The following is a 144,179-nucleotide window of genomic DNA, read 5'->3' as shown; positions in this document are numbered from 1 at the left end:
ATATTAGGAAGAAAAAAATAAAACTATGTTCACAGATGACATGAATATATATGCAGAAAATCCAAAAGAATTGACAAAAATATTTCTAGAACATTATAATAGGTGCTTAAAGCAAGGATGCAGGATATAAGGTTAATAAATTATTTAATATATGTCAATTGCCTTCCTATATTACAGCAATAAACAATGGTATTTCAAATTAAAAACACAACAGTATTTACATGATTCCCTTCCCCTGCCAAAGAAATACTTAGGTTAAAATCCAAGAAAGTATGTACAAAATGTATATGAGAGAAACTACAAATTTTGATGAAAAAAATAAATAAACAGAGTTATTCCATATTCATGGATTTGAAGACAATATTTTTTATGTTGTCAGTTACCCTCAAATTCATTTACTGATTTAATGTAATTCTAATAAAATTACTTGAAAGTTATTTTGTGGATATTGAAAAACTCATTCTAAAGTTTATATAGATAAAAAAATACCCAGAATAGTCAACACATTATTGAAGAAGAACAAAGTCAGAAGACTGACATTACTCAACATCTAGATTTACTGTATAGCTTCAGTGATCAAGGTAGTGTGTATTAGTGAAAGAATAGACAAAAAGATTAGTGGAATGGAATAGTGAGCCCATAAATAGACCCACACAAATATAGTCAACTGCTCTATGACATAAGACTAAAGGAAACCCAATGGAGAAAGAATAGTCTTTTTCATAAATTGTGCCAAAACAACTCAATATCCACATATTCATATTCAAAATATGAATGCGACATAAATTATATACTTTTCATGAAAATTAACCCAAAATTGATACTATACTTCAATTTAAGTGTAAAACTATAAAACTTTAGAAGATAACATATGAAGAACATAATGGAAAAAAATCTATTTAACCTTGTTCTGACAATGAGCTTTTAAAAACAACTCAGAAGTGCAATCCATGAAAGAAAAAGTTGCTAAGTTGGACTTCGTTAAAAAGAAAAACTTCTGCTCTGTGAAAGACACTGTTAAGAGGTTTAAAAGATAAGCCACAACTGGGAGAAAATATCTACAAAATACATATTTGATGAAGTACTTTTATCCAAAATATATGAAGAATTGTTAAAACTCCACAATAATAAAACAAAGGACCCATTAAAAAGCAGGCAGAAATCTGAACAGACACTTCACTAAAGAAAATGTACAGATAATAAATATGTCACCATCATATGTCATTAATGAATTGTAAAATAAAACAACAGTGAGATACCACTAGGAACCTATTAGAATAGCTAAAACCCAGAACACTGCAGGACCTGTTGCTTGTGAGGATGTGAAGCAACAGGAATTTGTGTTCATTGCTGGTGGGAATGCAAAAAAATGTACAAACTTAGGAAGACTATTTGAACAGTTTCTTATAGAATGAAACATAATTTTACCATACAAGCCAGAAATCAGTCTCCTAGGTATTTACTCAAATGAACTGAAGACATATCCACACAAAATCCTGCTAATATTTATAGCAACTATATTTATAATTACCAACCATTGGAAATAATCAAGGTTTTCTTTAATAGACGAATGGATAAACAAAGTGTAGTACATCCATACAGTGGAAATAAAAAGAAACAAGCTATCAAGTCACAAAATACACAGAGGAACCTTAAAATACATATTGCTAAGTGAAAAATATCAGTCTAAAAAGTCGATATATTATACAATTCCAAATATGTGGCATTATGAGAAAGGCAAAACTACTGAGAAAGTAAAAATATCAGTGATTTCCATGGGTTTAATGGCAAAGGAAAGGATAGTGGAACATGGGATTTTTCTCTTTTTTAGTGAAACTATTCTGTATGATACTGTAATGGTGCACAATACTGCAATGGTGCACATATGGCATTAAGCATTTGACAAAAACATATAAATGTAGAACACAAAGGATGAATCATAATGTAAATTAAAGACTTTAACTAATATTGGCATACCTCGGAGATATTGCAGGTTCAGTTCCAGACCACAACAATAAAGCAAAATCACAGTAAAGTAAGTCACATATTTTTTTTTTTTTGGTTTCCCAGTGCATATATGAGTTATATTTACATTATACTCTAGTCCATTAAGCATGAAATAGCATTATGCCTAAAAAAACATTGTACATACCTTAGTTAACAGTTACTTTATTGCTAAAATATGCTGACTATCATCTGAGGCTTCATGGAGTAGTAGTAACATCAAAGATAACTGTTCACAGATCACTATAACAAATATAATAAAAATAATAATGCTTGAAATACTACAAAAATTATCAAAATACAACACAAAGTGAGCAAGTGCTGTTGGAAAAATGGCACTGATAGAATTGTTTGTCACAGGGTTGCCACAAATTTTCAATTTGTAAAAGATGTATTATCGGGGACTTCCCTGGTGGCCCAGTGGTAAAGAATCTGCCTTCCAATGCAAGGGACGTGAGTTTGATCCCTGATCGAGAAAATAAGATCCCACATGCCCCAGGGCAACTAAGCCCGTGTGCCACAACTACTGAACTCTTGTGCCTCAACTAGAGAGCCTGCGTGCCACAAAAACTACAGAGGCCATGCACTCTGGAGCCTGCAGGCCACAACTAGAGAGAGAAAACTCACAGGCCACAACTAGAGGCGTGGTACTAGTAGCAATTGTAGTAAATGTATGACACCAAAGAAATATGTTAATAATAGAGGAAATCTTGGATGGGGACAAGGGAATATATGAAAACTCTTTACTCTCTGTTCAATACTTTGGTATACATAAAACTGCTCTAAGAATTTTACTAATTAAAAAAAAATTGTTTTACTATACTGATGTCTATAATTGTAATATAAAAACAGAAATAGTAAAATGTGACTTGTGAACATTGTGTTTGCTGTCACTGTCATTCATTAAACACTAAGTTGTTGCAAAAAAACCCTATAACTTGAAACTCAACTATTATGAGTTATCACTGTTCTTAAAATACTAAACTAATTTACTGTGATTTTTATTTATTTCTCAATTTCCCAGGCACTTTACTAAATTAGCTTTAATTGGTCGCAATGAGGGAGAGAATGAGATACAATTACCTTTAACTTTATTTCAAAATGAAAGGTTAAAAAATAAAAATATTCAAAATTTATAAGCAGAATATACCATAAAAAACAGTGATGTTGAATTTCCATGCAGGCTAATTGAAGAGAAAAGTAAAATATTTATAGAATTATATTTATAATTCAAGCCCATGATATTTCATTAGTTTTATTTTCTTTTTAGTTTTCCTTATTCTGAATTCAGTAATAATATCAATTTCCCTGGTAAATAATTAAGGAGTATTATAACTCTATTTTGTGTTTGTTGGAGGAATATTTTATTGAACAACAATAAAATCTAAATGTCAAAAAGTGAGGGGCAGAAGAGGTAGTTGCAATGGCAAACATAGTAGGGTCTAATGGTAGAGAGCAAAGATTCTTGAAGAATCTATCTGAGGCCATATGATTCAAGAGAATTTAGAATCAGCAGAAAAAACAAAGGGATAAAAAAAATGAGGCATAACTTATTGAAGCATACACTGGCAGAAACAAACACTATTTAAAAGTATATAACAAATTCGTTAACAATAAGACAAAATGGCTTTACTAAAAATATATATATATTTATATTTGTCAAAACTTTTATCTATATTACTACAGCCATAATTGCATCTAAGTCAGTGATTTTATTGCATATTTGCCTCTTTAAAATTTATATATTTAAATATAACAGAAGTAAGAATACAAGAAGAATAAAAACATATATTTTCTAGTGTGTATTCTAATTGTTCTGTGACAAAGGACTTTAGTTTGTTTTAATCTTAAAATTTTCACCTTTACTTTTATTTTCTTTGACATTTTATATAAAATGGAGCCCTAGTATCTCAAATCAAGTTATGTTCATCAACTAAAATGAGATTATGCCTCACTGAAAGGAACATGATTGAAATAATATGACAAGGGCAGCCAAATATGACACATCAGTTTCAAAATATTAAATGCCTTTGTGGATGAAGACAAAAATAAAATATCTGTTTTCAAGGCCTTGGAGAAAATAAATTTAAAACTTCACAATCAAAGACAAGAATTCCATTAGATTTTACTAATTATAACATTTGTAAGTAAATAATCGTATAATTTCTCTCAAATATATAAAACATATAAAAAATAAAAAGTGATCCTCATTAAAATACATTTAATCTAAGTTCCATATTTAGGTAAAATATTAGAAGAATATTTGAAGAAAATAACTAACTATAAAACAAATTAATCCGAAACACAATGTTTTAAATATGCTGAGATAAAACTACTCATACACCTGACTTGTTTTTCTGAACATCACCTGTTTCTAACCTTATTTTGATATGTGCTTTATGAATTGCATGCTAAAGTTAATACTTTGTAAGAATTACACAAAAAATGGAAGGAAAATATTTTAAAATATTGACATCATAAAGTTTTAATTACTTGAGGAACTAAAGTTTTGAAAGGGTTCTAATTATTAGATTTTGTTTTGAGATATATATATATATATATATATATATATATATCTGTATATTTTCCATATATATTCTATAACATCATCCCAGAATTTAGCCTCTTTTTCTTCACCCCCTCTCTGCTTTAAAAACTCTGCATATTCCAAAAACATTAGAATGTGAGCAGAGATTGAAAATGTAGTTAATTTGAACAATCCCATAACATTTCACACAAAGAATCCCTGAGAAGTTGACCTGCCCATGTTTATAGAGCTAGCCAAAACAATTGTTCATTCCAACATCTATTGTTTAAAATGTTAACTCATAGTTGTATATGATCCTTCCATTATAAGAAGAAGTAATCAGGATTTAAGATATATAAACTAACATACAGGATCTAAGTTATAGAAACTAACATACTGATATTTTTGTTAAATATGTGGGCCATCACATAGTCTTCAGAGGATTATATGCAGTGTAATTCTGTATTATTAATGCACAAAGATTATATTTTCACTATGTACACATATGTAATAATACTAAGTATGCCAACTTTGAAAGGTTTTCTGACGTGTATATAGCAGATACTCAATAAACGTAGCTTTGATAATGATAATTTTATGTATACATATATACATACACACATATAAGAGTCAAGATACAATCTAAATAAATAATCTGGCACCTCTGACTCTTTATGCTTCAGTAATTTTTAGAAATATAAGGAAAGGGATAAATTCAATAGCACACATATTGTTACGTCCTGATTAAGAAGCCATAAAGGTAACGTGAAACAGAAGACAATGCACTTTTGTAATAGTCCGAAGTGGGTACAGCTATATTCTTATGCTGTGCTGAATAAAATGGAAGACAGAGCCATTAAATCTATATTGTAATGATGTTTTTATTTTATCTTTTGTAGAAGATTACTATAATATATTCAGCCAGCTGACTTTTCAGAAATTCCCTCTATAACAATAATAGTAAATATGATACTACAGTTTTATAGAGTATTTGTCTTCTAAGATGCTCTGTGTTTATGTGTACATTGCCTCATTCATTCTAACAATGTTCCTGTGAAGAAAGTGAGGTCAAGCATTATCTCCCTCCCTTGTTGTACATGTAAAGGCAGCAAAGTGAAGCTAAATAACTTACAGGGTTATTTACAAAGCTGAAGTTAAAATCTAGGCCTACTGACTTTCAGTATTTTTACTTTTTAAATAATTATTCACCCTATTCCAAGGTGCCCACTAATAGGTTTCTATACCTTTCAAATAAAGACACAGGATAAGGAAGCCCAATTAAATTAAAATTAAAAATAAAATAAAATTTCAAATAATATTTATTTAGTATGAAACTGTATGCTATGCAATATCTGGAACATACTTATACATAAAATATATTTGTTGTTTAAAATTCCTATATTTTATTATGGAAATCCTATTTGTAACTAGAATCAAAATGTGAAAAACAAATACATGATGGAATTGGTGACAAGTAAAGTACAGATAAACTAGTCTATATCTAAATTTAAAATGTTTGTTTTGCAAAGATACTATCAAAAAAGTGAAAAAAGTAATGCACAGAAAGGGAGAAAATATTTGCAAATCACATATCTGATAGAGAAATTTTATCCATAATATATAAAGAACTCTTACAACTTAATTATATAAAGACATATAATGAAAATTAAAATATAGTGTTTAATTACTTTAAAAGTGATTTGAATAGTTTTGTTTCTTTAAAGAAGATATTTGAATGGATAAGTAGCATGTAAAAAGATGTTCAAATCATTAGTCATTAAGGTAATTACAATGTAAAGATACATGGAATACCACTTCACACCTACAACGATAGCTATAATTTTAAAAGACAGACAATAACAAGTGATGGGAAGGTTTGCAGAAGTTAAAACACTCATTGCTGGTTGGATTGTAAGATGCTACAGCACTTTTTTTTTTTTTTTTTTAATTAATTTATCCATTTATTTTTGTTTTTGACTGTGTTGGGTCTTCGTTTCTGTGCGAGGGCTTTCTCCAGTTGCGGCAAGTGGGGGCCACTCTTCATCGCGGTGCGCGGGCCTCTCACTATCGTGGCCTCTCTTGTTGCGGAGCACAGGCTCCAGACGCGCAGGCTCAGTAGCTGTGGCTCACGGGCCCAGTTGCTCCGTGGCATGTGGGATCTTCCCAGACCAGGGCTCGAACCCGTGTCCCCTGCATTGGCAGGCAGATTCTCAACCACTGCGCCACCAGGGAAGCCCACTACAGCACTGTTTAAATGGCTTGACAATTCCTCAAATGTTAACCATAGAGTTATCATATGACCCATAAATTAAAGTCCCTTTTTTCTTTCTTTTTTCTATTTTTTAAATTTAATTTTATTTATTTTTTTACACAGCAGGTGCTTATTAGTCATCCATTTTATACACATCAGTGTATACAAGTCAATCCCAATCTCCCAATTCATCACACCACCAGCACCACCCACCACCGCTTTCCCCTCTTGGTGTCCATAGGTTTTTTCTCTACTTCTGTGTCTCAATTTCTGCTCTGCAAACTGGTTCATCTGTACCATTTTCTAGGTTCCACATATATGTGTTAATATATGATATTTGTTTTTCTCTTTCTGACTTACTTCACTCTGTATGACAGTCTCTAGATCCATCCACGTCGCTACAAATGACCCAATTTCATTCCTTTTTATGGCTTAGTAATATGCCATTGCATATATGTACCACAACTTCTTTCTCATTCATCTGTCGATGGGCATTTAGGTTGCTTCCATGACCTGGCTATTGTAAATAGTGCTGCAATGAACAATGGGGTGCATGTGTCTTTTTGAATTATGGTTTTCTCTGGGTATATGCCCAGTAGTGGGATTGCTGGATCATATGGCAATTCTATTTTTAGTTTTTTAAGGAACCTTCATACTGTTCTCCATAGTGGCTGTATCAATTTACATTCTCACCAACAGTGCAAGAAGGTTCCCTTTTCTCCAGACGCTCTCCAGCATTTGTTGTTTGTAGATTTTCTGATGATGCCCATTCTAACTGATGTGAGGTGATACCTCACTGTAGTTTTGATTTACATTTCTCTAATAATTAGTGATGTGGAGCAGCTTTTCATGTGCTTCTTGGCCATCTGTATGCCTTCTTTGGAGAAATGTCTCTTTAGCCCTTCTGCCCATTTTTGGATTGAGTTTTTTGTTTTTTTAATATTGAGCTGCATGAGCTGCTTATATATTTTAGAGATTAATCCTTTGTCCAATGATTCATTTGCAAATATTTTATCCCATTCTGAGGGTTGTCCTCTGGTCTTGTTTATGGTTTCCTTTGCTGTGCAAAAGCTTTTAAGTTTCATTAGGTCTCATTTGTTTATTTTTGTTTTTATTTCCATTTCTCTAGGACATGGGTCAAAAAGGATCTTGCTGTGATTTATGACAAAGAGTGTTCTTCCTGTGTTTTCCTCTAAGAGATTTATAGTGCTCAGTCTTACATGTAGGTCTCTAATACATTTTGAGTCTATTTTTGTGTATGGTGTTAGGGAGTGTTCTAATTTCATTCTTTTACATGTAGCTGTCCAGTTTTCCCAGCACCACTTATTGAAGAGACTGTCTTTTCTCCATTGTTTATCCTTGCCACCTTTGTCATAGATTAGTTGACCGTAAGTGGGTGGGTTTATCTCTGGCCTTTCTCTCCTGTTCCATTGATCCAAATTTCTGTTTTTGTGCCAGTACCATATTGTCTAGATTACTGTAGCTTTGTAGTATAGACTGAAGTCAGGGAGTCTGATTCCTCCAGCTCCGTTTTTTACCCTCAAGACTGCTTTGGTTATTCGGGGTCTTCTATGTCTCCATAAAAATTTTAAGATTTTTGTTCTAGTTCTATAAAAAATTTCTTTGGTAATTTGATAGGGATTGCATTCAATCTGTAGATTGCTCTGGGTAGTATAGTCATTTTCACAATATTGATTCTTCCAGTCCAAGAACATGGTATATCTCTCCATCTGTTGGTATCATTTTAATTTCTTTCATCAGTGTCTTATAGTTTTCTGCATACAGGTCTTTTTTCTCCTTAGGTAGGTTTATTCCTAGGTATTTTATTCTTTTTGTTGCAGTGGTAAATGGGAGTGTTTCCTTAATTTCTCTTTCAGAGTTTTCATCACTAATATATAGCAATGAAAGAGATTTCTGTGCATTAATTTTGTATCCTGCAACTTTACCAAATTCATTGATGAGGTCTAGTAGTTTTCTGGTGGAGTCTTTAGAATTCTCTATGTATACTATCATGTCATCTGCAAACAGTGACAGTTTTACTTCTTCTTTTCCAATTTGTATTCTTTTTATTTCTTTTTCTTCTCTGATTGTCATGGCTAGGACTTCCAATGCTATGTTGAATAATAGTGGTGAGAGTAGACATCCTTGTCTCCTTCCTGATCTTAGCGGAAATGCTTTAAGTTTTTCACCATTGAGAATGATGTTTGTTGTGAGTTTGCCATATATGGCCTTTATTATGTTGAAGTAGGTTCCCTCTATGCCCACTTTCTGGAGAGTTTTTATCATAAATCAGTGTTGAATTTTGTCAAAAGCTTTTTCTGCATCTATTGAGATGATCATATGGTTTTTATTCTTCAGTTTTTAATATGGTGTATCACATTGATTGATTTGCATATATTGAAGAATCCTTGCATCCCTGGGATAAATCCCACTTGATCATGCTGTATGATCCTTTTAATGTGTTGTTGGATTCTCTTTGCTAGTATTTTGTTGAGGATTTTTGCATCTATATTCATCAGTGATATTGGTCTGTAATTTTCTCTTTTTTGTAGTATCTTTGTCTGGTTTTGGTATCAGGATGATGTTGACCTCATAGAATGAGTTTGGGAGTTTTCCTTCCTCTGCAAATTTTTGGAAGAGTTTGAGAAGGATGGGTGTTAGCTCTTCTTTAAATGTTTGATAGAATTTACCTGTAAAGCCATCTGGTCCTGGACTTCTGTTTGTTGGAAGATTTTTAATCACAGTTTCAATTTCAGTGCTTGTGATTGGTCTGTTCATATTTTCTATTTCTTCCTGGTTCAGTCTTGGAAGATTATACCTTTTTAAGAATTTGTCCATTTCTTCCAGGTTGTCCATTTTATTGACATGGAGTTGCTTGTAGTAGTCTCTTAGGATGCTTTGTATTTCTGCAGTGTCCATCGTAACTTCTCCTTTTTCATTTCTAATTTTACTGATTTGAGTCCTCTCCCTCTTTTTCTTGATGAGTCTGGCTAATGGTTTATCAATTCTGTTTATCTTCTCAAAGAACCAGATTTTAGTTTTACTGATCTTTGCTATTGTTTTCTTTGTTTCTATTTCATTTATTTCTGCTCTGATCTTTATGATTTATTTCCTTCTACTAACTTTGGGTTTTGTTTGTTCTTCTACCTCTAGTTCCTTTAGGTGCAAGGTTAGATTGTTTATTTGATATTTTTCTTGTTTTTTAAGGTAGGATTGTATTGCAATAAACTTCCCTCTTAGAACTGCTTTTGCTGCATCCCATAAGTTTTGGATTGTCGTGTTTTCATTGTCATTTGTCTCTAGGTATTTTTTGATTTTCTCTTTGATTTCTTCAGTGATCTCTTTGTTATTAAGTAACGTGTTGATTAGCCTCCATGTGTTTGTGTTTCTTACGTTTTTTTCCCTGTAATTGATTTCTAATCCATAGCATTGTGTTCAGAAGAGATGCTTGATATGATTTCAATTTTCTTAAATTTACTGAGGCTTGATTTGTGATCCAAGATGTGATCTATCCTGGAGAATGTTCTGTGCACACTTGAGAAGAAAGTGTAATCTGCTGTTTTTGGATAGAATGTCCTATAAAGATCAATTAAATTTATCTGGTCTATTGTGTCATTTAAAACTCGTGTTTCCTTATTAATTTTCTGTTTGGATGATCTCTCCATTGGTGTAAGTGAGGTGTTACATCCCCCACTATTGTGTTACTGTCGATTTCTTCTTTTATAGCTGTTAGCAGTTGCCTTTTGTATTGAGGTGCCCCTATGTTGGGTGCATATATATTTATAATTGTTATATCTTCTTGGATTGATCCTTTGATCATTATCTAGCGTCCTTCCTTATCTCCTGTAATGTTCTTTAGTTTAAAGTCTATTTTATATGATATGAGTATTGCTTCTCCAGCTTTCTTTTGATTTTCATTTGCACGGAATATCTTTTTCCATCCCCTCACTTTCAGTCTGTATGTGTCATAGGTCTGAAGTGGGTGTCTTGTAGACAGCATACATATGGGTCTTGCTTTTGTATCCATTCAGCAAGCCTGGGTCTTTTATTTGGAGCATTTAATCCATTCATGTTTAGGGTAATTATCAATATGTATGTTCCTATTACCATTTTCTTAATTGTTTTGGGTTTGTTTTTGTAGGTCCTTTTCTTCTCTTGTATTTCCCACTTAGAGAAGTTCCTTTAGCATTTGTTGTAGAGCTGGTTTGGTGGTGCTGAATTCTCTTAGCTTTTGCTTGTCTGTAAAGCTTTTGATTCTCCATCGAATCTGAATGAGATCCTTGCTGGGTAGAGTAATCTTGGTTGTAGGTTCTTCCCTTTCATCACTTTAAGTATATCATGCTATCCCCTTCTGGCTTGTATAGTTTCTGTTGAGAAATCATCTGTTAACCTTATGGAAGTTCCCTTGTATGTTATTTGTCATTTATTCCTTGCTGCTTTCAATAATTTTTCCTTGTCTTTAATTTTTGCCAATTTGATTACTATGTGTCTCGGCATGTTTGTCCTTGGGTTTATCCTGTATGGCACTCTCTACAGTTCCTGGACTTGGGTGGCTATTTCCTTTCCTATGTTAGGGAAGTTTTCGACTATAATCTCTTCAAATATTTTCTTGGGTCCTTTTTCTCTCTCTTCTCCTTCTGGGACCCCTATAATGTGAATGTTGTTGCATTTAATGTTGTCCCAGAGGTCTCTTAGGCTGTCATCATTTCTTTTTTTTTTTTCTTTATTCTGTTCTGCAGCAGTGAATTCAACCATTCTGTCTTCCAGGTCACTTATCCGTTCTTCTGCCTCAGTTATTCTGCTATTGATTCCTTCTAGTGTAGTTTTCATTTCAGTTATTGTATTGTTCATCTCTGTTTGTTTTTTCTTTAATTCTTCTAGGTCTTTGTTAAACATTTCTTGCATCTTTTTGATCTTCGCCTCCATTCTTTTTCTGAGGTCCTGGATCATCTTCACTATCATTATTCTGAATTCTTTTTCTGGAAGATTGCCTATCTCCACTTCATTTAGTTGTTTTTCTGGGGTTTTATCTTGTTCCTTCATCTGGTACATAGCCCTCTGTCTTTTCATCTTGTCCATCTTTCTGTGACTGTGGTTTTTGTTCCACAGGAACAAATTGTAGTTCATCTTGCTTCTGATGTCTGCCCTCTGGTGGATGAGCTCCAGTCCCTTTTACATACTCAAGAAAAATGAAAATATATGCCCACCAAAATACTTTTACTTGTATGTCCAAGGAAACATTATTCAGAATAGCCAAGGGACTTCCCTGGTGGTCCAGTGTTTAAGATTTCACTTTCCAATGCAGGGGGTTTGGGTTCGATCCCTGTTCGGGGAGGTAAGGTCTCACATGTCTCACAGCCCAACCACCAAAACATAAATAAACAAGCATTAGTGTAACAAATTCAATAAAGACTTAAAAAAAATAGCTGAAAGTTGGATGGATGTATAAACACAATGTGGTGTATCCACACAATAACATATCATTTGGCAGTAAAAAAATAACTATATACTGATACATGTTACAAGATGGATGAATGAAAAACATGGTAAGTAAAATAAGCCAGTCTCAAACAACTCCATGTTATAAAAGAATCCATTTACATGAAATGTCAAAAACAGGCAAATATACACAGGCAAAAACAAGATGAGTAATACACTAGGACTAGAGCATGAGCAGGTGGGAGAAGGGGAATGATTCTCAATGGGCATTTTTTTTTCTTGAGTGATCAAAATGTACCAAACTTAGACTGTAATGATGGTTTCACAACTCTTTGGATATACCAAAACCATTGAATAATACATTAGAAATAGGTGAATTTTATAGAAAGTGAATTGTAATTGAATAAAGATATAAAAATTAAATAAAAATAGCCAAATGTTTTTAAACAAAGAATGCACAGGATATCTCTTCTCTAATTTTGGTAAGAATTTAGGTGTAATAAATATTGGCCCTTGGTATAATAAATAAGCATTTAGACGGAAGTATATGAAGATCTGTATTGAAAATACAAGTTTTGCAGAGTGAATGGAGAAGATGGAGGAAGAGTAAGACGCGGAGATCACCTCCCTCCCCACAGATACATCAGAAATACATCTACACGTGGAACTGCTCCTATAGAACACCCACTGAATGCTGGCAGAAGAGGTCAGACCTCCCAAAAGGCAAGAAACTCACCACGTACCTGGGTAGGGCAAAAGAAAAAAGAAACAACAGAGAAAAAAGAACAGGGATGGGACCTGCACAAGTGGGAGCAAGCTGTGAAGGAGGAAAGGTTTCCTCACACTAGGAAGCCCCTTTGCAGGCAAGACTGTGGGTGGCAGAGGGGGGAAGCTTCAGAGCCATGGAGGAGAGCACAGCCACAGAGGTGTGGAGGGCAAAGCGGAGAGATTCCCGAACAGAGGATCGGTGCCAACCAACACGCACCAGCCTGAGAGGCTTGTCTGCTCACCCGCCAGGGTGGGCGGGGGATGGGAGCTGAGGCTCAGGCTTCAGTCGGATCCCAGGGATAGGACTGGGGTTGGCCGCGTGAACAAGCGTGAAGGAGTTAGCACACCACAGCTAGCCGGGAGGGAGTCCGGGAAAAGGTCTGGAGCTGCCAAACAGACAAGAGACTTTTTTGTGCCTCATTGTTTCCTGGTACGCAAGGAGAGGGGATTCAGAGCACCACCTAAACGAGCTCCAGAGACGGGCATGAAACACTAAGGCTGCTGCTGCCGCCACCAAGAAGCCTGTGTGCAAGCACAGGTCACTATCCACACTGCCCCTCCCGGGAGCATGTGCAGCCCGCTACTGCCAGGGTCCCGTGATCCAGGGACAACTTCTCCCGGAGAACGCACGGTGCTCCACAGGCTGCTGCAATGTCACGCTGGCCTCTGCCGCCGCAGGCTCACCCCACATCTGCACCCCTCCCTCCCCCCAGCCTGAGTGAGCCAGAGTCCCCGAAGAAGCTGCTCCTTTAACCCTGTCCTGTGTGAGTAAAGAACAGACGCCCTCACAAGACCCACACACAGAGGCGGGTCCAAATGCAAAGCTGAAACCCAGTAGCCATGCGAACAAAGAAGAGAAAGGGAAATTTCTCCCAGCAGCCTCAGAAGAAGCAGATTAAAGCTCCACGAACAACTTGAGGTACCTGCATCTGTGGAATACCTGAATAGACAACGAAATATCCCAAATTGATGAGATGGACTTTGGGAGTGGGGTATATTATTTTTCCCCTTTTCCTTATTTTGTGAGTGTGTATGTGTATGCTTCTGTGTGAGATTTTGTCTGTATAGCTTTGCTTTCACCATTTGTCCTAGGGTTCTGTTTATCCGTTTTGTTTTCGTTTTGTTTTTTTACTTAAAAAAATTTTTTTTCTTAATAATTATTTTTTATTTTAATAACTTTATTTTATTTTATCCTACTTTATTTTATTTTATCCTCTTTCTTTTTCTCTTTCTATTTTTTCTCCCTTTTATTCTGAGCTGTGTGGATGAAAGACACTTGGTGCTCCAGCCAGGCATCAGGGCCGTGCCTCTGAGGTGGGAGAGCCAACTTCAGGACACTGGTCCACAAGAGACCTCCTAGCTCCACGTAATACCAAACAATGAAAATCTCCCAGAGATCTCCATCTCAACACCAAGACCCAGCTTCACTCAACGAACAGCAAGCTATAGTGCTGGACACCCTATGCCAAACAACAAGCAAGGCAGGAACACAGACCATTCCATTAGCAGAGAGGCTGCTTAAAATCACAGTAAGGCCACAGACACCCCAAAACACACCACCAGACGTGGACCTGCCCATCAGAAAGACAAGATGCAGCATCATCCACCAGAACACAGGCACTAGTCCCCTCCACTGGGAAGCCTACACAACCCACTGAACCAACTTAGCCACGGGGGACAGATACCAAAAACAACAGGAATTACGAACCTGCAGCTTGCGAAAATGAGACCCCAAATACAGTAAGATAAGCAAAATGAGAAGACAAAAAAACACACAGCAGATGAAGGAGCAAGGTAAAAACACACCAGACCTAACAAATGAAGAGGAAATAGGCAGTCTACATGAAAAAGAATTCAGAATAATGATAGTAAAGATGATCCAAAATCTTGTAAATAGAATAGACAAAATGCAAGAAAAATTTAACAAGGACCTAGAAGAACTAAAGAGGAACCAAGCAATGATGAAAAACACAATAAATGAAATTAAAAATACTCTAGATGGGATCAATAGCAGAAAAACTGAGGCAGAAGAACGGATAAGTGACCTGGAAGATAAAATAGTGGACATAACTACTGCAGAGCAAAATAAAGAAAAAAGAATGAAAAGAACTGAGGACAGTCTCAGAGACCTCTGGGACAACATTAAAGGCACCAACATTTGAATTATAGGGGTCCCAGAAGAAGAAGACAAAAAGAAAGGGACTGAGAAAATATTTGAAGAGATTATAGTTGAAAACTTCCTTAATATGGGAAAGGAAATAGTTGATCAAGTCCTGGAAGCACAGAGAGTCCCATACAGGATAAATCCAAGGAGAAACACGCCAAGACACATATTAATCAAACTAGCAAAAATTAAATATAAAGAAAACATATTAAAAGCAGCAAGGGAAAAACAACAAATAAGACACAAGGGAATCCCCATAAGGTTAACAGCTGATCTTTCAGCAGAAACTCTGCAAGCCATAAGGGAGTGGCAGGATATACTTAAAGTGATGAAGGAGAAAAACCTACAACCAAGATTACTCTACCCAGCAAGGATCTCATTCAGATTTGATGGAGAAATTAAAACATTTACAGACAAGCAAAAGCTGAGAGAGTTCAGTACCACCAAAACAGCTTTACAACAAATGCTAAAGGAACTTCTCTAGGCAAGAAACACAAGAGAAGGAAAACACCTACAATAACAAACCCAAAACATTTAAGAAAATGGGAATAGGAACATACATATCGATAATTACCTTAAATGTAAATGGATTAAATGCTCCCACTAAAAGACAGAGACGGGCTGAATGGATACCAAAACAAGACCCATATATAGGCTGTCTACAAGAGACCCACTTTAGATCTAGGGACACATAGAGACTGAAAGTGAGGGGATGGAAAAAGATATTCCATGCAAATGGAAATCAAAAGAAAGCTGGAGTAGCAATTATCATATCAGACAAAATAGATTTAAAATAAAGACTATTACAAGAGACAAAGAAGAACACTGCATAATGATCAAGGGATCAATCCAAGAAGAAGATATAACAATTGTAAATATTTATGCACCCAACATAGGAGCACCTCAATACATAAGGCAAATACTAACAGCCATAAAAGGGGAAATCGAGAGTAAAGCAATCATAGTAGGGGACTTTAACACACCACTTTCACCAATGGACAGATCATGCAAAATGAAAATAAATAAGGAAACACAAGCTGTAAATGATACATTAAACAGGATGGACTTAATTGATATTTATAGGACATTCCACACAAAAACAACAGAATACAAATTTTTCTCAAGTGCTCATGGAACTTTCTCCAGGATAGATCATATCTTGGGTCACAAATCAAGCCTTGGTAAATTTAAGAAAATTGAAATTGTATCAAGTATCTTTTCCGACCACAATGCTATGACACTAGATATCAATTACAGGAAAAGATCTGTAAAAGATACAAACACATGGAGGCTACACAATACACTACTTAATAATGAAGTGATCACTGAAGAAATCAAAGGGGAAATCAAAAAATACCTAGAAACAAATGACAATGAAGACATGACCACCCAAAACGTATGGGATGCAGCAAAAACAGTTCTATGAGGGAAGTTTATAGCTATACAAGCCTACCTCAAGAAACAGGAAACATCTCGAATAAACAACCTAACCTTGCACCTAAAGCAATTAGAGAAAGAAGAACAAAAAACACCCAAAGTTAGCAGAAGGAAAGAAATCATAAAGATCAGATCAGAAATAAATGAAAAAGAAATGAAGGAAACAATAGCAAAGATCAATAAAACTTAAAGCTTGTTCTTTGAGTAGATAAACAAAATTGATAAACCATTAGCCAGACTCATCACGAAAAAAAGGGAGAAATCTCAAATCAATAGAATTAGAAATGAAAAAGGAGAAGTAACCACTGACACTGCAGAAATACAAACGATCATGAGAGATTACTACAAGCAACTCTATGCCAATAAAATGGACAACCTGGAATAAATGGACAAATTCTTAGTAATGCACAATCTGCCTAGACTGAAGCAGGAAGAAATAGAAAATATGAACAGACCTATCACAAGCATTGAAATTGAAACTGTGATTAAAAATCTTCCAACAACAAAAGCCCAGGACCAGATGGCTTCACAGGCGAATTCTATCGAACATTTAGAGAAGAGCTAACACCTATCCTTCTCAAACTCTTCCAAAATATTGCAGAGGGAGGAACACTCCCAAACTCATTCTATGAGGCCACCATCACCCTGATACCAAAACCAGACAAAGATGTCACAAAGAAAGAAAACTACAGGTCAGTATCACTAATGAACATAGATGCAAAAATCCTCAACAAAATACTAGCAAACAGAATCCAACAACACATTAAAAGGATCATACATCATGATCAAGTGAGGTTTATTCCAGGAATGCAAGGGTTCTTCAATATATGCAAATCAATCAACGTGATACACCATATTAACTAATTGAAGGAGAAAAACCATATGATCATCTCAATAGATGCAGAGAAAGCTTTCGACAAAATTCAACACCCATTTATGATAAAAGCCCTGCAGAAAGTAGGCATAGAGGGAACTTTCCTCAACATAATAAAGGCCATATATGACAAACTCACAGCCAACATTGTTCTCAATGGTGAAAAACTGAAACCATTTCCACTAAGATCAGGAAAAAGACAAGGTTGCCAACTCTCACCACTGTTATTCAACATAGTTTTAGAAGTGTTAGCCACAGCAATCAGAGAAGAAAAAGAAATAAAAGGAATCCAAATCGGAAAAGAAGAAGTAAAGCTGTCACTGTTTGCAGGTGACATGATACTATACATAGAGAATCCTAAAGATGCTACCAGAAAACTACTAGAGCTAATCAATGAATTTGGTAAAATAGCAGGATACAAAATTAATGCAGAGAAATCTCTTGCATTCCTATACACTAATATGAAAAATGTGAAAGTGAAATTAAGAACACTCTCCCATTTACCATTGCAACAAAAACAATAAAATATCTAGGAATAAACCTACCTAAGGAGACAAAACACCTGTATGCAGAAAATTATAAGACACTGATGAAAGAAATTAAATATGATACAAATAGATGGAGAGATATACCATGTTCTTCGATTGGAAGAATCAACATTGTGAAAATGACTCTACTACCCAAAGCAATCTACACATTCAATGCAATCCCTATTAAACTACCACTGGCATTTTTCACAGAACTAGAACAAAAAATTTCACAATTTGTATGGAAACACAAAAGACCCCAAATAGCCAAAGCAATCTTGAGAATGAATAATGGAGCTGGAGGAATCAGGCTCCCTGACTTCAGACTATACTACAAAGCTACAGTAATCAAGACAGTATGGTACTGGCACAAAAACAGAAATATAGATCAATGGAACAGGATAGAAAGCCCAGAGATAAACCCACATACACCTTATCTTTGATAAAGGAGACAAGAATATACAATGGAGAAAAGACAGCCTATTCAATAAGTGGTACTGGGAAAACTGTACAGCTACATGTAAAAGAATTAAATTAGAACACTTCCTAACATGATACACAAAACTAAACTCAAAATGGATTAAAGACCTAAATGTAAGGTCAGACACTATCAAACTCTTAGAGGATAACATAGGAAGAACACTCTATGACATAAATCACAGCAAGATCCTTTTTGACCCACCTCCTAGAGAAATGGAAATAAAAACAAACAAACAAAAAAAAAACAAATGGGACCTTATGAAACTTAAAAGCTTTTGTGAAGCAAAGGAAACCATAAACAAGACCAAAAGACAACCCTCAGAATGGGAGAAAATATTTGCAAATGAAGCAACTGACAAGAATTAATCTCCAAAATTTACAAGCAGCTCATGCAGCTCAATAACAAAAAAAATCAAACAACCGAATCCAAAAATGGGCAGAAGACCTAAATAGACATTTCTCCAAAGAAGATATACAGATTGCCAACAGACACATGAAAGAATGCTCAACATCATTAATCATTAGAGAAATGCAAATCAAAACTACAATGAGATATCATCTCATACCAGTCAGAATGGTCATCATCAAAAAATCTAGAAACAATAAATGCTGGAGAGGGTGTGGAGAAAAGGGAACACTCTTGCACTGTTGGTGGGAATGTAAATTGATACAGCCACTATTGAGAACAGTATGGAGGTTCCTTAAAAAACTAAAAATAGAACTACCATACGACCCAGCAATCCCACTACTGGGCATATACCATGAGAAAACTATAATTCAAAAAGAGTCATGTACCAAAATGTTCATTGCAGGTCTATTTACAATAGCCAGGACATGGAAGCAACCTAAGTGTCCATCATCAGATGAATGGATAAAGAAGATGTGGCCCATACGTACAATGGAATATTACTCCGCCACAAAAAGAAACGTATTGGAGTTATTTGTAGTGAGGTGGATGGAGTTAGAGTCTGTCATATGAGTGAAGTAAGTCAGAAGGAGAAAAACAAATTCTGTATGCTAACACATATATATGGAATCTAAGGAAAAAAAAAAATGTCATGAAGAACCTAGTGGCAAGATGGGAATAAAGACACAGACCTACTAGAGAATGGACTTGAGGATATTGGGAGGGGGAAGGTAAGATGTGACAAAGTGAGAGAGTGGCATGGACATATATACACTACCAAACGTAAAATAGATAGCTAGTGGGAAGCAGCCACATAGCACAGGGAGATAAGCTCGGTGCTTTGTGACCACCTAGAGGGGTGGGATAGGGAGGGTGCTAGAGAGGAAGATGCAAGAGGGAAGAGATATGGGAACATATGTATATGTATAACTGATTCACTTTGTTATAAAGCAGAAACTAACACAGCATTGTAAAGCAATTATACTCCAATAAAGATGTTTAAAAAAAAATAATAAGTTTTGCTTCAGGGAATTTTCTGGAATTTTGAAAAATATTTTCAATTCTCAACTGATTTGATTAGGCAGATGTAGAACCCACGGATACAGAACACTGGATGTATCTTGAATTGAGTCTTCCAAGAAGGTATGTTGAAGTCCTGACCCTGGTACCTGCAAATATGACCTTCTTTAGAAGCATTGAGCCATTAGTTAAGATGAGATCATACCAGATTAGTGTGGACCCTAAATTAAATATAACTTGTACAATGTACAACTATATATGTGTATATAATAAATACATATATATATGATTAGATTTAGATAGCATCATTTTCACTATGTGTGTGTGTGTGTAATGTCTATCTAAATGTTCTTTTTTTCAGTGGATACATTTATTTCAATATATTGGTGATTGGTAACTAGTATAATAGCTTTAGACTATTTTTAACAAATGGCTTTACAATTTTTAATAATTTATCCTCCTATTACATGTTTTCTAAATATATTTCTCACAAAGAGGGACTAGAGAAACTAGGCAGAAAGAGAGATGCAAATCTCTAGGTATCATGTTAAAACCAGTCATAAACATACTGTGAACCACAGTTAAGTTATACACCAGGTCAGCTTCAAAACTGATTATCAAACTGTGTAAGGATAACTGAAACCAGTAACAGAGTAAACACTATATTAAGATAATAGGGTGCTGACAGGGCAGATGCCTTCCAACTGAATCATTTTTCCATTCCTGTGAATTTTTGAAATGGAGAATTAAGCATTGTCTACCTCAGGGTTACTCAGTCAGAATGTATTTCTGCAGATGAGCTTGCTGATATGACACAGAAATGCACAGTGATAAGTCTTATAGTCCCAGTGCTTGCAGGCATGAGTCCTGCACATTGAGCACGCTGGGTCAATGCTACACCCTCAGTTTGGTCTAGACAACAACAGATAGAAAACACCATGTAGCTGTAGGACAGTACTTGATGGGAAAATAAGCAAAGCATCATACTGTGGCGTTTTATGACACAATTGAGAAATAAATCCCTTAGGGGGCCTATGGAAAAATTCATAAATATGTAAAACAGTTAAGTCTTTGGAAAGTATATTATTTGGCAGGATTAGATTTAGAAATGGGGCAGGCTATAGCTTTCTTATATATAAGAGCTTTGTGACTGAAAACAAGAATTTTGAGATAAATAGCACACACATAATGGCAAATGGTACATCAGAAGATATAATCTATGAATCAGCATTTAGCCAGTATATACTTCCAGCACTGATTAGTATAAGTTCATCCAAGTCAGACAATTAAGAATTTGTATTTTCTTCAATTAAACTATAAATGCATTGAAATTCCTACTTATTCACGTATGGTTATTCATTTGGAGGATATTTTATGTTGAATTTTTAATCCTAGGCTAACTTCCTTCATCTTCTAGTACACAAAGACTATCCTTGCCCTAGCCCATGATACAAGTTTTCCAAGAGAAGGCAGACAATTCCAGCTTTAATTCAAACAAAATATATATCAGATGATTATTTATTCTACTGCTTCAAATCTTATTAAATATTCCAAAGTGAAATGCAAATGATTTTAAATAATTTGTTTTTAGAATTATATAAACCCCCAAAGTCATGCACAGTTAAGAGAGATTTACTCATATCTGTGTACATAATTCTCCTTTCCTATGCAATTCTGAAAATGAACTCTCTTGAGCTATAAAACAAATGCATGTGTAAGTGCTTTATCTCTTCAACTATATTATACTTGTCAATTTGCAGCAGGTATCATAGTGCTTTGAGCCTAATAGGTACTCAAAAAGCTGGCTGAATTATTCATGTTAACCACACAGAAATGCTTTAGATAAAGTTGAGAAAATGGTTGATAGTTGATATAAATGAACATAAAGTGATGTGGCTGTGCTGTGTTCTATAGAAACAACAGAAGTGTAGATACAGCAGATGATAATAAGACCAAGCTGTTTAAATACTAAAGGATTCTTTACAGATTCCTTTATATTAACTGAAGGAAATAAAGCAGAACATGTGGTTTCTTTTTAAAAAGACAAAGTCTATAAACACCCTTTATAATGAGAAAGGATATGGATGGTTTTTAAAATTTTTGGCAACTTACTAGTATTAGTTTTTCTAAATAACAACAAAAAAAAGATTTAAATTACTAATTTCCTTATGTTAAAATAACTAGAAAAAAGATAAACTATATAATTCTGAGATATATAATATAGCAGGGCAAATGTCAAAAACAAATACATTAAATACATTCATTGTTAAAGTCAATGAATTATTAAAATATAAAAATTACAAATATCAATTAAAATAATACAAATAGTTAAACAAAAGATGAGGCAAATATGCTTAATCAAATAATTTAAATATTAAGAAACTGGTGAATATAATATTTACATTTAAAATATTATTATTTTATTGTTAAACACGTGGAATTTTACTTAAACTTTTTGAGAAGTAATACATGAATATATGTAGCAGAATACATTTACATTCAATCAAGACTCCTCTGATTCTCCCTCTTATCTTGGTCTCCTGTTCTTCTAAACATATAGCTGAACTGCAGTTTTCTTCTTCCTTGCAACTAGGATGGGCCATGTGACTAGTTCTGGTCAATAGACTACAAGAGTTATAGTTATGGTAGAGTGATGATAGATATCACCTTCTGTGCCAAAGAAGTTTAAGACTCTTAAACACCTTTCTCACCATCTGTGGTAATTAAAAAGTCAGGTCTTCCAGATGCTTCAGCTATATGATGGTAGGTCTCCCCCAGACTGTATCTGAAGTGACTGTGTGGAGTAGAACTATCTACCAAAGTATGCTAGATTCATAGTGTGAGTGAGTATTAACAGTTTATTGTATTTAACCATTGAGATCTGGGGTTGTTGGTTGCCACAGAATAATCTAGCCTAACCTGACTAATCCATAGTTATTGGGTAACTGTGATAGGTCTTTCTAGTCCACCTTCAGGGAAAGCCTATACTCAGACACTTATTCCTCACATATTGAACAATTTAAAAAATAATAATGAAAAGGGTCTAACACTATTTGATATTGTACTTTTAACCCTGTATAACAGTATTGTGCAACATTAGTATTTAAAATAATTAAGGAGTCACAAACTGAATCATATAATTAGGTATTCCAAATAGCTAAAACATTCAGAAGAGAAATATACACACAAAAATATTTTTTAATTATTACATGATGTGTTCCTCATTATGTCTGTTCACATAAAATGATTAAGAAAACAACAGGAAGCTGAATAATGAGTTAATAGATTTGGCTTTTATAAATATTCATACCTATGTAACATAAATATTAATACAGGTATATTATATATATATATATATATATACATTTACATATATATGTATATACACATACATATCCTTCTATCTTGAATCTAATTTCATAGCAAACACTTGGAACAACAAGCAGAAAAACAATTATACTACCTTGAAGAATTTGTACAAGGAGAGAGAAATTATTTAGAACAAGAAATAGACATGAAGGTCATTTCTTCATGTGGACGTTCAGTGATTGATGGCCTGCTTTTGAAGAGTTTCCTGCAGATCAAGAAAAAGTTATAAATAAATCACAGGAGTATAACGAATTACAGTTAGAATGTAAAGAAAAACTGCATAGTCCCTCTTACATACAACAGAATTCACTGAAAAGGGAACCTGAATATGAAAAGTTAGAAATTCCCATTGTACTAATCTAAAGTTTATTAGTGTCCTTGAAGAGATATAGGTAGAAAATGGGGAAGGGGAAGTAATATATTTACATAAAGTCCCTGTTACACATGATAAAATGTCTTAAAATATTTGGGAGGTTCAAAACACAAAGAAATATTTTGCAAGTGTATGCTATACAGAGACCCTATCCCTGGTCCTGTCCAGACTTCTGAGGCTCTAAGATGGGGATACTTCTCTTTTGCATTATGCCCTAGCAATTGTTTTCAATGTCTTGCTATTTCAAATATCAATTGTGAAATTAGTATTTTTTAAGAAAACATAGAAGTGTCTTATGTTGTGACAATCTAAAATATTTAAATGTTTTAAATAATTTAGAAAATTTCAAAATGCTTATAAAATTATGAAAATTCACAGATAATTGAAGTCAAATTTAGTTAGGAACTATGATATCATGGTCTCAAAATCTCTAAGTCCCAGGGCTATTACTAGAAGAAATTCATACGCAAAGTGGCAGTTTGTATGTCTATCTGTAAGAGTGTATGTGTATCTGTACATACATGTGTATATGTATCTGTGAGCATGTTTTTGGGGAGTATTGTATGTAAACATTTCATGACATGATATTTTATCTTATCCAATTGTCAGTTTTAATCCATTTGTGTGAGATATGGTAACTTTATAAGTATTGGCAAGAAAATGAAAAATACTTCACAGCAGGAAAAGGTCACAGACAAACTATAATTATTTTCCAACCCATAATTACAACAACAAAATTACCTCTAATTAGGAGGACAATATATTTTTAAAGCATTTCTTCTTTTTCCAGAATAAAGGACTTGCCTTACTACATGCATATATGTTTGTGAAAAGAATAAAGCTAAGAAAATGAAAAAAAACTTAAAAGATGATAGCAAACAAAAGGTAAAGAATGCCCCTCTCCCACCAAAATGGTAATATTTCAGTTGCCTGGAAAAACAAATTAATAGGAAGACAAGTCAGAAAAGAATGCTGACCAGAGTGAATGTTTCAAATTGCATTCTCTTTGCCTACTCCACTGATGACCTAGAGGAGTTTAACAAAAATTTAGTGAGTTTATTTAACATTGGTCTCCCATATACCTTGACATTTGTCTAATGATGGATACATGAAGGAATAGAACTTATCTCGTAAATGTGTATTGTGCAAAGCTAAAAATCAGCATACCAAAGAATCTATAATGGGGAACCTGAAACCAAAGGATGACACAAGTCTTATCATGTGTCACATCCTATTCATTAACAACTGCAAATTTAAATCTAGGTTATCTCAGTGTCAGATTAGCAGAAATAGCATAATCTTTGGAGCCCTAAGGACCTATGTTTGAATTCTGAACCCTGAGTCTGTAACTTTAAATTGTACATGTGATTTATTTGACTTTTTGAGCGTCATTTTCCATCTTCCTAAAACAGTTATGTTAAAATGTATGATGCTAAGGATATAAGGATCTGAGAAATATAGCCTTCTAGCACAGACTCTTTCTCCCCTGACTTAAGGTGAAAGTAATATTGCCATGATTGTCATTGTCATTCTTCTCTACTTTATTGTTGTTATTCTTCAAATAAGGAACAACATGTTAATATGCCATTAAAGCCCTTTTGGATGAGGAGTATATAATTTTATAACTGATCCAAGGGCTAAAATTGAGAAAATAAATTATCTCAGAAACACTTGAATCATCTTTTGAAAAACAGGTTCTGAGGTTTGGGATATGAACAACCAATGATGGAACAGAGTTTTAGACTCTTTGAATCATGAGAAAAAAGAAGTCAAAATTCACTTTCAATTATGCTGGCTTCTCTAACAATTTCAAATAGATGTCTGGTGGCAAGAAATGAACATGGCAGGAGAGTAATATTCTTCTCCCCAGTTAGTAATAAGAGAGGAAAACATGTAGATGTTTAAATGAATGATGTTTTTTAAAACTTAACTCTTTCTATCTTTCTTAGCATTTTTGGCTTTTACGTGATTCAACAGGTCATTCAGCTTATTTTGAGTGTTTACCAAGGTTTAATATTTTAGTAGGTTTAAATAATTGCCAGTGCTATTAAAGTATCTGCTAACATAAAATATTTTCCTTTATAAGCATTTAGATACATTACTATAATCATAGCTACTTCATATATTTTAAGATACTAGGCCTATCAAATAAATTTGAACACTATGTGTTGATTTCTCTCATGATATCCAGTTTGTAACATAATGTTCTACAATCCATCTCCCAAGTGAATGCTCCCCATAGGCTTGGATTTTTATACAAGAGGAAGAAATTTCAAATCCTTCTATTAAACAAAAAGAAGTATTTTTAGTCTAACTTTTAGCAGGTATTAACAGACCAATGTGTTTATTTATTTTTAATCCACAATGAATATAAGATAGCAAGTACCAGTAGTGTCCTGTTAATCTTAATTAATATTCTATGACTTGAGGCTTTTAATGCAGATATTCAACTAACAGTCACATAAAACCATGACATTAAGGGGCAAACGGAAACAAAACAACAAGAACAAAATCCAAGACATTCACAGATGAAATATATCAGTCATTTCCAATTATTTCTTTGTACAGTAAACAAATTAATGAAAGAAATTGAGGGCAGTGACCTCCTTCTCTTTCACTCTCACTTTTATTTTTCATTTTAGTCTCCCAAGAGTCACGCTTGACTCAAAGATCTTAAAAAGTAGTTGAGATTAGACATCATTCACTGACTATGATCTCATCTTGCCTAGTATCTCTTCTGTTGGTAGTAATCATATGAGTAATCATATGAGTTAATTTCAAAGAGTAATTCAAATTTGTCCTTACATTATTAACTCCAGACAAGTAGAGAAAAGCTGGCCTTGGTCCTCTAATTCTGCTCGAAGTTCAAAAGGAACAGAAAGAACTGGATTAGCTTCTCCATTTTCCCAACAGGTTTTCTTTCCCCAATTTGTTTCAGTCATTTGGGAAAATCAGTACTTTTTCAGAGATCCATATACTTTAAACCTCATCCAACAAGAGTCAAGAAAACTACCAAAAATAAATAAAAATTACTTTGAGCAAGCAGCCAAAATTGATCAGAAGTCCACTCTTATATTCCTGCTTCCTAAGCAAACACACAATTTTTCTTTAATCCTACTTTTATTTATTAATAATTATAATTAAAATGTTACTGAATTTCCAGACTGCTGTATGTTAGAGATTAAAAAAAAAAAAAAAAAAAAATTAAACTCAGAAGAATCCCTCACATGTCTGTAGAAGCTGCTGTGTCTAAATCATCTGATGCTGACTACTACTTATGCCCAGCCAGAGATGCTTCAAGTCACAGTTTTTAATTTTTTCTGTGGTGCAAGTCTGTATATAGGAATACGGTTTCCAAATTATATTTAAAATGTAGCCCTTTAGATTTCAACATACTTCGAATAACTTTTGCTCAAAGCATAGTGAGGGCTGTGTCACACCAGGGGTAGCAAGAAGAAAGAAAAAGGGTGGGGACTAAAGAAACAAGATTTAACAACTCAGACCTCAGTGGTAGTATACATAGCCTCATGCACACATTAACTATTTCCATATGTGGAAATAGTTTCATATGTGTAACTAAAACAAGGTATTTTTAAGGCTGAAATGTGGAGAGAAGCAGTAAACTTATGCCAGTAGATTTTTGGAAAGCTTTACACAGACAATTTTTCTTCTTGTTGAATAAAATTTGGTAATCACAATACATTCAGATCATAAACCTTACCAGTATACTGGTACTTTTGACATGTGATTTCTCTGCAAATCCTGTAGACCACAGGGTCTACAGATGAAGAATGCAAATGTGGAGATAGCTTATGGACCTTAAAGTATGCTGATGGTAGCCAATAGTCCTGTGTACTCAGCTGTCTACAACTTGAAGTACATGGATGGGCCAACTTGAAATCCTTTTTGATTATATGATGGTTTGCATGTACCACTGTGACCAAATAGTAGCAATAGTAGGAAGAGAAGATAAGGTAAAAAATAAAATCAGCTCGGAGTACAACTATTTCTATTATAAACCTGACTTTGAAATATAATTATATTATAATATTATAATTATAATATTATATTTTCCTGCCTTGAAGTTCAAAAATTCTAGCAGCAGCAAACCTTCTCTATTCCCCAAAGACTTCCAATTCCTAATTGAATTTCTGGATCTGTTTCCAAATTGGCAGCTGTTTCTATTTTAACAACATTAGGATTATTACCAAATCATAGTTGGTTAAGATGTAATTATTTTATCATTTATTCAAAAGTCCTACTTGTTTTTGTCACAAAAAAATATTTAACAGTTATTTAACAGGGAAATTTAACAAAAGGTACTACTCTGTGTGTGTGTGTGTGTGTGTGTGTGTGTGTGTGTGTGTGTGTGTGTGTATTTGTGAAAGAAGTATTCTTTAATTAGTCCCTTAAGAGTCCTGAATTTATCTGATTATTAATTATGAATTAATGGTCTCTTTAATTAATATTAACTGCAGGTGTACCTTTCTATTCTATATTTTTCATATTTGAATATTTAAAGTTTTCTTTTCTGTTAGAGACCTCAAATTAAAAAAAACCCTGAAACAGATTTATGAGACTGAAAAGAATGGGCACAGAGAACTGAAAGCACCTGTATCGACATATTTTAACTACCAGGTCTGAGAAAAAAGGAAATTTGGTCAAAAAGAACAAATAGTTGCTCTGTGAAATTATTGCCCAGGAAGATAATGTGCAAAGTAACTTTACTGTTTTTTTGAGGGAGGGTTCCTCCAAACTCTATTAATTACAGATCAAACTGTTCACAAAAGTAAAAATTTTTTTTATCAAACCACAGTTTACTTATAGCAACTCACTTTAAGATTCTTACCTCGTCATGTCCACTACTCCTAAACTATTGTTATAAACTTTGCCTGATCTCAATCAATTTGGGGCTTTTAATGACCCACTTTAAACTACATAAGCTCGGAAACAAAAACTCTGCAAATATCTTCTGATGAACTTCCCCTTCTGAGATATTCCTAAGACTGTTCAAGAGATGTCCTACGTTCCTTGACTGATAGGTTATTCTGGTGACTGGTGGGGAGAGTCAATAGTCAACAGTCCTTTTAACATGCTGAAGAAGAAATTACTGGTTATTTTTTCCATTTTGAAACTACGATGTGCAGCAAGTGCTAGGAATCATTTGAATACTAAAATATAGAGTGAATGGAGTTGCCTTTTAAACATTTCAAAAATTATGTGTTTATCAGATTTCTCTAAAAATGTTTTCCTGAGGTACACCTATGTATCTGAATATCTATTTAGAGTGATAATTAACTTTTATGTTACGTAAGTAGTGATGGGATCCAGATTTATTAAAACTTTAAGTAAGTGTTCTCTATCCTCTGAAAAAATGATCAGATATTACCGGGAATTTCCATAAGAAGTAGAGCATATGATTTCCTTAGCTTGGTATCCTAACTTTAATTTCACAAGTCTCCACAGCTTTTCCTGTATATTTACTCTGCTGTGAGTCTTTGAATTTAATATGATTTCACTCAAAGTGTTCTCATCAGTCTACATGTGTATTGCTTTATAGGCATTCAAGATTTTTCCATATCTGACAGGTCTAAAGAGTACTTGAAATCTTAATTACTATAGTCACTCACAAACTTATAGTAGTAAGGCTACTACTATATACCATTTCCTCAATATATTGCATTTTTTGGTAACACCAAGCTTTTCACACGCTGATATTGTACACGCTATTTGTTCAATTAATGAATAAATTAATCTCTGGTGAAACGAGGTAAACAAGGCAGATCTTCATATAGCCAAAGCTTCAGATTGGGGGTATCATTTTCAAGATATGGCAGACTACATAGCAAGAAAGATGTTTTCATTCTTCTCATGAAATATAAATTTTAAGAAATTCATATCAAAATTTTCTAATAATAATAATAATAATGTACCATTATATATTTTTATGTTGTACTCAGAAGTTATACATTACTATTATCCTTATTTTATAGAGAAAGGAACCAAAACTTTTAAATATTTAAATTTTCTCGAAGTCACATAAATATTGGCAGAACTTGGATTTGAACCCAAGACTGTAATGATCCAAAGTTCATGCCATTAATCAGCACCATAGTGCATCAACTCCTGTGCAACACAAAATGATTTTAAAACGGGGGTATCACAAAGTATTTTGAAGCTTTGCTTTAATGATATTGCTAGCTTAACACATTTAGCTTCATTTTACAAGTATGCACTTAAAAGAATATTAAATCAAATACCTGTTCTCATTTCTGAATCAATAAAAGTCTTATTTCTAATAGTATAAATTTTGGTCGTTTTATTAAAGACATAATGTTTGGATTTCTTTTATATCTTTAAACCATGGTAATCTTGAAACATGTATTTTGTGTTTACTTATCATACTACAAAGAGTTAAATAAATCATGATATTTAAACAGCCTACAGCAAGTCATAATGATACTAATTTATTTGTTTATTTAACTAATGTCCACGATTGCCTGTTTTTCCAGGCACACTTCTAGGTGCAGGAATAAGAGTAGTGTACAGAAGAAGCACATTCCGTACTCTCATAAAGTATACACCTAGCAAGAGGTGACAGAAATTAAATGTAAACAAGTTAATATCTTAATAAGGCATGGAGTGAATTGTATCAGGCTATTCTAAGTCTAAGTGGTATGTTTATGAAAGCATACAGTTAAAAATGCAATACATTAATCTTTGTTTTAAATAATGGTAATCAAAGAATTACAAAAAAATGCACACTTTGCAACAATATTTCACTTTTAGCAGTTTTTTTCTGGTTTGGTTGCCTGTTTGCTTCTCATTTTGTCTCCTCCTAGAGATAATACCCTGTACTATTGCCACATCTTCCTGTCTAGTCTGTGTGATAGCTAAGTAATGGTTCAAGGTTGCTCTAAGTGAAAATCAGAATTTTTTTCTTAGTTCTACGAGGAAGTAAAAAAAATTATATCAAAACCATATTCTGAACTGGGGGTAAGAGAAAACAAAATAAAACTAAACTAAAGTAAAATGGCAGGAAATAAGTGTTAAGTGGATCCATATCTCTTGAAGCAATAAAAATATAGGTTGATTCCTCAGAAATAAAAATAGAAGACAGTCATAGCTGAAAAAAAATTTTGATATTTGAAGCTTCAATTTAAACCAAATGTAATGGGAATTTCCCTGGTGGCCCAGTGGTTAAGATTTCACCTTCCAATGCAGGGAGTGTGAGTTCGATCCCTGGTTGGGGAGCTAAGATCCCACATACCTCGCAGCCAAAAAACCAAAACATAAAACTGGAGCAATATTGTAAGAAATTCAACAAAGACTTTAAAAAAATGGTCCACATCAAAAAAACCTTTAAAAGTTAAAAAAAAAAAAAATAAAGCAAATGTTATGCTGTCCTTTGATCTTATAATCAAAAGACATTGTCATCATAGAAAGGGGTTTTTGGGAGACAAATATCCATAGGTTTCTTGTGTTTCTGTATATCCGGAGAGCAGAGGCACTGATTGCCTTTTTTTTTTTTTTTTTTTTTTTTAGGACTATCTGTTCAAGAATGTTTGTATAGCAAACTACCTTGGAATATACAGAAAAACAAAGACTTTCCCAGGCTTGAAAGGTAAGGTTAGTGTCTCCCTCATAAGCAAAAAAGCCGGCATGTTTACTTTCTATTATATAAGATTTGGTTTCCTTAAGATCACAGGGTTCCTCTCTTGTCATACATCCCACTGCATATGCAGATGTCACCTGGCCCTCTTATTGTCAGTCTGTGGGAATTGGGTGGGGCTCAGGGAGCTTGGCTGTTGTTATTTTGCATCTGGCCCAGGAGTGTTGTGTCCTCTGCCAGCACCCATGTAACTGTGTCAGGCTAACTTGTTGGTTTTTAAGAAGACTAAAAAATCTCAGATATATTATAGTTTTGATAAAGGCAGCTTAAAATCTTCAAATCTCAATATTCATATAAATAAACACGATTGTATCTTTATTTATGCAGGCAGAGAAAAGCATTCAGAGCTTTAGTGTGCTTTAAAGTATTTGATACAAGTGAGAAATGGAATTGAAATATAACTCAATAACATTTTCCTCAAGAGATAAAGAAAATAAATTTGAGTGCTTTGCTCTGCCCTTTAGGTCTCCCTTAAAATAACTTTTTGGCAGTTGCTTCCTCAATTTATTTTTACATGCTTAAAGGAAGACACAAATAAGGACATAATGACTCCTCTCTGAGAGCTTACAAGATATTTGGGAAAACTACACACAGACACATACAAAGCTACCAAACATATAAGGATGCAATAAAAAAATATGAACATAGAAATTATCAATAAAATTATGATCACCATTATTTCCTCAGGACTGTCTTTTTTATTTTTTTTAATATCTCTATGGAGTATAATTGCTTTACAATGGTGTGTTAGTTTCTGCTGTTTAGCAAAGTGAATCACCTATACATATACATATATTGCCATATCCCCTCCCTCTTGTGTCTTCCTCCCACACTCCCTATTCCACACCTCTAGGTGGACACAAAGCACCGAGCTGATCTCCCTGTGCTTTGCAGCTGCTTCTCACTAGCTATCTATTTTACATTTGGTAGTTTATATATGTTCATGCCACTTTCTCACTTAGTCCCAGCTTACCCTTCCCCCTCCCCATGTCCTCAAGTCCATTCTCTACATCTGCGTCTTTATTCCTATACCGCCACTAGGTTCTTCAGAACCTTTTTTTTTCTTAATTCCGTATATATGTGTTAACATACGGTATTTGTTTTTCTCTTTCTGACTTACTTCACTCTGTATGACAGTCTCTAGGTCCATCCACCTCACTACAAATGACTCAATTTCGTTTCTTTTTATGGCTAAGTAATATTCCATTGTATATATGTGCCACATCTTCTTTACCTATTCATCTGTCAATGGACACTTAGGTTGCTTCCATGTCCTGGCTATTGTAAATAGAGCTGCGATGAACATTGTGGTACATGACTCTTTTGGAATTATGGTTTTCTCGGGGTATATGCCCAGTAGTGGGATTGCTGGGTCATATGGTAGTTCTATTTTTAGTTGTTTTTTTTTTTTTTTTTTTAATTTATTATTTATTTATTATTTTTATTTTTGGCTGTGTTGGGTCTTCGTTTCTGTGTGAGGGCTTTCTCCAGTTGCGGCGAGTGGGGGCCACTCTTCATCGCGGTGCGTGGGCCTCTCACTATCACGGCCTCTCTTGTTGCGGAGCACAGGCTCCAGACGCTCAGGCTCAGTAGTTGTGGCTCACGGGCCCAGTTGCTCCGCGGCATGTGGGATCTTCCCAGACCAGGGCTGGAACCCGTGTCCCCTGCATTGGCAGGCAGATTCTCAACCACTGCGCCACCAGGGAAGCCCGATATTTTTAGTTTTTTAAGGAACCTCCATACTGTTCTCCATAGTGTCTGTATCAATTTACATTCCCACCAACACTGCAAGAGGGTTCCCTTTCCTCCACACCCTCTCCAGCATTTATTGTTTCTAGATTTATTGATGATGGCCATTCTGACCAGTGTGAGGTGATACCTCATTGTAGTTTTTATTTGCATTCCTCTAATGGTTAGTGACGTTGAGCATTCTTTCATGTGTTAATTGGCAATCTGTATATCTCCTTTGGAGAAATGTCTATTTCGGTTTTCTGCCCATTTTTGGATTGGGTTGTTTGTTTTTTGATATTGAGCGGCATGAGCTCCTTGTATATTTTGAACATTAATTCTTTGTCAGTTGCTTCATTTGCAAATATTTTCTCCCATTCTGAGGGCTGTCTTTTCACCTGGTTTATTGTTTCCTTTGCTGTGCAAAGGCTTTTAAGTTTCATTAGGTCCCATTTGTTTATTTTTGTTTTTATTTCCATTTCTCTAGGAGGTGGGTCAAAAAGGATCTTGTTGTGATTTATATCATAGAGTTTCCTGCCTATGTTTTCCTCTAAGAGTTTGATAGTGTCTGGGCTTACATTTAGGTCTTTAATCCATTTTGAATTTATTTTTGTGTATGGTGTTAAGGAGTGTTCTAATTTCATTCTTTAACATGTAACTGTCCAGTTTTCACAGCACCACTTCTTGAAGAGACTGTCTTTTTTCCAAGGTATATTCTTGCCTCCTTTATCAAAGATAAGGTGACCATATGTACTTGGGTTAATCTCTGGTCTTTCTATCCTGTTCCATTGATCTATATTTCTGTTTTTGTTCCAGTACCATACTGTCTTTATTACTGCAGCTTTGTAGTACAGTCTGAAGTCAGGGAGCCTGATTCCTCCAGCTCCATTTTTCTTCTCAAGATTTCTTTGGCTATTCGGGGTCTTTTGTGTTTCCATACAAATTGTGAAAATTTTTGTTCTAGTTCTGTAAAAAAACCATTGTTAGATTGATAGGGATTACACTGCATCTGTAGATTGCTTTGTGAAGTATAGTCTTTTTCACTATGTTGGTTCTCCCAATCCAAGAACATGGTATATTTCTCCATCTGTTTCTTTCTAATTAATTTCTTTCATCAGTGTCTTATAGTTTTCTGCATACAGGTGTTTTGTCTCCTTAGGTAGGTTTATTCCTAGGTATTTTATTCATTTTGTTGCAATGGTAAATGGGAGTGTGTCCTTAATTTCTCTTTCAGATTTTTCATCATTAGTGTATAGGAATACAAGAGATTTCTCTGCATTAATTTTGTATCCTGCTACTTTACCAAATCCATTGATTAGCTCTAGTAGTTTTCTAGTAACCTTTTCAGATTCTCTATGAATAGCATCATGTCATCTGCAAAGAGTGACAGTTTTACTTCTTCTTTTCCAGTTTGTATTCCTTCTATTTCTTTTTCTTCTCTGATTGCTGTGGCTGAAACATCCAGAACTATGTTAAATAATACTGGTGAGAGTAGGCAACCTTGTCTTGTTCCTGGTCTTAATGGAAATGGTTTAGGTTTTTCACCTTTGATAACAGTGTTGCCACTGGGTTTGTCATATATGGCCTTTATTATGTTAAGGTAAGTTCCCTGTATGCCTACATTCTGGAGGGTTTTTATCATAAATCAGTATTGAATTTTGTTGAAAGCTTTTTCTGCATCTATTGAGAGGATCATATGCTTTTTCTCCTTCAATTTGTTAATATGGTTTATCACATTGGTTGATTTGTTTATATTGAAGAATCCTTGAATTGCTGGGATAAACCCCACTTGATCATGGTGTATGATCCTTTTTATGTGCTGTTGGACACTGTTTGCTAGTGTTTGTTGAGGATTTTTGCATCTATGTTCATCAGTGATATTGACCTGTAGTTTTCTTTCTTTGTGACATCTTTGTCTGGTTTTGGTATCAAGGTGATGGTGGCCTCATAGAATGAGTTTGGGAGTGTTCCTCCCTCTGCTATATTTTGGAAGAGTTTGAGTAGTATAGTTGCTAGGTCTTCTCTAAATGTTTGATAGAATTCACCTGTGAAGCTGTCTGGTCCTAGGATTTTGTTTGTTGGAAGATTTTTATTCACAGTCTCAATTTCAGTGCTTGTGATTGGTCTGTTTATATTTTCTATCTCTTCCTAGTTCAGTCTCAGAAAGTTGTGCTTTTCTAAGAATTTGTCCATTTCTTCCAGGCTGTGCATTTTCTTGGCATATTGTTGCTTGTAGTAATCTCTCATGATCCTTTGTATTTCTGCAGTGTAAGTTGTTACTTCTTTGTCATTTCTAATTCTATTGATGAGTCTTATCCCTTTTTTCCTCGATGAGTCTGGCTAATAGTTTATCAATTTTGTTTACTTTCTCAAAGAACCAGCTTTTAGTTTTCTTGATATTTGCTATAGTTCCTTCATTGCTTTTTCATTTATTTCTGATCTGATCTTTATGATTTCTTTCCTTCTGCCAACTTTGGGGTTTTCTTGTTCTTCTTTCTCTAATTGCTTTAGGCATAAGGTTAGGTTGTTTATTTCAGGTGTTTCTTGTTTCTTGAGGTAGGATTGTATTGCTATAAACTTCCCTCTCTGAACTGCTTTTGCTACATCCCATAGGTTTGGGGTCATCCTGTTTTCATTGTTATTTGTTTCTAGGTATTTTTTGATTTCCTCTTTGATTTCTTCAGTGATCTCTTCGTTATTTAGTAGCATATTGTTTACACACCATATGTTTGTATTTTTTACAGATTTTTTTCCTGTAATTGATATCTAGTGTCATAGTATTGTTGTCAGAAAAGATACTTCATACAATTTCAATTTTCTTAAATTTACCAAGGCTGGATTTGTGACCCAAGATATGACCTATCCTGGAGAATGTTCCATGAGCACTTGATAAGTGTATTCTGTTTTTTTGGATGGAATGTCCGATAGATATCAATTGAGTCCATCTTGTTTAATGTGGCATTTAAAGCTTCTGTTTCCTTATTTATTTTCATTTTGGATAATCTGTACATTGGTGAAAGTGAGGTGTTAAAATCCCCTACTATTATTGTGTACTATTGATTTCCCCTTTTATGGCTGTTAGCATTTGCTTTATGTATTGAGGCACTCCTATGTTGGGTGCATAAATACTTACAATTGTTATATCTTCTTCTTGGGTTGATCCCTTGATCATTATGTAGTGTCCTTCTTTGTCTCCTGTAATAGTCTTTACTTTAATGTCTATTTTGTATGATATGAGAATTGCTACTCCAGCTTTCTTTTGATTTCCATTTGCATGGAATATCTTTTTTCATCCCCTCACTTTCAGCCTGTAAGTGTCCCTAGATCTGAAGTGGGTCTCTTGTAGACAGCATATATATCAGTCTTGTTTTTGTATCCATTCATCCCATCTGTGTCTTTTGGTTGGAGCATTTAATCCACTTACATTTAAGGTAATTATTGATAGGTATGTTCCTATTCCCATTTTCTTAATTGTTTTGGGTTTGGTATTTTAGGTCTTTTCCTTCTCTTGTGTTTCCTGCCTAGAGAATTTCCTTTAGCCTATGTTGTAAAGCTGGTTTGGTGGTGCTGAGTTCTCTTAGCTTTTGCTTGTCTGTAAAGGTTTTAATTTCTCCATTGAATCTGAATGAGATCCTTGCTGGATAGAGTAATGTTGGTCTTAGGTTTTTCCCTTTCATCACTTTAAATATGTCCTGCTAGTCCCTTTTGGCTTCCAGAGGTTCTGCTGAGAAATCAGCTATTAACCTTATGGGGATTCCCTTGTATGTTGTTTGTTGCTTTTCCCTTGCTGCTTTTAATATTTTTTCTTTGTATTTAATTTTTCTAGTTTGATCAATATATGTCTTGGCGTTTTTCTCCTTGGATTTATCCTGTATGGACTCTCTGTGCTTCCTGAACTTGATTAAATATTTCCTTTCCCATATTTGCGAAGTTTTCAACTATAATCTCTTCAAATATTTTCTCAATCCCTTTCTTTTTCTCTTCTTCTTGGATCCTCATAATTCGAGTGTTGGTGCATTTAAAGTAGCCCCAGATGTCTCTGACACTGTCCTCAATTCTTTTCATTCCTTTTTCTTTATTCTTCTCTGCAGCAGTTATTTCCACTATTTTATCTTTCAGGTCACTTATCCATTCTTCTACCTCAGTAATTCTGCTATTGTTTCCTTCTAGAGAATTTTTAGTTTCATTTATTGTGCTGTTCATCATTGTTTGTTTGCCCTTTAGTTCTTCTAATTCCTTGTTAAACGTTTCTTGTATTTTCTCCATTCTATTTCCAAGATTTTAGATCATCTTTGGTATAATTACTCTGAATTCTTTTTCAGGTAGACTGCCTATTTCCTCTTCATATTTTTGGTCTGGTTGGTTTTTACCTTGCTCCTTCATCTGCTGTATATTTCCCTGTTTTCTCATTTTGCTTTACTTACTGTGTTTGGGGTCTCCTTTTCTCAGGCTGCAGTTCCTATTTCCCATTGTTTTTTGCATCTGCCCCTGGTGGGTAAGGTTGGTTCAGTGTGTTGTGTATGCTTCCTGGTGGAGGGGACTGGTGCTTGTGTGCTGGTGGATAAGGATGGCTCTTGTCTTTCTAGTGGGCAGGACTGCATCCTGTGGTATGTTTTGGGACATCTGTGAACTTAGTATGATTTTAGAAAGCCTCTCTGTTAATGGGTGGGTAGTGTTCCTGTCTTGCTAGTTGTTTGCTATGGGGTGTCCAGCACTGTAGCTTGCTGGTCATTGAGTGGAGCTGGGTCTTAGTGTTGAGATGGATACCTCTGAGAGAGCTTTTGCCATCTGATATTACTTGGGCCAGGCACTTGTTGGTCATCCAAAGTCTTGAACTCTGCTCTCCCACCTAAGAGGCTCAGGCCTGACATCTGGCCAGAGCACCAAGGCCCTATCAACCACGTGGCTCAGAATAAAAGAGAGAAAAAGAGAAAGAAAGAAAAAATAAATAAATGAAAATAAAGTTATTAAAATAAAAAATAAATATTTTTAAAAATATAAAAATTAATAAAAAATAAAAATAAGAAAGAAGAGAACAAGCAAACCAATGAAGAAATCCACCAATGATAACAAGCACTAAAAGCTATACTGAAAAAAAGAAAAAGACAGACAGAACCATAAGACAAATGGTAAAAGCAAAGCTATACAGACAAAATCACACAAAGAAACATACACATAGATGCGCACAAAAAGAGAAAGCAAAATATATATATATATATTTAAAAAACAAAAAGGAAGAGAGCAACCACATCAATAAACAAATCTACCAATGATAATAAGCTCTGAATACTAACTAAGATAAACATAAAATCAGAAACAAATTAGATACAGAAAGCAAATCCCAAGTCTACAGGTGCTCCCAAAGTCCACTGCCTCAATTTGGCAATGATTCATTGTCTACTCAGGTATTCCACAGATGCAGCGTACATCAAGTTGATTGTTGAGATTTAATCCACTGCTCCTGAGGTTGCTGGGAGAAATTTCCCTTTCTCTTCTTTGTTTGCACAGCTCTTGGGGTTCAGTTTTGGATTTGGCCCCGCCTCTATGTGTAGGTCGCCTGAGGGCATCTGTTACCTGCCCAGACAGGATGGAGTTAAAGGAGCAGCTGATTAGGGGGTTCTGGCTCACTGAAGCCGGGGGGAGGGAGGGGTACAGAATACGGGGTGAGCCTGCGGCAGCAGAGGCCAGCATGATGTTGCAACTGCCTGAGGCATGCCACGTGTTCTCCCAGGGAAGTTTTCCCTGGATCACGGGACCCTGGCAATGGCGAGCTGCATAGGCTCCTGGGAGGGGAGGTGTGGATAGTGACCTGTGCTTGCACACAGGCTTCTTGGTAGCTGCAGCAGCAGCCTTAGCATTTCATTCCCATTTCTGGTGTCTGAACTGATAGCCACAGCTCACACAAGTCTCTGAAGCTCGTTCAGGCAGTGCTCTGAATCCCCTCTCCTCTCACACCCTGAAACAATGGTCTCTTGCTTCTTTGACAGCTCCAGACTTTTGCCAGGACTTCCTCCCTGCTAGCTGTGGTGCACTAGCCCCCTTCAGGCTGTGTTCATGCAGCCAGCCCCAGTCCTCTCCCTGGGATCTGAACTCTGAGGCCCGAGCCTCATCTCCCAACTCCCAGCCACCCTGGCGGGTGAGCAAACAAGCCTCTCAGGCTTGTGAGTGTTGGTTGGCATCAATCTTCTGTGCAAGAATCTCTCTGCTTTGCCCTCTGCACCCCTGTTGCTGCACTCTTCCCTGTGGCTCCAAAGTTTCCCCCCCATCCAGCCCCTGTTTACACCAGTGAAGGGACTTTCTAGTGTGTGGAAACTTTTCCTCCTTCACAGCTCCCTCCCAGATGTGCAGGTCCTGTGCCTATTTTTTTGTCTCTGTTTTTTCTTTTTTCTTTTGCCCTACCCAGTTATGTGGGGATTTTCTTGCCTTTGCGGAAGTCTGAGGTCTTCTGCCAGTGTTCAGTAGGTATTCTGTAGGAGTTGTTCCACTTATAGTTGTATCTTTGATGTATTTGTGGGGAGGAAGGTTATCTCCACGTCTTAATCCTCCACCATCTTGAAGGTCCCCTCTTCAGGATTGTCTTTACCATCAGTATCAAATTCAGCAGAACTGTTTAAATTAATCTGAAATTCAAAACTGAAATTCAATGATAGAAGTAATAAAATATAGTTTTATTTATTGACTACAATACAAAAGTAATTGGGGTTTTACATCAGTGATATTTAGCTTTCTCAACATCACAATTAAGTTGATAATATTGTCCATATTATTTGTATTTTACCATAGAAGGCAATGTAAAATATGACAAATATCTTTCTCCCTATTTGACAAATTTTCAAAGCCTATATATATAAAAGGTTAACTACATACCAAAAACTCCAAGGCTAAGTTTTGAACTCTAAAATCTGAGCCAGAGATTGCCCCAATATGCAATTCTGCTTTTATTTTAGAGCATGCAAAGATGTGTGATTGCAAAATATCATAAACTATGTGCAATAGATTCATGGACCATTACTTCTCCAGATCTCTTCTGATTTTAAGAGGACTTTTTATACCTAGCATCTTAAAAAATATTAAAATAAATACTGAATGAATGAATGACTGAACGGACAAGTAAATAAATAAGAAGGAGAGCTCTTCCTATAGTAGATCCCAACTAATCAATGAAAAAGAAATAATGGAATTAGAACATCACAACTGGACAATCATCACAGATTAATAATTGATTCAGGCAAGAATCACCAATGGATGCTAAAACTAGTAGATTAAAGTTTGAGAAATAACAAAATATTTGCATGGTCTCAAAGTATCTCCCCATGAAACATTTATTAATGACAAAGAGAAAAACAGTACCTTTATAATAAGACAAGTCAACATCATATGCCTCCTGTTATGATGCACAGAAAAGAACATAGCATCACTTCTGGAGATGAAGTGAAGCATCACTTCTGCTGAAGATGCATAAATGTAATTCAATCATGATGAAACTTAAGAGAAGGCCAAACTGTGGGGCATTCTACAAAAATTACTGATCAGTTCTCTCAAAACTGAAATGTTATAAAAGACAAAGACTGAGGTGCTCTACAAACTAAGGAGACTGATGAGACATCACAACTGAATGCAACGGAGTTTTCTTTGCCTAAAAGGACATGATTGGAACTGACAAAATTTGAATAAAGTGTATAGATTAGCTAATAAAAAAATAATAATAATAATAAAATAAAATAAAATAAATACGTTTTATGGCTCAGAAATAAGCTAGCAAATGGATAAACCAGCAAATGGATGAATGAATGAAAGAATGATGAAGGAGAGGATAAAAAATTAATTTTATGAAGTGAAAAATTAACATTTTAGCATGTACTTATTTTATAGCATTTGTTAAGCAATTACATATATTTATTTGATAAATTCATGTAACTTTCATGAATTATTATTCAAATGAAATATGTAGATAAACAAGCACAGAATAAAGTAGGTGAATAAGAGTAAATATACAATGAAGAGACTCGAAATAAACACTAAAGTAATTTTAATGTTAAATATTAGAGTGCATTGCTCAAGAAATTATAAAATTGAGAGAAAAAAAGTCATGTTTATTTCAATATATCATAATTTATTTTAACTTACCAATTTGTAGAGAAAGAAACTCAGAAATGGATGAGGACATTTATATAGTAATAATATCGATATTAATAATCATAACAAATATGATGTGAACTGGTATACATTAGTACAATGTTTCATCTACAGATGTAATTAGAATTTTTTAGGATGCCTATAATTGTGATTATTCTGTCAATGTCTGCCCATTCTACAATTTCATTCTAAAGTAACAACCAATAATTTAAAAAATTTCTCTAATAAATTTCAAAATATTTTAATTATTGCTCACATCGAGAAGTTAAATTACTCATATAAAAATTATCCAAATAAGAAAGAAAATATACTTCTATAAATGGAAAATTACAAAGCACAATATATTTAACAAACTACAAAGGAAAAATATATTTTTTAAAAAAGCAGTAAAGCAAGAAAATTTGAAAAATGCAAATGTAGAGAAACAATGAGTAGAAATTAAAGGTAACTTTATCATTTTAATCATATGGAATAATAACTAAGTTATATGTGACCATGCTTTGTATTATACCTGAACAAAACAAACAAGCAAAATTCCAACTTCTTAAATAATAGATTAATAAAATATTATGTTCACTTTATTTTATATCTAATATTTCAACACACAAATGAACTCCCTTATTTGTAAAAATGCATATTTCATATTAAGAAATATGCAGTATTCTAAAATTAAAGGTTATAAAATATAATTTAAACAGTTAGAAACAAATACATTTCTAAATTTTAGACAATGTATTAATAAGAAAAAAGTATTATGGTTCTTTAAATATTAGACTACCTAGGTGAAATGGATCTATTTTGCTCTTTAGTCCATCTTATTCGTTCCTTTATTCCATAAATATGTTTACTGAACTCATAAAATGTACAATTCTCCATGGTATGTTTTTAGGTAATGGTGTTAATCCTTATTTGTCTCTCTGTTCATATACTGTGAAATCTCTCTGGGGACACTATTCTAATAGTCTCAGGAAAGACACATACAACTGGGTTCAAAGGAAGTTTAATCTCATTTTACTTTATTTTGATGCAAGCCAAACTTAATTAGGCACCCAACACTGATATAAAGAAAGAACTGTTGATAGAGTCAGACTAAATAACAACAGGAAACATTTCTTTTTCTGGAATAGAATTATTTTATCGGTCTCCTTGATTCTTAAACTGTCTAAAAATTACTCACCTTTCTAATTTTCAGAGATACACAGAGTAATATCTAATAAATTGAGGACTGTTAAGGCAAATTATTTAGAAGAAAAGAAAAAAGTATTTTTAAAAATACTACTAATAAACTAATTCGACAGTAGTTTTGAGGGTCTATTACTATATGCCTTTCAAACTCTGTTGAGTAGCTACTCTTAAGCTACTCTGATGAGTAGGAATTACTATAGACAGTTTCATCATTCTTAAGAATGTACAATATAAAGGAGCTCAAAACAAAATAAGAAGCATAAAGTCCAAAATTTTACATGGCAAAAGTGAAGCAGTTGCTGTAATATAAAATAAAAGGATGTGATACTTGGAGTCAGGTAAGATTTCTATTAATATTTAACATATAAACTGAAAATCATAAGGCAAGAAGATGACAAGCATAAGAAGTAAGAAAGTTTCATGAAGAGTGAGATCTTAAAGAGTTAATTAAAAGCCTAACAAGGAATGCTCAAACAGAAAAAAAGTGAGTATGGCTGGTTAGTTATAGGCAAGAGGGAATTACAATAACAGCTTACACTTACTGAGTATTCATTATGTACCAGGCACTGTTCTAACCACTTAGTGCATATTAACTCATTTAATCCTTTGGACTAAGAGGCAGGTACAATTATTATGCACATTTTACAACAGAGGTGATTGTGCAACAAAGCAGTATAATACACAATGTTATATGGTAAATAAAGACACAAGATTTTAACTCAGGGAGTCCGTATGAAACTCGAATTTTGACTCTTTCCCATTGCAAGCAACTGCTTGGTAGTTGGTAGTGTCCAATTCACCCAGGATATTGGGGATTACAATTGGAATTGAGACATTATTGGATCATTTCAAGCCAGAGCATAACATAACTGATTTAGCTTTTATATGGACTCTGGCATCGGGTACATAAATATAGAGAAGTTACTGTAAAAAGTTACTGAAAGCAAATGAAGATAAAATAAAAATCATATAGCAAGCACTGAGGAAAAATGGACAGAGATGAGCCAGGACTTTTCAATCAAGAAATTGTGAAGGTAATGGGAAAAATATAATAGGGGAAAAAATAGAGGTCAATGGAGGAAACTCTCCTGTACTAATGAGCCCTTAGGGCATTCTAGATCATCTCTGCTACTACATTTTCTGTATGCTCTTGGGCAATTAGCTAAACTGCTGTGTACTTTTGTTTCTTTATCTGTAAAATAAGGAATTGAACCACTGCAGTGTTTTGTAATTCAGAATGTACTACAAACAAGTAAACCAGTTAAATCCTCCACTGTTGACCTAAAGAAGGAGTGGGGAAAGCAGGCAAGAATCACTATATTCATGAAGGAAAACAAGAATAGAAATGAGTGGTAGATAGAATTTTTTACTTTATAAGCCAAGAGAAACACTGGAATAGATTATCTCTGTGGTCTCTAGATTTAAAATTCTGTGATTCTATAATGAAGAATTATATAAAGAGTAGACTTTTAAAAATATTTTATGTAAGAAATAGTTTCTACCTCAAAAACTAAGAGGAAAAGCTGTTCTTACATGGAAAGCAAAGCAAACTGAATTTGTTAAAATAACTCTAGGGCACCTCTAGGGCACCTCACATTGAACCCAACATTGTTCCCTGTCAAAATGGGTGCAAAAGAGAGAAACTATAAAAATTGCAAAAACTATTCACTTACATTAATCTAAGATGTCTTCTGCTGTTATCGCTGAAGCTCTGTTTCTATCTGATACAGGGCTATATGACCTTGAGGAAAAAAAAATACAGAAGTATCTGCAAAGAAGAAAAAATAGCAATATACTTTAAAAAAAGTGAGTTATAAACCTTGCTTAAATTAAAATAGTTTTATAAAAGAATTCTCAAATATAATATTGAATATAATTTAAGAATGAATTAAAATACTGTTTTTATGACATTAAAGGTTATTTCCTCAGCTTTATGAAACAAAATTTTATTATCAAAGAAAAATGCAATAATATCTGAATATATATAATGGTTCACAATGTAAAACATGTTTGTGAAGCTATACATCTATGAATTTATATGAATGCAGGTTCATATAAAATGTGTATACATATATACAAGCACATTACAACTAAAGGCTGATAAAATATTGTTCATGGGAATAATTTTTAAACAAGTTAGATTCTTCTGGTAAACCGTTTTGCATTGGGGATTACAGAAAAGGTATTCTTTACTATGACATTGTAGATCAGAACTTTTCAAAGGAAAAGACAGACACAACTTGTAAGAATAAACATGTAAGCCAGAATTAGTAAAGGAGAAAAAACTAACCAGTAAGAATGGAAAAAAAAAAAAAAAGTAAGATACTCAAGTATACTCTTCTAGATATTTTCCTCTCCAGTCTCACATGTGCTGGAATGAAAACCTGAATCATGGCCCTTTAGTTATTTCCCCTGACCTTGATTTCTATATAAGCACTGGATCTACTTTTCTGTGTTCTTACTCTTGATTTTCTTTTTTGGTTTTGGTTTCCTGTGTTCAGAATGTTTCCAGTCTACTTTGCTCTGTGTTCCATGGTACATTCTGCCTCAGATCCTGCTGTGTGTGTTTGCTACCTAGATGCTTGCTAGATTTGGAAACCTAAACCCACTTTCTGAGCATTCCTTTTGCTGGTAGTTTAAAGGTGGCCTCTACATCCTTCAGTATACTCTGATCCAATAAATTCTGCTAATAATGGATCTACCAGAGAGGTACATTTTACATATTGTCTGAGATACTGACATGATTATGCTTTGAAATATATGAGATAAGAAATTCAGGTCTCCAAATTTATAACTAAATATATTATATGTCATATTTAATCAAGATAAACGTGGGTTTGATTCCCAAGCTTTGTATACTTCAGTTAGTGAGTATATGATCCTGAATCTATAAAAAGAAGTAATACTTCACTCAGTAGTAGATACAACCATGAAACTTACTATCCAAATACTTGCCCAAGTGTTACTCAAATATTTGTCCAAATAATAGTTTCAAAAAAGAATTACTTATATAGCTGGATGACTGAACTATAAGCAATGCTAATGTAATTTCTAATACTTCTTGCCATGAAAACTGACATCAAATAGAACAAAAAGAACCTTTGATTCTTGGGTCCTAGAGGAAGCCTCACTTGTCATGCCAATATTTATCCAATTTTACTGACTGTTTATTTAATAGATTATGGAATTACCAAAGGAAATCTGAGGGAAGAGCCAAAATAGTTAATCTGGCAGGGTAGGGATACTAACAGAATTAAACTTGCCTGTGGACCTTGAATTACTTTAGGTTCAATATCTGTGCCTGGTTCTAACTACCATCTTTCCTTCTTTTTATACCATAAAGAAATTGGAGTTAGCTTTTTAACATAAACTTTAAATTAATAACGTGTATATATAGTATGTATAACCCTACCAATCCAATAAGTTTGTTTTCCAAATAAGTATGTTCAGCTTCTTCATACACTGAAGTGCATTTAAAAGTGGAACAACGCAGGGGCTAGATTGCTTAGCGATTTATTCAAGTATTATGAGAATTAAGCTTTTTTTTTAGTGCAACTCTTGGAGAATATCTCTTCCCAAAACTTTTAGAATAAAAAAAAATTGAGGAGCAAAAAATTATTATAAAAACTCTGCGTTGCTTCAAGGCACTTAACACAATAACAAAGATTATATTTTGAAATGTGCCAAGTGCCTCTACAAGGTGTACTGTGTGCAAGTGTGTGTGTATGTATATTTCCCAGAATGAAATCAACTGATATTACCACATTGACTCAGGTATCTGCAGCTGACACTGCACCCTTCAGGCATTTTGGAAATCTTCAACTAAAGGTTCAGACAGCTGACAGAAAAAGAATGATGAATTAACACACTCAGGGGAAGGATAAGAGCAAAGAGAGACTGCTAAGAAAGTTTGGAAAGTTAACTTGTAAATATAATAGAGGTTTAATTTTCATAGTGTTCTTAACCTAGAAGATTTAGGAGAAATTGCACTGTATCTCAAATATCTATCTTTCTATCTACTTATTAATATTGTTTCTAACTATAGTAAAAGCATTCATTGATTAAACAATACCTATGGAATACACAGACTTTGGTAATAACTTAATTTTGGATTTTAGATTGTATTGTATAAATTATTGTTCTAATCAGGAAATATCTTGGTATTTGCAATATGAAAAAAAAGCATTACCATGTTTATAACATAAAACACATCCTAGAAGTCTTTGTTTGGTAGCACAACAAAGCTAGGGTATATCCATTCAATTAAGGTACAATGTTGTTTAAAAACTCACACAATAGCAGTAAATTTTTTAAAAATGTAATTTGTAAGCTGAGTAGTGTTTGTATTTATGGAGTAAAGTTATCATTAATAATTCCCCTGAAGAACATTCACATTAGCTCTCCTCTGAGTTTCTCTATTTTTTATTCAATATTAGATGTAAAAGAAAAAAGCACAATTGGGCTTAAGTCCCATAGAAATAATTGATTATTTTTTGAAATGTTGATATAGAGTTAATGTTTCCTTGGCAGTGAGAATAAATCAAAATTATCACATGAAATATATTAAAAGCAAAGTTAAACTGAGGTATATTTGAAAGTTTCTTGATATATGTTTATCCACACTATTTCAAATTCTATCTCTTTAAGGAAATTTTTCTACTATTCTTTAAAAATGAGCATATTATTTATTTTTTCACTTATTCTTGTGCTTAATTAATATGGCATTTATTTTTAATAATAAGTTCCATATGTATTTTGAAAATATGTTGTTTTTCTATATTTTCTTGCACAGAGGGCACACAAAATTCTTCACTGTTTACCTCTAGCATAAATTCTTCCAGGTTTTGAACTTATCTCACCTGAGCAATGAACAGGCCTTATAAGAAGTGAATTTAATTCAGTTACTTACAGAGAAATTTGGTAGCTTAGACCAAACTTATGAGTGATTAGGGCCTTGGAAATACAAGCAACTATTTTTTGGGAAGTCATTTGAAGAGTAACTTGGAGTAACTTTAGGAGAAAATATTTTTAGTGACATCAAAGCATACTGTCATTTATTGCTTTCTAGTTGAGCCATAAAATCCAGGTTGATTGCTAAACAAAACCACATTTGACAAGAAGGAAAAATAGAGAAATAATAATTGTAAAACATATATAAATTGTATAGTTTTTTCTACTATAATAAGGCATGTGTGTTAACTGCTTATGAAAACATACCACCTTCCCAGGACACGTAGTGAATTAACATTACCAAAAATTAACATCGCTATCTGGCATCACAAAACTGCTTTCCCGTAAAGAAGCCTACATCACCTGCGGAAATACTGTGGGGTAGATATTGCTGGAGGCAGAGCTGACTTAAGCACCTCACCGTGACTCGTAGACCGCTTCCTTCAACAACTGATTGCATGAGTGTCAGAATACACTGGAGAACACACTGTTTTTTTCTCATTGCCAGACAGTCACAATTCTAGGAAACGGCAGCATTTCAGCAAGAAGAGGAAGTATTAGAGCAAAATTCAAAATTCCAACAGCTTTTATGCACTCTAACCGCATTAAAGTGCATTTAATGAAGTTCTATAAAAAGTCTTACAAAGGCGAATGCTACATCAAATCTTAAAGGAAAAAAAGACAAAAATAGGCAGCGTTTTGTGAGTGCCTTACATGAACTAACTTTTTAATCCTTAAAATAGGCCTCTCTAGTACTATTACCATTCCCATGTTATAGATGAATGACTGAGCACAAAGAATTTAAGTAAATTTCCTAAGGTCACACAGCTAGCAAATTGTAGAAAATATCTCTTAATTCAGTTTCTGCATTTAATGAAACTCCAGAGATTATAGCTCATTAAATCCTCATGACTAGAATCAAGTTAGAATTAATAGAATTTATCAAGAATATGCATGCAATTATTAAAGGAGTTTTACCTTACAGCTAAGAAAAAAATTATCTTACTCTTCCATGAACTTCTGCTTATTAAATAACTATCACTTATTCAATAAAAGAATTTCTTAGGAAGATGAGAGAAGTTGTTATGTACTAATTGATTATCAGTTATTGGAACTGGCACAATAATTTTTTAGGTCAAATCAATAACATGGTTGTCATGTTTTATAAGTTTTTGGATTTTTTGCATATATATTTATCTATGTAACATGTATCTCTAAGTTATTGTAGGAATTTATAGAACATATACTAGGAATAAGTAAAAAGAACTACTCTTTAAAGTCAGGGAAAGTGGGTTCTCACCCAGACTTTGACAAAATTAGTCATGTGACCTTGGACAACTTATTTATTACATGTTACAGTTTTATTTACTTTATCTGTAAAATAAAATGTTTGACCTAAATTATAATCAAGATTAATATATAATTTTAAAATGTTTTAGTACATTCTAGGTAATTTTTTCATCTGACTTTTCATTCTCTCATACACATACACACTTTATGACTCTGTGAAACAAAGAAACAAATCTGTTAGAGAAACAAATCTGACCCAATTACATTCTTTCATGAAAATATGACAGTTTATATACTTTGTGGCCAAATAAGCAACTTCTTATATTATGCAGTTCTCTTCTCCTATGCCATTGATAGTTTCTTCAGATGAGATTCTATTCATCTATGGAAGTAAAATTTCACTTTGTGAAGAGAACCAGCACAGAGGAAAGATGGTGGCTTGAGAGCCAGCAGATATGGGTTTATACCACAGCTTTACCACCAGTACTTCTCCAAGATTGGGATAGTGTCCTGACATCTGATAATTCCGTTGTGTTTTTTTAAATCTGTACTTTATACCAACTTTGAAAGGTTTTCTGAGGAGTATATAGCAGATACTCAATGAAAGTAGATTTGATGATGATAATTTTATGATAAGTTTTCCTTTTGAGGTGATACAAAACATGTCAAAAAAGTATAATCAATAGATATTTTAGTTTATTCAAATTTTCTGAAAAGGAATATTCTGCAAGCAAAATGTTCTACAAAGCAAAAGTACAGTCACTGAGATTAATAAAACTATAGTCCAATGAAACTGATTTAGGGTATAAAGATGGAAAAAGGAAATTTATAAATTGTAATAACATCTAAATCCAGTGCACAGCATTATTTTCTCTTTGTCCCATTCTCTGAAAGTTCTGTTATTAACACTTTTTCAGTAGTGTAGAAATTATACTACAGTGAAACTTCTAAGTTTGTGGATCACACAGAATGTTTCCTAGTAATGAAGTAGGAAAATAGTTAAAATGTAATAATGATTAGTACTTTACATATATTACCTAATTTATTATAAAGTATTATACTTCATTTTATAAATATGAAAAACATAAATATTATAGAATTATAAATGTAAGTATAAAGGTGCTTTATATTTATCTTTATATTTATTTATAAATATAGTTACTTATATACTTAGAAAAATATATAAGCATTATAAACACATATTTATGAACATATATAAAATACTCATAAACCAACATATACATATATAAGTATATTTATATTTTCTTATAAATATCAAAATAATTCAAATATAGTAATAATTCTTTACCTATCTTAACTAATTTATTATAACATATATTAACACTTTACCTACATTAACTAATTTATTCTTCAAAAAACTATAGATTCTATTTAATGGATTCACAGAATAAGGAACCTTAGGGCAGAGAGACTGTGACTTTCCCAAGGTCACATACCTTTTAGATAGCAGATCCTGGGAACCAGACTCTAAGGAACTAACTCATATCTACTACATACTTTTTCTTTGCAAAATTAATATTCAATAAAGTTTTGTATGTTATTAACAAAGTGTTTGATAAGCTTCAAATGGGGGAAACAAATATATTTAGAGAAAACCTAAAATATAAACATAATAATACTAACTTTTCTATGGGACTTTTAATGAAATATTTAAAGTTATATGGGACTTGATTGCAAATCTGAAATTCTACTCTATCTCAAGTTTTAGAAATTAAATTTAATTTCTATGAGGCTCAGATTCCTCAGCTGAAAAAAAATGTAATATGAACATCATTCATGTATCACAGTTAAATGAGAAATATTTAGGTGCCTTGTGCAGAGCATAGGTCCTGGCAATTGATAGATTAACACAGATTAAGACAGAAAGAAGGACTCTAGTTTGACCTCCGCTTGCCTCAGCCTGCGGCAGCCTGAATCAGGATCTCAGTTCCCCAACCAGAGATTGAAGCCAGACCACGGCAGTGAGAGCCCCAAATCCTAGTCACTAGACCACAAGGGCCAATGGCTAGTGATGAGGCCTTAGCTCATCTGCTTTGGAGAAAGGAATTTTCAACAAAGAGCTGTAAAGTAATGAAGCTAGTAAAGTGTTTATTAGGAGGAAAAAAGTACGTGTGAATACTGGGCGGGATCAGGGAAAGAGTCGTGCGCTTTTGGGGTAATTTAAATCCCTAAGACTGACAGTGAAAGTAGATTGCCCAAAGTTTAAGTTCCTCAAGAAAACCAATATATCACATTCATTTGGGTTAATTTTCTGTGTTTAATTTAATTTTATCTGACCCTTCTTTTACGTTAGGATTTTTCATGCTTAATTTGATCTTGCTTCAAAATATAACCGTTAATAATGATCTACAATAATGATTATTTTCTTGCATATCCATTTAGGACTTTGTCCTCATTTTACACAATAATAGTAATAGGCACAATAAACATTGTGATTTCTGATTTAAATTTCAGACTGATGGAAACATACAAATAAATAACTAAAGTCTGAACAAAATTCAACTTGATTCTATTAATAAACTACTATGTAAATTTCTTATTTAACCCAAAACTCATTCTGGGATCAATAACAGCAAAAATCACTGAAGAATATTTTTCCCTTCCAAGTTCAAAATCCAGCAGTTAGACTCTAGTAGTAACTAGCAAATCTACTGCCCAGATCTTTATTATTCACCAGGAGAAGGAATCAGAGTTCTTTGTGGAATTTACTGATACCAGTGCTAGAACAAGAGGATAAAAAGAAAGAGGCATGTCAAAAGGGCATAGGGAGCTCACCTGAAAGAACTACCCACAGCCAACATTGAAATAACACCCTGAGGAATAAAATAAATTATGATAGCATTGGTTTATAACTCAAAGTATAAAATAAACATCCACAAGTCCATACTGAGAGAAAAAAGAGAAAGAAGGAAGCAAGGAAGGAAGGAAGGAAGGAAGAAGGAAAAAGAAAAACAACTAAAGAGAAGGAGGGAGAAAGAAAAGAAGGAAAGGGATAACTTCCTTAGAGAAGAGTTCCCATTAAAAATGTTGAAGGAATAATGGCAAAAAATCACCAGTAGAACACCAAAGAATAATTGCCACAGGCTAGCTCTACCAATGAATGCAGAAATTACCAAGCTAAAATGGAATACATGATATATGTCTAGTTTCAAAGAGAGAATTATAAACTATATAATAAAGGGAAAACAAGTAAATTTACAGTGTAGAATCCTAGCAGACACCATACACCATCTTAACCAAGTGCTAAGGTTAATATCACAAATAATACCTGTGGACACCTTGTAATCCCTGATTTATTCACAGAGAGTAGCATATTACTTTTGTTGTATCCTTCCCAATCCCATAATCAGAAAAAAAAATTAGACAAATCAAAATTGAGAAACATTCTATAAATAACTGACCTTCCCCCTTTAAAAATGTCAAGGTCATAAAATATAACAAAACATCGAAGGGCTGTAACAGATTAGCAAAAACCATAATTAGATTTCTATCACTGCTGTAACAAATTACCACAAATTTAGTATCTTAAAACAGTACACATTAATTATCTTACAGTTCCACAGATCAAAATTTCAACATGGTTCTCACTGGGCTAAAATAATGTATTGGTAGGACTGAGTTCATTTCTGCAGGTCCTTGACCTTTCTAGCTTCTAGCTTTGGCCCATTTTCTCCATCATCAAAGGGAACAACACATCTCTCTAACCTTCTTTCTATCTTCGCATGTCTCTCTGACCACAGCCATGAATGGTTCTCTGCTTTTAAGGGGTTTATGTGATAAGAATGTGCCCACTTGGAAAATCAATAATAATTTCTCCATCCCAAGTACCCTACATTCAATCATTCCTTTTGCCTTGTAAAGTAACATATTCACAGGTACTAGGGATTAGGGCATGAACATTCCAGGGGCAGGTAGGGCGAGGATGAAAGTGAGCATTAGTCTATGTATTATAGAAACACGAGAAATACACAAATTCTGGATTGAATATTGGACCATAAACTGAACATTATTGGTGAAATCCAAACAAAGATTAATTTGAAAACCACTTTGTAAATTGAAAATTATCTCAAAATAAAAAGTCAGACAAAGAAGTGTTACTAATGGTTGCCTGGATTGAGCGCAAGGGAGAGGAACAGATAATGGACATGATTATTCAGGCTATGGGATGTTGAATTAAATGGATGAACGATATGATACATAAAATAAATACGCTTCAAAAATTTTATATATTTTTAAGTGCAGAGTGTCTAGTTTTTTTTTATAAACATCAGTCCTTTCAAAGCCAATTTTTAGAAGACTATGTTAATATATAGAATAATGCAAGTACTATTTTTGTTTGATAAATTAAATGTTTAGAATATAAAACAATGATATCTTTATTTGCACACATAGGTGTACACACTTCTTTTGTGATTCCTGAAGAAGTGTCTGATATTTACTTGTTATTTCAACTCTTCAAGAAAATTACTCTATTCCATTCAAATAGCACAAATCTTTCTTTGTGAAATCTATTAAATTACTCAAGACTGTGAGGCAGTAACTACATAGCATAACTCATGTCATATTACTACAGTTTTCAGTTACAAAAAAATTTTCCTTAACTATGCAGAAAATCTAGTAAAATCTTGTTCTTAAAAATGGAAGAACTAAATTTCTTTTAAGACCAATTTCAATAAATTAGGGTATTAGTTAAAGCAATAACTTTGGAAACTATATTCTTGAATGTAGTTACTCTGGATGCAAAATGCCAATTATAGTTGAAAATAAATTATTTTTAATTCTCACTTAAAGTGATCTTAAGTGACAAAGTGAATGTCCCTGTTTTAACAGTGTATGTGTGATGTCGGTCTTTACATGTAGGTTGTTCATGCCTGCAATACTTTAGTTATATTTAAAATTATTCTTTTCCATCTAAAGATTACGAGATGTAAAACTTGAATTTGTGTAAAGAAACAATTTAAAATCCATTGGCAACTTAGTGAAAAATTCCCTAAATTATATACAATATGTGACTTCTTTTTTTTGTCCTCTAAAACATTTGATTTTAACTTTAAAAAGAAATCTTTTGAAAGAAATCCAAATGATACTTCTTCAATGTCATAAGAAAAATTATATCACTACTAAACATAGCTTTCTACTGGAGTTATGATGATTTGATTTCTGCATTTTTAGTGTAGTGACTTCTCCCTTTGTATCTGAGTCTGTGAAAGGCATGCAACATAGTTTTCTTAAGTATCATTAATTAGCCTGAAATCCTAGGTCTACCACCTCATCAGTTATTAGTGCTTGAACTTGTTTAAGATATTTAATCTTTCCTTGACTAATTTTATCTGCACAAAATATACTCCTATTGAATAAAATAACCAGTGAATAAAATATTAAAATAATTAATCTCAAAATTTGTTTAAAAATATTACAGAAAACTATTACTAATTATTTACATAGTAAGCTATTTTTTTTCAGCAATCTCTAATACAAATTTAATCAAAATGTTTTCCAATGATCATTTTGACATTAAAATATCAGTATTATTGCCTTGTCTATATTGTAAAAACACTGTACATAATCAAATATGTGTATTAGAATCTTCCAAAATAAGGTTGCTTTTTGTGTCCACACCTGTTGATGAGTCACAGATAACCTGACTAGTAATTTCTGATAAAATGCTCAAACTGATATTTTGGTGTGATTTATTATGATTTTTCAGGCAGTAATCAGATGTGAACTCCAATTATGTGTTGCCAATTCAATAAAAAAATGAATTTTGACTAACGATTAAAGACAAAGTAGATTTAGCAAAGAGTATAATAGCTATTTTACTCCAATACTCAAATATTTGGGAAAAAAATTGTTTGCTCAGCTCTTGAGCTTGTACAGACTAAATAATTTATTTGGAGATGTATTTGCATCAGCTTTATAACATTATAACATTATTGACTACTTGCTTAAAATATTGCCTTTGGGAATTGAAAAGAATGTTTTAAGTCTTTGCGGGTACTTCCTTTCATGCTTTATGAGACAATTGCTTTGGTGGCTTTCAGTGAAATACCTCTAAGAATACAACATTGGAAAAAATGTGTATTTTTTAACCATAAAAATCGAATTTTAGCATTTATTTTTAAAAAAAAAAAAAGGATTTAATATCACAATATGTGTAACTTAGACTTTTATTAATTTTATATCTAGATGTCAAAGTTGTGTTATGTGAAAGCATATTAAATAAAGTCATGCAAAATGTGTTACAAGACTCATAAACTTGGAAAGATTATATTTCATAAAATATAGAAATAGTTCAAATGAATATGTAGTTATATTCTGACTAAAACATTCAAGAATGGGCAACCTAATCATTCTGAAGTCTTTATTCCTTACTTATTTTTATTTTGAGCAATTATAATGTCCTATATATCATTTTTTTAAAAATATTTATTTAGGCTCTGTTGGGTCTTAGTTGTGGCACACAGGATCTTCTCTGTGGCATGCAGTCTCTTTAGTTGCGGCATGCGAAGTCTCTTATTTGCAGCATGCATGTGGGATCTAGTTCCCTGATCAGGGATTGAACCCAGGCCCTCTGCATTGGGAGCATGGAATCTTACTCACTGGACCACCAAGGAAGTCTCCTTATATATCATTTTTAAATCCTGAAGCAAACTTTTTTTATATTCTGTGAGTAACGGAAAAGAGTTTAAATGTCTTTAAGAAAAGAAAATGCATTGTTTTCTGTTTTTAATATAAATAAAATTGGCTTAAAATAAGAAAAAATATGAAATTTATATCATAATTTTCATTAAAATGTTTCCTTTTAATGAAATCTTCTAAATGGTGTCTGCACCTACTCTTAATATAATTTCCATGATTCTACTAAAATATTTTACATCTATGCCAAAAATTGTGTGAGGTCTGAGATTACATACTACTTGTATTCTAAAAATTTTGCCTACCACAACTTCTCAGGTGCTGTATATAAGACAAAAGACTCAGGACCAGAGACAAAATTTTATTGCTCACAGTCCACTGAGCATTAGCATTAGTTCCTCTTGGCCCCAGTGCCATGGAGGCAACATAATATGAACCCAGATGAACTGCATACACAGTAGGTTAGCTTACAGGAGAGGAACTCTGAATCTCCCATGTTGAGCAATAAACATAACTGCTCTTTTCTTCTGCAGGAAGATTATTTTTTTTTGGTTTATAAATTACTATGTATTTATTTTATAAAATTTTCTTGCCTACATTTCAGGAAAATCATTATGTCATTACAGTGAATAATGTTTATATAATTTGTGCTTTACCAATAATGATTATCTAATAAATTTAAAGTAAAATGTAAGGATATTCAAAATATATAAAATTTGGATATATCTTGCAGGCAGATATTATTTTTATAATACTGGATATTCAGCATGCTTAGACTTGACTCTCATGTTATTCATCTTCTAAAACTGTGAGCTATAAATATATTCATGAAAGGATTGTCCCATACAAAAGATATCCAGTCGCTTGCAGGATATGCAAAACAATGAGAGATCCAGAAATTCCCACCTTGATTTCTATAACTTCTTGGCTTATGGAAAATTTTCTGTGAATATGCCACTCCAGCATATACTCTGATTAACATGACTGAAAAAGGCTAGGACCATATTCATTTAATTTGCTTCATATAGCATTGAACTAAGTTGACTCTCAATAGGATTCCATGCAGGGAAATGAGACCAACTTGCAATACTTATTTCAGTAAAGCTTTCCCAAACCCCTGAGTTCCAGATCATTTCAAAAAAAAAAAAAAAAAAATCCCATAAACAACAAGATCTACCTTAGAGATCCCAGAATCCCAGTGACTTTCTTCTTACATTTTTATTAGCACTTCCATTTGGTCCGGTTCTTGAATTCAGGTATAGTAGTATGCACTAATGATTGCACAGACTTCACTTTAGCATTTGAGAAGAAAAACTAGGGAAATTCTATCATGAATTCTATCATTACCCTGGCCAGAGGGTTGAGGCTATCCAGAACCACTTTGGTAGCTAAGGTGTTATTACTGATCACTTCAGCTAAAATGAGGAATAAATTTTCTAATATCTTTTCTAACTGGATGACTCTCACCTTAGAAATAACATCCTAAATCATACCTATCAATCACTTATCCCTCTAGAAAGGTCCCAAAAATAACCAATGGAAGCCTCATTTTGTAAAAGAATCTGAAGTTATCTGAGGGCTAAATGGTCTGCTACTACCTTAAACAGTTGAAGTTCTTGGGACTTCCCTGGCAGTCCAGTGGTTGAGACTCTCGGCTTCCACTGCAGGGTCACAGGTTCAACCCCTGGTCAAGGAACTAGTATCCTGCATGCTGCACAGCACAGCCAAAAAAAAAAAAAAAAATTAATAAAAATTTTAAAAATATAAAAAATGAAACTCTCTTTGGTGAAACAAGTGTTTTCAGGAAAGAGTCAAGCACAAACCTTGTTTCCACATAAGTGCACTCCTAGGGCACATATAAAGTCCCTAGAAAGAATGTGTTGATGATAACTGTTGAGGCTCCTTAATTGGGACCTACATCAATCAGTTATTCCAATGTGCTTTACCAGCCAGATAGTAGGTCTTTCAATACCTAGTTCAATTTGAATAATTGAGTCTAGTCATAATTTTGAAGAAACTTCCTTGAAAACAGCCACCCAAAATTGTACTGTTTGTCCACCCATGCATTCACCTGTTGAATAGAATGACTGAAAAATAGCTATGGAAATGGTGTGCAAAATCATCCACAAGTGTTGACAGGTGTTTTGTGTGGGAGGGGCAGTATCTGGGGCTTTCCCTTGATATTTTCAAATGGCTTCCTGGTAATATTCAAAGATGTGTTCATCAAATCATGATGAGAGCCATCTGGCAGAGAGATGTTAGACTCAAAAGTCAGATAAAACTAAGGTTCTTATAAGTTTTAGAGAGCTACATCAGGACCTTTCTCTTTGAGAGAAAAGCTTAAGGAACACATCTTAAAGACAAAGATTATAAATGACCTGGGTGTTCTTTTAAGGAGGGAAAACAGCATTATGTCTAGAAATGGTAAAGGTCGAATCCAATCTTAGAAAATAGTTATATAGAATCATTTTCCTCCATGCCCCCACCTCCCAGGAAGGAGCAAAGAAATGAATGGTCACTTGTTTGGGTCAACTAGCAAACAAGCTCAACGAAGTTTTAAACCAATGGGAAATAAGAAAGGTAGGGTAAGAAATCTTTTAGAATTGATATTTGAGAAGGCAGTCTTAATGGTCAAAAGACCAGAGGTTGAATGATGGTAAGGAATGTGGAGGTCCATCAAATACCTTGACTACCAGTCTATTGTTCAGTGACTGTTTTGATAAAGATACACCATTATCAGAATGAAATTGTTCTGGAAATTAGAAAACATGATATATTACTTTCAAGAAACACAATTATATAACTGCAGTCAACTGACAGGACTGGAGCAGTAAAACTTCACATCTAAAACATGTTCCCCTTAACAAAATACTAGCAAACTGAAATCAAGAATACATTAAAATGATCAAACACCATGATCAAGTGAGACTTACCCCAAGGATGTGAGGACATTTCAATATCTGCAAATGAATCATTGTGATACACCACATTAACCAATTGAAGAATAAAAACCATATGATCATCTCAATAGATGCAGAAAAATCATTTGACAAAATTCAACATCAATTTATGATAAAAACTCTCCAGAAAGTGGGCATAGAGGGAACCTACTTCAACATAATAACAGCTGTATAGGACAAACCCACAGCTAACATCATACTCAATGGAGAAAAGCTGAAAACATTCCCTCTAAGATCAGGAACAATACCAGGATGTACACTCTCACCACTTTTATTCAACATAGTTTTGGAATTCCTAGCCATGGAAATCACAGAAGAAAAAGAAATAAAAGGAATCCAAATTGAAGAAGAAGTAAAACTGTCACTGTTTGCAGATGACATGATATTATACATAGACAATCCTAAAGATGCTTCCAGAAAACTACTAGATCTCATCAATGAATTCAGTAAAGTTGCAGGATACAAAATTAATACACAGAAATCTCTTGCATTTCTAGACACTAACAACAAAAGTTCAGAAAGATTAATTAATAAAATAATCCCATTTATCATCACATCAAAAAGAATAAAATAACTAGGAATAAACCTACTTAAAGAGACAACAACAACAAAAAAGAGACAACAGACCTGTACTATGAAAACTGTAAGATACAGATGAAAAAAAACAAAGATGACACAAAGAGTTGGAAAGATATGCCATGTTCTTGGATTGGAAGAATCAATATTGTCAAAATGACTATACTATACAAGGCAATCTACAGATTCATTTCAATCCCTATCAAATTACCAATGGCATTTTTCATAGAATTAGAACAAAAAAATTTTAAATTTGTATGGAAACACAAAAGACCCCAAATAGCCAAAGCAATCTTAAGAAAGAAAAATGGAGCTGGAGGAATCAGGGTCGCCTGACTTCAGACTATACTACAAAGCAACAGTCATCAAAACAGTATGATACTAGCACATAAACAGAAATATAGATCAATGAAACAGGATAGAAAGTCCAGAGATAGATGCATGCAATTAGAGTCACCTAAGCTATAACAAAGGAGACAAGAATATACAATGGAGAAAAGACAGTCTCTTCAATAAATGATGCTGAGGAAACTGGACAGCAAAATATAAAAGAATAAAATTAGAATATTCTCTAACACCATACACAGAAATAAACTCAAAATGGATTAAAGACCTAAATTTAACACTGGGTACTTTAAAACTCTTAGAGGAAAACATAGGCAGAACACAGTTTGACATAAATTGCAGCAAGCAATATCTTTTTGGATCCATCTCTTAGAGTAATGAAAATAAAAACAAAAATAAACAGATGAGACCTAATTAAACTTAAACTCTTTTGCACAGCAAAGGAAACCAAGAACAAAACAAAAAGACAACCCACAGAATGGGAAAATATATTTTCAAATGAAGCGACTAACAAGGGGTTACATTCCAAAATATACAAATGGCTATGCAGCTCTCAATATCAAAAAAACAAACAACCCAATTTAAAAATGGGCAGAATAACGCAACATTGTAAATCAACTATAGACCAATATAAAATAATTTTTTTTAAAAAATGGGTAGAAGATCTAAATAGACCTTTCTTCAAAGAAGACACACAGATGGCCAAAAAGCACATGAAAAGATTCTCAATATCACTATTTATTAGAGAAATGCAAATCAACACTATAATGAGGAATCATCTCACACTGGTCAGAATGGCCATCATCCAAAGGTCTACAAACAAAAAATGCTGGAGAAGGTGTGGAGAAAAGGCAAGCCTCCTACACTGTTGGTGGGAAAGTAAATTGGTACATCCTCTATGTAGTACAGTATGGATGTTCCTTAAAAAGCTAAAACTAGAGCTACCATATGATTCAGCAATCTCATTCCTGGGCATATACCTAGAGATAACCATAATTCAAAAAGACACTTTCACCCCAATGTTCATTGAAGTACTATTTACAATAGCCAAGACATGGAAGCAACATAAATATCTATCAATAAATTAGTGGATAAATGATATGGTACATATATACAATAGAATATTACTCAGCTGTAAAAAAGAATGAAATAATGCCATTTGCAACAATATGGATGGACCTGGAGATTATCCTACTAACCGAAGTAAGACACAGAAAAACAAATATCATATAGTATCTGTTATATGTGGAATCTTAAAAAAAATGATACAAATGAACTTATTTACAAAACAGAAACAGACTCACAGACTTAGAGAATGAACTTATGGTTATCAAAGAGGAAAGATGGTGGTGGGGAGGAATGAATTGTGAGTTTGGGATTGATATATATGTACTATTATATATACAGTGTAGTCAGCAGGGACCTACTGTATAGCACAGGGAACTCTACTCAATATTCTGTAATAACTTATATGGGAAAAGGGTCTGAAAAATGATGGATATATGTATATGTGTAACTGAATCACTTTGCTGTACACCTGAAAATAGCACAACATCGTAAATCAACTATACCCCAATATAAAATAAAAAAAAACAATTAAATATATATATATATAGTTCCCTGTGGTATACAGTGGGTCCTTGTGTTTGCTTGATGTATAGTGGTACATATCTGTTGACCTAAAATTCCCAATTTATCTATCCCTCCCCCTCACTCCTTGTTTTGTTTTTCTAATCAACCATAATCCATAGCTCACATTGGAGTTTATTCTTTGTGGTGTACATTCTATGGGTTTTGACAAATGCATAATGACATGTACTCACCATTATAATATCATAGAGTATTTTCATTGTCCAAAAAATCCTCTATGATTCGCCTGTTCATCCGTCCCTTCTCCATAAGCCCTGACTTGTTACTGTCTCCAGAGTTTTGCCTTTTCCAGAATGTCATGTAGTTGAAATCTTACAATACAAAGCCTTTTCAGATTGGCTTTTTTCACTTAGTAATATTCATTTAAGATTCCTCCATGTCTTTTTGTAGTTTGATAGCTCATTTCTATTTAGTGCTGAATAATATTCTATTGTCTGGATGTACCACAGTTTATTGATCCATTCACCTTTTGAAGGACATTGCCACAGTATTTTTTTTTTTTTTTACTTGTAAAATGGTGACAGTCATAATAATATCTACCTCATGGAGTTATTATTAGGATTAAACAGTAGGATATAGGTGCTTAATAAATGGTTTATCAAACAATCAAAAAATAAAACATGTATCAACAGTGTTGAGACACCACCAATTTTCTCATAGGGGTGTAAAAATGTCAATTTGCCAGGAACAAGACGGAGGCAAAGTCCTGTACAATGTGGCTTCCCTCACTATGAGGAAACCAGTCAGTTTTTGGCAGGAGGCAGTCTGACTTGCAGCAGTAGCTTTTATATTATAAACATGGAATCCTTTATTTGTGCCCAGTTTTTGATGGTAGATGTGTTGCAATATCTTGCAGGATGATAGAATCAGTCATCAGTGATGGTAATATGAGTTGATTAGTAGTTTCATTATAGGTGGTATCATCAGAACCTTACTGTGAGAACCTTCATGAATGTTCCCTATTCTTTGGTCAATAGCAGAAGTTTACTTCCAGAGTACATAGCCATTAAAAGCCATTCAGTCTTACAGTGTGGTTGTTTTCCAAATTGCAGACTGAATAGCCAAGTGATTTTGAATAGTCCAATAAAGAATAACCAGGGAGGGAGACTAATTCAAGAATAGTGTGAGTTGCTCCATGGATCCTCTCCCCAGTGAACAACCAAAACAAGTGAAAAATCATTTAAAATTTTTTTTGAGTAGCTGGAAATTGTCCTAAGTGCATGGAGCATATGAAAAATAACTCATTCAAGAAAATTTACTAAATCTTGATTATTTATTATATATGTTATTTGAGGAATAAACCAATCCCTATCCACTACAGCTTAGCATGATGAAAACACCATTCTGAATGTATAGGCCAAGAAGACAAGGAGCACCTTTTCCTAGTTTCCATCCAAGGACTACAGTTTCACTCCAAGAGGGTCAAACCACCAGTATTTCCCATTTATCCCAGCAGAATGTGGAAAAAGCTAAATTCCAGGTGAGTTTATCCAAGAGATAAAGTCTTCCTTCTTCAACCCAGCCACTGCTTACAAACATGCAAGAAGATAAAAACGAATACAAACCCTAGAAAGGGGGAGAGGGGAAAATCAATATCCAAACTTGCTACAATAAATAATCCAAAATGTGTAGTTTTCTACAAAAATTTATGAGATAAACAAACAAGTAAAAACAAACAAACAAAAACCAGAAAAATGTGACCCATATATGAGACAGCAGAAACAGTAACCAAAAACTAGATGTGGGAGAGACCAGATGTCAGAATTAGCAGATAAAGTATTTTAAAAAGCTGTTATAATTATGTTCAAAGAACTAAAGGAAATCATGCTTAAATAAGTAAAGATACAATATTATTGTTTATCAAGTGTATAATATCAATAAAGAGATAGAAAATATAAAATAATCAAAATAAAATTCTGGAGTACAACAGTTCAATACTTGAAATCAAAATTATACCAGAGACATTCAAAAGTAATTTTAATTTGCAGAAAAAGTTATCAGAAAACTTGAAAATTAATCTGTAGAAATTATGTGCTCTGAAGAAGAGAAAGAAAAGAATAAAGAAACATGAATAGGACCTCAGAAACATAGAGTACACCATTAAGCACACTAATTCATGTGTAAAGAGGATAACAACAGAGGAGAGAGATTCCAGAAAAAGAACAGATAGTTGAAGAATTACTGGCCATAAAGTTCCCAAATTTTATCAAAAGCATTAATCTATACATCAAGAAGCTACACAGACTCCAAAGAGGAAAAGGGCAAATAGAACCACAACTAGGCACATCATAGTAAAAATACTGAAAGCCAGAGACAAAGAGAAAGCCTTGAAAATGGCAAGAGAAAAATATCTCATCATGTACAAGGGAACCCCAATAAGATTAACAGCTGATTTCTTATCAGAACAATGGAGACCAGAGGAAGTGGGAAGACATTTTCAAAGTCCTGAAAAAAAAAAAAAAAAAAAAAATTGTAAACCAGGAATCTTACTTTGACCACAAATACTTTCAAATGTGAAGGTGAAAAAAAAATTCCCAAACAAGCAAATGTTAGAGAATATGTTGCAAGTAGACATTTCACAAGAAATAATAAAAGAAGTTCTTCTTTAGGTTGAAAGCAAGTGTCCCCAAACAGTAATTAAAATGCACATTAAAAACAAAGAACACAGGTAGAAATAATTATGTAATTATGAAAGACTGAAAATTTATATTTATTATTGTTTTTATCTTGACTGATTTAAATGGTAATTGTATAAAACAATAGGTATATAATTTCACTGTTGGGCCTATATCATAAAGAACTGTAGAGTGCATTTAACAATAAGAGACCAAGGAAACAGTGGAAGCAAAGCTGTGTTGGATAAAGAAAGTAACAGATGCTAACTCCAACCCAGAGGAACAAATGAAGAGGACCAGAAACGATACATAAGAAGATTAATTTAACAAATGATATAAGCATATACCTTCTCTGCTTCCTTCTCCAATATTTTCATGACAAAAAATTATATAAAATTATTATAATAATATAGTGTTGGTTTTTTAACATTTACAGATGGTAATGTGCAGATATAGGAGTTGGAATAAAGCTATAAAATAACAACATTTCTATATTCACTAGAGTTAACATTGTCTTACTCTAAAGTAGACTATAATTTAAAATGTATATGGTAAGCCGTAGAGCAACTGGTAAGAAAATCAATTCATAGATGCAGTGAAAAATTGAGGTGTTATACTAAGTAGTACTAATTTAATGCAAAAGAATGAGCAAAGAGCAACAAAAAAGACATAAGATGCTTAGACATAAAAGTAAAATGGCTTACATAAATTGAAGTACATCAAAAATAAAATTAAATGCGAATGGATTAAACAATCTAATCAAAATCCAGAGATTGTCAGATTAGGGGAAAAAAGGCCCAAATATATTCTGTCTAAAAGAGTAATACCTTTGGTTTAAAGATACAAATAGATGCAAAGTAAAAGTGGGTAAAACGTGCTGCATGCAAACAACAAACATAAGAAAGCTGGATTGGATTATTATCAGAAAAATAAGTTTAAAGACAAATGAAAAAATGTACAGAAGATTACAAAGATCATCTTACAGTAATACATAAGTTAATTCATCAGAAATATATAACAATTTAAACACATATGCAAATAACTGAGGACCTAAATGCATGAAGCAAAAACTGACAGAATTAAAGAGACAAATAGTCATTTCAATAATAATTATTTGGAAACTACAATATTTCACTTTCAATAATGTATGTAATAACTAGAAGAATATCAACAAGGAAATGGAAGATTGGAACATTTTAAAACATTTAGACCTAATGGTCATCTCTGAAAGACTCCCTAAACTGTACATTTTTCTTCTCAAGAGCACATAGATCATTCTGCAGAAGAAACAATATGCTAGGTCATAAAATGACCCTGAATAAATTTAAGAGGATTGAAATAATACCACATGCAAATTACATTTTCAAACCAGAATATAATGAAATTAGAAATTAATAACAAAAAATTGGGGAAATTCACAAATTCTATGAAATTAAACACATACCTAACTAATCAATAGGCAAAAGTAAAAATCAAAGAAAATTTGAAAGCACTATGAGATTAACAAAATTGAAGACAAAAAACATTCAAACTTAGGGAATGCAATCAGAGCTGGGGTTAGAATGAAGATGTATGCCTGTAAGGCTTATATTTAAAAGAAAGAAAAATTTTAATAACCTGACTTTTCAGTTTAACACAGTAAAAAGAAGAGCAAACTAAACCTTACATAAAGAGAAAAATAAAAAGAAATAATAAAGATTAGAGTGAGAATTAATGAAATAGAGAATATAAACCATAGAAAAAATCAAGAAAAATTTTGGGTTTGAAAAAGATCTGAAAATCTATAAACTTTTAAACTAAATTGAACAAGATGGAAAGAGAAGAGACTAAATTACTAAAATCAGAAATGAAAGAGAGAGCATCATTACTGACCTTATAGAAATTTTAAAAAAATTATAAATGAATGTTATCAATAAGTATATGCCAACAAATGAGATAATGTAAATGAAATGTACACACATTTCTAGAAAGATAAAACCTTGAAATTGACTCAAGAAGAAATGTAAAATTTGAATAGACATATAACAAGTAAATAAATTGAACTCGTTATTTTAAACCTTCCCATAAAGAAAACTCTAGGCCCATAAGACTTCACTGGATAATTCTACCAAACTTTTAAAGAAGAATGAACACCAATTATTCAGACTCTTCCATAAAATAGAATAGGAAGAAACATTTCCAAACTTAGTTTATGAGACCAGTATGATCCTGATACCAACACCAGACAAAGGCATCAAAAGAAAACTACAAACCAATATATGATATAAATATAGATGTAAAATCCTAAAACAAAAAAAAACCTACCAGACTGAATCTGCAGTGTCTGCAATGAAAAGAGTTATACACCATAACCAAATGAGAATTATCCCAATAAAATAAGCCATGTTCAACTCTCCAAAAATAATTTAATATACTGTATCAATAGAGTAAAGGACAAACACCACATGATCTCAATAGTCAAAACAAACAATTTGGCATAGTCTGACACCCTTCATGATAAACACTCATCAAACTAGGAATAAAAGAAAACTTCTTCATCCTGATAAAGGGTATCTATTAAAAACCCACAGCTAACATCATACTTAATGATGAAAGAAAGAATGTTTCCCCCTATCATTAGGAACAAGACAAGGATGCCTCTCTCACCATTAATATTTAACATTATAATACATGTTCTAGCTAGGGAAAATTAATCAACAAGAATAAATAAACAGCCCCCAAATGGAAATGAAGAAGTGAAACTATCTCTATTTGCACATGACATAATCTTGTATATGGAAAGTCCTAAGGAATTCACTAAAAAAAATTTAGATCTAATAAATAACCTCAGCAAGGTTACAGGATACACTATCTAACTACAAAAATAAATTCTATTTGTATACACTAACAATAAACAAACTGAAAAATAAATTAAGGAAATAATTCCACTTACAAAACCATCAAAAAATATTAAATGTTTAGGAACAAATTTAACCAAAAAGTGTAAGGTATGTACACTTAAGACTACAAAACATTATTGAAAGAAATTATACAATACCTAATTTGATGTCAATAAGTCCATTAGTTAACCCTGAAAATAATTAATATAGAATGAAACTGTTCCCCTTTTTCAAAACATACACAAAAATAACTCAAAATGATCAAAGATGTAAATGTTAAAAGTAGAATTATAAAGTTCTTAGAAAGAAGTTGAAAGAAATATTATTGAGATGGCAATACCCTCCAAATTGATCTATATACTCCCTACCAAAATACAGCTGTTTTTTTTGCAGTAATTGACAAAGTTATCCTAAAATAAATATAGAAATGAATATGAATATAGAAAGCTATCTTAAAATGAATATAGAAAATTATTTCAAAATAATTTTGAAAAAGAAAAATATTGGAGAGCTTACCTTTTCTATTCAAAACTTGTTACAAAGCTACAGTAATCAAGATGCTGGCAGCTTTGAAAAGTATACCAGGGATTCCCTGGTGGCGCAGTGGTTAAGAATCCTCCTGCTAATGCAGGGGACATGGGTTTGAGTCCTGGTACAGGAAGATCCCACATGCCATAGAGCAACTAAGTCCGTGCACCACAACTACTGAGCCCTCGTGCTGCAACTACTGAAGCCCACGCACCTAGAGCCTGTACTCCGCAACAAGAGAAGCCACTGCAACAAGAAGGCTGAGCGCCACAACGACGAGTAGCCCCCGTGGGCAGCAACAAAGACCCAATGCAGCCAAAAATAAATAAAAGTAAAAAAAAAAAAAAAAAAATATATATATATATATATATATATATATATATATATATATATATATATATATTTTTTTTTTTTTTTTTTTTAAAGTATACCAAAAAGGTTTAATGGGGAAAGGATAGTGCTAGGACAATTGGCTATTCATATGTAAAATAATGAAATTGTTGCCCTTCCTCAAACCATACACAGAAAATTACCTCAAAATGATCAAAGGTGTGAATGTTAGAGGTAGAATTATAAAGCTCTTAAAAGAAAATTTGGAAGTAAACATATATAACTTGGTTTAGACAGAGTCTTTGTAAATATAAGCTGAAAGTACCAGCAACAAAAAATAAGATAAACCTTATCAAAATTTAAAAGTTTTGTGCTTCAAAAAGATACCGTCAGGAAAGTGAAAAGACAACCCAGATATTTGCAAATCAGATATTTGATAATAGACTTGTATTTCATATACATAAATAACCCTTGCTATCAATAATAAAAAGAAAATAAATTTAAATGGGCAATGACAATTCTCCAAAGGCATACAAATGGCCCATAAGCCCATGAAAACATTCTCAACATCATTAGTCATCAAGGAAACGAAAATCATAACCACAGTGAGCTATGCCATTACACACACTGGAATGGCTATGCATTTTTAATTTAAATGAAAGAAAAGAAAGATAAATATTAGAGAGAAAGTAGAAAAGTTGGAACCCTCATATACCCTGCTGTTAGTAATGTAAAATTGTACGGCCACTTTTAAAACAGTTTGAGTGTTTCTCAAAAAGTTTAAACATAGTTGCCATATCCTAATCCTAGGTATGTACTAAAGAGAAAAGAAAACATATGCTCACACAAAAATTCATACTGAATGTTCATAGAAGCATTATTTATAATAGACAAAAAGCAAAAACTACCCAAGTTGAACAACTGTAGTTGTAGCAAGTGAACCCCATTGAATTTAGATTTGCCTAACTATCAGTGAACCCCTCCTAGGCACTTGGGTGAAATTCTGTAAATGGAGATCTGCAGTGAGCCAGCAGTTCTGCTTCACATGGTGGAGTGGCAGATAAAATTTTCATGAATGAGATAGTTACTACTGTTTCATGTGTAACCACTTTTCTACTGGGGCCTGTCTGGTTGCATTCTTTACTATATCTTTTACACTAGTGAGAACATTGTTGAATACTATTCATCATGTTAGTCCTTGAGTCCAAGATGACACCACAAAATGGGTATGTTAGACCAGAAAGTCAAATGCATTCTTTGGATCAGATATTTAATTTCAACAGGATTCCAGGAGCAAGACAAGAGATGTTTTTTAAAAATTGCATACCTGGTAGCCATCCATAACTGAACCTGTCAGGTAGGCAACACATCCAAAACCCCAAAGAATGATTGCTGTTAGATGTTGTCTCCAGTTGCTATCAAAATATCAATAACAGAAACTCAAAAAGCATCATTAGCATAGTGGAGTGCCAAATGTAGAAGCATTTCTGTATATGCAAACTTTCTCTATCAGAATTTCCTCTGACACTTATGGGATGGGGAAGAAGGAGTCTATAACACATGATAAGCATATGACACATCAATTCTTACTATGTATTCAGAGATAGAAGCAACAACAACATACATTGTGTTGCTTCAGATAGGCCACCACATACACATGCACACACACAATTCATCTTCCTTTCCCTGCTGTAAAAGTTCCTCAAACCTCATTATTGAATTCACACAACTCTTCTCTTCATAGGACAAGGTAGGATGTAACTTTTATTCCTACATCTGAGAAAGCCATAAAAGTTTGATTCTCTCCTGTCCTCAAATTTCCCCTTTTGTGTATGGCTATCAATCACTCAACCCCACCTATAATCATCTCTCAGTTTAAAGCAGCTAAAGACAAAATAAAAAGGGAGGGAAGAATAAGGATACATGAAAGGAAAGAATGTCTCCAAGGCAGTGAGCAAGGAAGACAAATTTTCAGTTTCAAGCAGCACGTGGTTGCTTGATGTTCAACCAAACTTTCAATATTTTTGTTCCATGCAAAGTTCTTTATTGACTGTAAGGTCAATATTAATGACACCATCAATTTCATCTTTGAGGATCCTTTGACTCATTAATCATAGACACATCGCTTTGCTTTTCTGTTGTAACTACACAGTTTGCATTTTGGTTTACTAGGTCTTGACTCACACAGTAGTGTCTTTAAAAAAAAAAAAAAAAAAGTTTTATCTTTATCCAGATTGTTTTCTGTCCCATTGTCATAATAGTATCTCTCACATTTCTGGCCAGTTTTAACATAAGAGTTAGGGGTGTCTTTCATGTCAGATGGGTTGATTTCAAGAATTCATCTAGATTTATTTGGGTCTGTTTTTTATTCTCAGAGAGTTCACTTCATTTGTAATTTCAACCCAATCGGGGGCAATAAAATCCAAAATACTATTTAATACCTTATCTGTGGTTTCACATGAGGGTTTGCCTGTCTCAGAGAAATTTCCTCAGGAGTGCCAAATCTGCCTTATAGTAGCCTGTACTCAATGCAAATAACTCTAAGGCATTTTGCTGTTTTATCCAAATAAATCTAAAACTGTTATGATAGATTATAGAAGGGTCTGAGCTGTGCAACATCCCAGTTATTGCCGTCCTTCCTTTGCAAGTATTATGCATCCCATTTCTTCATCTCTCAATGACTCTAAATTTTAAAAGTATTCTAATTTTCAACCCATTGTGGTCATGATTTTCCTCTTTTCATTTCTTTGTGTAGGTAGCGCATCTCTGTAAGTGTTGTCAGCTGATAGAGGGAGGAGAGTAAGCCAGAAAATTGTGTCCATCCAGGATGAATCTTAGTACTAGTTATTACAATCTTAGTACTAGTTATTCACCTAAGCTGAAAGCCAGATGGCAAGGAAGTGCCCCTACTGAGAGGAGAGTTAGCAGCAAGTACAACATTCAGAACAAGTATACCATTCAGAAGACTGACTTTTGAACCATTTCCCAGTACTCCATTAGTAGTCATTGCCTCAATTCCACCTCAATAAAAGTCAACAAAATGCTGGACCACTTATTGCTAATTGTCCATAAAATTGTTCTACATGCTCACTACTGATTTCCAGGGACCCCGAGCCTTATGAATTACCCAACAGATTTTCATTATTCTTCTTCAAAAGAGTCACGTCTCTGAGAGTATCCTATACTTCACACCAAAACTGTCAAGAAATGTCAAGGGTCTGAGATTTTACTCTACTTGTCAGTTAACAAATGAGACTGCCACAATTTCATAGATGCTTGTAAAGGACCAACAACTTCTGGGTCAAAGACAAAGGACTATAGTAGAACACAGTAAGCAACATGAGAATCAATATGTGATTTCCAGCCAAATCCCATGGGTGCAATGAAATATAAGCCCAGATAGATGCCTATACCTGTGGAGGGTTGCATTAAAGGAAAAGAACTCTGAACTTAGGGAGCACCTATCATTTAGCATTCTTGTTCTTTGCTTTTGGATGGAAAAATTACATTTATTATACTGGACAGTAAACATGTCTGCCCTTTCTACACAGGGAGATATTACCTCTATATTCCAAGGCTATAGTAATCCTTCCTTTTGTGTCAAGGCAAAAAAAAAAAAAAATATATATATATATATATATATATATATATACCCATTATATAAATATATATACCCATTATATAAATATATACATACCCATTCCAGGCCTTTTTACCATATAGGCAACTTAAAAAAGATAGTCCAGTACAATGGACAATATTGCATCACTCTCAAGATGTGCAGAAATATAAGACATCGTTTTCTAACAATCCACATACATATTCATGTATTTTGTGTTTAGTTATTTAACCTATATCACTATAAACTCAAATTATATTTCAGAAAAATAGTATGTAATTTGGAAAACTGATAGGAAATATACATCTTTTCACATTACTATTGTATATTCCCCTTAAATTCTATGAAAGGACTTCAAAAGAGGAACTATTTCTTTTTAGTATTTATAGTTCAATAAAATTTCCATATTATCAACACAATAGGCAAATACTTATGATATAAAAGTACTATATATGGAACAATTTCCTTGTCATTGAAACTCTTCTTTTAATATCTTTTCTGTTTCTTGAACTTTCTTTTCAACAACGTCGTTTTAAAAATCCATATGGTTAAATCATAAGTAATACAAATTTAGAGATTATTCAGTAAAAGTCTATTTTTTTAAATGAGAAACTGAGGAAAAATGAGGTTAAATGTGAGGTTGTGATAGACTAGGTTAATGCCCTCCACTAAAATGGCACAAAGAGTATGGCACCCTTTGTGCCATCTTAGTGAACATGTACTTGGGTTTTCCTCTAATTCAGCTGTTGTGAATTTTTTTACACATATTTCCCATTTATATTGAAATATGGAAAATCAAACAAGAAAAATTATATATGCACACACACATATATATTCATATACATAGAGAATAAGAAAAAACAGTTAAATCTATGCCAATAAGTTAATATATGAAAAATGTATGTATTCTATTTAGCAGCAAATGTACAGTGACATTAAAAGTTCTATTTAGATGAATCAATGCCATTAGTTCATTGAAGCTAGAAAGGATCAACTACATCTCTAAAACTTCATATCTCAAAATAACCCTATTTCAAATTATACCAAAGTATAGATGATGTGTTTATGAATTATGGAAATTGGAAATGAAAAAAAAAAGGAAAATTAAGATTAGGAAAAATATACAATGATTTTCAGTTCACATCTTTATTGAGTGACAGTTTCATTAGCATAACAAAATAGAAGTACTTATAGAATTCATAAAGTAAAGTGAAAGGAAAAGTCTCTGCTCATGAAGAGTTTACAAAATTTATTGAAGGAAAATCAGGAAAGAAGAATGTATCTAAAAGTAATAGCAAAGTAATATATTACAAGAACAAAATAATACCATAGAAATTCATACATACTAGGAAAGATTTTAAAAGAATATTAGATTTAATTATTAACTTATAGATATTGATTGAGTGTCTGTTCTCTGACTCTAGAAGCTTCTCAATATGATCTATGTTCACAATTTGTCACCAATCATTTCTCCTTTTCTTGTCCCCATTTCTCTTCCCTGCTTCCTCATCACTATCTTATTATAGATCTGTTCATTAGAAAATGCTTTAACTACAACTTATATATAAGAAATTAAGTCCTGTCCAAATTACTTTTAAATAAAATGAGATTTAAAAGTAAATTTTGAATAGATAAAATTTTGTATTTACCAAAATTCTCAGCTAGGTATCATGCTGTTTAATTGAGAATAAATATATACCACATCAAACTTAAAATCAATGTTATTAAAATTTTTTTAAAACATCTTTATTGGAGTATAATTGCTTTAAAATGGTGTGTTAGTTTCTGCTTTATAACAAAGTGAATCAGTTATACATATACATATGTTCCCATATCTCTTCCCTCTTGAGTCTCCCTCCCTCCCAACGTCCCTATCCCACCCATCTAGGTGGTCACAAAGCACCGAGCTGATCTCTCTGTGCTATGCTGCTGCTTCCCACTAGCTATCTATTTTACATTTGGTAGTGTATATATGTCCATGCCACTCTCTCACTTTGTCCCAGCTTACCCTTCCCCTCCCCGTATCCTCAAGTCCGTTCTCTAGTAGGTCTGTGTCTTTATTCCCATCTTGTCCCTAGGTTCTTCATGACCTTTCTTTTTTTTTTTTTTTAGATTCCATATATATGTGTTAGCGTACAGTATCTGTTTTTCTCTTTCTGACTTACTTCACTCTGTATGACAGACTCTAGGTCCATCCACCTCACTACAAATAATTCAATTTCGTTTCTGTTTACAGCTCGAGTAAAATTTATATGACTTTTTGTACATTTTTTCATAAACATACATATAATATACTTGTGCTGAAAAATGTCAAAACTAAAACTTGTTTATGTAATGTGTATTTATATATATAAATAATTTATATATGTGTATATATATATATATACCAAAATTGATTTAAGTATTATGCCTCAATAACTGTATTGACTGAGGCTTCTATTGATAAAATATTTGAAAAGATAATGTTTAGTTTTATTAGGAAATTACATAGTATATAGACTACAAGAATAGCAAATATATAAGTAAGCGACTTTTAAACTTTCATGAATTTTACATAAATGGATTGAAATATGTGCTAGACTTATCCCTAACTCTGACCACCATGTTTTGTCTTTCCAGTTGATTCCTAAAATACTTAGATTCAACAATTGACCATACCACACCAGTATGGTCAATCCCTCTACCCCAATAGTTTCCACTTTCCCTCATGGATTCATATCCACTCCCTCCCCTCCCTCTTCCCTACCAAACCCTTGACTGACTCTCCAATTTTTTTGCTTGGCAAAACCATTACATTGTTTAAACATAACTCTCCTTTAATTCTTTACAGTAGAATTTGACTGAAGAATAATACATAAAAAATTCAACCTGATGACCATGAACCTCAAGCACACATTTAATCTTCATAAATAAAATAAAAATATGTCTGCAGAGTCCAATCTCTCCCCATCTCCTAGGTGATTATTTTAAAACTTTCTTTTCTCCTCACTCAAAACTTCCTTCTCTATCTAGTCCTTAGCTGATCAGTTTGCACTTATAATTTATTTTACCATATTCATCATGCTCATCATGTTTATCATAATGATCCAACTAATGATAATTTCTCAGATCAGATCTTAATTTTTCTTCACACAGTTTGACTTCCTCAATTTTATTGATGTTAAATAGTACTAAATGTTTATAAGCAATAATTTAGTTCACTCTTTTTATTATAATGATATAGACTAAATCATATAGTAAAGGACAGTGAGCCAAGAACAATGATTAATTAAATTATGTAAGAATTGTCTCAGAGTCCATATCGAGCACAATGATAAATACTCTATTTTTATATTGGATTAGAGTTTGGAAATGATTTTCTTGGGATAGAATTAGTACAGAGAAAATTGAACTTCTGCAACTTCAATGTGAAACAGAATGTGGAGAAATCTGAGATTACACAAGAGGAGAAAGCCACAATGTCTTACAGAGGAAAATTAACATCTCATGTAAAAATGAACTGGAAATATATATAGTGCTGATTTCATTGGAAGAAAGTAAATTACCTGCATATTTAATTAATAAAGTCTGAAATGTGTACTTCACAGCAGACAAAAGGAGAAATTTTCTTTCTTTTTTTTTTTTTAAACAAGTATCTTTAATAAAAGTCAATGACCAGTCCAGTACTGACTTGTTCAGTCCACAAACTCAGTTCAATGGGCAGATCAAGGGAAAAGGGCAGATCAAGGGAAAGTAAAAGAAGCCATGGTAAAAATCAAGGCAATTCTCGACCTATACCTCTTAAAGTTTTCAGTAATTTTCTATTGAAGGTGAATGTGCATGTATTATTTTCCTATGGCTACCATAACAAACTGTCACAAACTTGGCAGTTTAAAACATAGAAATGTGCTCTCTCACAGTTCTGGAAGCTAGTGGTTTCAAATCAAAGGGTTGATAAGGTTGAGCTCCCTCTGACAGCTTTGGAAGAGGATACTTCCTTGCCTCTTTCAGCTTCCGGTAACTCCAGCTGTACCTTGCTTGGTGACAACATACTTCTAATCTTCTTCCATTTTCACATAGCTTTGTCATCTATGTGTTCTCCCCTTCTCTTAAGGACATTTGTTATTGGATTCAGGGCCAACCTTATCCAGGATAATCACATCTCAAAATCTTAACTAAATTATATCTGTAATGACACTTTTTCCAAATAAAGTCATACTCACAGGTTCCACACAGGCATATCTTGTGTAGTATTCAATGCAATATAATTGGGGTAGTTCTATATAGCATTCTTTATTATGTTATTCTTAGTTATTATGTTTAGTTTAAGCACATATGTATACATAGTAAAATGGTGTCTTGTTTGTTTAAAATTAATTACAAAGTTTAATTTTAGAAGACAAATTCTTATCAGTTTAGATTTTTCTTCCACTACAGATAGAATGATGAGAATCTTTAACAAGACTCAATTCTATAGAATAATTTTTATTATGAATATACTGAGAGAAATCTCTCCAAAATTTGTGCCTGATAGTCTGGAATCATGTCCATATACCCAACTCTCTGCTGAAGTTCATCTAAATTCTAAATATAGTTTACACTAGAGACAAAATGAATCAATTTAATGACTGTGTTATTAATCAGAATAACAGAAATATGATTAAGTTGCTTTAAAGATGTACAAATAGAAATTTAATGATAATTTCCAAAGTCATAGTTTGAAATAAAAACTACACATGGCTTTAGAAAAACTTGTGTAATAATATAATGTTACATAAATTAAAAATAATAACTAAAAGTATATTGCTACTGGGTTGTCAATGATCCTAGGCCTTATTTCAGATGACAGAGCTAGTAAATATATGTATTTACCTAACACAGGTATACACACATATCTGTTAGTATTTCTATATATATCTGATTACAGATATCTATTTGATGACAGATGACAGAGAACATCATGTAAATATTCAGGCAAGGTTATTATGAATATATATAAATATATATATCTCTGACTTTAATCTAGCCCCATGGAGTTTATTATGGCCTTCTGTGTTTGCTTAGATGTACATTTCTACTCTGATAGTGAGAAATCTGGCTCCCATTTACTGCTATTATTTACATATTTGTTCAACCCCTGTATACATGCAAAATAATTTCAGAATTTTTAACCTATATTCATGTATCCCTGTAAGAAACAAAATTTTCAAGGAGAATGGTTTTCTTTTCCCCTTAGTCTTACAGTTACCATTCAAACAATTTTCCAAAGTTATACTTCCCCTCACTCTCTTCAATGTAATTATGTAATACAAATGGATTCATTTGTCACATTCAACATTCTGTGCTGGGACTCTTGAAATCTGTTTATTTATTTTTAATTTGCATATGGTAAATTTCACTGTTTATAGGTTTTAAATGCACAAAGTCATATATCTAATGCCCCATAACAGTTCAGTTGCTTATTTTTAAAAGGAATATTAGATGTAATAATAAGTTAATAAATCTGAGAATTTTAGAATGAATGTTTTTATGGAAAAATTTAAAGTAATATATTTGATTTTAGAAAACAGGAAAAAATATCAATGGGGAAAGGACAACAAAATGATATCAGTGAAGTATTTCCCCAAAGCCTTAAATAGACATTAATGTAATAAATGTATACTCAAATACTATATCACAAAGTGATAGTGATAGGTGCTATAAAGTAAAAAAAAAAAAAAAAAAAAAGAAGAGAGCAGATGGAGAGTGTAGGTTGTGAGGTGGGAAATAGTTGCAGCATTATATAGGGGAGTCAGAAAAAGTCTCGCTGAGAAGACAAAATATGGGCAGAGACTTTTAGAAGATGACAGACAAATATTCATGAAAAGGTATTGCGATTATTGCAAGTACATGAAACTTTTAGAGCTGCACAGTCCACTAGCCACAAGTGGCTATTTAAATTTAAACTGATTAGATTTAATTAAATTTTAAAATTTAATTATTTCATTGAGTGTCAGTGTTTAGTAACCACATGTATAGAGTGCAGATTGCATACTAGTTCCATCCTTGAAGAAAATTCTGTGAAGAACTAGGCTTATGTTGGCTTTCTGTTTGTAATTTATACTTGCCATTTGGAGAAACAGCAAGGTGGATGAAGTGGGATGAGTAAGAAGAAAAGAAGTGAGAAAGATTATGAAAGAAGTGAGTAGATGATACAGAGAAAATATTTATGTGAAGGAGTTTGTTGGGAGAGAATCTGTCATGGATCTCGAGTGTCCAGATTGCAAAGCTTATCCCACTCCTGATAGTGGGCAGTCTGTGTGACTAGTCACATAGACAATAAAAAGGATCACAGCATTATTAATTAATGTATTTATAATTAATTATAATGAATAAAAAGCAATTATAACATTATTTACAGTGTTATTTATAGCATTAATATATATGAAATATATAAATATATAAGTTCTATAGACTAAGTCTGAGTATCAGTTATATCAGATGATAAAAGATAAGAGATTAAAGCAGAGAAGAATAAGGGCATTTGGAACATGATTTTCCAGGAACCTGGCTTCTAGTGCCATGAAGTATCAAATAAATAGAGACCACTAAATTTAGAATTTAAGGGTGATGCACACTTTAAATTATTCATGTATATGTAGACCTTTGTATTTGTGGCACATAATACTCACCAATGTCAATTCCAAAACTACTGCAGGCTTAGTAACATATACAGTTCCACAGATTATAATGACATTTACAAGGAACATTTAACATTCTACTAGAACACCCTTCAGTAAATCAATACCAATATTCCTTTTGTCAACCAATTGTTGTGTATTTATGTTGGGTAGCCTTATAGACATAAAGATGTTACTTCTTCCTATTAAAAAAAAAAAAAAGAATATCATTTGCCAGACTTTTAGAATCAATCTGATCTGTTGGATGTATTTTATGGTAATTTTTTTTCCTTTTATCACAATCCTTGCTCTTATATGTTACCCTACTTTTACTATGTCTTCAGATTGATTCTAATTAAGTGTATTTTCATGAAGTGATTCTGACTGATTCCTTTTCATGTACCTGATCCTATTTTGAACATCTGATCATATTAATTCCTAGAAAGAAACCAGACTGGAACTACAATGTGAAGGGGTTGACTAGGAAATTGACGTATGTGTCCTTTATTTTGTAGAGTAGAAAGCTATTGATTGAACATTTTAATTAATTGAGGAACATGAACAAATTAGTGATTCAGGAAAATAAATCTAGCAACACAGCTTAAAAATAGTTTAGGGTAGGATGATACAAAGTGAAGAAAGAGGAAACAGTCATATCCTCATTGCTAAGAGCATCACCTAATACAGCGGCAATGAGAATTGAAAATAAAAAGGTGGAAACATTTACTTTTGTGAAAAGGATATACAAGACTTATGTGTAGCAAATTTTGGGTATTATCAGTGGGATCAAATGTGGTGCTGTGAGCAAGGTTATCTGACAAGGGAAGAAGTGCTTAGGTCTACCTAACAATAAATACGTGAAGGTCAAAAACTTGCTAGATCAATGATTAAAGGGAGTTTCCAACAATTGTTTAGGAGCATGTGTGAGAGTAGGGAGTGGGCAAGTACAGTAGATAGTTAGTTATAAAGATATATATATATATATATATATATATATTTTGTTAATCTAGATACAGTGATTTGCCAGTAAATCAGCTCTCCACCTTAAAAAAAATCATTGACAGAGTGTTTACCAATTTTTGTTGTATAAATATTCTCATCATGGCTTATTTCAATTACCAATGATTTGACTATTGGCTCTCAAATTTTTGAAACATTTAATAGATGGCTCTGGTGAGGTTGGGCCAGGTCCAACACATCACTGTGAGTCAGTCACTTGGATTTATATCTCAACTCTACAAATAAGTAGCTGGAATACTTTTGGTTATTTATAATTCTTAATAATAATTAATTTTAATTATAATTAATTATATTATACTTATATATTATATATAGAATATATATGTGTTTACATTATATTTATATACTTATTTTTATATATTATATGCGTTATATAATTATATATATTATATTATATATATTATATAATTATATATTATATTATTAATTAATAATTAATATTATGGTTCTCAATTAATATGTTAGGCAAAATTTCTGTAAAAAATCCTAAATTTGGCAGACATTTTGCTGGGAACTAAAAATAGAAAGATAGATCTGTATTTTCTTTTACAAAAACTTACAATGTATTGGGGGAGATGGCGGGGCAAAAATAATTTTGATTTGCTGTGACAAATGCTATGCCCATGTACATTGAGCTACTTGTCATTACATATATATAATACACTCTATCAAACCAGTTATTTCTCCACCTCTGTTCTTTCTTCTCTGACTCCTGCTTCTCTACTGTTTCCAATCCAAGATTAACTGACTATTTGAAAGTCTTCCCTGAATTCCTCAGCCTCAGGGAGGCTGTTTCCCCATGCTCATATTACACCTTGTGGAAACTTTTAATAATTTTATTTGGTTATACATTTTTATATTCACATTTATATATTTCCTTATCTTTTCATTAACTTGTGAGATCACTGAAGGCTCACAATATATCTTTGTATATTTAGAATCTAGCATAGTGTCAGGTAAAGAGGAAGTACTCAATAAATAAAATTCTAATTGAATTGAATTGAAGAAGTTTAATTCAATACTATAGAGGAAATTCAAGCATAGAAAGGATAACTAAATTAAATAACCTTAACTATCCCTTCCAGCTCTGAAATGGACTATATAATTATTTGATATCAGAATTGCAGATGTGGACTCATTTCTACTGAGGTTTTATTTCTGCTATAGAAGTGGACAGCAAGCCATGTGCTTAGGAAAAGAGGCCTAAGAAGTGCAAGCTTGGGCTTCCCTGGTGGAGCAGTGGTTAAGAATCTGCCTACAAATGGAGGGGACACACGTGCGAGCCATGGTCCAGGACGATTCCACATGCCGCGGAGCAACTAAGCCCGTGTGCCACAACACTGAGCCTGCACTCTAGAGCTCACGAGCCACAACTACTGAGCAGGTGCACCACAACTACTGCAGCCCACGCACCTAGAATCTGTGCTCCACAGCAAGAGAAGCCACTGCAATTAGAAGCCCATGCACAGCAAAGAAAAGTAGCCCCCCCCTCACTGCAAGTAGAGAAAGCCTGCACGCAGCAACAAAGACCCAATGCAGCCAAAAATAAATAAATAAAAAGAAATAAATTTAAAATAAAAGTGCAAGCTTATATAGCCAATATATATTTATTCCATGCAACTCAAAGCCATCTATAATCATGTATACATTTCAGTTAGCCAACAGGTAAATAGAGTGGGCTGGAATGGGACTTTTCTACCCCTACCAATAAATATATTGAGAAAGTGCAGCATTATTTTGTTTCAGCAGAGGGAAACAAAAAATGATACACTGGGATGTGATAGAATAGAATGTAATAATTAGCATTAGTTTAGGAGCTAGGTAAACTTTGGTTTACAAATTTTGGATCACAGGCAGGAATGAATTTAGCCTCCTTATACAAATAATTAACACACATGTGTGGGTCAGTGTATACCAGTGTATATTATTCACAAAAATTAACCAACAATGCCCAAAATATAATTGATAATATGATTATTGTTAGTCATTAAAATTGGATTCAGTTTACATATAAAGAATTATCATTCTTCTCCCTCTTTACACTTATTTATTGTTCTTATTATTATCCAGTTATTGCCAAAAAGGCAGTGAATATTTTTTAAGACAGGTTCAAGCAAAAAGTTGTGCTCTCAACTGAAAGTCAGGCTCTGTTAGAGTACCTGTTTTACTGAGAAATATTTCACATGCAGTAGTACCAAAATCATTGCTCCTGTCAAGAAAGATTGCATCTATTCTTCCCCTTGATTGATCAAGTTTAGATTAGTTTGATAGGACTTGTACTTTGCAAAGCCATTGCTGTTATTGACTAATTCCAGGGGTAAATTACCTCCATAAAATAGACCAGAATATTTCCCCTGTTGACTGGCAAGAAGGCAAACTTGCTGGCAGACAAGTAATACTCCCTCGAACAAAGAAAATTGCAAAACTTGCCTGTTATTGTCTAGGTCACTAAGCAAATTAATAATCACTCTCAGTTGTAATCTTATCTTTCAGAGTAACCTTTTCTCTCCAGGTGCTGGTAAATTGATTTTATAAGATATATTTTATCATCTTTTGAAGAAAACACTTAAATTAAGGGATCAGTAATTTCAAGGGCTACATATATTCTCTTTTCAAAATGTGGGCACAACATCGTCACTGGACTAAAGTATTTAAAATATTTATAAAAATATTTAAATAAGTAAAATGTTTTACAATTATCATACTTTTTGACTATTTTATGTATTATCAATTTTAATTTTGGCCTATTCTTTTTGTTATTTTGTTTTGAAATAATTTTTTTATATTCCAGAAATTATTTTTGTTTAATGGTGTTATTTCTTTAACAAATCTCAGATTTAGTAAGTAGACAAGAATCATTATCTAGAAAGGAAGATAAGTTACTCTTGCTGCATAGATCTCTAGAAAGTCCCTATTACTACAAATCAAATTTTAAAATAATAGGCATATGGAGAATGCATATATATTTGGATAAGCACTATTTTTCAAAGGAAAATTAGGTCAGTATAAGATTTACAAGTTGTTGAATGTAATCCATTTATTAAACATTAATTATTGGGATTAATGATTAATCTGGGAATGTAGACATTCCCCAGAACTATGTGTCATCTGTCTATCAAGAATCAAGTTCTACATGTATAACATTCAAGAAGAAATAAACTTGATGTCAAGAAGCATACCAAATACACAAGGATACAAACATGAGAACAAATTCTTCAATAAGAGACCAAAACAAATTATTTTAAGAGCAACTGTTTTTGGTTGATGAGACCCATGGTCATCTGCCACTCTCTCACAGTTTGATGTAAATTAATCTTTTATGCTCAAAAGCAATTTTGTTTGGTATATTGTAACCATCAATGAGACATTCAGTAAGTACCCAGATGAAGGTGGTGGAGAAGTATAGTGAGCAAGAAAGGCAAATATATAACCAGATTAGATATCTGACATAGTATGGATATAACATTATACCTTTCTTGATAGAACTAAGTAACAGACTGATACATCTGAAGAGTAGTGCTATATCATAGCATTGTCCTAGCTGTTAGCAGATTGTATATCTGATAGTAAATGTGGCCAATTTAACTTACTTGAAAGTAAGTCCATGTTGTTGATCCATAGATAAACACTGTCTGAATCATGTGGCAACAATATCTGTAATCCCATTAAGGAACCACTGCGTTGAGGACAGGTAGAGAGGGTGAGAGATTTCTCAGTATGATCTCTTGGTTCTACCTTCAAATTGTATCTCATAACAGGCCACTTCTTCTCACGCCCTTCACACCAAGATCCACGATGTCACCATCTTTTACCTGGATTATTGCCAATGTATACCTCTCATTCCACCCTTCTCTCCACATAGTAGCCAGTGTGAGGCTGTTAAAATTAACTTGTATCAGGTTGCTCCTCCGCTAAACAACAACAACAACAACAACAACAAAAACTCTATTGAGTTTCCCACATCACTCACAGAAAAAGACCAAATATCTTTCAGAGACCTTCAAAATAAAAGTGATCTGGCTAACATTTTGTTCTTTCATTTTATGTCCTACTTAATTCCCCTTGCCTTACATTCTGCTTAAGTCACACTGGCTTTCTCAATGTTTCTGAAATACATCAGAAATTACTCTTCCTCGGAGATTTTGTACTCATGCTTCCTTTTGCTGGAATGACTTTTCCTCATACAAGAGTATTATTTACTTTCTCACCATATTCTAGTCTTTGCTAAATTAATCACCCTGCATAACATTATAGCCACTTCCAACAACTGCTTATCTCCTTAATACTAAATATTATCTAATGTATTACGTATTCTAATGTTGATGGTGTCCCCTACTTAGCTCTCTCCACAACTATATGAAGGTTACATGAAGATAGTCATTTTTGTCTGTTTCACATGATATTTGTATTCCTGGATGTAGAATAATGCCTAGTGTATAGCAAATACTCAATAAAATTGCCCAAACAGTCCACAGAATAGGTCTTTTTTGTCCATATGATTATTACAAGAACTGGTAAACATTCGGATTTGAAAGAAACAGTTCTATTCTAAAACTAATCTCAGTGTTTCACCCACATCACCTAAACCTCCGTGTAACCAACTCTTCCTTCCTGATTACGGCAAATTCCAGATTGTTTTCAAAAGAGTAATTCACTGTCCATGAATCATTGTAGATTGGTACTACTGAAAAATTCCCCTTCCAAAGTGGATAACAAAGATTTAAAACTTGAAGTTTAGCCTACTAAAAAAAAAGTTCTATTCTTTACCATCTTTCAAGAACATCCTTAAGTGAGGTTTTAATGTTCCAGTAGTCTCATCTCAGCTTGAACCAGCATATTTTCAGAACACAAAAAATCAAAGCCAATTGTTTCTTCTTTAGGCAACAGATCATAACAAATTTCTCTTGGGATCCTCAATGTGTGTGAAGAAACAGTGTCACTGCCACATGACTAGGTGCACTGGAAACATAAGTCACATACTCATATAAATTATTACCACATTCAGAATTTGCTAGAACCTGACTTTACATAGACAACTTCCAAGTAACAATTGGTTGTTCCTTTAGGAAGAGCAGAGCAAAGAAATACATTCTAGTTTGAATTTCAGATGCAACTTTGAGATTATTTTAAAGAACCAAGTAACCAAGGCAGCTAGAGCCTGTTCTTCACTATGGAAGCTACAATTACAACCTCTGACTACAATACTATGACTAAATAGGCACTATCTAAGTAAGCCAGTCATGGTTAGCTGTGGAAGCACCATCATGAGAAACTATGAATACCAGGAAGCTAAGAGAGAAAAACACAAAATAGATAATTCCAATATGACATGTGCCTGTGGAAATAATAGCAGAAGGAGTGATGTATAAAATCTCTCTAACTTCCATTTGCAAAAATTGCATGAGTACATCTATTTAGTGGCAGTTAAATGACAACAAGAACAATAACTGCAAATAAACCTTAGAAAAGCAGTTTTCAACTTCGCCATTGAAGAAGGCACGTTAGAAGAATATTGAGATGGATGGTGACCACAAAGCCATATTATCTGCCACAATTTATCTTCTCAATTATCCCCACATTTACTAGGTATCATGCAGCTATGTATCAATTATCATTCAGGGCGCAGGAGGATAGAAGCTGAGTAGGTTTGAGGTGGGTATTTCCACAAGGAACTTGGGCAGTAGCAGCAATGGGAGATCAAGTGTATACAATGAGATTTGTCAAAAAGAAAATTGATTGAAGATAATTATAGCTAGTTTCTCCACTGACAGATAAGAAAAACGTAAATATGTTAAGGGACAAAATTAAAACAAATATTGTGGTACTGGATAGGAACTGGAGATGTTGGTGTGAATTTGTATTTATATATCTATATCAATCTATATGTATATTGATATACCCACATACATATACATATGCATATGTATACACATAAATACATAAATGGATGTAAAAGTTTATATGCATAAATTATATACAGCGCATATATATTAGTAAAGAGTTGTATATGTGTGTGTGTATGTGTATATATAAACACACACTAGCACACAGTTGACCCTCTAACAACTTGGGGGTTAGGAACACTGAATCTCCATGCAGTCGAAAATCTAAGTATAACTTATAGCCAGCCCTTCTTATCCATGGTTTCACACCTGCAGATTCAACCAACAATGGATAGTGTAGTAGTGTAGTGTTTACTATTGAAAAAACCTTCTTATAAGTGGACATCACCAGCAAGCCACAGCTCTCAGTCAGCCATGCAATCACAAGGGTAAACAACAGAAACACAACCATTCTGGACCCATACAGCCATTCTGTTTCTGACTTTCAGTACAGTATTCAATAAATTACATGAGATATTCAATAACTTTAGTACAAAATAGGCTTTGTGTTAGGTGATTTTGCCTGACTGTAGGGTAATGTAAATGTTTTGGACATGTTTAAGGTAGGCTAAGCTAAGTTATGATTTTGGTAAGTCAGGTGTATTAAATGCATTTTTGACTTACAATATTTTTAATTTATGGTGGGTTTATCAGAACACAAATCCATAGTAAGTAAAGGAAGATCTATGTGTGTACGTGTGTGTACATTCATACATTGATATATTCCCTGGCTCTGTCCACTGAGAAGAGAGAGGAGTAGTGACAATCCAATTAACAAAGAGCACAATTTGTGCCCTGACAATTGTTTGTAAATACCATTCTCCCCTAAAAGGAACCAAGGCTCCCTGGAGAAATGACTGTTTCTAGGGCTCGGTCAAAAAATTAGAAAATGATCTGAAATATTTTGTTTGTACCTGTTTGTACATGCACACACACAACAAAGTAGGAGTGTGATCAAAAAATGATGCAAACATGTCAGTCACACAAAAGTTACCTCGAAGGTGCTTTTGTGGTACAAATCTGGGATAGTTCAATTATCAAAATAAATAATGCTAAGGGAATATGACCAAGAATTAAAGTAGGCAAACTTTATGGACAAGATTGATATAAATGAGTAAAGAAATTAAAAGTTTGATTAGGAGTAAGACATTTTCAGATTCCTAAAGCACTTTCCGAATGTTAATTTCCTGATTATGACGGCTTTACAGGGTTATATGGGGATGTCCTTCTTTGTAAGAAATATACACTCAAGTATCCTTGGGTAATGTGTCATCATGTCAGTACCTTAACTAGTTCAGGAATAAGAAAGTTATTTGAAGTATTCTTACAACTTTCTATAAGTTTGAAATTATTTAACATTTAAAAATTAATAATAAATCTAAATATGCAAACTAATGTTCCATTGGTATATATTTACTGCCATGCAACACTTCATTTCATATAACTTTTAGTTTCATAAAATATTTATAATTATTGATGCCAATAAATTTTGATTTTATACTAAATACCCAAACCAACTGTACTTTTCAAAATATCAGAGTTGTTATATATTTTCTTCTATATTATAAATATCACAATATAAACAGTATAAAAAAGTTTAATGTTATGAATATGGTTCTTTAAAACTACCTAAAAACTTGGGGTTTTTTTATTTGGATATCTGATCAGACACATAAAAAAAATCACCAAGTAGAGCTGTTATTGAAACATCATTTCACCCTTCATCTTTTCTTGTCTTTATGAACCATTGAATTACTTGCAACCCTATTTTTATTCTTAAGGAAGATGTAACATATATGCTTCTGTTAAACAGAAAAAAGTCATTAAAAATGTTTATTTACAAATTTGTATATTTTCCTAGAATATTAAAACATCTTTATGCAAATAGTCTACTTTTAATTGGCATTCTAAAATCAGATTTCTATTCCAATTTTCTCAGAAGAAAATACAACCAACAAAATCATACATCCTGTATATTTTCTAATGTCTTTTCTTATTCTTATTAGAGCTTCTCATCTGTTGCCCTATATGTTGCATTATTTAAAACCTATTTGGCATATTTACTCCTTGTGGAGAACTAATTCAAGAACAAAATTGCTTTTAACATACTGTGATAGATTTTTTTTTTAATTCAAGTTCAATTATTTATAGACTAATTTTCTGTTTGCTGTCTACTGAATGGCAAAGTGAAAAGTTCACAAATCTAGCTAGATGACACTTGCCTTCTCATATTCTAGGGCACTGACATTTCTTGGTGGACTGACAGTAAATCATAACTCCCCAGGCTACTCGTTAACTTTTAGAAGTTGATATAGTAGCTTATAAGTTTGGTCTCCCTTGGATGACCATGAATTCTGCTTATGGATCCTATAAAAAAGTACTTGGGATGGTTAATAAGTAGTGCCTCAAAGACTAAATTTAACTGTGGTAAATGTGAAGCATAATCACTACCACTACTTCCTATGAACACACATTGATGCTTTAGAGGCTTTTAGGGACAGCCATATTTTCACACCAGAAAAATTGTATTTTCATTTCAGGTTGTGTCATTATCAGACCTATAGGCAGCCATCAATCACCTTGTGATCTTTGAATCATGTGTCACTGCTATTAGAGTCTTATTAGAGTTTAGTTCTTTAAAAAAAGACAAAACAAAACAAAACCAAAACTCAACAGTTTGGAGGCTGATAACATTTTACTTAGAGAAAGATAACACAATAAACTATCAACAAAAATAAATAAATAAAAAACAAATACCTTTTAATAATAAAGTATAAGGAACTGCAAATACATTTTAAATAGCATAGTAAAAATTTGTTACAGAATTTATATTTAAAAACAGATTTCTTATATTGACTTTCATTTTTAGTAATCAGGAAATTGTCACAGAGAGTTTTTACAAAAGTGTAGCTAAGAAATGTTTTCATTATTTACTGATCTAGAAAACATAATAAAATACCTGATGAAATACAGAAAAAATCTATTCAATGTTTCTCAGTATACATGCACACATGGAGAGTGCTTTTTATAAACCTCAAGTTATTTCTCTGGGAAGTTCCTCTTTGTTACAAAAAAAATGTCTATTCATGCCTCTTCAGTGATTATATTGAGTTAAGATTAATATCAACAATAATAACATAGGGTTTCCCTGGTGGCACAGTGGTTAAGAATCCGTCTGCCAATGCAGGGGACACGGGTTTGAGCCCTGGTCCAGGAAGATCCCACATGCCGCAGAGCAACTAAGCCCGTGCACCACAACTACTGAGCATGAGCCCTAGAGCCCGCCCACAAGCCACAACTACCGAGTCCACATGCCGCAACTACTGAAGCCTGCGTGCCTAGAGCCCATGCTCTGCAACAAGAGAAGCCACCACAATGAGAAGCCCGTGCTCGCCACAACTAGAAGAAAGCCTGCAAGCAGCAACGAAGACCCAATGTAGCCAAAAATTAAATAATAATAATAATAATAATAGTAACATAAAACTTTAGCTCATTTATGCTCACTGAGTAAAGTTTTTGATGGAGAATGTGGGCAAAATATAATATTTTATTATTTTTTCTATGTTCAAATAATCAATAAAAATTTCCTGAAATACTTAAATAGCTTAATATGTCTGGAGTAATTTTATCTAGCAACTATTAATACTAAATTCTTTAATCCAAAACTGCATCTAAAATAATGCACTTTCATGAACTCACAAATACTAGATAATCAGTCTATAAATCTTCTCCAATAACTCATTAATCTAATATGTAAAGCAAGTAGCTAACTATCATAAAAGGAATACTCGTTCCTTAAGCTTTTAGTACCTAAATCAAGTAATAATTTGTAGATGATCTTTAAAGGACTATTGGCTTGTAAATTCATCCCTATTTTTTGCCATAAATTCAGTGCTTTAGGCAACTTTATTAGTCAGTTTCCCAAATTTTCAGTTTATATGATATATCCATTGCTTTACAAATGCCATTTGTTCTCTGAAAAGCTCCTGCTCTACTTGGTCAGATTTACTTATCCTTCAAATTTCAGCTCAAATGACATCTTGCTATAGCAACGTTTTACATAGTCATATATCAGTCCCAACCCTGTTAGATGTATTTATTTATTCTTCTGAGATTGAGGAGTTCTTTGTAAATTGGCATATCACACTGATCTAGGAATGTCGTTTTCTCCTTATCATCATTATCATATTCATCATCACAACTCCCACCACACAGATCCAATCCTGACATATTTGAGTGCCATGCACCGAGCTAAAAGCAAAACTCTAACTTAATCCTCACATAAAACTGTGTGTTTTTTCACTTTCCTCTGAATCTTCTCTTCACCTTTTTTTTTTTTTAATTAATCGACTATTTTTAGGGCAGTTTTAGGATTACAGAAAAATTAATTGAAAAATACAAAGAGTCAGTATGTACTCCCTCTATTCCACACACAATTTGTCCTATTATTTACAACTTGTATTTGTTTGGCACATGTGTTACAATTGCTGAACACATATTGACACATTATTATTAAATAAAGTCCATAGTTTACGTTAAGGTTTACTTTTTGTGTTGTACATTTTACGGGTTTTGACAATTTAATGACATGTGTCCATCATACGTGTATCATACAGAATAGTTTCACTGCCCTACAGAGCTCCTGTTCTGAACCTTTTCATTTCTCCATCTCTTCCCCCAAGTCCCTGCCAACCACTGATCTTTTTACTACTTCCATAGTTTTATCTTTTCCAGAATGTTATGTAATTTGAAACGTTCAGGGTGTAGACTTCTCATACTGGTTTCTTTCACTCCATATCTTTTCATGACTTGATAGCTCATTCCTTTTTTAATCACTAAATAATATTCCATTACATGGATATGCCACTGTTTATTCATCCATTCCTCTCTTGAAGAACATCTTGGCTGCTTCTAAGTTTTGGAAGTGATGAAAAAAGGTGCTATAAACAATTGTGTGCAAGACTGTGTGTAGACATAAGCTTTCAATTCATTTGGATAAAGCCAAAGACTGTGATTATTGAACCATATGCTAAGAGTATATTTAGTTTTATAAGAAACTGATAAATTGTCTTCCACAGTGGCTGCACCATTTTCTATTTCTAGTATCAATGAAGGAGATTTTCTGTTGCTCCACACCCTCATCAAAGTTTGTTGTATTCTGAATTTTAGCCATTCTAGCAGTTGTGTGGTTGTATCTCATTTAATTTGCAATTCCTTAACAATATATGATATTGAGCATTTGTTCATATGCTTATTTGCCAGCTGTAAATCTTCTTTGGTGAAGGGTCTGTTCAGATCATATGCTCATATTTTAACTGTGTTATTTGTTTCCTTATTGTTGCATTTTAAGAGTTCTTTGTATACCTTGAAAACCAGTCCTTTTTCAAACGTGTTTCCCATTGTCTCTTCATGCTCTTAAATTATCATTTTTATAGCAGAAGTTTTTAATATTAATGAAGTTCAATTTATGCTTTGTTTTTCTTTCATGAATTGAACTTTTGCTATTTGATCTAAAAAGTGATCACCAAATCAAGATTGTATCATATATCTTCTAACTTTAATCGTATGTTATCATCTAAGATTTTCATAGTTTTATATTCACATTTAGATCTATGATACATTTTGAGTTAATTTTTGTGAAAGACTTAAGTTCTGTGTCTATATTCACTTGAAGTTGTATTTTTAGTTTTATTATTAGTAGTATTATTGGTATTTTTATTGTCTACTTATAAAAACTAAACTAATAAAAATCATACAATTGTCATCTAGGGTGCCATATGCAAACAATAATGATAGAGTTAGACTTGTGCCCAATTCTATTATATAAAACTTTTATAGAAGAATAATGAATGAACTAACAAAAAAGATGAAGTTGATGTGACCTAAGCAAGTACTAGAACCATCAAATATTGGTTTTTTTTAAATTTTTGTTTTATATTGGAGCATAGTTGATTAATGATGTTGTGCTGGTTTCAGGTGTATGGCAAAGTGATTTAGTTATACATATACATGCATCTATTCTTTTTCAAATTATTTTCCCATTTAGGTTATTACAGAGTATTCAGCTGTTCCCTGTGCTATACAATAGGTCCTTCTTGGTTATCTATTTTAAATACAGCTGTGTGTACATGTCAATCACAAACTCCCAATATATCCCTTCCCAAACCCTTCCCCCCAGTATCCATTAATTCATTCTCTAAGTCTGTGAGTCTGTTTCAGTTTTGTAAATAAGTTCATTTGTATCATTTCATTTTAGATTCTGCATATAAGCAATGGTATATGATATTTGTCTTTCTCTGACTTACATCACTTAGTATGATAATCTCTAGGTCCATCCATGTTGCTGCAAATGACATTATTTCATTATTTTTAATGGCTGAGTAATATTCCATTGTACATATGTACCACATCTTCTTTATCCATTCATCTGTCAATGGACATTTAGGTGGCTTCCATGTCTTGGCTATTGTAAACTGTGCTGCAATGAACATTGAGGTGCATATATCTTTTCAAACCATGTTTTTCTCTAGATATATGCTCAGGAGTGAGATTGCCAGATTATTTGGTAGCTCTATTTTTAGTTTTATAAGGAACCTCCATACTGTTCTCCATAGTGGCTGTACCAATGTTCATTCCCACCAACAGTGTAGGAGGGTTCCCTTTCCTCCACACACACTCCAGCATTTATGTTTTGTAGATTTTGTGAGTCTGGTATTTTTTTTTTTTTAATTGGTTATATTCATTTTGGGGTAGGCCCATTTTTAAGTGAATAGTTATATTAAATAGCATATATGTAGTTTATTGTCCACAAATTTAGAATAACTAAAATGTGTATAAGAATATGTTGAGAGGGAGAGCTTCAAGATGGTAGAAGAGTAAGATGCGGAGGTCACCTTCCTCCCCACAGACACATCAGAAATACATCTACAGGTGGAACTGCTCCTATAGAACACCTACAGAATACTGGCAGAAGACCTCAGACCTCCCAAAAGGCAAGAAAATCCCCACGTACCTGGGTAGGTCAAAAGAAAAAAGAAAAAACAGAGACAAAGAATAAGGACAGGACCTGCACCAGTGGGAGGGAGCTGTGAAGGAGGAAAGGTTTCCACACACTAGGAAGCCCCTTCGCAGGTGGAGACTGTGGATGGCAGAGGGGGGGAGCTTCGGAGCCACAGAGGAGAGCTCAGCCACAGGGGTGAGGAGAGCAAAGTGGAGAGATTCCCACACAGAGGATTGGTGCCAAGCAGCAATCACCAGCCCGAGAGGCTTGTCTGCTCACCCGCCGGGGCGGGCTGGGGCTGGGAGCGAAGGCTCGGGCTTCGGTCGGATCGCAGGGAGAGGACTGGGGTTGGCTGCATGAACACAGCCTGAAGGGGCTAGTGCGCTACAGCTATCCGGGAGGGAGTCCGGGAAAAAGTCTGGACCTGCTGAAGAGGCAAGAGACTTTCTTCCCTCTTTGTTTCCTGGTGCGTGAGGAGAGGTGTTTAAGACCGCCACTTAAAGGAGCTCCAGAGACGGGCACGAGGTGCGGCTATCAGCGCGGACACCAGACAGGGGCATGAAATGCTGAGGCTGCTGTTGCAGCCACCAAGAAACCTGTGAGCAAACACAGGTCACTATCCTCACTGCCCTTCCCGGGAGCCTGTGCAACCCACCACTGCCAGGGTCCCATGATAGAGGGACAACTTCCCCGGGAGAACGCACGGCACACCTCAGGCTGCTGCAATGTCACGCTGGGCTCTGTCACCGCAGGGTCACCCTGCATCTGTACCCCTCCCTGTCCCGCGGCCTGAGTGAGCCAGAGCCCCCGAGTCAGCTGCTCCTTTAACCCCGACCTGTCTGAGCAAAGAACAGACACCCTCAAGTGCCCTACATGCAGAGGCGGTTCCAAATCCAAAGCTGAACCCTGGAAGCTGTGTGAACAAAGAAGAGAAAGGGAAATTTCTCCCAGCAGCCTCAGGAGGAGAGGATGAAATCTCCACAATCAACTTGATGTACCCTGCATCTGTGGGGTACCTGAATAGGCAATGAATCAACCCAAACTGAGGAGATGGACTTTGGGAGCAAAGATATATTATTTTTTCCCCTTTATCTCTTTTTGTGAGTGTGTAGGTGTATGCTTCTGTGTGTGATTTTGTCTGTATAGCTTTGCTTCCACCATTTGTCCTAGGGGTCTGTCCATCCATTTTTTTTTTTTTTTTTACTTAAAAATTTTTTTTTTAATATTTATTTTTTATTTTAATAACTTCATTTATTTTATTTTACTTTATTTTATTTTATTTTATCCTCTTTCTTTCTTTCTTTCTATTTTTTCTCCCTTTTATTCTGACCTGTGTGGATGAAAGGCTCTTGGTGCTCCAGCCAGGAGTCAGTGCTGTGCCTCAGAGGTGGGAGAGCCAACTTCAGGACACTGGTCCACAAGAGACCTCCCAGCTCCATGTAATATCAAATGGTGAAAATCTCCCAGAGATCTCCATCTCAACGCCAAGACCCAGATTCACTCAACGACCAGCAAGCTACAGGGCTGGACACCCTATGCCAAAAACTAGCAAGACAGAAACACAACCCCATCCATTAGCAGAGAGGCTGCCTAAAATCATAATAAGGCCACAGACACCCCAAAACACACCACTAGCCGTGGATCTGCCCACCAGAAAGACAAGATCAGCCTAATCCACCAGAACACAGGCACTAGTACCCTCCACCAGTAAGCCTACAGAAACCACCGAACCAACCTTAGCCACTGGGGACAGACACCAAAAACAACAGGAACTACGAACCTGCAGCCTGTGAAAAGGAGACCCCAAACACAGTAAGTTAAGCAAAATGAGAAGACAGAAAAACACACAGCAGATGAAGGAACAAGGTAAAAACACACCAGACCTAATAAATGAAGAGGAATTAGGCAGTCTACATGAAAAAGAATTCAGAATAATGATAGTAAAGATGATCCAAAATCTTGGAAACAGAATAGACAAAATAAAAGAAACATTTACCAAGGACCTAGAAGAACTAAAGAGCAAACAAACAATGATGAACAACACAATAAAGGAAATTAAAAATTCTCTAGAAGGAATCAATAGCAGAATAATTGAGGCAGAAGAACGGAAAAGTGACCTGGAAGATAAAATAGTGGAAATAACTATTGCAGAGCAGAATAAAGAAAAAAGAATGAAAAGAACTGAAGACAGTTTCAGAGACTTCTGGGACAACATTAAATGCACCAACATTCGAATTATAGGGGTCCCAGAAGAAGAAGAGAAAAAGAAAGGGACTGAGAAAATATTTGAAGAGATTATAGTTGAAAACTTCCCTAATATGGGAAAGGAAATAGTTAATCAAGTCCAGGAAGCACAGAGAGTCTCATACAGGATAAATCCAAGGAGAAACATGCCAAGACACATATTAATCAAACTATCAAAAATTAAATACAAAGAAAACATATTAAAAGCAGCAAGGGAAAAACAAAAAAATAACACACAAGGGAAGCCCCATAAGGTTAACAGCTGATGTTTCAGCAGAAACTCTGCAAGCCAAGAAGGGAGTGGCAGGATATACTTAAATGGATGAAGGAGAAAAACCTACAACCAAGATTACTCTACCCAGCAAAGACCTCATTCAGATTTGATGGAGAAATTAAAAGCTTTACAGACAAGCTAAAGCTGAGAGAGTTCAGCACCGCCAAACCAGCTATCCAACAAGTGCTAAAGGAACTTCTCCAGGCAGGGAACACAAAAAAGGAAAAGACCTACAATAACAAACCCAAAACAATTAAGAAAATGGGAATAGGAACATACATATCGATAATTACCTTAAATGTAAATGGATTAAATGCTCCCACCAAAAGACACAGACTCACTGAATGGACACAAAAACAAGACCTGTATATATACTGTCTACTACAGACCCACTTCAGACCTAAGGACACATACAGACTGAAAGTTAGGGGATGCAAAAAGATATTCCATGCAAATGGAAATCAAAAGAAAGCTGAAGTAGCAACTCTCATATCAGACAAAATAGACTTTAAAATAAAGACTATTACAAGAGACAAAGAAGGACACTACATAATGATCAAGGGATCGATCCAGGAAGAAGATATAATTGTACATATTTATGCACCCAACATAGGAGCACCTCAGTATATAAGGCAAATACTAACAGCCATAAAAGGGGAAATCGACAGTAACACAATCATAGTAGGGGAGTTTAACACCCCACTTTCACCAATGGACAGATCATCCAAAATGAAAATAAATAAGGAAACACAAGCTTTAAATGATACATTAAACAAGATGGACTTAATTGATATTTATAGGACATTCCATCCAAAAACAACAAAATACACATTCTTCTCAATTGCTCATGGAACATTCTCCAGGATAGATCATATCTTGGGTCACAAATCAAGCCTTGGTAAATTTAAGAAAATTGAAATCATATCAAGTATCTTTTCTGACCACAACGCTATGAGACTAGATATTAGTTACAGGAAAAGATCTGCAAAAAACAGAAACACATGGAGGCTAAACAATACACTACTTAATAACCAAGTGATCACTGCAGAAATCAAAGAAGAAATCAAAAAATACCTAGAAGCAAATGACAATGGAAACACGACGACCCAAAACTTATGGGATGCAGCAAAAGCAGCTCAAAGAGGGAAGTTTATAGCAATACAATCCTACCTTAAGAAACAGGAAACATCTCAAATAAACAACCTAACCTTGCACCTAAAGCAATTAGAGAAAGAAGAACAAAAAAGCCCCAAAGTTAGCTGAAGGAAAGAAATCATAAAGATCAGATCAGAAATAAATTAAAACGAAATGAAGGAAGCAATAGCAAAGATCAATAAAACTAAAAGCTGGTTCTTTGAGAAGATAAACAAAATGATAAACCATTAGCTAGACTCATCAAGAAAAAAAGGGAGAAGATTCAAATCAATAGAATTAGAAATGCAAAAGGAGAAGTAACCACTGACACTGCAGAAATACAAACGATCATGAGAGATTACTACAAGCAACTCTATGCCAATAAAATGGACAACCTGGAAGAAATGGACAAATTCTTAGAAATGCACAAGCTTCAGAGACTGAACCAGGAAGAAATAGAAAACATGAACAGACCAATCACAAGTAATGAAATTGAAACTGTGATTAAAAATCTTCCAACAAACAAAAGCCCAGGACCAGATGGCTTCACAGGCAAATTCTATCAAACATTTAGAGAACAGCTAAAACCTATCCTTCTCAAACTCTTCCAAAATATAGCAGAGGGAGGAACACTCCCCAACTCATTCTACAAGGCCACCATCACCATGATACCAAAACCAGACAAAGATGTCACAAAGAAAGAAAACTACAGGCCAATATCACTGATGAACATAGATGCAAAAATCCTCAACAAAATACTAGCAAACAGAATGCAACAGCACATTAAAAGGATCATACAACATGATCAAGTGGGGTTTATTCCAGGAATGCAAGAATTCTTCATATACGCAAATCAGTCAATGTGATACACCATATTAACAAATTGAAGGAGAAAAACCATATGATCATCTCAATAGATGCAGAGAAATCTTTTGACAAAATTCAACACCCATTTATGATAAAAATCCTGCAGAAAGTAGGCATAAAGGGAACTTCCCTCAACATAATAAAGGCCATATATGACAAACCCACAGCCAACATTGTCCTCAATGGTGAAAAGCTGAAACCATTTCCACTAAGATCAGGAACAAGACAAGGTTGCCCACTCTCACCACTATTATTCAACATAGTTTTGGAAGTTTTAGCCACAGCAGTCAGAGAAGAAAAAGAAATAAAAGCAATCCAAATCGGAAAAGAAGAAGTAAAACTGTCACTGTTTGCAGATGACATGATACTATACATAAGAGAATTCTAAAGATGCCACCAGTAAACTACTAGAGCTAATCAATGAATTTGGTAAAGTTTCAGAATACAAAATTAATGCACAGAAATCTCTAGCATTCCTATACACTCATGATGAAAAATCTGAAAGAGAAATTAAGGAAACACTCCCATTTACCATGGCAACAAAAAGAATAAAATACCAAGGAATAAACCTACCTAAGGAGACAAAAGACCTGTATGCAGAAAACTATAAGACATTATGAAAGAAATTAAAGATGATGCAAACAGATGGAGAGATATACCATGTTCTTGGACTGGAAGAATCAACATTGTGAAAATGAGTATACTATTCAAAGCAATCTACAGATTCAATGCAATCCCTATCAAACTACCGCTGGCATTTTTCACAGAACTAGAAGAAAAAATTTCACAATTTGTATGGAAACACAAAAGACCCCGAATAGCCAAAGGAATCTTGAGAACGAAAAATGGAGCTGGAGGAATCAGGCTCCCTGACTTCAGACTGTACTACAAAGCTACAGTAATCAAGAAAGTATGGTACTCACACAAAAACAGAAATATAGATCAATGGAACAGGATAGAAAGCCCAGAGATAAACCCACACACATATGGTCACCTTATCTTTGATAAAGGAGGCAAGAATATACAGTGGAAAAAAGACAGCCTCTTCAATAAGTTGTGCTGGGAAACTGGACAGCTACATATAAAAGAATTAAATTAGAACACTTCCTAACATGATACACAAAAATAAACTCAAAATGGATTAAAGACCTAAATGCAAGGTCAGACACTATCAAACTCTTAGAGGAAAACATAGGCAGAACACTCTATGACATAAATCACAGCAAGATCCTTTTGACCCACCTCCTAGGGAAATGGAAATAAAAACAAAAATAAACAAATGGGACCTAATGAAACTTAAAAGCTTTTGCACTGCAAAGGAAACCATAAAGAAGACGAAAAGACAACCCTCAGAATGGGAGAAAATATTTGCAAATGAAGCAACTGACAAAGGATTAATGTCAAAAATTTACAAGCAGCTCATGCAGCTCAATCAAAAAAACAAACAAGCCAATCCAAAAATGGGCAGAAGACCTAAACATACATTTCTCCAAAGAAGATATATAGATTGCCAACAAACACATGAAAGAATGCTCAACGTCATTAATCATTAGAGAAATGCAAATCAAAACTACAATGAGATATCATGTCACACCGGTCAGAATGGCCATCATCAAAAAATCTAGAAACAATAAATGCTGGAGAGGGTGTGGAGAAAAGGGAACACTCTTGCACTGTTGGTGGGAATGTAAATTGATACAGCCACTCTGGACAACAGTATGGAGGTTCCTTAAAAAACTAAAAATAGAGCTACCATACGACCCAGCAATCCCACTACTGGACATATACCCTGAGAAAACCATAATTCAAAAAGAGTCATGTACCAAAATGTTCATTGCAGCTCTATTTACAATAGCCAGGACATGGAAGCAACCTAAGTGTCCATTGACAGATGAATGGATAAAGAAGATGTGGCACATATATACAATGGAATATTACTCAGCCATAAAAAGAAACGAAATGGAGTTATTTGTAGTGAGGTGGATGGGCCTAGAGTCTGTCATACAGAGTGAAGTAAGTCAGAAAGAGAAAAAGAAATACCGTATGCTAACAAATGTATATGGAATCTAAGAAAAAAAAAAAAAAGGTCATGAAAAACCTAGTGGCAAGATGGGAAGAAAGATACAGACCTACTAGAGAATGGACTTGAGGGTATGGGGAGGGGGAAGGGTAAGCTGTGACAAAGTGAGAGAGTGGCATGGACATATATATTCTAACAAAAGTAAAATAGATAGCTAGTGGGAAGCAGCCGCATAGCACAGGGAGATCAGCTCAGTGCTTTGTGACCACCTAGAGGGGTGGGATCGGGAGGGTGGGAGGGGGGGAGATGCAAAAGGGAAGAGATATGGGAACATATGTATATGTATAACTGATTCACTTTGTTATAAAGCAGAAACTAACACTCCATTGTAAAGAAATTATACTTCAATAAAGATGTTTAAACAATAAAATAAAAAAAAATAAAGATGCTCAGATAATGTGCTTAAAAAAAAAAAAGAATATGTTGAGATAGTCAGCTATTTAGACGTTTGATTATGATAGATAGCAAGAAAGACATGGTAAGTTAGGATTATAGAAATTTTATGCATTTTTTAACAAACACTGAGAGTAGACTATTAATGACATTTAGGAAGAGAGAAGAAATAAAATAAAGTCTTTTAATTCCATATTAACCTTCAAATGGAAGATACTTAGAAGACAAAAATAATCAATTTTTATTACCTTAAAATTATATTCTTATAATGATATTTTTACCTAAACAATATCAATTACATTTTTTAACTGGCTTAACATATTCATTATCAGATTTAGAATTCTAAAAAAAATTATTAGCTAATTACTATAAAAGAGATGATTTGGGGCATAAAATTGAATACACACTTTCCATGGAAAGTTACTGAAGTAGGTGGAGAATTCTATTTGGCTAATTAATTTCTGCCAGCTATATCCTCATTTAATATGTGACAGGCTCACAATAACAATACATGCCCTTGTGATCATAAGACACATAATTATATATTTTCAAAAAATCCTTTTTCACAAAAATTTTCTGGCCCTGGCTATTTGTGTAGAGTCAAGCAGCATAACTGTTTATGCATTAGAGAAGCACGCTTGAGTTTTTTTATCTTTTGTAAGTTTCATATTTTATCTACATGATTTTTGATACTTAACATTCTTCTTAAAATATGTGTTCATATGTTAGTATAGTTACACTAAAAGAAAAGATATCAAAATGTCAGTTTATTTCTAATTCTTTGTTACTAATCCAAAGTAATATAGGAAAAATTTTTTTCAAAGAAAAACTGTACCTTTTAAAATTCACTTTGTAGACTGAAAAACAAATGCACAACCTAAAAGTTGATAGTTATATTTTATTCAGTGGACATTCTTAGTTAGGACATCAAGCCTGGGAGACAGAATTTCAAATAACTCTCAGAGAGTGCTCCAAAGAGGCAAGGGGGGAAGCCAGGATTATATAGAAGTTTTTGCAACAAAAGACCAGGTAGTCAAAACATCAAAGGATTACTGTTAATAAAAGAAAACCAGATATCTCATGTTAAGGAATTTAGCGCTTTTCTGTGTATGGAGAGTTGCAAGAATCTGGGCTCACTGAAATTATTTCTTTGGCATGCACCTCAGCTATCTGGGGCCAGTATCCTGTTTTTTCTCATCCTGAGTTTCCTCAGGGTGCACCCTTGGGGGTGGCTGCAGCTGCTGACTGCTAGATGGGCTTGGCAGTGGGCAGCCTGTTAGTCTGAATCCTGAGTTCCCTCAGGGCTCATCGTCCTGGTGGCTATAATGTTATGCAATATTCTTTGTGTACTGATATGGCAGACAACAGTTTAGTTCTCAACTTCCAAAACAAAACAAAACAAAACCAGTTTCTCTTACTTCCTGTGGTCATGGTTTACACAAGAACTTAGAAAACTAGACTGATGTCCCTGATTCTAATTGAAGGGCATCGCAAGACCTTTACCCTAAGTATAACTTCCTTGAGAATAACTGTTTTTTTTTATTTTTACCATTCTTAAAACTTTCTATTGAATTCAGTTATCATTGTGGAAGACAAATTTACCTTAGATTTCTCAATGTTCTTTCAAAGTCTGGTCTCCAGAGCTATAGAAATTGATATGCTATGAGAGGGAGAATGTTTGCTTTTATTTCTCCCAGAAACATTTGCTTCTCATATGCCATGGGTGTTAGACTTGCAGCCAACTGTTTCCTTAATGGTAAACCATTTGCCTCTGATTTAAAAGATATAAACCTTCTCTTATCCCCTTTTGACACTTAAGGTCAGCGGAGGGTCCTGAATTGATGGAAAAGTCTGCTGAATAGCCAAGAATCTTCCTGAGGGGTTTAGAGAGCTTTTCCTCTGTGTTTATACTCCAAAAGGGATAAACCTCATTTTAAATTTAAAAATCCTTGTCTTATCTCCCCTCTTGGAAATAATTGTTTACGTTCCAAATAATAAGAATCCAGAATCCTTTCCTCTTTCTTCTGGAGGAAAATTTATTTACACTATCGAAAAATAGTTTCTCTTCCTCCTCAAGACAACTCCCCTCTTCTACGTGAACTCCTTGATTCATATTTCTGGGGTTCTCACTCACCATACGAACACAGGTAGGTGTAGAGCCTCTGGCTCTCATCAGATTACCCTTGGTCAAATGCATTTCCCTCTTTAAAGGGAGCTGCAGTGAAGGATGCAGGCCTCTCTAGCTGGTCCTGCTCTTACGCATACCTGTCTTTTCCTCCTTGGTGCCTTTATCTTTCTCTTTATATAATGCCTTTGGCCAAGGTTCTCTTCCATGGCCTCTGCCAAGACCTCCTTGAGTGTGGATAAGGGGAAACCTGAAGAAAGTTTTCCCCACTCTGATTCAGTACTCAGGTCAAATGGAAACAGCAAATTCATTAAGACAAGTGAGACTCCAAATACATATAAATTAATTTACATTATGTTGGAATCTTATCATGTTGGGAGTCTAACTATAGAGAACATGGATATATCCATGTTCAGAGAAATGTGATTCTTTAAATTTATAATTTAACACATGTTTATGATAGGAAAATTGCAAAACTATAATGTAAGAAATTAAAATCACCTGTATAAATCAGATATATTGTATCTTTTATATATACATGTTTACTGCATATGTGAACACATAATATTTTGTACTGGACATATTTTGGATCAGAGCAATACAGGTTTATATTGCCCTGTTATTTAATTCTTTCATCAAACATTCATGAGGTGCTCTCACTGTGTCCATTTTCTACATCATCAAAAATCATTTAGAAGCATAATTTTCAAACTGCAAAATAATATCCCACAGAAATATATGTTTAATAATTTCCCTATTTAGAAATAATGTTGATCCAACATTTTCCACACTATAAAAATTTAAATAATTACATGTAATGATATATTTCTGAATATTTGAATAGAAAATATTCCTATCAATAATGGGAAATAGGAAATAATATAAATACATTTAATTTTTTGACATAAATAACCAATTGGCAATTTCTAAGGAGTTACACCAATTTGGAGTTCCCAAGGAGTCATGAAAATAATCGAACAACTTCTTGCAAAAATATATTTTATTTTGTCCAACTGTATGCATAAAAATGTTTATTTCATTGTTTTCTAAATATTCATTCTTTTGAATACTATAAATAAATTTATTAAATTTTTATTAGAAATGTATTGTTATGACATAATAACTCATGTATTATTAATGGAACTGCTAGATTTATAAGAACTAATTCTGCATGTCATTGTTTTTTGCAATTTTTTTTTTACTATTTGTCAAATCTACATTTTTATCCCAGTCTTTCTAGCTTGGGACACCAGGAAATTACATTCAGTTAAATGGTAACATGTCCTCTGAATTATGAAAAGACATTTTAGCTTTAAGTGTTGCAAACTGAATTGATTTTCTTTGCTACAGATTTAAGAGAAACTAAATTTTGTATCTTGAATATTGTAATATATCCATCTATCCTTGAAACACACCTGAGTTTTACCCTTAAATTCTCCCTCTCCTTTACACTTCCTATTAGTTGATCAACCAAATCTCTTGTTTACTGTATTTGTATCTATCTCTATTTTATTATCTTTTTCTCCCCATCTTCATGTCACCTGTCTTCATTAAAAGATTCCCTCACAGTTTCTTGCTTGGTAATTATGCTTTGTATAGTGTCTGAAAAAAATATAATAGATGCGTGAAGAAATTTTGTTAATTTTATTAAATAAATAATCAAAATCTCTTTGCATCTGATTCATATATATAGATAGATATATAGATAGATATGATCACATCAAATCTATGTTTAAAACAGCATTAATTTCTTTACAGTGATATCCAGCTACAATATAATTTTTAGCAAGGCTTATATACTCCATTATTATTTTGTCACAATTTACCCTCCAGCTTTTTCCTCATACACTCTACCTCATGTCCAGTGTACCTTCTGCTGATCCGAGAGTTTGCTGTTTTTTCAAGTCTGCCCTCTCATATGCTACTGTCAATGACTACAAAATGAATCTAACCTTAATATGCATACCATCAATAGTGCCACATCTACTGAGAAACATATTCCCTTAACACTGTTAGAAACCAGAGTAGGTGCCCTGCAGGGTCATATTTCCTGAATACATTCTCTGAAACTGTAGTATATCCAAGGTTGCAGTAAAGATAAGCTAATAAATACATGATGAAAATGCATTGAGAAAGCCATGTGGGAAAAAAAAAAAAAAGATTTTGTGATGTGTCAAAATAAAGGAAAAGGGCTAGTCAGTTTCATGTTCCTTTCCATGTGAAACAAAAACACAAATCTGGCAGTGACCCAGGCCTCCAACTCTAGCTCTCCCTATATCTTCCCCTTGATTTGAATCTCTCTCTTTCTCTCTCTCTCATTCTCCCCTCCTTCCATATGAATACATGTGAAATAAAAGTTTATTATAAATTCACTCAGCAACTCTGTAGAGGAAGTCAATTTTTGTGCCAGGTTATTCCATCTTTAACCAAGTACTTTCTTTTTTGAGGGATAAGATTAAGATGGTGGAGTAGAAGCACATGGAGTTCATCATCCCCCATGAATACATCAAAAATAAATATACATGTGGAACAATTCTTACTGAAAATGGACTGGAGATTGGCAGAAAGACTCTTATACAACCAATGCTGTAAGAAAACTCCACACAGAGTCAGGTAGGAAGAGAAGAGAAGTGATCAGGTCCAGACATGTACCCTAAGAAGGGACACAGAAGAGGAGGGGAATTACACAGGTTTGGAGATCCTCCCTGGAGAGTGAACAGTCCAAATCACGTATTGGACTCCCAGCCCTGGGATCCAACACCAGGACAAGGAATCCCCTGACCTGGTATGAAAACCTATGTGACTGACGGTGGGACAGTAAGAAACCTAGACTCCACTCATGAAGAGTACACACAAGTTTGCTTACTGTGGAAACAAGTTGGAGGAAGCAGATTGAAACTGCTCAAGACTCTGGCTGATTTCCTGCCACCACCCCAGTGCCCACCCCGGTCCGAGCCAAGTGCACACTTCAGCCTCTCTTGCTCTGCAGTGCAGCTCCACACTAGGACAAAGGCTCCCATGGCTGAGGAACAAGCACAGGGTAGATGTAGAGCCAGCTCAGAGACCCAGCATGACATCTAATTGTGGCAAGGATAGCCATTACTGGTATTCATGGCAGGAGAGTGGTGCATATATACAGTGGTCTGGAGCTCTGACTGGTGCCAGGACCACCCCAGCATGCACCCCAGGCCCACTCTAACCCTTCCTGCTCCTCTGTGCAGCTCACCACTAGGGTGAGGACTGCTGTAGCCAAGGAAAGTGTACAGTCATGGTGGAGAGATCTAGCTTGTACCCAAACCTCAAGGCTTTTGCTTCAGTAACTTGGGACCTGACCCTGCTCTCAATAGGGTGATGTTGGCCACTGAACAGAGGAGAAGCCGTGGCTCACATCTGGCTCTGTCTCTAGCCTCTCCATCTCCAATCCCACCTCCTACCAAGATGATAGCTGCCACCACACACTGGGGAAAGATGTTACTCATGATCAGTTCAAATCCAGCTCTCCCTCCAAAGCCACTGGGCATACACAGACTGTATAAGGATACTCCCACACAAGGATACCCCTTCAAGACTAAAATAAGCAACAGTTTCACTTATTTCATAGAGAGAGAGAAATTTAAGTAAAATGAGAATACAAAGGAAATTGTTTCAAATGAAAGAACAAGAAAAATCCCTGAAACAGATAAATACTTTACTAGATGAAGAGTTCAACGCCTAATTAATAAGAATGTTAGCTGAACTCCAAAAAAGAATAGATGAGCACAGTGATAATTTTAACAGAAAGATGAGAATATAAAAAAAGTACCAGTCAGAATTAAAGAATACGATAACTAAAGTGAAAAACACATTATAAGGAAGTACCAGCATACTGGGTGATACAGAAGAACACATAAGTGATCTGGAAGATAGAATAATGGAAATCACCCAATCAGAACAGCAAAAAGAAAAACAAATTAAAAATGAGAACAGTTTAAAGGACCTCTGGGACAACATCAAGTTTACCAACATTCTCATTATAGGGGTACCAGAAGGAGAAGAGAGAGAGAAAGGGGTCAAAATATGTTTGAATAAATTGCTTGAAAACTTTCCAAACCTGAAAAAGGAAACATATCTACGTACAGTAATCACAGAGTCCCAAACAAGATGATTACCAAAGAGACTCCAAGACATATTATAATTAAAATGGCTAGTATTAAAGATGAAGAGAATTCTAAAGGCACTAAGATAGAAACAAAAGGTCATATATAAAGGGACCCTCATAGGCTACCAGCTGATTTTTCTGCAGAAACTTTGCAGGCCAGAGAGAGTGGCATTATATATTTAAAGTATTGAAAGGGAAACACCTACAACTTAGGATACTCTACTCAACAAGTTTATCATTCAGAAAATAAAAAGGCAACCTACAATTGGGAGAAAATATTTGCAAATTATATGATTGATAAAGTGTTAAACAGCTCATACAACATAATATCAAAAAAAAAAAAAAAAACCAAAACCACAAACAACCCAATTAAAAAATAGGCAGAAGACCTGAATAGATATTTTTCCATAGAGGATATATAGATGGCCTACAAGCACATGAAAAAATGCTCATCATCCTTAATCATCAATGAAATGCAAATCAAGACCACAATGAGATATCACCTCACACCAGTCAGAATGGCTATTATAAAAAAGTCTGCAAATAAAAAATGTTGGCAAGAATGTGGAGAAAGGGAAACCTTAGTACACTGTAGGTGGGAATGTAAATTGGTGTTGCCACTATGGAAGATAGTATAGATGTTCCTCAAGAAAACTAAAAATATACCTATTATATGATCCAGCAATTCCACTCCTGGGTATATATCTGAAGAAAATGAAGACACTAATTCAAAAAGATACCTGCACCTCAATGTTCACAACATTATTTGCAATAGCCAAGATATGGAAGCAACCTTAGTGTCCACTGATGGATGAATGGATAAAGAAGATGTGCTATATATGCAATGGAATATTACTCAGCCATGAAAGGAATGAAATTTTGCCATTTGCAACAACATGAATGAGCTGGAGGATATTATGCTTAGTGAAATAAGTCAGACAGAAAAAGACCAATACTGTATGTTATCACTTATATTTGGAATATGAAAAATAAAACAAACAATTGAATATAACAAAACAGAAACAGACTCACAGATATAGAGAATGAACTAGTGGTTACCAGTGGGAAGAGGGGTGGTCAAGATAGGGTTACGGGATTAAGATGTACCAAATAAATAAGCTACAGGGATGTTTTGTGCAGCACAGAAAATATGGACAATACGATACATTTTAATGGAGTGTAATCTATAAAAAATATTAAATCATTATTTTGTGTACCTGAAAATAATATATTATTGTAAGTCAACTATATTTCAATTAAAAAATAATAATCAATAAAATTACATATTTTAAAAGTAATTCCTTTTTGAAATAATAGCTACTTTTAAAAGTAATAAGCACTGTTGAAATTAATTAAAGTAGGAAAACTATACAACTGAGAAACAATGTTAGAGAAATTGGGGGTATGCATAAAATGCCAGTGAACCATAAAAGGGGAAATAGGCTAGGGAGCTAATGTAAGTTGATAACTCCATTTTCAACCTGAACATTTGCATTCTAACACTTCATTGGTATTTATTAAGCATTTATCAAATATATATTAAACAGCTAATATTTGTCAGACGCTAAAACAATCTCTAGGAACAAGAAATTCTGACAAGTCATAACATGCCCTGAAAGACTTACTTAGTAGTGTGAAAGATTGGCAAATACTATATTAAGAATCACATGATAATTTGAGGATGGTAAAACACTGAGAGAATACAAGTTATGTGATTCATAAGAAAACCTTCTGAAAGAAATGATGTTTAAGTTGAGTTTTGAAAATCACTTAGAAAAATTGGATGGCTAGATGAAGAAGCAGAGGAGTAATGACCATCCAAGAGGAAATCAAATGTGTGAAGACACTGAGAAACTGATGATGAGTGGCATCTAAATTATATCACCTGTACCATATGCAGACTTCACTGTGAAAGTTAAAGGGAATCATTAAAGTGTTATATGCAGGAATGTCAGATGAACCCATCTGCAGAAATGCATGTGGAAGACCAGTGTGGAGGAACACCAGTGTGAGTGGGTATAAAAAATGGACAGACTAAAACCTAAAAACTATTAGGAAACAAACAAACAAAAAATAGGTAGAAAATAAAATAAGACAGAGGCAAAGAAATGGAAAGGAAAACATATATATTAGGATTATTAAGGAGATCCTCTGCAGGACTTTGATAGTTCACATTAACATGTTTTGTGCCTAAGATGCTACTTGGTAATCCCATCTCTTGCTCAGAATTAGATTTGACTGAGTACAGATTGTTCATATCTTGCCTTACTAATTTTTAAAATTTACTCCAAACAAAAATTCTTAGTAGAAAAAAATGACTTTTTCTTTTTTTTAAAAAAGATTTATTTATTATTTATTTATTTATTTTTATTTATTTTTGGCTGCATCGGGTCTTAGTTATGGCACACAGGATCTTCACTGAGGTATGCGGGATCTTTTGTTGGGGAGAGTGGGCTTCTCTCTAGTTGTGGCATGCAAGTTTTCTCTTCTCTAGTTGTGGCGCACAGTCTCCAGGGTGTGTGGGCTCTGTAGTTGTGGCACGTGGGTTCCAGAACATGTGAGCTCTGTAGTTTGAAGCACACAGGCTCTCTAGTTGAAGCGTGCAAGCTCAGTAGTTGTGGTGTGTGGGCTTAGTTGCCCTGTGGCATGTGGGAACTTAGTTGCCTTACTAGGGATCACACCCATGTTCCCCACATTGTAAGGCAGATTTTTTACCACTGGACCACGAAGGAAGTCCCCAAAATGACTTTTTCTTTAAGGATAGATTCAAGGAATCAAGTTGATGTTTATAGACCATGGAAAAAACCTTTTTTTCATATTACTTTCCTAACACTTGACTTAAGAAATTTAAAAAGTTAAATAATGTTTAGTCCCTCAAAGAAGGAGGAGATTAATCGTTAGGAGTATTTACTTAAAAGCTTAAAAGAGGACTATTGTTTCTTTTTAAAATTTTATTATTTTTTAAAAAAATTTATTGATGTATAGTTGATTTACAATGTTGTGTTAATATCTGCAGTACAGCAAAGTGATTCAGTTATAAATATATATATTCTTTTTCATTATCTTTTATCACAGGATACTGAATGTAGTTCCCTGTGCTATTTAGTAAGACCTTGCTGTTTATCTATTCTATATATAATAGTTTCCATCTGCTAATCCCAAAATTCCAATCCTTCCCACCCCAAACCCCTCCCCCTTGGCAACCACAAGTCTGTTCTCTATGCCTGTGAGTCTGTTTCTGTTTAATAGATATGATCATTTGTGTCATATTTTAGATTACACATATAAGTGATATTAAATGGTATTTGTATTTCTCTTTCTGACTTACTTCACTTAGTATAATAATCTCTAGGTCCATCCATGTTGCTGCAAATGGCATTATTTCATTCTTTTTTATGGCTTACTGTAGTATTCCATTGGAGATACATATATCTTATATATATATATATATATATATATATATATATATATATCATCTTCTTTATCCATTCACCTACTGATGAATATTTAGGTTTTTTCCACGTCCTGGCTATTGTAAATAGTGCTGCTATGAATATAGGAGTGCATGTATCTCTTCAAATTTTAGTTCTGTCTGGGTATATGCCCCAGAGTGGGATTGCTAGATCATATGGTAACTCTATTTTTCATTTTCTGAGGAAACCTCACACTGTTTTCCATAGTAGCCGCATCAATTTACATTCTCACCAATAATGTAAGAGGGTTCTCTTTTCTCCACACCCTCTCCAACATTTATTATTTGTAGACTTTTTAATGATGGCCATTCTGACCAGTGTGACGTGGTACCTCATTGTAGTTTTTTTTTTTTAAAACATCTTTATTGAAGTATAATTGCTTTACAATGGTGTGTTAGTTTCTGCTTTATAACAAAGTGAATCAGCTATATATACACATATTTCACCATATCCCCTCCCTCTTGCATCTCCCTCCCACCCTTCCTATCCCACCCCTCTAGGTGGGCACAAAGCACTGAGCTGATCTCCCTGTGTTATGTGGCTGCTTCCCACTAGCTATCTATTTTACATTTGGTAGTGTATATATGTCCATGCCACTCCCTCACTTCGTCCCAGTTTACCCTTCCCCCTCCCCATGTCCTCAAGTCCATTCTCTATGTCTGTCTTTATTCCTGTCCTGTCCCTAGGTTCCTCAGAACCATTTTTTTTCTTTTTTCTTTTTTTTTAGATTCCATATATAGGTTAGCATACAGTATTTGTTTTTCTCTTTCTGACTTACTTCACTCTGTATGACAGACTCTAGGTCCATCCATCTCTCTACAAATAACTCAATTTCGTTTCTTTTTATGGCTGAGTAATATTCCATTGTATATATGTGCCACATCTTCTTTATCCATTCATCTGTCAATGGACACTTAGGTTGCTTCCATGTCTTGGCTATTGTAAATAGAGCTGCAATGAACATTGTGGTACATGACCCTTTTTGAATTCTGGTTTTCTCAGGGTATATGCCCAGTAGTGGGATTGCTGGGTCATATAGTCATTCTATTTTTAGTTTTTTAAGGAACCTCCATACTGTTCTCCATAGTGGTGGTATCAATTTACATTCCCACCAACAGTGCAAGAGGATTCCCCTTTAAAACAGTTTTTTAAATGACATTTTTGTTTGTTTGTTTAGCACACAACCATTCCCAAAGCATATTATGAAGACAAGATGATCTACCCGGTATTCACATAAAGAATAACATTTGCTGACTTCATTCATACATAAAGCGGTTCTACTGAGTTCCCAAGTACTGAGAAGTAATAATATGTTTTGCTCTAAAATCTACAAAAAAATTACATTGGTGGTGAAAGCATAATGAGCCAATGGTTTGATCAATATATGAGTGTCCATTTTAATTTCTGGCATACCAAGCTTCAAACAAATATTTTTTGGATGATGTTTAAGTGACAAATAATTTCACTTTAGTTAAGCTGCTGCTTTTTCTACATAACAATGCAAGTCTTGGCTAAATATTTTTGAAACACTGAGAATGAGGCAAATCACTTAGGCTATAGCATCAGGAACACCAATATCCGTGACACAAGTTTCTTAACCAAAAATTATCGAGAAAATCTCCAAGCATAATGTGAATTGTGAAATGGAGTGATTAGAGGTTACAAATATTTAATTAAATATATATACTACCATTTCATGTTGTATAGTTGCTACTGTACCTTACAAAATGTATCCTTAAGGCAGGACATAAAAATAGATTTGCTTTGTCATTGACAGAGATTAAGAAAATTTAATTGTAATTGTGAACTACAGCTCCTGGGAATTAGTCTATGAAGCAAGCTATAAAATAGTCCAACATCTTTCTTCAGTTGCACACTTGACATCAAACAGCTCTCCTGTGAGGATGAAGAGTAAGCTGTCAAGTGAGTTTCAATCTTCCATTTCCCCCCTCAAAAATGATAAAATGAGACTTTTAAAAACCCACCGAAGGTAAGAATAATTCCAAAATCTCATTTTTCAGTGTCTGGCTCACTTCCATAACAGTAATATACTCAGGGTACCATTTGCTGGCTACTTAAAAATAATTTATCCAATCATCCCTCTTGCTCCATTATTTCACTTTTATGAAGCCAGAAGTAAAATTTACAGGATTAACATTTTAGTCTTATAGATTAACTGACCATAAATCATAAGGTTTTTTAATGCCTATATCAACTTTTTATTTTATTTTACAATGAATAAGGTAAGTGCTTGCTCTGAGATGCAAAGGAACACTAGATAATAGCAGGTGTGTTTTTTCCTTAAAAGTACTAACAGGAGAGAGAACACTTTTCATATGTATAGATTTCTTTACCGTTGTAGAATATATGGTTTGCTCCATGGAGACTTTATATATAAATAATCTATAATATCACTTACCAGTCTCTTTTTTAAGCAATATTATGTCTAAGTAAACCACTAATATATGTGTTTTATCACTTTACATGTTCTAGAGCCTCCCTCTACTGTAGACAAACTAAAACAATGCAATTATATTCCAGAGAATGCACAAGAATTTCTTCTGATTGAAACCTTTATTCTAATCTGTTATTATCCGGCCAGTAAAGAATCTACAGCAGTGTGTCCACTACTGAGAACCCATTCGCAAAAAGAGTGTCTATCATCATGTTTCAGAAAACTATTCTCAGTTTATCAGCATGCATTTTTTTCTGATAAAGAAACTGACCTTCCTGGCATCTGACAGATAATAAGTAATGTACATGTGCTCCTCCATGGGTTGTCTGTGAAAATCTCTCAAAAATATTGGTTTCTTCCAGCCCTTTTGTTTATAATTCCTTTAACATGAGGTAATAATGATGGCCTATACTCTCCTGCAGACAAACAAGTGACTAGCTACATTACTTCTTTTTCTAGTTGTCTAAGGATTTCACTTACTGCTAAATCCACCTACCGGGCGAACAATAGCACTTAACTTTCTCAATTTTAACTGTTTACTGTGTATTTCTCTAAGAACATTTTGTCAGTGGAAGATAAGCAACTATCTCGTAAATTATATATCCTGACAATCTTATTAAAATTCACAAATATATTGCTGTCAATCTCAAACTTAAGAAAAAATTTCCCTAAAGATGATGACATAATCACGTATAGGAGAAAATATGGAAACCTATAATTCTCAAGACATTGTTAGAAATTTTAGGGTGAAGTTGATTTTGTCATTTAATACTTGTTCATTTTAACATTTAACAATGAAAATAATAAAGCTATGTAAACAGAAGAATAAATTTAAATATTTTAACAAAGACAGACTTCAAAATAATTTTTAATTAAAGAAAATGTTTTACACTTAAGATTTTTTTTTTTTTTAATTGGGAGACAGGGGTACAACTTATTGTTTTGGTCCTTCACTAAAATTATGTTGTAATGTATTTATAATGTTAAAGATCTATGATGGGAAGCTCTTTTAAAGATGGTATAGTAGCCTTGAAGTCTTTAAAAACTTACTGTTCAAGTAAAATTATAAAATTATTGTTTTAAAACATCTTCAATAATTAAAGGTTGAAAGGTTTAATAAATTTTACTTAATTAATAGTAGAGTAAAATGACAGGGAACAGAAGATTAAATATAAAAGTCATAAAATTTTTGGCAGCATAAAATTTCCTAGATGAGTTGCTTTGTATCAGGAGGATATGCAATGAGCTTGTATACCTGAACATACTTCTAGTAACTAATTAGCTGAGCTTTTTGGAAACTCCAGAAAGCAAGGTTAGGTTGGGGATAAGCTTTCTTAGAATAGGTCAAATATCATTTCTGCTTATCAAATGGTAGCTTTCTGTGTCCATTTCTATGGAGTGCCATATACTCACATGAAAATTGGACAATTCACTCACGTTTCCATTTCTTTCACAATATCAGAATACTTTAATTTCTCAAGTTACGTCAGGGTAATTTCTATTATTTTTTACCTGTAATTTCATATTTTTTTATGTTTTGATTGCAAATTCCTTAAATCTTAGTATTTTTCTGATACAGTAAATATAACACATATACAGAAAAAATGTAGAATATGATGAATACTTAGGAAATGAAAATTAATATAACTGCCAGCTCGATCAAAAAGCAGTTTTGGCAGCAATTTGTAAGATTCAAAAGTGCATCTTCTTCATCACATACATACTCTCCTGACCTCACTGAGGTAATTGTTATCTTATTTTTAATATTAATGATTTTCTTGCCTCTTTTATACATGAGTAATTTAAGAGTGTGCTATTTAATTTTTATAAACTTGTGGATTTTCTTTAGTGTTTCTTCTTTTTCTGTTATGAAAGATTTTGTGTAAGTTTTAAATATTTAGATTAACTTGGCAGAAGTTAGTTAAAATCTCCCACTTTCTTTATAGTATCTTTACAGGGACCTATGGGGTTTTATCTGACTTTGTTTCTTTCATGAGTTGTCTCCTTTTATTAATAAGAGGTCTCCCTCATTGGGTCAAATTTGCTTGTGTGAAACAAATACTACCTGTGTGCTTATCATAATATTTTTTAATTGTGGAAAAATGTGCAGCCTTGAATGAGGTTATTTATCTCTGAGAGATTTAAAATTTTCATCAAACAATGACCTGGAGCCACAACTGGCCTGGAATTTACTCAAGTCAAGTGAAGGCTTGACTGTTCCTAGATTATAAAAGCTTTTAAAACCTAGTCTCTCATTTGTCACTAAAATTTGTCCACGTATATTGTTCCTTTAACTCAGAGGGATTCTCTGTGTAGTGGGTCTTCTGTCAGAGTACCATTTTCTGTGACTTTGATTTTGTTCTTTTTTTTTTTTTTTTTGCCCTTTCTTTTTCCCAACAAAGGGTAAGTAAAAATATGCACCTAAGACCAAAGTCACTCTCAAGTTATTTTATTCTTTGGAAACTAATGTTTCTTAAAATTTGGCTAATTTTTTAATTATCTTGTTATCCGTAGATACCTTTAGTAAGATTTTTAAAATACATGTTAACCCAATTTCCTAGTTATTTTCAGCAGGAATGTTTTCCCAAATAACCTAACCCATTATTTCTGGAAATGGAAATTTGCATATACAAATTAACAAAGGCAAATACATGAGTATTGATTATTAGTGTGACCTAGTTCTGCACACAGAAAAGCAAACAATTTGCAACTTCCCCAATAGAGAATAAATGCATTTCCTAATCTCTAATGATACTTAAATACAAAGTTAAATTTTTCTTTTTGGTGTGACTCACATACAATCCCATTTCCTTAGTCAGTCATGACAGTTCTAAAAGACAGCAATTAACTATATACATATGCCAGTTAAAGGAGAGTTTTGCATGTGTGTGTACTGTTAAGTTGACAATAAAACAACTGCTGTTGTACAGTTCAGTATAGGTGAAATATTTGGTAGCATATCATGTATATTTTCTTTAATATGGAAGCATCTAAAGACACTAACATGACAGTTTTAACTGAAGCTTAATTGTTTATGTAAAAGCTACTGCATACAAATTTAAAAGTGGCCACGATATCAGTCAGTGATATTGCGCATTCATTTTGAAAAGACTCTTTCTTTACAAATATAAAAGAAAGCATATTCAGTAATTTCACTAGTTTAAGATCATTCAGTCTTTTTAATCTGAGACAAACAACAAAGTGGCAATTGTGAAAACAAATTAACTCATTGTAGCAGAATCTGTTGCTCTTTAATGTCAAATCAGTGTTCAGAGGTTTTCTCTCCTATCATTTAGATGTATCCGTTACAGGCATCAACGAAAGCATGGAATTATTTCAACATGCATTTTCTTGTTGAATCTTACTCTATTAAATCTTCTATTGTATATTCCTTTCAAATCAAAGTCTTTTTAAAAAGAAGTTTCAAATCTATTCTCCATGGTAGAGCCATGTATAGTAAATGTTAATTACAACCAAAAAGATGTTTAAAAAGGCTTATTTCCAAAAATAAGGGTAATTTGTTTTTGCAACAAATATTCTATATTGCTCTTTCATTTGACTGATCTAAGTTAGGAAACAGAACACCAAACTACACATTTAAAAGTCATTATTAATAGTATTTTTTATTAAGTAACATCCATTCTTAGTGAACATCTACATATCCATTTGAAATAACAGCAGAAATAATGTTTTAAAATTTGCTTTAAATCATACTGTTTGTGTGATCACAAGAAATGTTAAAGGAACTGCTTTAAGCTGAAAAGAAAGGCACTAGTTAGTAACAAGAAAACATAAGAAAGAATAAATCTCACTGGAAAGGTAAATATATGATAAAGGTAAGTGGATTAATCAACCATAAAGCTAGTATAAAGTTTAAAAGACAAAAGTGGTAAAAATGGTTATGATTCCAATGGTTAGTTATACAGTATAAAAAGTGTAAAATGTGACATCAAAAACAAATGAGGTGAGGGAGAATAAAATGTTGAACTTTAGAATGTGACCAAAATTAACTTGTTATCAACTTAAAATAGACTGTTATAGATATAATTTGTTATATGTAAGCTTCATGTAACCACACAGCAGAAACCTATAATAAATTCACAAAAGATAAAGAGAAAAAATATTAGCATACCTCTAAAGAAAATCATCAAACCACTGAGAAAGAGAGCAAAAGAAGAAAAGTCAACAGAGTATAACAAAAACTCCAGGCAACAATTAACAAAATGACAATAAGCATATATTTCCAAATAATTACTTTAAATGTAAATGAACTAAATTCTCCAATCAAAAGAGATTGGGTAGCTGAGAGGATTAAAAAAAAAATCGTTCATCTACATGCTACCTACATGAGACTCACTTTAGATGTAAGGACACACACAGATTGACAGTGAAGTGATGGAAAAAGATATTTCATGCAAATGAAAACCGAAAGAAAGCTGGTGTAGCCATAATTATATTAGACAAAATTGACTTTAAAAGAAAGACTCTCATAAAAGACAAAGAAGGCTGTTACACAATGATAAAGGGGTCAGTCAGGTAAGAGGATATAATGTGTAAATATTTTTGAACCCAAAATAGGAGTACCTAAGAATGTAAAGCAAATATTAACAGACATAAAGGGAGAAATAGACAACAATAAAATATAATAATAGTAGGGGTCTTTAATACTCCACTTACATCAATGGATGTATCATCCAGACTAAAGCAATAAGAAAACATTGGCCTTAAATGACGTATTAGATCAGATGAACTTAACATATATAGAACATTCTATCCAAGAGCAGCAGAATACTTTCTCAAGTATACATGGAACATTCTCTGGGGTAGTTCATATATTAGGCCACAAAACAAGCTTTAATAAATTTTAGAGAATTTAAATCATATCAAACACTGTTTCCAACAACAATGGTATAAAACTAGAAATCAATTACATGAAAAAAAACCCTGAAAATTCACAAACATGTAGAGATTTAAAAATATGCTACTGAACAATGCACGTGTCAATGATGAAATCAAAAGATAAACCAAAAAATACCTTGAGGCAAACAAAACTGAAAATATACCAAAATTGATGAAAGGCAGCAAAAGCAGTTTAAGAGGAAAGTTTAAAACAATAAACGCTTACCTCAAGAACCAAACACTGGGGCTTCCCTGGTGGTGTAGTGGTTGAGAATCTGCCTGCCAATGCAGGGGACACAGGTTTGAGCCCTGGTCTGGGAAGATCCCACATGCTGTGGAGCAACTAGGCCCGTGAGCCACAACTACTGAGTCTGCGCATCTGGAGCCTGTGCTCTGCAACAAGAGAGGCCACGATAGTGAGAGGCCCACGCACCGTGATGAAGAGTGGCCCCCGCTGCCGCAACTAGAGAAAGCCCTTGCACAGAAATGAAGACCCAATGCGTCAAAAGTAAATTAATTAATTAATTAAATTTTAAAAAATCTGATAACCTGATTTAAAAAAAAAAAAGAACCAAAAAAGTCTCATACAAACAATTTAACATTATATCTCAAGGAACTAAAAAAAGAACAATCCCCAGAGATAGTAGAAGAAAGGAAATAACAAGGCTTAGAGCAGAAATAAATGAAATAGAGAATACAATGACAAAAGAAAATATCAATGAATGTAAAATTTGGCTCTTTGAAAAGATAAATGAATTAATAACCTTTGAGCTAGACTCACCAAGAAAAAAGAGAGAGAATTCAAATAAATAAAATCATAAATTAAAGGGGAGATATTACAAGTCATGACACAGAAATACAAAGGATCATAAGACTTGACTATGATCAATTATATGCCAAAAAACTGAACAATCTAGGAGAAATGGATAAATTTCAAAAAACATACAACCTACCAAGACTAAATCATGAAGAAATAGAAAATCTAAACACATGGGTTACTAGTAAGGAGAATTAATCAGTAATCAAAAACCACCCAACAAACAAAAGTCCAGGACTGGGCAGCCTCTCTGATGAATTCTATCACATATTCAAAGAATACCATTTTTTTCTCAAACACTTACAAAAAATAGGTGAAAGGGAACCCTTCTAAACTCAGTTTACAAGGCCAGCATTACTCTGATACAAAAACCAAACAAGGATGCTGCAAGAAAATTACAATATCCCTGATGAACATAGAAGCAAAAATCCTCAGTGAACTATTCCAAACCAAATTCAATGATACATTAAAAGGATCATACATTATGATCAAGTAGGATTGATCCCAGTGATGCAAGGATGCCTAGACATCTGCAAATCAGTCAATGTAATACACTACACTAACAAAATGAAGAAAAAAATTTTATGATCATCTCAATAGATGCAGAAAAAGCTTTTGACAAAATCAACATCCATCTATGTTAAAAACTTTCTACAAAGTGGGTATAGAGGGAATGTACATCAACATAAAAGGGCCATGTATGACGAGCCCATAGCTAACATCATAGTCAATGGTGGAAAGCCAAAAGCTTTTCCTCTAAGATCAGAAAAATTAGAAACAAGACAAAGATACACACTTTAACCACTTCTATTTAACATAGTATTGGAAGTCCTAGACAGAGCAATGAGGCAAAAAAAAGAAAAAAAAGGCAATCAAACTGGAAAGGAAAAAGTAAAAGTGACACTATTTGAAGATGACAGGATATTATATATAGAAAACCCTAAAGACTCCATCAAAAACCTAAAGACTCCATCAAAAAAATTTTGAACTTAACAAACAAATTCAGTGATATTTCAGGATAGAAATCAATGCACAAAAATATGTTGTGTTCCTACAAACTAATAACAAACTGTAAAAATAGAGAAGTAAAAATTTAAAATAAAAATACCATTTACAGTTACATCAAAAAGAATAAAAAGCCTAGGAATAAATTGAACCAAGGAGATGAAAGACTTGTATACTGAAAACTACAAGACATTAATAAAAGAAATTGAAGAATACAAAAATAAATGGAAAGACATACAATGGTCATGGATTGGAAGAATAAATGCTGTCAAAATATCTACATTACCTAACACAACTACAGATTCAACAAAATCCCTTTCAACAGTCCAATGGTATTTTTCACAACACTAGAACAAATAATCCAAAAATTTGTTTAGAACCACAAAATACCTCAAATAGCCAAAGCAAACTTGAGCATGAAGACCAACCTGGAGGCATCACACTCACTGATTTCAAACTTTGTTACAAAGCTATAGTAATTAAAACAGTATGTTACTGGCATAAAAACAAACAGATAGATCAATGTAACAGAATAGATAACCCAGGAGTAAATTCACACATATATGGTCAATTAATCTATCACAAAGAAGCCCAAAATATCCAATGTGAAAAAGACAGTCTCTTCAATAACTTGTGTTGGGGGAACTAGACAGACCCATGCAAAAGAATGAAACTGGACCACTATCTTACACCACATATGAAAATGACTCAAAATGGTTTAACTGCTTGAATGTAAGACTTGAAACCATAAAACTCCTATAAGAAAACATAGGTGGTAAGCTCCTCAACTTGGTCTTGGTGATAATTTTTTGAATCTGACACCAAAAGTAAAAGCAACAAAAGAAAAAAGAAATAAAAAATAAAAGGTGGGACTACATCAAACTAAAAAGTTTCTGCACAGCAATGGGAAACATCAACAAAATGAAAAGGCAACCTACTGAATGGGAGAATATATTTGCAAATCATATATGTGATAAACAGTTAATATCCACACTATGTAAAAAAACTCATAAACTCAATCACAAAAATTGATTAAAAATGAGCAGAAGATCTGAATAGACATTTTTTAAAGAAGACATATGGATAGTTAATAGATACATGAAAATGTGCTCAACATCAATAACCATCAGGGAACTGTAAGTCAAAACCACAAAGAGATAAAACCTCACACCTATTAGATGGCTATTATCAAAAAGAGAAGAGATAAAATGTATTGGCAAGGATGAGGGGGAAAAAAACCCTTGTTCATTGTTGTGGAAATGTAAATTGGTGCAACCACTATGGAAAATATGGAGTTTTCCCCCTCAAAAATTAAAAATAGAACTACCATATGATCCAGTTATTCCACTTCTGGATGTATATGTAAAGAAAATAAAAACACTCACTTGAAAAGTTGTTTGAATCTCTCACTTGTCATGTGAAAGATTCAGGAAAATATGAGTTCCTACATGGAGACCAAAACATAAGTTTCTCCTGCCCTGTTTTCTTTTCTTTTTTTTTTTTTCATTCAAATTTTATTGGAAGTTTAGAAATGTATTACAGACATCAGTAAAACATTATATCCATTTTACAGGGCACACATATCAAGCAAATTGTTCATGATAGTCTCTGGCAGAGCCCAAACCAAAGGTCCATGTTCATTGCAGCATTATTTACAATATCCAAGATATGGAAACAACCTAAGTGTCCATCAATGGATAAAGAAATTGTAGGATACTATTCAGCCACACAAAAATAAATAAATAAATCTTGCCATTTGCAACCATGTGTATGGGACTTAAGGGCATTCTGCTAAGTGACGTAAGTCAGAGACTGACAAATACCATATGATCTCACTTATATGTGGAATAAAAGAAAACGAATGAACAAACAAAAAAACCCTCAAATCTTAAGCTTGTAGATAAAGAGAACAGATTTGTGGTTATAGGAGGCAAAGGTTGGGGGATGGGAGAAATGATGAACGGGGTCAAAATGTAAAAAATAAGGAAACAGATAAATGAAAAGAAAAATTAAACAAAGAAGGGCATAATGAAATAATTTTTCTTTCTATTCCATATAAGACAATCACTTGGTTCACTCTATTCATTTAAAAAAAAATCATCTAGTTATAGACAGATAGTTTAAAATGACCAGCACCCAGACATAGAAGATATCAATGAAAATTTAGAATGCAAATACTCAATGGTCCTGCAATGCCATTTCTTAGTGTGCACCCTAAATAAATTCTTCCACTTGTGCACATGCATACATGTAAAAATAAAAACTTCATTAAGGTAAGGTTTACAGCAGAAAAAATCTCCAAACAACTCATATGTCTATCAGTAGGGGAATGACTAAATAATCATAGGTATTTGTGTGGTATGGAATACAAAATAATACATAAATGGGTCAAGCAAAACCTGCATGTAACAACATGGTCAGACTTTTAGGAAACTGCTGGTCAAAGAAAGCAAGCTGCAGAATGATGAGTAAAGTATAATACCAAATATACTATTACATAAAATTTCTATATATTTTGTGTTTACATCTATATCTAAACAGAGATAGATACAGCTTGATAGATAGATAGATAGATAGATAGATAGATAGATAGATAGATAGATAGATAGAGATAAATAGATGAAAGAGTACAAAAGAAAACAGAAGTTACCTAAGATAAGATGAACTGAGGAGATCTGTGGGGAATCTAGCCTTATCTAAAACATTTTTTAAAAGGAAATATATTCATGTACTACTTGACTAATTAGAAATCTAAGAAAAATAAAATATATTTATAATAAACTGGGAAATAATTAAAAGGAAAAATGTTGAGAACTAAAGGGAAAAAAAAAATCACTGTTTTAGCTTGCTTCATACAAGGTATTCCTTTTTTAGACAAAAGTTACTATTCATGCTTTCTGAGCTAGTAAACCAAGAAGAATAACATTAGAATGTTAGAATAAACCGTAAACTTTAGACTAAACCATAAACTTTGGTAATAAGAGTATCTCACTTTTCATTACACTAAATTATAAATTTGATGTGAAAAATTGAAATATTATATTATTACCTATCACAAATGATAATGTAATGTTTCAATTATACACATAAAATATCTGTTTATATTTTTCTTATTATTGTCCTTTCAGTTCATGTAGCTATTTCACCGGAGTGTATACCAGCCCTATATCAAAGTATGTTGAGATCTGATGATGACACAGTCTCTGTTTTTTTTATTGTTAGGTATTTTTAAGGTATTCTTGCTTCAAAAGTAAACAATTTTTTTTAAACTTTGAATTGACTTTGAATTGACTAGGTGACAATTTCTACATTAGTGATAGCTTTCTCGATTTGATTTTGTAGGACAAATAAAACATTACTAAACATTAATAATGATTAAATATATTTTATTTTAGTTTTATGAAAAAATATATACTTTTTTTAATAAGTACAATGAATATTATATTTATTTCTATTTTACATTTTATTTTAATGAAATGGGTACTTTAAATCAAATTTTCCAACTCAAAGCAGAAGTGTTTTTTTCAGATGCATTCAATTGCTTTTATTTTCATAAAAGGTCTAGTTCAATCCCATCATTTTTTCTTAAATTGAAGTATAGTTGATTTACAATATTATACTAGATTCAGGTGTACAAAATAGTGATTCAATATTTTTATAGATTATATTCCATTTAAAGATTTTATAAAATATTGCTATATTCCCTGTTTTGTAAAATATATTCTTATAATTTATTTATTTTATATAGTGGTTTGTACCTTTTAATGCCCCTACACCTATTTTGCCCTAACCCCTTCCCTCTCCCCACTGGTAACTACTGATTTGTTTTCTGTATCTTTGAATCTGTTTCTATTTGTTATATTCATTTATTTGTTTTATTTTTTAGATTTCACATATAAGTAATAACAGACATTTGTCTTTTTCTGTCTTACTTATGCCACTAAGCATAATAATCTCCAGGTCATCCTTGTTGTTTCAAATGGCAAAATTTAATTCATTTTTTGTGGCTAGTATTCCATTGTATAAACATACCACATCTTCTTTATCCATTCATCAATTGATGGACTCTTAGGTTCCTTCCATATCTTGGGTATTCTAAACAACACTGCTGTGAATGTTGGGGGTGCATGTATCTTTTCAAACGTGTTTTCATTTTTATTTCAGATATATACCCAGGAATGGAATTGCTGGATCATATGTGGAATTAACACTATTTTATTTATATTTATTCATTTATATTGAATTATTGTCAGTTTCTAAATTTATGTCTCTTAATATTTGATTTACATATTTAGGTGCTCTGATGTGAGGTGCATATATGTTAACAAAAGCTATATCCTCATTTTGTATTGATCCCTTTATCATTATATCATGTCATTCTTTGCCTTGTGTTACAGCTGTGTTTTAAATACTATTTTGTTTGATATAAGTATTGCTACTCCAACTTTCTTATTTTTTCCGTTTGCATGAAATATCTTTCTCTATCCCCTCACTTTCAGACTGTGTGTGTCTTTAGCTCTGAAGTGAGCCTCTTTTAAGCAGCATAGAGATAGGTCTTTTTCTTTTTAATCCAAGTAGTCACCCTATGTCTTTTGATTGGAGAATTTAGTTTATTGACTTTTAAAGTGATTATTGATAGGTTTGTAAGAATGGCCATTTTGTTACTTGTTTTCTCATTGTTTTTGTAGTTCTTCTCTGTTCTTCCTTCTTTTACTTTCTTCCCTTCTGGGTTGATGATTTTCTTTACTGGTATACTTGTGTTCCTTTCTTTCCAGTTTTTGTGTATATATTTTAGGTTATGATTTGTGGTTACCAGGGGGTTCATTTACGTTGACCTGTGACTATATCTACTTGATTTAAACTGGTAGTCATTTAAGTTCACACACCTTCTGAAATATCTACATTTTTTGTTCCCCTCCTCCACATTTTGTGTTTTTGATATCATATTTTACATTTTCATGATTATCCCTTAACTGTTTATTGTAGTTACAATTGATTTTATATATTTTTTTGTGTTTTAATCTTTGGAATAGTTTAATTAAGTAGTTGATCCACAGCCTTTACTATATATATGTCCTGACTAGTGGGAGTTTTCCTTTCCTGTAGACTGCTACTTTTTACTGTGCTTATTCTTTCCCCTTAGAGAATACCCTTTAACATTTCTGTTAGTGTTGTTTTCATATTGATTATATGTTTTAGTTTTTGCTTGTCTGAAAAGTTCTTTATCTCTCCTTTAATTCTGAATGAAAATCTTGCTTGGTAGAGTATTCTAGGTTGTAGGTTTTCCCTTTCAGCACTTTAAATATATCATGCCACTCCTTTCTGGCCTGCACAGTTTCTGCAGACAGATCAGCTGATATCCTTATGGGGTTCCCTTGTATGTGAACTTTTGTTTTCTCTTTTGCCCTTAGAATTTTCTCTTTCTCTTATCTTTTGTTATTTACATTATGATACAAATTAATGTGGGTTTCTTTTGTTGTGTCTTGTTTGGGACTCTCTGTGCTTCCTGTATCTAGATATGTGTTTCTTCCTCAGGATTGGGAAGTTTTCAAGAATAATTTTATCAGATACGTATTTGAATCCTTTCTCTCTCTCTTCCTTCTGGGATCTTTATAATACAAATATTGGTATACTTGATGTTGTCCCTGAGATCCCTTAAACTGTTCTCACTTTTTAATTTGTTTTTTCTTTTTGCTGTTCTGATTGGGTGATTTTGATTATTCTGTCTTCCAGATCACTTATGTGTTCTTCTGTGTCACTTAGTGTGCTTTTTATTCCTTCTAGCAGGTTTTTCATTTTATTTATTGTATTTTTCAGTTCTGACTTTTTAAAAAATATTTCCTAGTCCTTGTCAAAATTCTCACTGTGTTCATCTATTCTTTCCCTTAGTTCAGTTAGCATTCTTATTACTAATGCCTTCAACTCTTTATCTGGTAAATTATTTATCTCTGTTTCATTAGTTGATTTTCAGGTTTTTTTCTTGTTCTTTCATTTGAAGGAAATTTCTCTTTCTTCTCATTTTGCTTAACTTTCCCTGTCTCTATTTATTAGGTAAAACAGTTACCTATCCGAGTCTTGAAAGTGTGTTCTTGTGTGGGAGCATCCTTATACAGTCTGTGTGTGCCACATGTCTTTGGTGGGAGAGCTGGATTGGAAATGAACATGAGTCACATCTTCCCCCAGGTTGTGCTGTAAGCTATCACCTTTGTAGGAAGTGGGACTGGAAATAAAGGGGCTGGAGCCAGAATCAAATGTAATCTGGGGCTTCTCCTCTCCTCCAGTGGCCAACTCCACCCTATTTGGTACAGCAGCTGATCCCATGTTGGTGGAGCATAAGCTCTAGGTTCTGGCCTAAGCTGCTTCTCTTTCCTCCAAGTATGTGTTCTCTTCCTCCCCACCAGTATTGGCATCTAAAAGGAAGCACTGCCAGAGCAAGAGGGGCTGGAGTAAGCACATGGAGTGGGTCAGGGTCCTTTGTGCACTCTCCTTGTCAGCAGCAGCCTCAGCCTTTGCCCTAGTGGGGAGCTGTGTCACAGAGCAAGAGGTACCAGAGCACACTCTACAGAAGTCCTGGCACCAGTAAGAGCTCCACGTCACTCCCCATCTTCTACATCAGTTAAATAGAGTAATTGCTGCTCTTATCCTGTTCAGATGCTGTGCTGGCTCTGTGTCAGCTTCACAATTGCACACTCTACTTGGCCATAGCCAAGGCTTTGCCTATGTACGGAGCTGCGCTGTGGATCAAGAGGGCTGTATTGGGTGCTTGGTTTTGGCTGGGGTGTGTAGTGGGGTGGTCATGGGAAACCAGCCAGAATTCTGAGCAGTTTCAATCTGCTTCTTCTGCCTTGTTGTGGGATTAAGGAAGCTTGGGAACACTTCATGAGAAAAGTCTAGGTTTCCTACAGTTCCACTGTCAGTCCCACAGGTTTTCAAACTAGCTACAGGGACTCATTTTCCAGGTTTTGGACCTTAGGCCTGGGGTGCCTAGTATGTGTCTGAACTATTCACTCCCCAAGGAGGATCTCTGAGCCAGTGCAATTCCCCTCCTCTTCTGTATCTCCTCCTAGAGGAGCAGGTCCTGACCTGATCACTTCTCTTCCCTTCCTACCCACCTCCATGTGGATCTCTCTTACAGCCTTGATAGTATAAGAATCTTTCTGCCAGTTTCCAGTTTGTATCATTGAAAATTGCTCCACATGTAAATATGTTTTTGATGTGCTCATGGGAGAAGGTGAGGTCCACATCCTTCTAATCTGCCATCGTGATCTTCTCTCCCACAAATCTTTATTGGTTAATATTTTTCAAAAGTCAATAAATTAGGAGTTTGAGATTAATGTATACATGCTACTATATATAAAATAGATAAACAACAAGGACCTACTGTATAGCACAGGGAACTTTACTCAGAATTCTGCAATAAGGGGAAAGAATCTGAAAAAGAATGGATATATGTATATGTATAACTGAGTCATTATGCTGTACCTCTGAAACTAACACATTTTAAATTAACTAAACCCCAATATAAAATAAAAATTAAAGTAAAAAAAAAAAGTAAAATAGAACATTGAAAAAAATCATTGCATTCAAAACTAAAGATATTCCATATAATATTATCATTTTCACTTTTCCAAATTTTTGTTCTTTTAAGCATGGAATTCTTTTCTCTGTTCCCACTCAAATATAAAAATAGACATTAACTGTTTGGGAATAAGTCTTTAAACCCACTGAGGAATTCTTTATAATGGTATCCTGCCTTCACTAGTAAATTGAATCATACTGTGATGACTATAAGAAGCAGAACTTCCATCAAGTAGATGAATTTAATCTTTAAAAAGAAGCTCAGTTTGATAACTATTAAGTCCACCTTAAATTAAAACAGGACCACACATTTTTGCCTCAACAGAATTAATTCAAAATAGATTTTTAACAAAATACATATGTCATGATTTGGTTTGGATGACAGATATAGATAATCTGCTTAAATCCACATGTGAAATACATATCGACCATTATTTACATGGATAGTCTTCACTTTTCAAACTATTTTGAAACTTTGTAGGTTTTTGTTTTGATAAAACATCATAAAACTAATCCTTTGTGCTCTGATGTAATATACAAATTTAAAATATATTTTACCATATATGAAATTATTTTAAAAAGACAAAAATAAAATAAACAGCTTACTAAGAGAAAGGACTTAAGATTTAAAATGTCCCTAATAGTTCTGTTGTTGTAAACTATATATTCTTCTTATACATTTCTTATTTTGTGAACCATTTAGTGTGCATCATAATTACTTACACATTCTCTTCTATGGTTTTTGTTTTTGTAAAACTAAAGAAAATCTTAAACTTTACTGAGAAAAATAAGAAAATCACCAGACTATGATATTCCCAACAAGATAAGAACTTAAGCTAGGTGGAACTGACAAACTACAGTGAATCTGTGCAATAGAAGTAAGAGTTGGCCCAGGTTGAATATTTGGATTTTAAATGCCTAAACTCAATATTCAATCTGAATGTGTGTGTGTTTGTATGTGTGTGAGCACGTGAGGAAGTGTATGAACAGCCTCCTCCTGACTCCTATTCTGAGATTTTATCCACAAGCATTCTTTTCTATTTTATTTTATTTTATCTTATTTTATTATTATTTTAACATTTTTATTACAGTATAATTGCTTTACAATGTTGTGTTACCTTCTGCTGTAGAACAAAGTAAATCAGCTATATGCATACATATATCCTCATATACACTTCCCTCTTGCGTCTCCCTCCCACCGTCCCTATCCCACCCCTCTAGGTGGTTACAAAGCACTGAGCTGATCTCCCTGTGTGATGCTGCTGCTTCCCGCTAGCTATCTATTTTACATTTGGTAGTGTGTATATGTCAATGCTACTCTCTCACTTCATCCCACCTTACACTTCCACCTCCCATGTCCTCAAGTCCATTCTCTACGTCAGCTTATTTATTCCTGTCCTGCCCCTAGGTTTTTCAGAACTTTTTTTTTTTCATTCCGTGTATATGTGTTAGCATATGGTATTTGTTTTTCTCTTGCTGACTTACTTCACTCTGTATGACAGACTCTAGGTCCATCCACCACACAGCAAATAGCTCAATTTCATTTCTTTTAATAGCTGAGTAATATTCCATTGTATTTATGCACCACACCTTCTTTATCCATTCATCTGTTGATGGACATTTAGGTTGCTTCCATGTCCTGGCTATTGTAAATAGTACTGCAATGAACATTGTGGTACATGTCTCTGTAAACCATTTGAATTATGGTTTTCTCAGGGTATATGCCCAGTAGTGGGATTGCTGGCTCATATGGTAGTTCTATTTTTAGTTTTTTAAGGAACCTCCATACTGTTCTCCATAGTGGCTGCATCAATTTACATTCCCACCAACAGTGTAAGAGGGTTCTCTTTTCTCCACACCTTCTCCAACATTTATTGTTTGTAGATTTTTTGACAATGGCCATTCTGACCTGTGGTGAGGTGATATCTCATTGTAGTTTTGATTTACATTTCTCTAATGATTAGTGATGTTGAGCATCCTTTCATATGTTTGTTGGCAATCTGTATATCTTCTTCAGAGAAATGTCTATTTAGGTCTTAGAAATGTCTGTTTAGGTTTATCCCATTTTTGGATTGAGTTGTTTGGTTTTTGATATTGAGCTGCATGAGCTTCTTGTATATTTTTGAAATTAATCCTTGTCAGTTGCTTCATTTGCAAATATTTTCTCCCATTCTGAGGGTCGTCTTTTCATCATGTTTATGGTTTCCTTTGTTGTGCAAAAGCTTTTAAGTTTCATTAAGTCCCATTTGTTTATTTTTGTTTCATTTCTATTTCTCTAGGAGGTGGTCCAAAATGATCTTGCTCTGATTTATGTCATAGAGTGTTCTGCCTATGTTTTCCACTAAGAATTTTGTAGTGTCCGGCCTTACATTTAGATTTTTAATCCATTTTGAGTTTATTTTTGTATATGGTGTTAGGGAGTGTTCTAATTTCATTCTTTTACATGTAGTTGTCCAGTATTCCCAGCACAACTTATTGAAGAGGCTGTCTTTTCTCCATTGTATATTCTTGCCTCCTTTATCAAAGATAAGTTGACTATATGTGTGTGGGTTTGTCTCTGGGTTTTCTATCCTGTTCCATTGATCTATATTTCTGTTTTTGTGCCAGTACCATACTGTCTTGATTACTGTAGCTTTGTAGTATAGTCTGAAGTCAGGGAGCCTGATTCCTCCTGCTGTGTTTTTCTTTCTCATGATTGCTTTTGTTAGTCGGGGTCTTTTGTGTTTCCATACAAATTGTGAAATTTTTGTTCTAGTTTTGTGAAAAATGCCATTGGTATTTTGATAGGGATTGCATTGAATCTGTAGATTGCTTTGAGTAGTATGGTCATTTTCACAATGTTGATTCTTCCAGTCCAAGCACATGGTATATCTTTCCATCTGTCTGTATCGTCTTTAATTTCTTTCATCAGTGTCTTATAGTTTTCTGCATACAAGTTTTTTGTCTCCTTAGGTAGGTTTATTCCTAGGTATTATATTCTTTTTGTTGCAGTGGTAAATGGGAGTGCTTCCTTAATTTCTCTTTCAGATTTTTCATCATTAGTGTATAAGGATGCAAGAGATTTCTGTGCATTAATTTTGTATCCTGCTACTTTACCAAATTCATTGATTGGCTCTAGTAGTTTTCTAGCATTTTTATTTTAAATGTACATATTAAATTATTTTTTGCAAGCCTACAAAAGATTAGAACACTGCTAGGTGCCAAATCAAATTAAAGTTCACATTTTCCAAAGGCCTTCTCCCATCATTTTTACCAAAGTGAAGTTTCTGTCCACAGCATGTAATGCATATAAAATGGCATCAGGCTCACTTCTGAATATGTTTGCTTAATGTACAATTAACCATTGCCATCTAGGAAAAACGACCTTTACAAATGAAGTATACCTCTGTCAACAGAGGCAAAACATTTCAAGAAATCTATGTGTATGGTCAAATGTTACTTATGATAATTCAGCCACACAAGACATATAGGCTCCTTTATTTTTAAAATTTTATCACAAATCTGGAGAATCAAAAAAAGCACATTATGCTAAATATCATGGCATTTATTTACAGGAAAATATAGTATTGATAGATAATATATAATAATATTAAGTGGGATCTCGCATTTCTAACTGAAATTTAAATATCTTGAGACTAGTTGCAAGAATAAGTTCATAATTATTATTTAGTCTACTTCTCTGGATTCATCATGTACCAATTCTTGAAACATACCATGCCTCAGTTACAATGTCATTATTTCAATATTAGTGACAATCTTTCATATGTATTTGAATTTACAACTTTTCCTTTATTATAGAATGGCTTTACATCTCTTTCTCTCCCTAGTGAATTCTTATCAATATTTTAAAATAATAACCTGAAATTTTACTCTTCAATGTAATCTTGAATTTGTTTTCCAGGAATGGTCTTTAAAATTCTTCATTATCCTTCTATATCATGTTACTCTTCTAGTCTTTGACATACTGAAATATAATTATTTGTTAATATTTCCAATCTACCATATTGCCTGCCATCCAAAGTGTAAGAATTTATTTCTACATATATTTTTTTCTCTCAGTCTGACTCTTATTACTTTCTTTTTCTCCTTTTTTTCCCCCAGACTTCCACTGAGTACTGTGGAACATATCTTATGATTTAAGATAAATGAAGTGATGCTGGTCAATGTCAAAAAGTGAATGATTATCTTGTTTTTATTTCATTCTTTCTAAGAATATGAATGATGAAAAATAACCTCCAATAACATACATACTTCATGTATCTGAAATCTTCCTCTTGGAACAAAGAAATCAGGATATAGCAGGGAGTGAGTGAGGTAGAAAAAACTGAGAGGTCAAGGAAAAAAATAGAAATGGAAGGAAATCAATGTGTGAAATAAGCCTACAGACACACTTTGAATGTAAGCACACTTACCGCAGCTCCTATTTCAACAATTACCAAATTATTCTTTAACCACACATGGACCTGTCAGGCTATACTTCTTAACTTTATACCTATATCTCTAGTTACATATTCATTAATTATCAACAACTTTTCTTTCTTTTCTTTCCATTTCCAACTCTAAGCCAAGGGTCTGTCACATCCACCAGAAAGTTTCTGGTGTTATCAATTCTCTTTCCCCTATGTCATTCTATTGTTCCAAACTTTGATGTGGACATGCAAATTAAAAACTCAGCAGACAGGCAGCTTTCTCTGTATTTGTACTTAGATTATTGAGTAGAGAGGAATATAAAATCATAAAACTATATAGAAAGGAGTCACCACCTTATGCGGGTCTCCATTGTCTTAACTAAAATTTATCTATTTGCCTGCACATTTCTTTCTCTCTCCTTCTTTTTAAAGGCATTTTCAAAAATTTTACTCTCTTCAAATCTTTACCAACTCCTCAATCTTGCAGTCCACTTCTGCCCTCAGAATATTATTTTGCCACCAGTAAATTGAAGCCAAATAGATTGGATTGGGAAGGGAACAGACTAATAGTGTTGCCAAAATGAATACAAGCTGGGTTAAAGTCTATGAAAGTAGAACACAAGTTATGACTTTGCAATTATAAATGTCAGATAAATTTTGAATATATGATATGTAAAAGAGTATAGACCACAGAAGGAATAAATTTTTGCCAGTAGTTTAAGTATCTTGTTCATGAATGAAATAAACTACTATAATCAAGTTTAGCTCACTTTTGAGAGCTTTTCTACATATATCATGAACATGGAAAATTTTAAGCCATTCACTGTTTTCTGAAAGCTCATTCATATAGATATGCCATTGCACAGAGTTTGCCTAGTTTGCTCATCCAGTTTGCTCTATTAATTCTATTTCTCCTTTCCAGATACAATTCAAAGTTCAACTCTATCATTAAACCTTGTCTTCAGAAGTAATGGGTGTAAAACGGTGAGAGAAATATGGACAAATTATGTGAAACACCCATTAGAAATAGTGCCATCTGTAAGGACTTGATTCCCAGTCATGGCTTTAACAGCATTTATATTTCAATGCCTCCCAAATCATTATCATCAGTTAAATTATCTACAATGATCCCCACTCTTGTCAATCCAGCTACCCCTTTGTATTCCCACCTATATATCTCCAAGAAACACCAAACTCAACAAATCAGAGAGCAAGTTTATAACTTTCTCTCAGTAAATTTTCTCTTCTGGAACTAGCTTTCTTTTCAAAATATAAAACAAAGTTTCAGTGGGTCTACTTAAAAAAACTTAAAGAACTTGTCAATGGTTATAAGATAAAGACCAAAATCTCTGCCAGGGTTTTGTATGCTCTGGCCACTTTCATTTTCTAATTTTATCTTATACCATGCTTCCCTTTGTTCTTGGTGCTGCAGTCATACCAACCATTTTAATGGTCTTCAAATGCTCATGCTTGCTTCTATTTGAGGTTCATAATAATGTTATTCCGTCCGGAAATATTTTTTTTTACTGTAACCTAAGTTGTTGCTTTCTTAAAATCTTTCAGACAACATCACACGTAGCCGTTTTTAGGGAATTTTTTTCCTGAATTATAAGTCAAAATCACTCTTTTTTATAAGCACTTATAGAATCATGAAAATACAGTTATTTGCTTCAAAGCACATTAATTGTTTGATATATATATATACATATATATATATATATATGCCCTCTAATGAATAAATATATGTTCCTCTTACACTATAATCTCCCAAGGACAAGGACTAATCTGTTTTTTGCTTATCAGTGTACCACCTGCACTGAGCAGAGTACTAGGTCCATGAGGTTGCTGAATTAATGTTGGAATATGCTTTAAGAGAAACCAAGAGTAACACAGTTGCTTTGAATATAAAAATAAGTCCAAAGGAAATAACATTTTATAAAATTAAAGCACTTTGAAAAGATGAATTAATTATCTAGACATTATTTTGAAGTATATAAAATATTAACTGTAGTTATAATTTGAGCCCTGGTAAGAGTAGAAAATTTTAAGTAAGTAACAAAACCCTCAAATTTTCTTAATTATTTTCCCCACTCAGTAGCTAGTGCCTTCCATTAATTATAATTCAACAGTCAATCATTTCACCTTTGAAAGTACATGACATGATAACAAAATTCAATGTACTGTCAAGTAAATTTGAAAATGATACATAAAAGCTGTGTCTTTACTAGACTTCTTAGGAGACAGCTCTGTCTCTACCTAAGATCAGGAATAATTTTACTTCTATGGCATTGATCAGTTATTTTCTGTGAATGCTGCAATTGTAAGTATTTTTCTTTGTGTTGGCTACTGGAAAGTGTATGAACAAATTTTTAATTAAGTTAAATAAGTATATAGGTTTTCATAATGCATATTTTGCATTAGTGTAATTCTTTCTGATTTTATTTTTTGTATTTATAGCCATGGTTTTCCTAGGGTTTTCTTTCTTTTTCAATATGTTAGTTATGTATAAACCATTTTACACCCATTCTGGAGCAAACACAAACATATGTACATATTAACAGATAAAATAAATAACATGGCATTACTACATATATTAAAGCAGATATTGCAGCATAATTGGGAACCATATATAATCAATTCTCATTATATTTACATGAGACCAAAGGAGATGAGACAGTTCTGTTTAAACAAAAGTGTGGCTTTGACCATGTGACAATAAAGGCAGATCCTCAGCAATTGAACCCGTAGAAGGGGCAATAGTATTGGACATTTTAGTCAAGAATACATGTGAGTGGTTGATCAACAATCATTATATCCATAACCCATTCCACTTGTCTTTATGTACACAGTATAATGAATAAATAATGACTAAAATGATAAAATTCTTGTATTAATTATTAGTCAAAAGGTATCTTGAAAAAAATAAATGCATAATTGATGCTTTAAGTTTTTTAGAATTGGTCATAAAATCATACCTAATTTTTAAAAACACATTTTTCAGTTATATCTAAATTTATGTCAAGACTTTTGTCTACTCTTTAGTCATTTGTTAATTTATGGCCCTGTCCTCTATTTCCTAATCCTAACCTCTTGCTCAGTTCTCAAAACACTTATCCTGCCCTGAATAGTTTACTGGATTACAAATATGATTTTTATTTTTTATGCATATACATATAACTATTCTTTTTCAATCTTTTCCCATATAGGTTATTACAGAGTATTGAGTAGAGTTCACTGTGCTATACAGTTGGTCCTTGTTGATTATCTATTTTAAATATAATAGTGTATATATATTAATCCCAACCACCTAATTTATCCCTCCCCTCACACCTTTCAACTTTGGTAACCATAAGTTCATTTTCTAAGTCTGTGAGTCTGTTTCTGTTTTGTAAATAAGTTCATTTGTATCATTTTTTAGGTCACATATAAGTGATATCATATGATGTTTGTCATTCTCTCTCTGACTTACTTCACTTAGTATGATAATGTCTAGGTCCATCCATGTTGCTGCAAATGACATTATTTCATTATTTTCAATGGCTGAATAATATTCCATTGTATATATGTACCACATCTTCTTTATCCATTCATCTGTGAGGGACATTTAAGTTGCTTCCATGTCTTGGCTATTGGAAATAGTGCTGCAATGAAAACTGGGGTCCATATATCCTTTCAAAGTATGGTTTTCTGCAGATACATGCCCAGGAGTGGGATTGATGAATCATACAGTAGCTCTATATTTAGTTTCTTAAGGAACCCCCATGCTGTTCTGCATAGTGGCTGTACCAATTTACATTCCCACCAACAGTGTGGTAGGGTTCCTTTTTCTCCACATCCTCTCCAGTATTTATTGTTTGTAGGCTATTTGATGATGGCCATGCTGATGGGTGTGAGATGAGAGCCCATTGTAGTTCTGATTTGCATTTCTCTGATTATTAGAGATGTTGAGCATATTTTCATATGCTTTTTGGCCATTTGTATGTTTTTCTTGGAGAAACCTCTATTTAGATCTTCTGCCAATTTTTTAATTTTTTTTTTTTTAAATGTTGAGCTGCATGAACTGTTTGTATATTTTGGAGATTAATCCCTTGTCGGTTGCATCATTTGCAAATATTTTCTCCCATTCTGTGGATTGTCTTTTTGTTTTGTTTATGGTTTCCTTTGATGGGCAAAACTATTTAAGTTTAATAAGGTCCCATTTGTTTATTTTTGTTTTTATTTTCATTACTCTGGGAGATGGATTGAAAAATATCTTGCTGCAATTTATGTCAAAGAGTGTTCTGCCTATGTTTTACTGTAAGAGTTTTATACTATCCAATCATATATTTAGGGCTTCAATCTATTTTGAGTTTATTTTTGTGTATGGTGTTAAAGAATGTTCTAAATTCATTCTTTTACATGTAGCTGTCCAGTTTTCCCAGCACCACTTATTGAAGAGACTGTCTTTTCTCCATTGTATAGTCTTGCCTCCTTTGTCATAGATTAATTGACCATAGGTGAGAGTGTATACTTCTGGGATTTCTATCCTGTTCCATTGATCTATGTTTCTGTTTTTGTGCCAGTACCATACTGTTTTGATTACTATAGCTTTGTAGTATAGTCTGAAGTCAGGGAGCCTGAATCCTCCAGCTCTGTGTTTTTTCTCAAGATCGCTTTGGTTATTTGGAGTCTTTTGTGTTTCCATACAAATCTTAAGATTTTTTTCCTAAATCTATAAAAAATGCCATTGGTAGTTTGATAGGGATTGCATTGGATCTGTAGATTGTCTTGAGGAATATAGTCATTTTGACAATATTGATTCTTCCAATCCAAAAACATGGTATATCTTTCCATCTGCTTGTGTCATCTTCAATTTCTTTCATCAGTGTCTTATAGTTTTTGTAGTACAGTTCTATGCCTTCTTAGGTAGGTTTATTCCTATGTATTTTATTCTTTTTTATGCAATGTTAAAATGGATTTTTCCTTAATTTCTCTTTCTGATCTTTTGTTGTAAGTGTATAGGAATGCAAGAGATTTCTGTGTATTAATTTTGTATTCTTCAACTTTACCAAATTTATCGATGAGCTGTAGTAGTTTTCTTATAGCATCTTTAGGATTTTCTATATATAGTATCATGTCATCTGCAAGCAGTGACAGTTTTACTTCACCTTTTCCAATTTGGATTGTTTTTATTTCTTTTTCTTCTCTAATTGCTATGTCTATGACTTCCAAAACTATGTTGAATAAAATTGGCAAGAGTGGGCTTCCTTGTCTCGTTCCTGATCTTAGAGGGAATGCTTTCAGCTTTTCACCATTGAGTATGATGTTAGCTGTGGGCTTGTCCTATATGGATTTTATTATGTTGATGTAGATTCCCTGTACGCTCACTTTCTGGAGAAGTTTTATCATAAATCGGTGTTGAATTTTGTCAAAACCTTTTTCTGCATCTATTGAGATGATCAAATGGTTTTATTCTTCAATTTGTTAATGTGGTGTATCACACTCAGAAATTCGTGGACATTAAAAAATACTTGCATCTCTGGGATAAATCCCACTTGATCCTGATGTATGATCCTTTTAATGTAGTGTTGTATTTGGCTTGCTAGTATTTTGTTGAAGATTTTTGCATCTATGTTCCTCAGGTATATTGGCCTGTAACTTTCTTTTTGTGTTACCTTTGTCTGACTTGGTATCAGGATGATGGTGGCCTCATAGAATGAGTTTGGGAGTATTTCTTCCTCTGAAGTTTTTTGTAATAGCTTCAGAAGTATAGGTGTTAACTCTTCTCTAAATGTTTGATAGAATTCACTGTGAAGCCATCTAGTGCCAGACTTTTGTTTGTTGGGAGTTTTTAAATCACAGTTTCAATTTCAATATTTGTGATTGGTCTGTTCATATTTTCTATTTCTTCCTGGTTCAGTCTTGTGAGATTGTACCTTTCTGAGAATTTGTCCATGTTTTTCTAGGTTGTCCATTTTATTGGATCATGGTTGCTTGTAGCAGTCTCTTATGGTCCTTTGTATATCTGTGGTGTCAATTATAACTTCTCCTTTTTCATTTCTAATTTTATTGATTTGAGTCCTTTCCCTTTTTTTCTTGATGAGTCTGTCTAAATGTTTATCAATTTTGTTTATCTTTTCAAATAACCAGCTTTTAACTTCATTTATCTTTTCTATTGTTTTCTTCCACTGTATTTCATTTATTTCTGCTCTGATTTTTATGATTTCTTTCCTTCTTCTGATCTTTATGATTTCTTTACTTCTACTCACTTAGGGTTTTGTTTGTTCTTCTTTCTCTTGTTGTTTTAGGTGTAAGGCTTAGTTGTTTATTTGAGATTTTTCTTGTTTCCTGAGATAAGACTGTATTCTTATAAACTTCCCGCTTAGAACTACTTTTGCTGCATCCCATAGGTTTTGGATCATTGTGTTTTCATTTTCATTTGTCTCTAAGTGTTTTTTTATTTCCCCTTTGATTTCTTCAGTGATTCATTGGTTACTTAGTAACATATTGTTTAGCTTCCATGTGTTTGTGTTTTTTACAGTTTTTCCTTGTAGTTGATTTCTAATCTCATAATGTTGTGGTCAGAAAAGATGCTTGATATGATTTCAATTTTCTTAAATTTAACAAGGCTTGCTTTATGGCCCAACATGTGATCTATCTTGTAGAATATTCCACGTGCACTTGAAAGGAATGTGTATTCTGATGCTTCTGGATGGAATTCTCTATAAATATCAATTAAGTCAGTCTTGTCTAGTGTGTCATTTAAGGCCAGTGTATTTTTGTTGATTTTCTGTCATGATGGTCTGTCCATTGATGTAAGCAGGGTGTTAAAGTCCCCTACTATTATTGCATTATTGTTGATTTCTCCTTTCATGGCTTACATATTGATGTGCTCCTATGTTGGGCACATATATTTACAATTGTTATATCTTCTTCTTGGATTGATCCCTTGATCATTATGTAACATGCTTCTTTATCTCTTGTAAGAGTCTTTATTTTAAATTCTACTTTGTATGAGTATTGCTACTCTAGCTTTCTTTTGGTTTCCTTTGGCATGGAATACCATTTCCCAACCCCTCACTTTGTCTGTATGTGTTTCTAGATATCAAGTGGGTTTCTTATAGAGAATATATATATATATATATATATATATATATATGTCTTGTTTTTGTATCTATTCAGCCAGTCTATTTATTTTGGTTCAAGCATTTTAATCCATTTACATTTAAGATAATTATTGATATGTATATTTTTATTGCCATTTTGTTAATTGTTTTGGATTTGTTTCTGAAGGTTATTTTTTTCTACCCTTCCTCTTTTGTTCTCTTCTCTTGTGATTTGATGAATATCTTTAGTTCTGTGTTAAGATTGCTTTTTCTTTTTTTGTACGTATATCTATTTTAGATTTTTGTCTGAGGTTACCATCAGGTTTTAATATAGCAGCATATATACATTAAAGTTATATATTATATATCTTTGATTGTTTTAAGTTGCTGCTCTCTTAATTTCAAATGCATTTTAAATATCCTGCATTTGTACTCTCCTCATCTCATGATTGCTGATTTTGATATATTTGTGTGTGGATGATTTCCTACCTTTACTGCATGTCTGCCTTTATGGGTGAGCTTTCCCATTCATAATTTTCCTGTTTCTAGTTGTGGCCTTTTCTTTTCTGCCTAGAGAAGTACTTTTAGCATTTGTTGTAAATCCAGTTTGGTGGTGCTGAATTATATTACCTTTTGCTTGTCTATAAAGCTTTTGATTTCTCTCTTGAATCTGACAAAAGCCTTGCTGGGTAGAATATTCTTGGTAGTAGCTTTTTACTTTCATCACTTTAAATATATCATGCCACTTCCTTTTGGCCTGCAGAGTTTTGGCTGAAAAATCAGCTAATAACCTTATGGGGATTCCCTTGTATGTTATTTGTTGCTTTTAATATTTTCTCTTTTTCTTTAATTTTTATCAATTTGATTCATATGTGTCTTTGTGTGTTCCTCCTTGGGCTTATTCTGAATGGGATTCCTTGCACTTCCTGGATTTAGGTGACTATTTCCTTTCTCGTGTTAGGGAATAGTTCAGCTATTATCTCTTCAAATATTTTCTCTGGCTCTTTCTCTCTCTTCTTTTCTTCTTCTGGGACTCCTACAATGTGAATGTTGGTGTGTTTAGTGTTGCTCCAGAGGTTTCTTAGACTGTCCTTATTTCTTTTCATTTTTTTCTTTATCCTTTTCCACTGCAGTAATATCTACCATTCTGTCTTCCAGCTCACTTATCTATTCTTCTGCCTAATTTATTCTGCTGTTGATTCTTTCTAGTGTGGTTTTCATTTCAGTTATTGTATTGTTCCACACAGTTTGTTTGTTCTTTATAACTTCTAGCTCTTTGTTAAACATTACTTGTATTTCTCAATCTGTGCCTCCGTTGTTTTTATGAGATCTTGGATCATCTTTACTATAATTAGTCTCAATTCTTTTTCAGGTAGATTATCTATCTCCACTTCACTTAGTTGTTCTTCTGGGAATTTATCTTGTTCCTTCATCTGGAACATATTCCTCTGCTATCTCATTTTGTCTAACTTTCGGTCTCCATTTCGCAGGCTGCAGGATTGTAGTTCCTTTAGTTTCTAGTGCCTGCCCACTGGTGGGTGGAGCTGAGTCTTGGCCCTCTGGTGGGCAGGGCCATGACAAGGGATGTGTTTAGAGGCATCTGTAGGCTCAGGAAGACTTTAGGCAGCCTGAGTGCTGATGAGTGGTGCTGTGTCCCTGCCCTGTTTGTTGTTTGGCCTTAGGTGTCCCAGCACTGGAGCCTACAGGCTGTTGAGTGGGGTCAGGTCTTGGTGTCAAAATGGCGACCTCAAGGAGAGATTACACCAATGAATATTCCCCATTACCTCTGCCACCAGTGTCCTTGTTCACACAGTCAGCACCGCCACTCCCTGCCTCACCAGGAGACCCTCAAGACCAGGAGGTAGGCCTGACCTAGGCTCCTGTGAACTCAATGATTTTCTCCTGGGTCCCAGTGCACACAACACCTTGTGTGCCCTGCAAGAGTATATTTTCTGTTTCTCCCAGTCCTGTGGAGTTTCTGCAATCAAGCCCCACTGGCCTTCAAAGCCAAATGCTCAGGAAGCTCCTGCTCCTGATGCCAGATTCCCAGACTTGGAAGCCTGACAAGCAGCTCAAAACTTTCACTCCTGTGGGAGAACCTCTAAGGTATAATTATTTTCCAGTTTTTGGGTCACCCACCCAACATGTATGAGATTTTATTGTATCATGAATGTGCCCCTCTTACCATCTCATTGTGGCTTCTTCTTTGCCTTTGGATGTAGAATATCTTTTTTGGTAGGTTCCTGTCTTTTTTGTCTATGGTTATTCAGCAGTTATATGATTTTGGTGTTTTCATGAGAGGAGGGAAGCTCAAATCCTTCTACTCCACCATCTTGTCTCCCTCACAAATATAATTTTCTAAACATAGGTCTAAGTATTCCATTTCTCAACTCAACAATCTTTTGTGACTGCCATTTGCCCATAGACAACCCTTCACTTAGCAGTCCAAGCATCTTTGGCTCTAACCTCACCCCTTCCTTCTAATATTCTCTATATTTCAAACAAACGACTAAAATTGATATTCAAATACACCTCTAACATTTCCATACTGTTATTTGTATGCAAACTTTCTCCTTATTTTGTCACATCCAACTCTACCTGAAATCCTATGGACTTTGATACATAATTTAGATATCACTTTTATAAAGTCTTCACACATTTGCTGAACTGTAAATAACCTCTTCTGCTATTCCTCTTTAGCCATATCCTTATCTTTTGTTACCTAAGCACCATCAGCCAAAGTATGTTTGATCTTTATGTGCTACTTTTCTCATTTTTTAAACTAAATTCTTTGAAAAAGTTACCAGAATTTATCGTTTTTTGTTTCTCTCAGAAAATCTAAAGTAGTCTTCTATAGACAGTCAACCAACACATGTTGCATTAATTGTTTGATACTTGCAATGCCTGTCAAAATATTGAAAGATGTTGAGGTGTATTAATTGTATCTCAGGGGTGATGCAAACTTTCCTTATTTTTCCCACTAAACCATATTTAAGATGTGGCCTTAGGAGGACTGTGAAATAATGTTAGGAAAACAAAATTTTTGAGCAGCTGAATTGGGCTGTACTGACCCTAACACCAAGAGAGTCAAACAATGATTTATGGATATAAATTATCAGATATTATAAAGAAAAAAGATTGTAAGATTTCTCCTATTATCTACATTTTCTCCTTCAAACACCAATGCCAAAGACAAGGAAGAAATCTTTGATAGAATCTTGCCAAGGACTTTGTCTCTTTTAATATTTCAGGATGAAAACCAAAATTAATGATTTGGACAATTTCTTTAAAACAATAAATTAACTGAATTTTACATAACAAGAAGCTGTTTTTTGTCATGGAAATAATAGACTAGAGGTAGAGTTTTCAGACAATCAATTGGAGTAATGAAAAGCTATTATGCAAATATATGGCTAGGTACTGCTAAAATACTTTGAGGAGATTCAACACAGGACATGGGAGGATTGCAGATTCAAACCCTTCTGCCTATGATTCAATTCTGTTTTAAAAGGACATACCTGCATAATAACAAATGTTATTTCATAACAAGGTAAAAAAATTATGAAAGCTTGTATGTGGTATTGCTGGGAGATGTAGGTGAGTATATATTATTTTTCAGATGTGTGACCATCATGGCCCAGATATTTTTAGTGGTTTCTCATGGTGCAGGTATTAAAAGTGACATTTAGGTCTGAGGAAAATCAAATTCTCCATGCAGATTTCTAAACATAAAAGTCTATGATTTGAAGTTAAATAAGAAAATAATAAAACATATAATAAAAATACACATAATAAGTAATGTTAAATAATAAAAATATCCTAGTTCTAAATCCACAGTTTGAATAGAAATTCAACTATTGATATTAAGTGTAGTAGGATAAAAAGACTGTAACAATCTGTAGTATTAAAACAAGAGGATTCTCAAAGACATTGAATGATAATTACTTAATTTGTAATTCAGAAATATAACAAATAAAAGATTCCTGTTTCTTAAAATATGAACAAATAACATGTCATGTGGATTTACATTCCTAATCCTCTTACTCACAGTTCAATATCAATCTTCTGAGATAGTGAGTCATATATGCAAATTCAGATATTCCCTTTAAGGCAAATTAATTTTTATTAGAAATGGAGGTGACAGCTTGAATATGACGGAAGTGTAAAATTGATGATTAAAATGAAGAAGTACACCCTGTGAATAGGAATACTGCTGTCTTTCAGAAACTACCATTTCAGCATACTTAGTAGAAGTAATGATTCTTTAATATATTTTTTAAATCTAAAAGGTATCACTGTATTTTCTGTAAATTATCTTTGAATCGTCACAGAAATTGTATTGATTTTTTTCAAAAGAATCTAAGGGCAATACACTGAATAGAAGAACGGAAATAGAGCATTCTACTTTTCTCTGGAATTATTTCAAATTCAAATCAGTCCAGAAGCAACTGAAAGTTTCAATTAGAAAAAATAAAATAAAATTAGGAGAGGTTGTGTGATATTAGCACCAGTTATTGAAAGTTCTATTGTTAAATTCTAATCTATACACATTCTAATAACATCTAATTACATAGAGAGGCAGAAAATATGATGATAATAATTACAGTAGAAAACGCCATATTGATATGCTCAGAACAGTGAAATAAGAACTGGAGAAACTACTTTCCCATTTTTATTAAATCATTTACCTTAAAGTGTATTCAGTAAAATGTGGGAGAGTTTGTCATGGAAAACACACAAAATCGGAATCTGTGGCATAATGAACTAGTGTAGAAAGGATAATTCCAAATCCATGTTGTTGTCAAATTGTTGATATCACTACCAATCATAATTTATGTAAATATAAATTAACAATATTAAACAAAGACTGAAATCCCTTACTGTTCTATTGTTAAATACATACAAGTAAAACAGAAATATAATAATTATATTATTATTATGAGAATTAAATTAAATAACTCATTTAATGTCCATAGAAGAATGTCTCATACATAGCGAATACTAACAAATATTGGCTATTATCAATATTATTATTATTGCAGTTTCTGTTGTGGTTTTGTTGTTATCACTTAAACTTATTGCCTCAAAATGTTAACAATGAAAAGTGTAAAAAGTACACATATTCATTGATTTTAACTTCAATTAAAAAATGGTAAGATGCAAACTCCTTTCCTCCTTTCAAATCACTGCCTTCACTTACCTAATCTTAACTTCTGATATCTGTCTCTGGAAAATAGGTGACTCGATTTTTTTTAAGGCTAATCTCATCACCTATGCTTACAATTCTAGCATCCTATTTTTTTGGATTATATTCTATTAATGTTCTCAATTCTCTGTTGAACCTTTAATTCCTCCCTCTCCATCTCTTGCCCATATGTGATGTCTATCAAAAATGCTAATGTGAACTTTGGATGCAATTATAGTTATATAATATTTAGGAAAAGGAATAGGGCAATCATTTTTTCCTTTTTGTTACAGAATTGAATTCAATTATGAAAACACTATTTTAAGAGAGATACAGACATAGATAAGATTGGAAGCTGAAGAAAAAAAATGCTGTTAAATGTGTTTAAATTAAGTTACATTTAATCACAATGGGAAATATGTGCCAGGCACAATTCTAGACACAAATGATACAGTGGCGTAGAAGACAGAACTTTGATAAAGTTTAAATTTTAGTGTGGAATAATTAAAATGAAGCAGGCAAGCAAATGAATCAGTTGAACTGAAATAGTGATAGGTGTTTTGAAGAACACAGAAGAGCAAAACATTCAGAAATTACATGAGGTGGTTAGGGAGTGGAGTAGAGAATACATAAAGAACAGAATTTTTTATATGAATGGAAATTTTAAGAATAAACTATGTTTATTGGACTGGGAGAAATTCTGGTATCAAGTTAATTAAAAGGATTTGAAGTTTGAAAGTTGAAAGTTGAGATATTTTGTGTTCCCCTAGAGTTTTTTTTTTTAACTCTAGAATAAGGATCACATAAGAAAATATGTAATTTGAGAGGTATATGATTTAAGAAGAAATTAATTTCATCACACTTTTAGAGAACAGATGCATAAAAGAGACATTAGAGTTACTTCTAAAGTCAAAAGGAAAAACATGAAATGGATCTTGTTTCAAAATAATGTACTTCCTTTTAACAGTAGATGCTCTAGCAAAAATAAGCCTCCTCAAAGGATAGTGCCATCTCCATAACAAAATCATTGAGTGCTTTCTATGAGATAGTAATAATGAGAAACACTTTGTATAACTTTACCTTCAGAACAATTCAATCAGTTAGGTGCTTCAATTTTATCCATTTTATAGAGAATCTGAGACTGGCAAGTAAAAGCTAGCACACAGCTAATGAGAGATAGAACCAGGTTTCAATCCAAGCTCATGGCCTTAACCCCTTGTGCTTTACTGATTTATTAGGATGAATGAACACTTGGAAGGGGTCTTGTGGAGCCAGTTCAAGCATTGGATCGGTGGTTGAATTGAAGTTCAGGAAATGAGGAAGATAACATAATGTAGAGAGTAAAACAAACAAACAAACAAAAAATAACTTTACTATAATAAAACTCCAGGTTGCTTCCATGTCTTGGCTATAGTGAACAGAGCTGCAACGAATATTGGGGTGCATGTATCCTTTTGAACCAGGTTTTTCTCCAGATATATGCCTAGGAGTAGAATTGCTGGATCATATATCTAAAAATAGAGCTATTTTTAGTTTTTTAAGGTACCTCCATGGAAGCAACTTAAATGTCCCTTGACAGAAGAATGGAAAAAGAAGATATGGTTCATATATACAATAGAATATTACTCAGCTATTAAAAAGAATGAAATAATGCCATTTACAGCATCATGTATGAACCTGGAGATTATCATACTAAGTGAAGTAAGTCAGAGAAAGACAAATATCATATAATATTGCTCACATGTGGAATCTAAAAAATGATACAAATGAACTTATTCACAAAACAGAAACAGACTCACATACTTAGAAAACAAAATTATGGTTACCAAAGGGGGGAGGTGGGGGGGAAGTGATAAACTGGGAGTTTGGTATATACATATACACAGTATTATATTTAAAATAGATAAACAAGGACTTCTCTGGTGGTCCAGTGTTTAAGATTTTGCCTTCCAATGCAGGGAGTGTGGGTTTGATCCCTGATCTGGGAGCTAAGATACCACATGCCTCGTGGCCAAAAAACCAAAACAAAACAGAAGCAATATTGGAACAAATTCAATAAAGTCTTTAAAAATGGTCCACATCAAAAATAATCTTAAGAAAATAAAATAAAATAGATAACCAAAAAGGAATTACTGTATAGCACAGGGAACTCTGCTCAATATTCTATAATAGCCTAAATGGGAAAATAATTTGAAAAAAGAATAGATGTATGTATATGTATAACTGAAACACTTTGCTGTACACCTAACACTAACACAACATTGTTATATATATAAAATAAAAAAAAAATTAAATAAAATAAAGTAAACAATTTGTTATGGTATCTTTTAAAAATGACAAGAAAAGTTTATAAACTTGGCCTTACATATGAAAATTAACAGCCAAGAGCAACTGTGTTCATAATCCAAAATAATCCTTAAAGACTTCTAGAATTATTGATGCCATAAGATTAATTTAATTTGAATTTTTGCATTAAGATTCAAGGAAAACTTGTAGACATTGAATCCAATTCTTGGAAGAGCACTTTACCTAGTATAAAAAACTTAATTTCAAGAAGAAAAAAAAAAAAAAACCTAGGGCTTTCAAATCTGTTTGAACTGAATTAAAGATTACTATATTTAACTTATAGTTTACTATGTGACCTTAACAAAGTCACATAACTTTTCTGCTATGTCTCTTCATCTAGAAACAATGATAAAAACAACCCTCACAAATATTA

The sequence above is a fragment of the Balaenoptera borealis genome (assembly GCF_965194805.1).
Source record: "Balaenoptera borealis genome assembly, chromosome: 18".
NCBI classification, from domain to species: domain Eukaryota; kingdom Metazoa; phylum Chordata; class Mammalia; order Artiodactyla; family Balaenopteridae; genus Balaenoptera; species Balaenoptera borealis.
Note: the sequence above shows the minus strand (reverse complement) of the source record.